The 143,082-nt window shown below is 45.0% G+C and overlaps 3 protein-coding genes across 8 annotated transcripts; 2 read left to right on the forward strand and 1 right to left on the reverse strand.

Annotated features, from left to right (window-relative positions):
* Nucleotides 1-1,826: 1,826 nt before the first annotated feature.
* FKBP14 (FKBP prolyl isomerase 14) lies at nucleotides 1,827-12,627 on the reverse strand. 3 transcript variants are annotated; one of them, XM_037126563.2, is made up of 8 exons: nucleotides 12,373-12,627; nucleotides 11,663-11,728; nucleotides 11,426-11,500; nucleotides 10,612-10,832; nucleotides 7,963-8,114; nucleotides 5,923-5,952; nucleotides 4,799-4,926; nucleotides 1,827-2,413 (listed from the first exon to the last, which is right to left on the reverse strand). In XM_037126563.2, the coding sequence occupies exons 4-8, from the start codon at nucleotides 10,806-10,808 to the stop codon at nucleotides 2,255-2,257; spliced, it is 666 nt and encodes a 221-aa protein (XP_036982458.1). In that variant the 5' UTR covers nucleotides 10,809-10,832; nucleotides 11,426-11,500; nucleotides 11,663-11,728; nucleotides 12,373-12,627; the 3' UTR covers nucleotides 1,827-2,254. The 3 variants fall into 3 exon arrangements, with proteins under 3 accessions (XP_036982458.1, XP_053519602.1, XP_036982459.1); XM_053663627.1 differs by lacking the exon at nucleotides 12,373-12,627 and adding an exon at nucleotides 12,128-12,263; XM_037126564.2 differs by lacking the exon at nucleotides 5,923-5,952 and having other exon boundaries at nucleotides 12,373-12,625.
* A 65-nt stretch (nucleotides 12,628-12,692) lies between these two features.
* PLEKHA8 (pleckstrin homology domain containing A8) lies at nucleotides 12,693-66,924 on the forward strand. 4 transcript variants are annotated; one of them, XM_053663624.1, is made up of 15 exons: nucleotides 12,693-13,131; nucleotides 34,333-34,449; nucleotides 35,445-35,600; nucleotides 37,069-37,193; nucleotides 39,210-39,368; nucleotides 40,354-40,394; nucleotides 41,816-41,973; nucleotides 43,768-43,921; nucleotides 44,313-44,398; nucleotides 47,982-48,040; nucleotides 48,680-48,810; nucleotides 49,464-49,534; nucleotides 56,343-56,404; nucleotides 61,708-61,896; nucleotides 62,853-66,924. In XM_053663624.1, exons 1-15 carry the CDS (start codon nucleotides 13,092-13,094, stop codon nucleotides 62,883-62,885), a joined length of 1,581 nt encoding a protein of 526 aa, XP_053519599.1. In that variant the 5' UTR covers nucleotides 12,693-13,091; the 3' UTR covers nucleotides 62,886-66,924. The 4 variants fall into 4 exon arrangements, with proteins under 4 accessions (XP_053519599.1, XP_053519600.1, XP_036982468.2 ...); XM_053663625.1 differs by lacking the exon at nucleotides 35,445-35,600; XM_037126573.2 differs by lacking the exon at nucleotides 62,853-66,924 and having other exon boundaries at nucleotides 61,708-62,026.
* Nucleotides 66,925-85,246: 18,322 nt separating this feature from the next.
* Nucleotides 85,247-108,395, forward strand: MTURN (maturin, neural progenitor differentiation regulator homolog). The gene is made up of 3 exons (XM_037126467.2): nucleotides 85,247-85,620; nucleotides 94,444-94,566; nucleotides 103,281-108,395. Exons 1-3 carry the CDS (start codon nucleotides 85,459-85,461, stop codon nucleotides 103,389-103,391), a joined length of 396 nt encoding a protein of 131 aa, XP_036982362.1. The 5' UTR covers nucleotides 85,247-85,458; the 3' UTR covers nucleotides 103,392-108,395.
* The last annotated feature ends 34,687 nt before the right edge of the window (nucleotides 108,396-143,082 follow it).

Here is a 143,082-nt window from a genome sequence, read left to right on the forward strand (position 1 = left end):
TACCTTCCCCACTTGGTTTTGATATAAAACCTAGAAAACCAGTTAAGAAAATCAATAAAGGGCAGAAGAAATTGGTGAAGAATTTCTCATGAAACCAATTATTTCCCAAATAACCTTTATTTTGAAAAGAATACCATAACATAGCACTATAAATTTAAATGACACACCTAGCAGTATTAATGAGTCCAAGTACGTACAAGTGGAGTCTCAGCTTGTGCCTGAAAATTTCCACAATGAAAAGGTGCAAAGAGACCACCAAACCACAAAGACAGTGAACTTCAAGGCAACCATCACCACTTACATGTTTCCATTACACACACGTGTCTAAAGGTTTTTGTGGGAATAGATACAGAGTCACCAGAAATAAGGAAATATGCTGCCTGAATGATTAAAATTCTTTTGCCTTTCCTTGCTCTGCCATTGAGACCATCGTGGGTAACGTTTCTACAAAGTAGCACCACATGACAAGCTCCTTACTTCCTTCCGTGGTGTGACTTCCAACTCCTCCAGGTTCAGGGAAATGGCCGTGACTTTAAGAGTTTTCTAGCTATAGCTGATTTAATCAGAGAAAGGTGTCAGAGAGGAGAACAATATATAATCACTGAAGGTCTATCAATGATGGAAGAGATGTTCATGATTCTTCAAAGAGAAAACAAAAAAAATCTAGAGCTAAACAGGAATGAAAAGACTAAGATACATACTGGGAACTTCATAGCACTGCAGGGCTTTAATAGGGCAGTTGATTGCTGACCCCAAGATCATTCAATACCACCAGAGCCAGTTCTGAATCAAGGGGAGCATTCTAAGGCACTAGAAACAGCCAGTAAAGCACCTTCAAAGGATAAGGACCCAAAGACAAAAGAACAGAGGAAAGCAAACTCAAGAGAAAATCAGACCCAGTGAATGAATGCAATTTTTACTTTTCAATTGTAGAGGGTAGTAGACTGATAACAAACTAGGAGACTGAAATATGGTTCGGCAAGTTAGTTGTTGACCTGAATCACAACAGTCGATCTCTTTGAATGACAATTTCCTCATCTACAAAATAGGTACATGAAGATCTGTCAGCTTTTTTCATGGGTTTCAGGTCAATGAGAATTAAAGTCAATGATGTATTTGTGATCACTTTGTAAAGGATAAAGACTATTCTTAGTAAATGGGGATTTGGACCCTCTTAAAAAGTTATTAAGGATAAAAGCCAACTGAAGAAGACATAATAAAATCATCAAAATTTTTGACCCAGAATAGACCTTATTCAATAGCAGCTGCTGTGGTCTGCCTTTTTTCTGACACAGCAGTAATAGGGAAATTTTGATTGGCTAATCATGACACAGTGTTATAGGATAATACACGAGTTATAGATTATTAATTAAAAACCAGGAAGGGTGATCTGTTAGTCTTAAAAAGTAAGCACTGACTAAATGCAACTTTCTACCTTTACTACAATATTTTGACACATTTTATTAAGAAACAAACATAAATAGTTTGTTCTGTTTACCATGAAAAGTCAGTAGCAATCAGGAACCAAACCGCCTACAGGGTGGGGACAAAAGTGGGTTTACAGCTGTAAGTATGCGAAACACAGAGATTATTCTTGTATTATTATGTATTAATTATTGTATTATTTTCTCTATGAACGACTGTAAACCTGCATCTGCCACAGCCTGTATAGCTTAAGTCCTAGGTAGAACGTTCAGTGTATACGGTTACTAGTTGTTAACTTTGTTCATCACTTTAGCATTACACATCTCCTCAGTAAAGCAGTTAAGAAATAGAGTTCAACAACCATTTTCTTGTTTGTTCAAGCAGAAACTCAAGGGCATTACAACATGGAAGCAGCAAGCTTTGGGTGACTGTAACAGGCTTTGCAAATGCCAGTATCTAACTTAGAGGAAATGAAGGAAGCAGAAACCGCCGGTGCTGATTTATGCTACACTTGCACTTAACGTTGGACAGGGTCCCAGTTATAAGTTAAAAATTACAAGTAGGCCATAAGACATCATATGTGAAACTAGAAAATGGTCCAGAATTCGTCTTAGTCAAAGACAAGTACATTTTTTTCCTTCCCCATAACTTACCAGAAAGAAATGGGTACTTAGAAATCCAAGGGGTTCTTTAAATAACATTCAGAAAAATACATAAAAATAACAAAAAAACAAAGAACAGAACAAAACAATGGTAAAAAATGAGACTTTCTTTAAAGACGGCCGGCCCCTCTTTAATGGCGGATGCTATATATAAAGCAGACATATCTCTATAACTCATCATGTTTATATGTGAATTCTCTGGCAGATATGAATCCATCTTTGTCTTCGTCTTCTTTATCAAAAATATCCTCCACCAAAACATCATGATGACTGTCGTTCACCACCGCACCATGCTTTTCAAACTCCTTCTTTAAATACACTTTAACCTACAAAATAACAGGTCTGGTTAATAATTCCAATTCATTAGATACCCACGTTGAGCCGATCAGTATCACAGACTTGACTGGTGGCTCATTTCATGAAACATAACAACTACTGAACAACGACTGTATGGTACATTGCTAATGATAGTAAAAGGATTGCAAAAGCTTTTTTCCCTTAAAAATTGTTGCTATATTGCTACAGTAGAGACATAGGATATTGCTTAGTGGCAACAATCGGCCTCCCATCATCTGAAAAACACCCAGTTCAAGCACAATACCTGTTCTCAACCTGCGTTTAAACAAAGCCAAGCATTTGAAAGACGGTGTCTTTTCAGTGCATTCAATTATCTGCATCACATTTCCTAACGAGGGTCAGAATTCCAGACATTTGTCCTAAAATCTGATGACATGATGGCATTTTTAATTTAAATGTGTCTGGGAATAGTGCATGCTGGGGACCTGGCTATGACCACGTCCCATGACCTTCCGACCTCAGAAATTATGGCAAAACCCAGCCCAATGAGTGGTGCGTAGACTAAAGTTTCCACTTCTGTTCAGGTATTTAAAGATGGAACAAAATACTGTTCCCAGTTAAACACCAGGTTCACTATAATGGAATACAACCTGCATTTTGATTTTTAATCATATTCCTGTTATTCCTTTTGTTAGATCAGCAATTTCAAATCCTCTTGCCTCCTCTTACCACCAACAGGCAAACATATAGTATATATTTATTTTTAAGATCAAGGTGATTTAATGCAGTTGTAAAAGGAAAACTGGTGAAGGTCTGCCCTGGCCGGGTCACCCAGTTGGTTGGTTCGTTCCCATCTACCCAGTGAGGGCACATATAGGAAACAACAAATGAATGCATAAATAAGTGGGACAACAAACTGATGTGTCCTTCTTTCTATCCCCCTTCCTCTCTCTCTCTGAAAAAAAAAATAGTAACTCACAATGTAAATTTTAGAAAAGATGATGAAGTTTTATAAATTAATGTAGAATATATCTCCATGGCGTATTGTGTGAATAAAGCAAGATGCTGAGTATTATCGCTTTTTCTGTACAAAAGAAGAAACTCAAGTATGTATTCATGTCTGGTGAAATCTGCACAAAGAAATACTAGTAGAATGCATTATAAACTAATACAACTGGATCCAAAAAGGGGTGGATCACACAGTAGAAGATGTGGATGGGAGAAAGGCCTTCTTGATAAACATCTTTTTAATTGGAATGATCTTTTGAACCATGTGAATAGGTTGTATATTCAATATTTTTTAAGTAAAGGAAATTAAAAATTTATCTTGGGTCAAAAATATCCCGTGACTGGTAACAGTATAAGGTATTATAAATTTAGTAGCTGTGGATCATGCCCCAGTGGTTCACAACAATGTAGCTTATTTAAGACTTAATCATTGGCTGACCGTTAAAATCAAATGGATCAAAGCATAAAAATGGACTTGATTTCTGACCACCCAAGCCATAAAGGAAAGCATAGGTAGATTTTTTTTAAAAGGCGGAGGGGATAAATATCTGCCTTCACTTCTCTCCCCATAGCAGCCAGCGAGACTGAGACAGGTGTGCATAGCTGTGGCTGGGAAAGCCTAAGTAAGTGATAGAAAGACTTCTTCCTTTTCCTTACTCAAACACCAGGACTTTGAGGGGGCTGGGAAAGGTCTCTTGCCGTGGAAAACTTCGGGTGCCAATCTGAACAAAACAGAGCACGTGAGTTGCTTGCTGCTAATTGTTAGGAAATCACTACAGAATGCATTTAACAGCCAGTCTACAGGTTTAAACGAAAACTGTCCACAGGAGGTATTTCTCAAAACATCTTATGTTTCTAATACAGTAACTCCAAAATGGGAACGCTTTCAAAAATTCAGCACAGTCCTGACCAGTGTGGCTCAGTTGTTTGGCATTATCTTACAAAGCAAAGGTTGCTGGTTCGATTCCTACTCAGGGCACATGCCTGGATTTCGGGTTTGGTCCTCAGAAGGGGTGCAAAGGAGAGGCAACCGATTAGTGTTTCTCTCTCACATCAGTGTTCCTCTCCCTCTCTTTCTCCCTCCCTTCCCCTCTCTCTAAAAATAAATAAATAAAATCTAAAAAAAAAAAACAGAACTCGGGGCAAGGGCAGGATGCAGTCATCCTTAAACATTAGGGAGAGAAAAAAAGCAAAAGAATAAATGGTGTGTTTTTAAGTCTCAATACAGTTCTCTCCAAAACAATGATTTCCTATGAAAAAGTCCATTTTCATAGCACAGGCATTTTAAGAAGATTTAGAAATCACATTATATTCAAGTTAAAAATAAATTTTCTTTAAAAACATATTTCTTGAAAAGTGACCAGAAAGAAGGGAGGAGAGAAAGAGCAGGAGGAAGGAGCCGTCACCTCATCTTTAGAGAGTTTCCAGTCGTCATTAAGATCCATTTCTTGGAACGATTCATGGGATCTTGGTCCATTTCGAATCTCCAGGAGATCGATGTTAAATATGAGTGTACTCTCTGGGGGTATTTTACCTAACATGAGGAGAGAGGGGGGTGCAGTTTTATCAAAAACATCCCAAAGTTTTGATGAGAGAAAACTTAGGGTACTGGACAAATTATTCTTTTAATTGAATTAAATGAAGAGCCCTCCTAAGATGATCGCATGTAATAGAAATTACTTACAACCCTATTTTACTAAAAAAAAAAAAATAGAATAAAGAAGGAAGAATCCAAACTAATAGATCAAAAGCAGTCTGTTTTTATCTTTGCAATTAGAAAACTGTTTTACACACAAACACACCCGCCTAATGGCCTGGGTATAAAACTTCAAATATACTTAAGTCAAGAATGACTCAAAGTGCTTTGGATGTTTCAGAGTTACTAATAGTGGTTTACTAATTTGGATCAGAAATTCTTGACCTAGACATATATATAAACACTGCCATTTCCACCACTGGAGGTGGGTGGCAGTGGGGCAAGCTCTGGCATCCCTCTGCCTAGGACTGCAGCTCACTTCTGCCCATCTCTAGGCCTCAGCTTTCCAACCTGTAAAGTACTAATGGCAGTCACGCCCACCTCCAGAGTCTGTTGGGAAGATGAAGGAAGGTAAGTCCATGCAAAGCACTTAGCATGATGCTTGATAAGTAGTAAGCTCTCAATATATGTTACTATGATAGAATTCTCTTGAAGGCTTTAAGAACAATTCAGAAAGAATGAACAATTCCAGAAAGATGGAAAGTGCCCCCGCTTATATAGGACATTATACAAAAGTGAAAGAAATTTCAGGAAAGGGGAGAAATTAAAACACATTCCTGAGAAGGAAATTTTTTAAGTGATAAGAGCATTTTTAAAGCCCCAGAGGCCTTAAAATTTTTTCCCTGGCAAATATAGACAATTTTTTTTACCTGTCTCCTTATAACTATATTTAACGTACAGCTCTTGGTAAACATTACAAGCATGTCTCAGTCTCCCCACCCCCCAGAGTTCTAGGAAAGGGCACTTGTAAGTGCTGAAGAGAGCAAAACTTACGCTGTGTGCTGTGGTGCTGCCATTCCAGATCTAGACAGAGAGGGGGCATGCTTGAGGTCGGAGAGAAAACTGGTACCTTTCCAAAGGTGGCATGCAAACGAGGTACTACAGGACTAAAAATCTTGTTAAATGTTAGCAGGATTAGTTTCAAGACGCACAGTTTGAAGGAAATGACTCAGGTTTAGACCCCTACTGGTTATAAAGTGAAATGCAGCTCCATGCAGTGCAGAGAAATACTTCATGGACTAATGGACTGATACTGTAGGTTTAAATATTAAAGGTGAGACGTAAAGACACAGGAAGATGAAAGGATATGTCTGAGCATCAGAGAACATTTTCTACATACTTGATTCTCTTAAGAGAATTATCATGAAAAGAAAGAATGAGTGTGGTTAGTAAATCCCAGTCTATGCATAAGATTTATATAGCAAGTTCGAGTTCCATTTTAGAACACACAATACTTCATGTGTGAGACTTTTATTTTCTTCCTAGGAAACTGGGAGTAGGGCCCCCACTTTGTGAATGGTTTAGACCTGGGGATGCTGTGAAGTCCGTCTTCCTATTACATCAGACTGCTCCTTCGTCTGATTCTAAGGGCTACTTAAAACTTTTTCTCTTCATCATGTAGGTAATATGTGCCCATTGCAGAGATTTTGGAAGTGATAGAACTAGAAATAAAAACAACTCCCAGCCCCATTATTAATATTCTTACTTATTTCTTTGTGATTCACTTTGTATGTGTATCACTTTTTTCTAATACTTACTACCATAACGTGATATATACTGTACCTTTATTTTCTAATTTTATATATAATATTATAGCATACATATTTTGGATGTAATTATTTAAATGTTTGAAATGCCATTTTTAAGTAACTGGGCCATATTTTATCTTGCTAAATAAACCCTTCTCAATATACACTTAAGTTAGTTCCAATTTTTATTCTTTTGCCATTAGAAACAACACGGTAATGGACATCGCTATTCACAAAACTTTCTTCCGATACCTGGTTATTCCTTTAGGTTAGATTACAGCAAGGCATCATGGGATACATGCACAACCCTATGCTTCTGGTCTCTGGGAAATAGCCCTTCAGGAAGCCGAATGGCTTCCCACCCAGACAGCAGGTGCACGTGCCTGCTCCAGAGCAAACAGCACCAGGGCTCCCTGGACCAGCTCCCCTGCCTACTTCTGTTCTCCTAAACCATTCTCATCAGGGGACACATCAGCCTTGCAAATGTAAGGGCCTCATTTAATTGCAACTCTTTAAAGTTAAGGCGTAGTTACGTGTATACAGTCCTGAACTTACATTTCACCCTTTGAAGGCAACCACGAGGCTTATGTGGCCCCCGGTGAACATGAGTTTGACACCCCTGTCCTAAACTCATTTTTAGTCACTCCATTATTGTTTTATGTTAAATTACCCAAAACTATATAAGCTTTGTCGTGGAAACTTCAGTTGAGTGTCACACACAGTTCACACCCAAAACTGCAGGGAATGCCTTAATCATCTATATTTCAAAACCACAATTCATCAAAATGCTTATGCTGAGTTATCTCTCTTTTTACATTGTGAAAATAAATTGGAGAGTTTCAGTTGGAGAGGACAAGAAAGTTCTGGAGATGGAGAGCGGTGATGTTCACATGACAATGTGAATTGGCTTAATACCACTGAACACACACTTAAAATAGCTTAAATGGTAAATAGTATGTTATGCATACTGTATCTCTCACACTCTCTCTCTCTCTCTCTCTCTCTCACACACACACACACACACACACACACAGAAAAGAAGCCATCATATTGGTGAACAATGTTAATAATTGAGTTGAAGTTTCCAGGACCTTTTTCATTGTTAGCTCTATCATTTAGATACCATGACTTTAACTGGCCATTTTGAATGACAATCAAGACATAATTATATTTACCAAAGAAATACAAGTGCTGAATTTACTTCTAGGGGGGATTACATAGTAGTTACACTAACTGCTGCTCCTCATTTGGAGAGTGCTATAGAAAACTGTAGAAGCGTCATTACCTTTCCCTTCTTTTCCGTAGCCCAGGGCAGGAGGGACAATGAGCTTCCTCTTCTCTCCCACGCACATTCCCTTCAGGCCCTGGTCCCAACCTTTGAGAGCCTCCAGGATGCCCAGGGTAAACCAAATGGGCTGACCATTGTTATGTTTGTGACTATGATAGAAAGAAAACACATTAGAATATTTTAGTAACTTTTTTATTGCTGTGGTGCATTTTTTTCCCACTTATAGTGGTTAAATTTGGAAATTAACAAAAACAGCTACACACACACACACAAAAAAATCAAATCGACTTTATAGTGTGATTCAATCCACTGTCTGTATTTCTTAATGCAAATTTCACACTGTTGATTCAGCTAGAGAAGTGCAAAGGGCATAATAATAAAAACAATCAACAGTTATTTGAGCATTTACTGTATACCAGGTATTACCCCAAATGTTTTGCCTCTTTTAACTCTAACCATGATCATATGAGGTAAGTGCCATTATCCCGTATTGTACAGATGAGGAAACTGAGGTTAAGTGTGCTAGCGTTTGACCTAACTACAAAGTTCAAGGTCTTAACCCTCAAGTGATGCTGTCCCAGCAAGGCTACTGGGTGCAGAAGAGGGAGAAAACTAGTTATGAGTGGTGAGTTTCAGAAGGAGGATGAGAGACTAGAAAGAATTTATGACCCATGCACGTGTCCATACCCACATGGATACCATGAGAGTCAGGAGCATAGTGTCCTCTGGCCTATCTACAAACTTCCTTATATACAGCCTGCTGATGGCTTTGGTGGCTGGGAAAGCCTGCTCTTCTGCCCTTTATCCCCACTCAGACCCTGGACCCATTCTCTCTGCAGGGGTCTACTGTGGGGTGATGCAGGAAAGCCTGGAGGGGTGGCTCTTCAAGGGCTCAAGAAGAAGAGAATAGTCAGGATATCCTGGCTCAAGAGTTGAAGTGAGGCCAGCCCAAGAAAACCCACCTGTGGATCTGCTGGAGGCCTGGAGGGCCAGGTCGTGTCTGAGACTCAGCTCCCTTTGGGTACAAATGGCGAGTGCTCTGTACAAGAGTGTCTTGTAGGTGAGCAAGGGAAGCCAGTCTACTAGGCTTCCTGGGTGCCATGGTCACTAAGTCTAGGTACAGGCCATTACTTCCTTTTTTCCTTCATTTCTCCCCAGATCAAAGTAATAAATGCCAACTGCAGAAAATCTGGGAAGGGTAGAAAAAATAAGAAGGGGAGAAACAATCTACCTACCACCCAGCACTGACTACAGTTTTGGCACATTTCTTGTCACGGCGAAAGGATTTAAACCTTTACTTATTTACCTCATAGGTTATAGGTCTAGAAATGGCAAACATTCTTTATAAAATGACCGCTTTATGGTACTTCTTCATCATTCTCTGGGTAGGAGGTTCCTGACCATTTACACAGAGGCTGTGTGACAACAGTCCCCTCATCAACTACTAGACTTTAGTGGCAAACTGCTAGATAATGTCCCATGGCTAATATCACAGTCCGCATGGGGTTTCGGTTCTGAGTCCTGAAAGAAATCAGTCTGGATCTAAAACAGATCAGACTGAAAGTAAGAATATAGTTGGAAATTTAAAATGAAAATCATGATTACTCTTTGACATCCACTGTGGCAATGGCCTTGACAATAAGACAGGATTGTTGAGAATTCTGTGGTAAGACGTCATTTTGGAACCTTTTGCAAGGGCTAACAGAGCTCAGAAAGAGAGCCAGTCACTTCTCCGAAACCTGGCAACAGGCCAGATCTGAATGCCCATGTTTGATAGATGGATAGATAAATGAATGGACCATGATAGAGAGAAGCCAAGGTTTTTGAATCACCCCAGTGTCAAGCACAGGGCCTAACATAAAGGAAATACTTTATTTCCTTTATGGAAATACTCAAAACAATACTTTTGGAATGCAATAAGTAGAATCAGTCCCTGATTGTAAATCATTACACTTCTAAAACTTCTGTATGTTACAATTTGCTTATAGACCGGAAATAATGATAGCGTGACCACCTGAAAATCCTTCACTGTAGGTAAAGAATTAATCATCCATAACCACACCCATACACATCAATTAAGTCTTTGAATTTCTAAAAAGAGACAAATGATGAAATAAATCATGGTCCTGTGCCATGGCGTGTGTCAGAACAAAAGTTAAATAAGTCAAGAAATTAGCATTAACATATCCTACAACAGGCAAATAAATGATTGTGCATCCTGCTCAGGAAGTTGCTCTGAAAAGTTTTAAGTCAGCTAATTTCACTGACACCAAATTAAAAATTAAACTGAGTCATTTTCCCTCAGGAATGGAGTTTGAGAATGAGAATTCCTTTAAGCTTTTTAAAATTTACCATTCTATTATACCCCAAAATATTCTGCACTATGAAGATTCTAGGTCTAATTTTTACAATAAAAAAACGAACAGCTTTATCTTGACTACATGTTTCCAATAAGATCTTCAAGAGTCTCCTTATATAAGATGGGTTTCAAACAATTTCCTTTCCCCAAAGAAGAAAATAAGATATTTCAGTTTTTGTTTTGTTTTTAAGAGTGGTAAAACTTGGTACACGCTGCCTTTCCTGTTGTTAAGCTGGCGTGGATGGGTGGGTTCTTCACTGTTTTACCTGAGGGGAATAATTACTTACGTGGAGTGAAATAAAGAGCCATCCTTTTCTAAATAGCCTTCATAGTGGACCAACATCAAATCCCCCCCTTTGGTCTTGCGATGGCAGATGAACGGCTTCTGGAGCACTTCAATCTTCACTTCTGGTTCTGGGATCAGAGCCCCACTCAAAGAAGTGACTAACAGCGTCAGGACAGAGTTCCACAGGAAAAGCCTCATGTTGCTGGAGCAGGAAAGCAGTTCCTACAAAAACAGAGAAAGGACCCCAGACCTTAAAGGGTTAAGAATGTACGTAGTTGATGACTTAAAGACAACGGCCTCTAGCAAGTTCATGACTCCCTTCCTAGCAGACGTGGCAAGTTTACTATCTGCAACTTTCCCACGGACTTCGAACTCACCTCTAAAGAGTTAAACCCAAATCCCGGGCAGGGATAGCGCGTACACCGTGTACAAACTCCTATTGGCTTGCACTGCTGTCCCTCAGGCGCCTCTCAAGCCAATGATACTGCAGGAATATAATTTACAACCCGCCCAACCAGGAGTCGGCCAGAGGCGAACCACCAGGAGTGGCCCTAGAGTCCTGAGGATTAAAGAATTCCACAACTTGGAATTTTGGGAGGGGTGCCGCGAGGAGCAAACTGGAAACTCCCCAGGCAGATTTACACGTGTAAAGACAGGGGCTGAGCGTGATGAGAGGAGTCCTGGGGCCTTGTGAAATGGTAGAGATTTCCTGAAGTATTTCTTCTCGCCGTAGGGGAGAAGCCCCAGGATTCCACAGGCTAACACCCCTGCTATTGCTTATTATTTACTTTACGGTATAAACAATGAAGACGTACAGTGCTGTCGGGTTCACGAAGCGCGTTCCCGTGAGTGACCCTTACTCCACCGCCAGTAGGGCAGGTTCTTGTATCCTATATGAAAAAAAAAGATAAGTATATTTATACTAGGAGAGATTAAGTGTCCTGCTTAAGGTTATTAGCCCCAAAGCAGTTGAGCTCCACCTTCAAATCAGGTCTTCTGATGCATTATACAACTCAGCATAAAGTTATGGATACTAATAATTTATCACTTACGACTCAGTTGTTCTTAATCCAGAATGTCGATAGCTTCCATCGAGGATAAGCACATGCACACCTCCGCTTTAAAGAAGAAAGGAATCACAGTTACGAGTTACACAGGCTCATCTTACTTTTACATTTTTTCTGCCTAATTTCAAAAGCAATATGTTCACTGTACTAGACTCGGAAGAAACTGGAAAACACTAAAGGAGGGTTTCCAGTTAGAATACAGGAACTGAATTAAATTTAAATTTAAGATAAACAACGGGTTGCTCTGTATTTTTATTTGCTAAACAGGGCACTAAAGGAAATAAAAACGCTTCTAAGGCCTCAAATAAACTTAGCATTTTGGTGTATGCTTCTGTGACATACACCAAAAATAATTTAAAACGCATTGTACACTGTTCCGTGACTTCCTCTTTCTACCCAATTTATAGTTATTTTCCCTGCTCACTTAGCCTTAGGACAGAACTTTCTCACACTTTCATATGTATAGGAATCCCCTGGGGATCTTGTTAAAATGCAGATTTCGATTCCGGAGATCTGGGCTAGAGGTGAGATTTTGCAATTCTGACACACAAGCTCCTAGGTATGCTAGTGCTACTGTCCCCGGACCACATTTCCAGTAGCCAGGCCTTAGCATTTCTACAACATTCATTTACACGGGCCACACAGCATTCTGTCGTGAAATTCCCATCATCTCCCTGAGCCCTATTGGTGGATACCTGGAGTGTGTGGAATCAATTGGGCAGCCTTGAAATCTCCTGGGAACTAGAAACCAGGGGCCACCCTAAGGGGCCATGTTAACCCCCGAACAGAGGGAGGTGGGACCGGACCCATCTACGGCACCATTAACAGTCAGGAGCAAGTCCCACACTTGTCCACCGGCTTCCCTTCTCCATTTTTGCCCAAAGCTTTCATGTTCTTGCAAGCCGGCCCACCATGACTCAATTTCCCTGTGGGCTTCGTGGCTCCTTCGGCTCCGCCCTCGTTGTAGCAGCCAAACTCCGGAGTGGATTTTAGGAACAGACACGCGAACGGTGCACTGGGCATGCGCGAATGGGCAGTGGGCCCGGCAGGTCGAGGACTCAGGTAGCGCGTGGTGGCGCCGCCAGCGACCCGCTGCCCGTCTTGCGGCACTTTGAAGGCTTCGGTCGCCTCTCAGGCCCACCTAGCATCTTAATCTACTGGTGGAGGCGCGCCAGCCCCTGTTGTGTGCTAACCTGCAGAGGCCGCCGCAGTGACCCCGCCCCCGGGCTGACAATGTGAGACTGGTCGGGCATCCCCGCACCAGACCCGGGCACTGGGAGTGGGCGGCTCGGCAGCCCCGGGAGATGGCCCTGTTGCCGGTGCTTGTCGCCTCCTGGAGTCTGGAGCAGTGAGGGGGCTGGCGATCGAGGGACATTGGCCCCAGCGCGGCAGAGTCGGAGGGGCCGCGGGCGCCATGGAGGGGGTGCTGTACAAGTGGACCAACTATCTGAGCGGTGAGTGGGGGGCACGCCAGGGGCTCGGTCCTTTGTCTGAGCAGCTGGGGGAGACCTCGAGACGCGCCCCTTGGGGGTCAGGGTCACGATCCCTCCTGGGACCATAGAGACCTGTGTAGACTGGGAATATTTCTTCAAAGGACTTCACTCACAGGACAGTGTCCCCCGTGCAGTACGGATACATTCCCCTGTTGGGACTGGGTGAGGGCAAAAGTTACCCTTTCACTTCAAGGAAACCTACGAAATCCTGAGATCTGTGGGACTGGAAAAGCACGATGCCCTCGGTGTCATGGGGAGGGAGGCACTGATATATCCTGGCCATGCCCATAGTAACCTGGAATTCCAGAGGGGAAAGGACCTTTTTCAAAGTCCCCAGTGCAAATGCTTTCCCTTGACACCTTTAGACCTAGTTGTCACAGTTCCATCTGAACAGTTTCAGAGCTCCAAGCTTTGCACAAGGTTTTTCATTTTATCGCTGAGCATTTCTTTTTGTTTTACAGACTCAGAACGTACCATAAAATCAATGCAAATACTATCAGCTGTTTTCTTGCCCTGCAGAACAGAATGGCTTAAAAATAGTAGCCCACTCCTTTCCAATTTGTGGAAGTACTTCCTTCATATCTTGAAGTCAGGACTACTCTTCAGCTGTGAAAATGATTCAGAACTAGCTTTTTAAAAAATTATTTGTGCGAGCAGCATTTAATAAAAAAGCCTCTGTAAGCTGGAAACTAAGTTAGGCACTTTTTTGGAATTAAACTTTTTGCTATGGGAAATGAGCTAGGCATTTTTAATTCTAATAGCAATGTGTGTGAAACCAGAAATATTTCCAGTATACCTTAGAATCAGGGAGGTATATTTTCTCATCCTTTCTGACAGGACAGTTTTTCAGGGTCGTAGTGCGGCAATGCTGTGGGGTGTTTTAGGGACAGATGTGTCTGGGAGGGATAGTGGGCATAGTGAATTGGATGAGGTTACACAGCACAGCCAAGTGCACCTGTTGGGTTTACCCAGACTCTCTTTCCTGTGCGTAGTGTGGTTAGAAGTGAGCTCTGTTTATTTTTCCTGTAATCATTAGTCGAGACTGAGTGAGGAGCGGTGTTGCGGAAGACCAGGCCTTTTCTTCAGGGACCTCCACTGATGTCAAGCCATTGCATTAGATATAGGTAATTCGTGCGGGCTTCAGTGAATGCCCAGGGCTGGCGCTCTCCTAACCTAGAGGGATGGTGCTTGATCAGGCAATTTTCCTTTTGACGTATCTTTAAACTCCGAGATATATGGATCTTATACCTGAGTACAATTTAGTAGCTGTTCTGTCACCCCTTTCCATTGTATGTGCTTTGCAACTTTTTCCTTTCGTTCTCAACAGTCACTCCTTTTTCTCCATCTCCCCACCCCTCCTGTTTTTGTTTTTGTCTCTCTCTTTTAACTCTTCTCTCCATGTAGAAAGTTTAGTCTCTGGGTATAGTACCTACCTTCTGAAATGGAAAGCCCTTTATTTTTTTCCTGACTGCTTTTGTGTTATCCTTTAATAGAGCATAATTTCTCTAGAAGGATCTTTTGGAATCTTTCTCATGTGACGCTTGTGCCATCTGTTCTGCATCTACTTTTTTTCTTCTCCAAGTAAAAGAAGTTCATTCTGTGAGTAATGCCAAGGCACAAGCCCAAAGGAAGGGGTCATTGTCCTCACACCAGGCGGCTTGTTCCCTTGACTGCCCAGGGCTGCCTCATGGTGGGCACACTGCTTATAGACACCACTTTTCCTGCATGGTGTAGATACTTAGAATTATGGTTCAACACATTCGACGCCATTAGGAGATGCTTTTCCTTTGGAAAGGAACAGTAATAGCCTAGGGAGAATTAATGCATTCTTGTTTCTTCCGCCCTCCTATGTGAGTTAGTCTCTCCAAAAGAAAGAAGCCTGTTTAAAAAGTAACCTTTTTTTTCTTATGATTTTGCACACAGCAACTTTAAAATACATGTAATCCCAAATCTAAGTTTTTGTTCTTTCTGAGTTTTTCTCCAAAGTGGGAACATAATGCCCCATGTAGTTTGTGTATTCCTGTTACGCACCCAGCTTGATAGGGAACGCCTCATCAAATTTGAGCGAGTGGAAAAGTTAGGAAGTTCGTATAGCAGCTAATCCTTTGAACCCTTGGAGAGCCTTGTTAACTTCCTTCACCACCCACTCTGAGGTGGGCACAGGGTAAGTGACACTGGAGGAGACAGACAAAGCCCCTGCTTTCCTTGAGCTTCCAGTCAAGGGGCTGGAGGAGAAAGACATTCATTGGCTAAGTGGTCAGATGCATGTTCCAAGTGTGTGTGATTGGGGGAGAGGGGAAAAGGAGAGGCTAGTCCAGATCATTGAGGAAAGCTTTTTTGAAGAAAAGATTTAAGAGATCCCAAATGATAAATTGAAGTTAGGTGGCGAGGCCAAGGCAGAGGTGCAGGTGGAGGATGTAAGGAAGAGCTTTCTCGGTACTGGAATGTCAGTATGCAGGCCTTACAGCAGGATAGAGACCCATGAGTTTGGGGAAATGAAAGAAGAACAGACCCGCATGGCTGGACAGCTGAGAAGAGTGAGCCTCTAACAAGCCAGGGTCGGGGCTGAGGGGCGAGATTAGGGGGAAGCCTGATGTTTTAGGGCTTCATAGGCTGGTCTAGACACTGCAGTGATTGTGTGGAGGGTGGGGGTGGAGGGGAAGATAAGATCATTTAGAAGTTTAAAGCTTACCTTGGCCGCACTTTTTTGTATTTTGCCAAGTAACATAGTTATTTTTGTGAACTTCTTTTGCCTCTTAAATTAAACTAATAGGTATCCATTATTAAAAGTTGACAACATCAAGCCTCAAGAATAACATCTATATTTCTTGCATGAAACTACCACTAAAATACAGGAAGAGAAAGGAAGAAAAGTCTCTTTGCTCTAATGTACTGCACAGGCTCAGTACCCTGTGCTCCTTCAGAGGAGAATGGCAGGGAAACCTGCATACGTGCTTTTTCGTCAGCAGTCCCAGCCACCCTGTCTTTTGAGCAGCTGTACATGGGACATTCTGGGGCTTAGTGTCAAATCCTCCCTTCAGATACTAGAAGATTAAACCTGCAGTGGAAAGGGAATGGATTAGGTGTTTCACAAACACCCGTGTTATGTGAGACATGGGGCTAAGGCACCGTGTGAGTGTGATTTGTATCTTTCAAGCCCTAAAACTTAGTCAAGGGCCATTACATGTACGTGGTTTGCACGAATGCGCCTTAGTAGAAAGGACACTAGGTGAGGAATCAGAGACCTAAAGTCTGTGCCCGCTGTGTCACTGCCCCCAACGGTCACTTTACCACTGCCTGGCTGAGTGTCTTCCTCCATAAAAAGATGACGTTTACCTGTCAATATGTATAAGAATACCAAAAAACTTAACATTTACAATATTTCGCACACTATTCTAAACATTTTACATGGGTCAGTTCATTTCATCGTCACTACAGTTTTAGGAAGCAATTGCCTTTACCATTCCCATTTTCCGGATTTAGACACTGAGACGCAGAAAGATAGAGGAGCTGGCCCAAGGCCACACAGTTAGAAAGTGGCGCCAGAGTCAATGCTCCCTTACATAATTCTTTGAAAGGTCCTTCCTTGGGATCATTATGTAATTCTAGCTGATTCATAATGCACCTTCATTTAAAGTATGTTGACCTAGAATAGCAGACTTTACTTGGGAGTGGGAGGCGGGGAGGAGTTCAGGAGTGAGGAAGACCTCGCCCAGTGTCATGCATATGCTTTGTCACAAGGAAGATCTCAGAGCCAGCTGTGAGCGTTCTACTGTGCGGTTTTAGGCCCCTTTCCTACCCACCCAGCAGATGCAAGAGCTGCTGCCAGAAGCTCCAGGCAGCAGCCAGCTCCTTGGGCCCTTCCAGCAGGTTAGGGCATACACCCATTGCAGCGCTGCATTCCCAAAATAGCAGTTGCTTGCATCATGCAGACCAGATGGCTGTCGGAAGACGTGCTCTAATTTTGCTTGCCCCCCAGTCCCGCACCAGGTGTGCATGTTTGTGCTGCAGGCAATGCCAGGAGGCTACCTGGAATGAGTCATGCAGAGTGAGCATCGCAGGGTCTCACAACCACTGGTCGACCTTTTTTGTTGTTTTTTAACGTCTTTATTGACATCGTGATTCACCTATCAGACATTGCACCCATTTAGAGTGTGCTAGTGTGACTTTTAGTGTATTTAAAGAGTGCAGCCATTGCCATAATCCATGTTAAAACACAGGCTTTATCCCAAAAAGCACTCAGTACCCATTAGCAATCACTGCCACCCACCCCCTCTCGCCCTTGGCAACCACTAATCTGTCTGTGTAAATTTGCTTATTCTAGACATTTTGAACAAGTGGAATCATACGTTACCTGGTCTTTCGTGACTGGCTTCTTTTACCTAGTCTGTTGCTTGGGTCCATCTCTGTTGTAACCGTATCAGTACTTCATTCCTTTTTATTAACAAACAATGTTCCATTGTATGGAGATAAGATTCTGTTTATCCATTCACCCACTGATGGATGTTTGAGTTGCTCCATTCTTTTGGAGAGCTTACAAACTGTTTTCCAAACTGGCTGCCCTACCGACGTTTTTGTCAGTAGTGAAGAAGATTCCCGTCTCTCTACATTCTCACCAACAGTTGTTATTGTCTGTCTTTTACATTATCCATCCTAGTGAGTCAAAGTGGATTTGATTTATATTTCCCTAATGACTAATGGACATGGATCATCTTTTCATGTGCTTATTAGCCATTTGTATATCTTCTTTGGAGAAATGTCTGTTTATATCCTTTACCCATTTGTGAATTGAGTTTATTTTTCCATTGTGGAATTGTAAGAGATCTTTATTTTGGATAGGAGTTCCTTACCGAACATGATTTGCATGTATTTTTTCTTATTCCATAGATTGTCTTTCACTTGCAGCACAAAAGCTTTGTTTTGTTTTCAGTCCTCACCCAAGGACTTGCCTATTGGCCTTAGAGAGAGAAAAGGGAGGGAGAGAGAGGGAGAGAAGCATTGGTGAGAGAGGAACATCGATAAGCTGCCACCCACCCAAGGACCAAACCTGCAGCCTAGCCCTCTGCCCTGACGAAGAATCAAGCCCGGAACCTTTTGTGTTTGTGGGACGACACTCCAACCAACTGAGCCACACTGGCCAGGGCTGCAGCACAAATGTTTTTAATTTCGGTGTCCAGTTTATCATTTTTCTTTTATTTCTTGCGTAAACTTTTAATAGGAGATCTTAAGAAACCATTGCCTAACCCAAGGTCATGAGGATTTACTTTTATGCTTTTTCCCAAAACTTTTCATAGTTTTTCTCTCTTATATTTATATCAGATCCATTTTGAATTAACTTTAGTGCATGATATAAGGGTACATTCTTTGTACCATATCCAGTGGTAAACATTGTTATTCATGGTTTCAGGGACAGGGTCCAGTATATTTGAGTGCCTAAGTGTGAAGGGTTGGAGTCAGAAAGCCCTGAGTTCAAACCTCTGCTCTGCTACTTGCTAGTGCTGATACCTTGAGCAAGTACTTAATCACCCCGAGCCTCTGTTCTAAGATGACAGCAAGAATAATATCCATACTAGTTTTGTTATTAATCTGGAATGGAAAACAATATATGAATCTGCCTGGCACATAGTTCACTTAAGGGTAGATTAATAATAATAAAATTCAGAAAAATTCAGTGTATCTGTATTGTCTGCCTGCAAATTGTGGCTCCTGGTGTCTTTTGAGAGTAAATGCATTTTGAATTCCTTAAATCCTCCTGTTGGGAGTTGGATGGATATAAATTCTAAAGGAAAAGTTGCACATAAACCATCCAAATTTTGTAATCAACTCTGTCGTCCTCTGACAGTCCTCTTTTTGGGTGAATGATGAGAACAGATCATGTAATTCTGTGTAGCACCAGTCTGTACTTTTGTCTCCAGCAAAAACCAATGAATATTTGTTAAGGAGCATGAGAGACGTTAACTATAGCTCCACTGATTTGGATGTGCGCTGTGGACGGAGGTGTCAGGGATCACCCATGGAGTCTCGTGTCATTGGAGTCGGTCTGTGGACGAAAGAAGCCTGAGAACCATTGTTCTTAGACTGTGCCCTCAGTGTTTAATCTTTGCCACTTCCTGTTGCCATTACTTCCGTCTTGTTTAGAATTGAGCCAAAGCCAGTTACACTCCGTTAGGAATAGATTTGAGACAGGCAGACAGGCAGAAGAGCCAACAGGCAGTGGGGCTGTTGTTGTGCAGAAGACAGGTAAGGGAGACAGCAGGAAGGGTCGGCCAAAAATACGCCTTGACACTTGGGCGTTTCTCTCTCTGGGTCCATTTCAGGTTGGTTCTGGAGGATGTGAAAGTACCAGGAGAGGTACAGAAACGGTTAATATCTGTAGAGTTAGCCAGAGAGAGGCCTGACCTTTCCCAGTATTTCTATCACATCAGAGGGAGCAAAATATCATTTGCTTGGGAATCTACTTCATGTCCTTCAGATAAAATTGTTCCTGTGTATCCAAAACAAGGACGGCTCTGCCTTGATTTTTAACTACCGGAGGAATGGTTTTAACAATCTACTTTTTAACACCATCTAACAGTCCCCAGTCTGCCAATCAATCATTCATTCATTCATTCATGTAACCTGAGCATCAGTGCTCACCAGACACTCTGTGTGTTTGTGGGGGGCGGGTGGAGGGTGTTGGGGACACTGCTTTGAGTAAAGCATGATCCTTGCTCTCAGGGGAGATCCTAATTTAGTGGAAATCCTATTCAACTGCAATAATGCTCTTCCAGCTAAATTCGTGATTTTGACATTTAAGCTTTTATGTGGTCATTCCAAGGCTGTGGCTTGACAAAGCTGAGAGGGACCGCACTGCGTATAACTGGTCTCTAGGTGCAGGTAGGTGTGGCCTATCACTCTCTGGTGTCTTTCCTGGAATTTAAAAGGCAAATTGGGGGCACCCCTCACAGGCTGGATGTTAAAGAAAGGTTTTGGTCACCAGCTTGGCATCACCGATATCCCGTTGTTTCGTTGGCTCTGCTGGCAATAGGCACCGTGTGGGTGGAGACCAGCCGTTCAACTTCTGAGACTAGAATAAGCAGCTGGAAAATAGGAGAGAAGAAAGTAAGAATGTAAGGAAGGTATAAAACTGGTCAAAACACGCAGGCATACCTTTGTCAAGAAAAATGTAGAGAATCATTCTTGGGAGTAGGCCTGGAAACATTCATGGAGGAGGTGGGACCAAAGGATGGGCGGAATTGGCCTGGACAGAATGGGGAAGGTGAGAGAACAGAAGAAACCAGCAGGACGAAAAAGGGCAGTTCTTGTCTGGGAGCAGGAAGAAATACCGAGTGTTGCTGGGATGGGGTCAGATTAGTAAACCAAGCCAAGTCTGAGAGTTCAGATTGGTGTGGTAGGGAGTAACTCGGGGTTTCTAAATAGGAGGAAAGAGCACATTAAAAAAAAACTACGTGAGGAGCCCGACTGGTGTAGCTTGGTTGGGCATTGTCTCACCTAGCGAAAGGTCGCTGGTTCGGTTCCTGTCAGGGCACAGGCCTGGGCTGTGGGTTCAGCCCCTGGACAGGGTGCATGCAACAGGCAACCAATTGATGTTTCTCTCCCTCTCTTCCCTCTCTTTCCTCTTTCTAAAAATAAGTTGACAAAATCTTTTTAAAAACAAGGAAGGTCCAACTGGCTGAAACATGATAAGGAAGAGGGCATGATGAATTAGGAGGGCAAGATGATGAGGGCAGGAAGGAAGGGAGGCATGATCTCCCATTTCACAGATGAAAAAACGAAGGCTCAGAAGATAAACAACTTAGAATGACAGAGCAAACAATGGGCCGGGTCTGCCTCACTTCACGCCTTTCACGCCCTGTGCCCTGGTACAGGCACAGTGCAACGCTGGAAATGAGCCAGCTGGCCTGGAGGGGCAGGGCAGAAGCGACCTTCAGGTGTGGCGAGAGGCTGGTAGGAGGATGCTGGATTTGATAAGAGGCACGTTATAGTCAGAAGGAAGAGGACATATCAAGCCTTGGAGACTGAGTTTAGTCCATCTCTCTTGGTTTGTAAGTTAGAAAGTAATGCCCCGAGGAATTAAGTGACCAAGTGACCTGGTCAAGATGATACACCTGGATGTTAGGAGTTTGAATTTGAACCAGCGTTTTCTGACTAGTCGGTTGAGTCAGGTGATGGTGGGACATAGGAGAGGCATTGCCCAGAACAGGTAAATATAAGAAATACCCAGGTCAGTAGCTTAAAGCGTACGGGAAAGGTAACTTGCAGCAGGCTCTCACAGTGGGCTCTAGAGAGGATTTGATGCAACGCATCATCAGGAGAGCCTCCTCGCCGTGTGCGTGCTGATGGTTCAGAGGGCCACCCTGCTTTGAGGGCTGGGGTCTTCTTTTCTGTGAATTGCCAAGCCCAGCAAATTGTAAGTGCTCAAAAAATGCTCTGTGAATTAATGAATGGTACATTAGGAATTATAATTTAGCAAATGCTTGGTTGTTATCTGTTACTATTAGGGGTGTCTCTTCCTCCCTGCTTCCCACCTGCAGCAGAATTGTTACTGACTGGCCAGGCAGAAGAACCCAAGACTCTGTGACCTACTGTCCCGTCCAGAGCTCACCCGGGGAGGCTGAGTTATGGGGCAGGGCTCTTATGAGGCGGAGCACCCCAGCCCAGGCGTGGGAAACACCCAGGGCTGTGGAAGTCAGGGGGCAATAATGGACCTTTGCTTCTATTAAAAACAATAGGTTTTTTTTTAAACTACAAACATATCTATATAACATCCATACTGTAGTGAATTATAACCATCATGTAATGTGTGGGAGTTATGAACCCAGTAACCATAATATATGGTGAATAAATTAAGTCTTGACTCATCACTTCAGAGAGATTGTCAATCCTGTCAAGAAACTTAATCTCACTTTATTTTCTTGACATTAGTTACTTTCTCTTGAAGTAGGTTCTGTAACAGAATCGAGTTTCCTGTTATTTTGTATGAAGGTGGAGATTTACAGGTTTTGAACACCAGTCGAGACTACCAACACCTGTTAAACTTGTGCTGTCAACCTGCAAAAAAAGAAACTAAAGCTGAAAGAAGTTAGGAACCCATTCCCCCATTCTATACCTACATAATTATGTTTCTCCCATTCTATACCCGTGTAATTATGTTTACTATTTTTTCCTCTTTTGGTTAATAAAAAAGCACCTTTCCTTCACTTTTTTTCTTTATGTTTGGCTTAATTTTCTAAGAATGGATTTAAATAGCCCCTTTTCATCTTTTTCTACATTTCTACCTAGCAGCATTTCATTATGGGTTTTTAAAAGTTTACAATATGTTAATGTGTTCTTTTTATTCTATTCAGTAGTAGTATTGGAAGCCGGTTTTCCCTAACAACTAGTTGGCAAAACGTTCTGAGAAAACTCTGATGGGTTTATAGGCAGAGTGGTGCCCCCTGGCTGACATTTCACTTAGTGGGCATCCTCCTAGTTGTTCTGTTTAATAAGAGTGTCAGGATTAGGCCAAGATGGAAGAAGTCCACTGCAGCCTCTTTTTCCACTGACGAAAACTACAAACTCTGAACAGAGTACTAAAAGCAACTATTGGAGCGCTCTAAAAAATCAACAGTAACAGGCAGACTGCGCGGGGTGGGGGGAGACAAACCTTGAATGACCAACTCGAATAATAAAGATGAACACTGCTGAAACAAATGAAAAGGTAGAGATTCTTAGAAGAAAAATGTACACTATTAAAAAGGAACTAAGTGGATATTTTGGAACTAAAAAATATGGTATTTGAAGTTTTACAAAATAACTCAGTAGATGGGCTCAATAGAATACAGGTGGCACATCGAAGAATCCGTGAACTTAAAGACACATCAATAGAAAGTATTCAGTCTGAAGAGTAGAGAGACAAAACATTGGGGGGGGGGAGAATAAAACCACAAGGGTCTGTGGTCATTAGAGAAAGGAAAAGAAGAAAAGGGAAAGACACTGGTAAAGAAAGGGGTCTTGAAAATACAACAATGGAAAACTTCCCAAATTAGGTGAAAACTACAAATATACAGATTCAGGGACCCAGCAAATTTCAACCAGTATAACCTCAAAGACATACCTACATGCATCATAAGGAAAAAGCTGAAGACTTAAAAAATTCTCAAAAGCAGCAAGAGTAGAAAAATACAATACATTTGGGGATGCAATTATTTCAATATCTGGGTTTTTTTAACCTGAAAAAAATGGAGGCTAGAAGACAGTAGAACAACATCTTTAACGTGTTCAAAGAAAAGAATTGTCAACACAGAATTCTATATTGAATGAAATGTTCTTTAAGAGTTAAGGTAAAATAATAGCCTTAGATAAAAGAAAGTTATAATAAAGAAATGTCTAAAAGCAGTTCATTAACCTAAATGGAAATGATGCCAGGGAAATGTAGAACATCAGGATTTAAGAAAAGCAACAAAAATGATAAATATTTGTGTAAATATAATAGACAATTTTTGTCTCTGAAGTTCTTGAAATGTATATGACAACTAGAAGCAAAAATTATAACATTATCAGTGGGGGTATTCACTTTATATAGATATAATACAAATGATAGTGATAACATAAAGAGGGAAGGCTAAAAGGACTCAGAATGACCAAATAATTCTCAGTAGGCTCAAAAGTTAGATATATATTTTCTAAGCCCTAGAACAACCACTGAAAAAATACTAAGAGATATAGCAAAAAGTATATAAATAAATTATAGTGGAATTATATAATCCAAAGGACAGCAGGAACGCGAGCAAAAAAAAAAAAAAACCCAGGAAAAGAAAAAAACAAGAAACAATAAAAAGAATAATAAAACAATAGCTGTAATTCCAACCATATCAATAATATATAACAACATATGTGGTCTAAACAAATGAATTAAAAAACACAGATTCAGATAGATACAAAACCAAATTATGTGCTATGGGAAGCCTACTTTAATTATAGAATTATAGATTAAGTATAAAAGGACATATGCACATAGATGTAAAAATCTTCAACAAAATATCAGCAGATCAAATCCAATAGTGTATAGAAAGAATTGTATACCACAACCAAGTGGAATTTATCCCAAATATGCAAGGCCAGTTCAACATTTGAAAATCATTGTAATTTATATATCAACTAACTAAAAAGGAAAAATTACATGATCATATGGATAAATACAGAAGAAGCATTTGACGAGACACATCACCCATTCCTGATTAAAAAAAATAAATAAAAACCTCAGTAAACTAAGATTAGAAGAGAATCCTTTCAACTTGATAAAGCTTATCTACAAAAAACTTCCAGCTAACATTATAGTCATTGGTAAGAAACTAGAAGCTTTCCTACTAAGATGAGGTACAAAGCAGGGATGTTCTCTCTCACCACTCTTTTAACATCACATTGGAAATCCTTGCTAATGCAATAAGGTTAAAAAAAAAGGAAATAAAAGTTTACAGATTGGGAAGGAGGACATAAAACTGTCTTTGTTCACAGATGACATGATTGCCTATGTAGAAAATTTGAAAGAATTGACCAGAAAAACTCTGAAATTAATAAGTGATTATAGCAAGGTTACAGGGACCCAAGGTTAAGTCCCTGTATGCAGAAAAGTCCATTGCTTTCCTATATAGCAATTAATAATGAACATAACAATGAACAAGTGGACTTTGAAATTAAAAACACAATACCATTTACCATTTACATTGGTACACCCAAATGAAATACTTAAGTATAAATCTTACAAACTGTGTGCAAAATATAAAGAAAACTACAAAACTGATGGATGAAATCAAAGCAGAACTGAATAAGTGGAGAGATATGCTATGTTCATGCATATGAAACTCAATATTGTCAAGATGTCACTTTTTCTTCCCAACTTACCTATTAATTCAATGCAACCCCAGTCAAAGATCCCAGCAAGTTATTTTATGGATGTCAACAAATTGATTCTTAAGTACTTTTAGGGAGACAAAGACACAGAATAGCCAACACAATATAAAGGAGAAGAGCAAAGTTGAAGCAGTGACACTACCTGACTTCAAGACTTACTCTGAAGCTACAATGATCAACATAGTGTTGGTGAAAGAATAGATAAATAGATCAATGGAATAGAATAGTGAGCCCAGAAGAAGACCCATATAAGTACAGTCAACTGAACTTTCACAAATGAACAAAGACAATATACGATGGAACAAAGATAGGCTCTTCAACAAATGGTACTGGAACAACTGGGCATCTACATGCAAAAAAAAAATGGGTTTGGACACAGACCTTACACTCTTCACCAAAATTAGCTCAAAATAGGTAAGAGACAAATGTAAAGTACAAATCTATAAAACTCCTAGAAGACAACATAAGACAAAACCTTGATGTCCTCGGGTATTTTTGATGCTTTTTTAAGAGAAACAATCCATGAAAAAAGTAATTGATAAACTGCACTTAAAATTTAAAACTTCTTCACTGTGAGAGATAATATCAAGAGAATTAGAAGACATATCACAAGCTGAGAGAAAATATTTGTAGAAGACACATCTGACAATAAAGTATACCAAACACCCTTAGAATTAAACAATTAGAAAATAAAGAACTCACCTGAAAAATGGGCCAAAGACCTTAAAGACATCTCACCAAAGAAAACAGACAGATGGTAAATAAGCACATGAAAGGGTAGCTCATATATCAACAGGGAAACATAAACTGAAGCAACAATGAGCTAATACAACACACCAGTAGAATGGCCAAAATCCAGAACACTGACAATACCAAATGCTGGCAAGGATGTTGGCAAAAGTAACTTGTACATTGCGTATAGGAATGTAAAATGAACACCCACTTTAGAAGACAGTTTGTCAGTGTCATAAAACTAAACACACTCCAACCATGTGATTCAGTGGTCATGCTCCTTGGTATTTACCCAAAGAGGTTGAAAACTTAAGTCCATACAAAAACATGCACTACGATCTTTATAGCAGCTTTATTCATAATAGCTAAAACTTGGAAGCCACCAAGATATCTTTCAGTAGTTAAATGGATGGATGAACTGTTGTCCATTGAGGCAATGAAATGTTATTCAAAGCTTAAAATAAGTGAACTGTTGAGGAATGACTGGCCAAGTTGGAGGTGTAAGTAGATATGCTTTGCTTCCACCAAAAGAAGGATAACAACCAATTTAAAAACAAAAATAATCAGAACTCCCAGAAAATTGAACTGTATGGAAGTCCAACAACCAAGAAATCAAAGAAAAAACATTCATCTAGACTGGTAGGAGGGATGGAGGTGAGCAGCTGGGGCAGAGGAGATATGCACAACGTCGCAGCTGGTGGACCAGGTGTTCCCACATTTTGTGTGTGGATAAACTGGGAGGAACAACTGGGGAGTGAGACAGAGCACACAACTCAGGGATCCAGTGCCAGAAAAAGTAAGTAGGAAGTTTCAAAACCTGTGGGTATAAAAATCTATGGGGGTTGCGGCAGTGGGACAAACTGGAGAGTCCCACTCCCATGGCAGGAGAGTCCATGTGAGGGACCCCTGGGGTCCATAATTGCATACAAGCCCACCCACCAGTAATCAACACCAGAGGAGCCCAATTCGCTAATGGGTACTAACGGAGTGACTGAAAGTGGAACGAGAGCCAAGCAAGCAGCATTGTTTCCTCTCTGACCCCTGTCCCTCATACAGCACCACAACAGGACAAAGTGGGTTGCTCCCCTCTGGCCAATACCTAAGGCTCTGCCCCTTATAATGTTACAGGTGTGCTGAGACAAAGAAATATGGCTCAAATGAAAGAATAGATCAAAATTCCAGAAAACGCACTAAGTGATGAGGAGAGAGCCAATGTATCAATGCAGAGTTCAAAACACTGGTAATCTGGATGCTCACAGAAATGGTTCAGCACAGCCACAATAATAAAGGAAGAGGTGATGTCTATATAAAGTGAGATTTAAAAAATATACAAAGAATCAACAGTGAAGGGAAGGACACTGGGATTCAAACCAACGGTTTGGCACAGAAGGAAGAAATAAACATTCAACTGGAACAGAATGAAGAAACAAGTATTCAAAAAAAATGAGGAGAAGCTTAGGGACCTCCAGGAATCTTTAAATGTTCCAACATCTGAATCATAGGGGTAAAAATAGGAAGAGCAAGAAATTGAAAACTTATTTGAAAAAATAATGAAGGAAAACTTCCTCAATCTGGCAAAGAAAATAGACATGCAAGTCCAAGAAGCTCAGAGGGTCCCAAAGAAGCTGGATCAAAGAGGGACACACCAAGATACATCATAATTACCCAAAATTAAAATTAAGGAGAGAATCTTAAAAGCAGCAAGAGAAAAGGAGACAGTTACCTACCAAGGTATTCCATAAGATTATCAGCTAATTTCTCAAAAGAAACCTTACAGGCAAGAAGGAGCCAGAAAGAAGTATTCAAAGTCATTAAAGTCAAGGACCTACATTCAAGAGATTGCTCTATCCAGCAGTTATCATTTAGAATGGAAGAGCAGATAAAGTGCTTCCCAGATAAGGTCAAGTTAAATGGAGTTCATCATCACCGAGTCCTTATTATATGAAATGTTAAAAGGACTTATCTATGAAAAAGAAGATCAAAACTAGGAACAGTAAAATGACAACCAACTCACAGTTATCAACAACTAAACCTAAAAAACCAAAAACACACAAAAACTAACTACACAAACAATTAGAACAGGAACACACCACAGAAATGGAGGGTTAGCAGCAGGGAGGGTGTTGGGAAGAATGGGGAAAAAGGTACAGGGATTAAGAAGCATAATTGATAGGTACAAAATAGACAGTGGGAGGTTAAGAATAGTATGGGAAATGGAGAAGCCAAATAACTTATATGTACAATCTATGGACATGAGCTAAGTGGGGGAGAATGCTGGGGGGGAGGGGGGTACAGGGCAGATGGGGATAAAGAGGAGAAAGAAAATGGGATAACTATAATAGCATAATCAATAAAATATACTTTAAAAAAGAAGTGAACTGCTAAGCCCTGAAAAGACATGAAGGAGATTTACATGCATCTTCCTAAGGGAAGGAAGCCAATCTAAAAGGATATATACTAACGACTCTGTGACATCTTGGAAAGGCAAAACTATGGAGACAGTAAAAAGGTTGTGGTTGCTGAGGGGTTGTGGGTTGTGGTGGGATTTGCATAATGACAGATATATCATCATACATTTATCCAAACCCACAGAACAGTGATTTTCAACCTGTGTGCCATGGTACACTCATGTGCCAGACAGATTTTTAAAGCGTGGAACACCTGACTATTTAGTCAGGAACACTGACCTTTTTTGCCTTAGATTGTCAAATTAAAAAATGACAACAGCCAACACAATAATAGTTGTCTCATGTAAATGAATCAAAATTATACCTATTTTGTCAGATCTGCAAAAATTATATATGATGTGTACTACAGAATTTTAATAATTAGTTTATGTGTGCCATGACATGAACAAGGTTGAAAATGGCGACCATTAGAATGTACAACACCAAGACTGAACTTTGAAGTATGACCTTTGGGTGATTATGATGTGTCAATGTAAAGATTAAAAAAATACCATTCTGGTGAGTGATGTTGATAATGAGGAAGGCTACTCAAGTGTGGCGGCAGGGGCCTGTGGGCAATCTCTGTACCTCCCTCTCAATTCTGTTTTAAACCTGGCACTGCTCTTAAGAGCTAAGGTATTTTTCAAAGTTTTTTTTTTTTAATAAGAGGATAAGAAAAAAATGTACCATGAAAACGCTACTCAAAATGAAACTGGATTGTCTCTATTACTATTAGACCAAGTAGACTTCAGCACAAGGGAAAAGTGATAAAGAAGGCATTGCATAATTCTGGAAGGATCAATTCATCGGAAAGATAGGGACCCTCAATGTGTATACATCTAAAAACAGCACTGAAATATATGAAGGAAAATCTGACAGAGCTGGAAGGAGAAATAGACCTACATATATACATGCAAACTTCAACCTTCTCTCAGAAATGGGTAGGACAGGCAGACAGTGGATCATCCTATGACAGAAAATCTGAACACTGTCAACGAACTTGACCTCACTGACATAGATGAATCCCCCAAATAGCAGCAGAATACTGCGTTGTGTTCCAAAGGCCCATTGCACAGTCACTAAGATCGTCCACGTTGTGGGCTCTAGTAGAAACTCTGCCAAATGTAAAAGAATATTCTGTCTTTAATAAAAGTAAATTACAAATCAATGACAGAAAGATGTGGGAAATACTCAAGTAGTAAGAAATTAAACGGCACACATCTAAGTAACCCAAAGAGGAAGTTTCCGAGGAAGTTAGAAAATATTTTCCATTTAAAAAGAAAACAGAACAGCGGTCGGTTTTGGGTGAAGCGGTTGGTTTGGGGTGAAGTGTGGGACAAGGGCCTGACTACACAGAGTAGCACACGAGGATTTTAAGGGAAAGATAATGGAATTTTTCTGTGTCTCGATGATTATGGTGGTTGTTAGATAACTGTATTTATCAAAACCCAGAACTGTTAACCAAAGAAAAATTTACTGTGTGTAGAAAAAAATACACTTAAAAATATTTAAGTGTCTTTAAATGGAATACAGTTTTCTCTTGGAAATGATGTGTTTGGATGAGCTACTTGTCACAAGGCTAGTGAGTAATAAAAGAAGGAAGTGTCAGTATTTTTTAGTCAGATATTGGTATGATTCACATATAATCACTTATCTGGTTTGGATCTTCATAGGAATAATAATATCTCTACATAGAAATTTTGATTTAAAAATCAGGGCTGATGTGGAAGAACATAGAGTGCAAAATTAACATGATCTATGTCATTTTAGATTCAAATGCAAGTGCACTTTTTGAAGAAAATTATGCTCATTGAAAAATATCTATTGTTTAACATTAGTTGAGTTGAAAAAAGTGAATTTTGCAAACAATACCTGTCAATTAATGAAAATGTTATAGGAAATGAAGACAAAGGAAAAAAAGTCTGGATATATACTTTCGGATACGAATGAATTGTTCTATCAGCGGGGTGCTAGTTCCAGTCTCATAAAGGTTAAACAGAGGTTTTTCAAAGTTTCCCATATCAAAAGAAAGACATTTGCACCATGGGAGAAAAGAATAAGGTGGTAACAGTTTTGGAATAAAGTCTTCAGATGTTTAATTTCTTTGACTAATGTTTGTAGTTTTCAGAGTATACATTTAATACTTCTTTTAAGTTTACTTCTAAGTATTTTAATTTTGGTGTTATTGTAAATGGAATTTTTGCTTAATTTCATTTTTTCATTTTGCATTGCCACTGTAGAGAAATGCAGTTGACATTTGTGTATGGGTCTTATATCTTGCAATGGTCTTACTAGCTCATTAATTTTAATAGTTTTTTAGTGGACTACTTAGGGTTAATTTTCTTTTTTAACATATAAGAGCATGTTGGCAAATAGAAGTAGATTTACTTCTTGCTTTCTGATCTGGAGACCTCTTCTTTCATTTTGTACCCTAATTGCCCTGGCCAGAACCTCAGTACAGTATTGAACAAAGTGGGGAGAGCAAGCATTTTTGTCTTGTTCCCAATACTGGGGTCAGAGCAGCTAGTCTTTCCTTTTAAATGTATTTTATTGTTTATGCTATTACAGTTGTCCCACTCCCCCACTTTATTCCTCTCTGCCCTGCACACCCCCTCCCACCATATCCCACACCCCCCATCCTTATTCATGTGCATGGTCATACATATAAATTCTTTGGTTTCTCCATTTCCTATACTATTCTTAACCTGCCCCTGTCTATTTTGTACCCAGTCTTTTCTCATTAATTACAATTTAGCTATGGAGTTTTTGTAGATGTGTTTATCAGATTGAAGTTCCCTCTATTCCAAGCAGCGAGTAAGTTTGAGCTTCCTCTCCCACTTGTCCTACTCAGGCCCATGTAGACTGGATGGTGCCCACCTGCACGGGAGGGGCCATCTTCTTCACTCAGCGCACTGGTTCACATGCTGATCTCTCCCTGGGACCCCCTCACAGACACACCTACAAATGATGTTTTACCAGCTCTAAGGTCATCAGCTAGCACCATCCATTGGGTACATAAAAGAAACGATCATATACCAACCAAGGCAACTGCAGCTTAAAGCAAGGCAAGGATTAGTGGTCTCTTCATCATCCATGCCTCTTTTCCCCTACAATTCATCCTTCCTGAGCTGTAGCTGAGCTGCTCAGGACTGGACATCATGAAAGAGCAGTGTGTCCCAATACCACAGGGGACTCTTCATTGCTCTGCTTTAAATGACACGTGTATGTAATGAGAATGAGACTTCTCTGGTCTCTTCACATGCCTGCTGAAATTCCAGGGACTTCATGCTCTAAAGAACAGTGTTTCTTGGTCATAGTTTTTGTAGTTACAGTCTACAGAAAACAATAATTGAACTTCCCCTAGCATAACTGTAACTTCTAGATAAATACCGAACCTGTTACCGAAGTTTTGGTTTCAGTCACTGTAATTGTTTACCAGCTATTTTCAGAACTTTCTGCAGCTGGGCTTTATGTGTGTGTATCTATGTGTGTGTGTGGGGGGGGGTGTTTTTCAGATTACTGTAAAATAAACCTAGTTTAGTATTTTTAAAAACTTTTACACTTTTTTTCACATTTTAATAACTCTGAAATCAGGAAGCATCTTAGCATCAATGCCATATCATGTCTTAATAAGCAAGGGTTTTTTCTTTCCTGTGACACATAAAATAATGATATATCTTAAAATTGATGGTGTGTGGTGGTTAAGTTTATATGTCAACCCGCCCGGGCCAGGGGGTGCCTAGATCCTTGGTCAGACCTCATTCTGGGTGTTGTCCGTGAGGGTAGCATTCAGATTGGTAGATCCGGTGAAGTAGAGTGCTTTTGCTAACATGAGTGGGTGTCATTCAAAGACAACAGAAAGGCTCAGAGGGAAAGCTTGATCTGAGGCATTAGTTTTTTCCAGCTTTCTGACTTGGACTGAAACCTTGGTTCTTCTTGGAGCTCAAGCCTGCTTGCTGTCCTTTAGAGGAACTACAGATCGGCTCTCCCGAGGCCCTGGCTTGCCGACTGCGGATCTTGGGATTTCTCTCAGTCTCCACCATTACATAAGTGTGTATATATGGAGAGACAGAGAGATACATACACATGCCACTGGTTCTCTTCCTCTGGAGAACCCTAATACGGATGGGGTTCTAAATCTGATAAAATGTTGTAATTGTGGGTATCCTCAGTTCTTTCTGCTCAGAAGTCATGGTGGTTCTGGGGAGTGTTCACACCAAATAGAGTCGCAGGAGTTGATCTTGAAGTGAGAAGATGCTACTCTTCTGTACCAGGGTAGCTTTCTAAAATATCGCCAATAAAGTCTAATTCCAGGAGTGCTGATTCTCTGCTCAACAAGACGTAGTCTGATGATCAGTGTGGTTTCCTGGGTTATAATGTTTGAGCAAAGAACAGTGGCCTTCAAGTTCTAGTTTCCATAGAATTTGTGGCTAGGGTCAGGAAGCATCACATTCTGAAATAAAAATTAATGGATTGATCTCCAGAGGTTTGCCAGCCAATAATTGACTTGTGTTGAGATAAGGCTACGGGGCTCCTTACACTCAGTAAAGGGTCTAGGCACCTCCCTGGGAAGGAAGTCCTCAGTAGAAAGAGGCAACAAGACCAGCATAAGCTTAGTGTAGGGAAGGTTACTTACCTTCTGTGAGAAAGGCTTCTATGGCAGACGATTTTGGTGACTGCTGTGAATCACTAGAGGGTAAATGTTGAGAACTAGTACTTACCCTGTTCCGTTTATGGAAGTGAGAGACGTGGTAACCTGGCAGGCCTGAGTATTCTCGTTCCTAAAAAAGCAGATGGAAGGAGATTTGACGTTGGGTGGTGAACACACAATATAATGTACAGATGAGGTACTGAAGAATTGTGCACTTGAAACCTATGTGATTTTATTAATCAATGTCACCCCAATAAATTTAACTTAAAAATAAATTTAAAAAAGAAAAGCAGACCCTGATGAAGTAAATGACTGCCACATCACACCTGTCACCCACCCTCTGTGTTGAGTTTAGATTCAGTGTTGACCAATTAGCCTCCTGACTGCATGTGCCCTTTACCGTGATCCGAGGCTGGGGAGCTTCAGGGAGTGCACCAATCTGGTATCACACAATAAACTGACACCATGGGTATCTCAGCCACCTGGTCTGAGTGAATCAGTCCCCAAGGGCCCATCATCACATGCCTGTACCTGAGCAGCCCCTGGGGCTCCACTCAAATCGCCTGCCACCTTCTCTGTGCTGCCCTCACCACAGAGCAGTCCCATGAGAGCCATGTGTCCCTCAAGGGCAATGGCATTCCAGAGAATGAAAATAATAAACCTGACAGAGGAGACGGACAAAGCTGATTCAGGGATGGGCAGGGATAGACATTTAGGACGGAGAAGATCGGCTGGAGCAGAAGCCCAGAAGCAGGAATACAGCGCGTGGGTTTGGTTTGACGGGAACACAGGTTGTGTGAGAGGACTCAGTAAGGTTTGCATTATGACCAGGCATGGTTGGTACCCGGAAATTCTCCAGAGTAAAAGTAGCTGAGCCCTAGAATGTTTTAAAGTCACTCCATTTCAGTGGATCCATACCAGACAGTGAGCCAAAGTTATCCTTTCCTGGTGGTCATACGGCCTACACAGGCTTTGGTAGCAGTCTGTGGTGTTGAAAGGTCCATATAGTCTTTTGCCTCATTTCTAAGTCTGGGATAGTTTTCTTAACCAGAGGGGAAGAGAGCATGTGTGTGATAACAATAATGTTCAGGAAACACTTGAAAACCATAGATTGCTGTGCTATATTTTAGGGGGGGAGGGAATCAAAACCATCAGTAATCCTATTACCTGGAGAATCATCACAATATTTGCTGCTGACCCTTCCAGGCTTTTTCTGTACATTACCTGACCAAAAACTATATGCCTCTGTGGTGTTTTTAATTTTGAAAAAATGGGATCAAACAACCAGGTGTTTCCTAACCTGCTTCTTTCCCTTAGTTTCCCCTGGAATATGTATTTCTTGGCGCTGGGCCCCAGCCTTTGTTAGGTCCTGGTCCTGTGTCCTGGGAAGCACCCGGAGCACGGGCAGTTGCTGAGACCATGCTCTTCTTCTGTTTGCAGGCTGGCAGCCTCGATGGTTCCTTCTCTGTGGAGGGATATTGTCCTACTACGATTCTCCCGAAGACGCCTGGAAAGGCTGCAAAGGGAGCATCCAAATGGCCGTGTGCGAAATTCAAGGTGAGAAGCCAAGGGAGCTGTGGGTTTTACCTTTCCTCCTTTTCTCACCAAAATAAAAAAAGCTTTGGTCTCTGCGTGCCTTTTGCATGTACTACATGCCTCTCCTGTAGTACAGAAAAAAATGTGTAGCATCATGTCCCAAAAGAAAACTCTGCGATAAGGCCCAAAACTGCAGCCAGCTTGTACCAGGCTGATGGTTAAGAGGGAATCAAATGAGAGCAACGAGCCTCACCACACGCGAGCGCTCATTCCCGAGCCGCCTGCCCACCTGGGGCCAGGGGCTGTTGGCAAAGCTTATTTAAATCTTTTTACTGCAGCATCGGACACTTCCGTGTTTAATTCGAGACACACACACTCCTCGCCACCACCACATACTCAAAACAAAACAAGCAAACCCCTAGCAGACCTCCAAATAGCCTTCCTTCCTGGTTTTGGGAATCGTGAGACACACTGAGATGTGGTTCAGAAGCGGATTAGAAGGGAGTTTGGGGCTTGGAGGCCAGCGGGTGGTGGGTAAAGGGGGTGCAGCTTGCTCATTTCTTCTTCTGAGGGCTCTGAGGGAATTCTCACGCCTTCACTCTGACTTGTGAAGGGAAGTAGAGAAGGAAAAACTTCATGTTCTCGATTGCTTTCCAGTAAAAACCCAAGGAGATAAAGAGCACCCTCCTACTGGTTGGCACGCAGGCCGTTTTAACCTCAGAGCAGCTGACTTTACACACACAAGCCGACAGAGCAACTCCTTCCCTATTCTGATAAAAGCCCCAAAGAAGAATTGGATAATTTTTTTTTTAGGCCAAAGTCTGGGTGTGACACCTGAGAGCCAGGGGCAGGTTTTCCATCACTGTCAGCGGAGGGATCGGGATGAGGCGAATAAGCTGGGACAGGTAGTGAGGCATCAGTGACTGGCACCAGCTGAGCTCAGGAATCTGGGCGGGGTGGCGGCTACCCAGGGTGGGCTCCTCCAGGTCTCTGACCTCGCTCTGCCTTGCTCCCAGTTCATTCTGTAGATAACACACGCATGGACCTGATCATCCCTGGGGAGCAGTATTTCTACCTGAAAGCCAGAAGTGTGGCAGAGAGACAGCGGTGGCTGGTAGCCCTGGGGTCAGCCAAGGCTTGCCTGACAGACAGTAGGACCCAGAAGGAAAAAGGCAAGTAGCAATTGTCCTCTGGTCTGAGGACCTTGGGAATCACCCACTGTCATCTCTGGGTCCCGAATTTACTATCTGGCTTCTGACCAGCTAGCCAGCTTGTGGTATCATGCAGGTGATACAAAATACAGTAGAATTTAAACCATGGTTTTTATCTCAGTCTTAGTACATCAAAGTAGCGTTGGATTCAAGTCAAGGTTCCTGGCCTTCTGACCTCAGCACGGGTCACTTAATCTTTCTGATCCTCATTTCCGTAATATTGTAAAAAGGGGCAGTGACCTACATTAGGAGGATTACTACATACATTAGTGATCACAGGGGGCCCTGTTGGACCCAGCCTGGCAGACTCACCTTTGATGAAGAGCAGCTGAGCCAGCAAAGCCTGGGATCAGGGAGCTTTCTGCAGTAACCCCCACTTTTCCTCCCTTTCCCTGGGGCAGGATGGGGCTTAATTGTCAGGTTGCTGCTGCTTAATGCTCATGACCTCGAACATCCGTAGGTCTGAGAAGCTCGGCACAGCCGTCTGTCTGGACCGGGGCACAGGTGTGAGGGCTTACTGCCTGAGCCCTAGGCACCACCTTGCCAGCTGAATAGCTCCGTGTATACACCTGAAGATATCAGGGAGTGAGGAGGGCCTCTGGGAAAAAGTGTTTCAGGACACCTTTCTCATGACAGGTGTGGCAGATGTGCCTACGTCTTCAGGTACAGGCAGTGAAGTGGCCTCTTTGTAGGTGGTTTGAATGCTACATTGGGACTAAACTCTAGGCACCGTCAGCTTTGACTCAGATGCGGTGGTTACGTGCAGCATTTTTATGGACAAGGAAACAGGTGGTAATGATGGCCACTGAGCCCTCAGAGCCAGGGTGGCTGGAGTGCCGAGCTAATAAGGGAGCAGTAGGTGCGCAGAGGGCGCTCTCACTCCTGACAGGTGACATGCTGGCCTGGTCCTCGGAGTTAGTGAGCCACCTCATGAGTGGTAATTGCACGTTGCAGAACACTGTTTCCCAGTTTCAGTCACTGTTTCCCAGTTTCAGTCACCGTGCTGGCAGGGATAGCCATGACCCCATGTTACACATGGAGACAACTGGGGTGAAAGTGAGACTAAAGCTCTGAACCCTGGACTCTGCTCCCAGTTGTAAAAGGCGGAACATTTATGTAATTGGAAGGGAAACCAGAGTGTCTGCTCCCAGCCATGACACGTGGATCAGAAGTACGCTGTCTCCTCCTCTCTGTACTGCTAATCAGGCCATTGTTGGCTCAAGAACTAACGTGGACGACTTGGACAGACTGGAGGCCTCCCTTTCTGTTCCTCTTGCTCTGTATCTTCACTGACACCCTGTCTGTACCCACACTATATGCATCCGACTCAGGCCTAGGCTACGTATCCTACTCTCTGTATGGTGCTCTAACGAGTAAATGATTTATTCATCTTGGTAATGACATACATCATCATCATGTTGTTATTTAGAGTTTGCTGAAAACACTGAAAACTTGAAAACCAAAATGTCGGAACTAAGACTCTACTGTGACCTCCTTGTCCAGCAAGTGGAGAAAACAAAAGAAGTGACCACAGCGGGTGTGTCCAATTCCGAGGTAAAATATTGTTTCTCTCACCCATGTGGGAAGTGGTGCCAGATGTTGAGTATGGGTGATGCTTACTGTCACGATCCCTGACTATCTTGGATTTTACTGTTTTTCAGAGAAAAAACAGTAAAATTTAACAAAGAATAAATGTGTGCATTTCAGCCTATGGAAGCATGTAACTTTCTAGAATGAATCCAGGATTGATTAATTGCCAACGTTTGGGACCTTTACACTCAGCACTGATGTCCTCAAATACATCACTGCCAGCTCACACTGCTCTTTAAACAGCACCTCCTGGCACCTGCCTAGCAGAGCTCCTTCCATAGGTGTGGCCACTCATGTATCCCCCTCGTGTCTATCAGTGCGAATCTGTCACCTTCAATGACACTGGTGACTGTTGTGCTTTAAGATAGACTAGTGCTTTCAAAGACAGAGACAAGCTTTTGTTCGCTCTTCAGCAGCAAGGGTTGCGACTTTTTGCATATATTAATAAAGTGGCCATTCACCCACCTAAAATAAATGTTAAAAGGTCTGACTCACTGGCATTAAGCTCTGGACCGAACGACTCCCACTCACCAGAACGGGTCTCTCCCTCTCTGCTCTCAGGGAGGTTAGAACCCAAACCAAGGCCCGCCAAACGAAGGCTCTGTAGGTTGTAGCTGGTGGTTTTGTTAGGTAGTTCTCCAACAGTGTGCTACTAGGAGTGTGTGTGTGTGCTGGCCGTTTTTCCAGTAAGGGTGATCAGACTCACTTTCACTCACTTCCTTCTGGGCTCTCATTCATCCAGCAGTTGCCAATCATGTACAAGATCCTCTGTTGGGGTAAGGAAGGGGAGGGGCACCACAAACATTTCAGTCCTGTCCTTGGGGCATTTATAGTCTGGAACAGTGATTTTCAACCTTTTTCATCTCACGGTGCACATAAATTTATTACTAAAATTCCTCGGCACACACATAAATATATATTTTGCTGATCTGATAAAAAAAAAGGTATGATTTTGATTCATTCACACTGGACAACTATTGTTGTGTTGGCTTCTGTCATTTTTTTTTTAAATTTGACAGTCTAAGGCAAAAGAGTTTGTGCCCCTGACTAAATAGTCAGATGTCTTATGTTTTAAAAATTCATGCAACATCCTGGTTGAAAATCGCTGGTCTAGAGCAATTAATCATTAGCAATTAATTAATCCTGGATTCATTTTAGAGAGTTATATGCTTCCATGGGCTGAAGTGCACACATTTATTCTCTTTGTTGAAGCAGTTTTGCCCCTGAGGAGACATCTGGCAATGTTGGGAGATGTTGTTCTGGGAGAGTCCAGCATAGAGACTTAGAAGTTTCTGGTGACTTGAGGGGTAGCATGAGCAACTCCATCTTGGGCTCAGTCTGGTGGCTTTAACGCTGCCAGGATTCAGTCACTCCACTAGTCGGGTGTGACCTCAGTTTTCTGAGCAACACATTCATATCAATATCCAGAAGAATACACTGAACAAGTAAAATTACTTAGAGAAAAAATGGATTAGATAGTCAAAACAATTCCAGTTGCTGAAATCTCTTAGACTCATCTGAACAGAAAGCCCATTTTGAAAGTAAACATTGAATGATTCCTGGTTTCTGATGCTTCTGTTTTAGAACCTCATTTTCACTGGGGCAGTGGGAGACGTTTGTCCGTGGAGCCCACTGGTCTTCAGTCTCTGATTCCCTCTCTCACGTCTGCCACCCTGTAGATTGCAAATTCGTGAGGGCCCCGTGCCCAGCCCCTGTGCGGGCACATAGTATTGTCACCTTCGGCTGGCATGCTGGGTGAGTGTGAAGGGTGGGACTGAGGGCGAGGCTCGTGTGTGGTTCATAGATAAAGTGGACTCACCCAGGCCCTTTCTTTTATAACTGATGCACATATTTGTCCTGCAAAATAGGTGGGAACATTATTATGATGATGCTGTGGATAAAAACCTCTAAGAACATTCCACCATTGGGCTTTTTCTTTTTTGGCAAGGTAAAGGAGTCTCCCATCTGGTTGTTTCTTAGGAGGGAATTGATGTGGGAACACTGCTGAAATCAACGTGCAATACTTTTCTGAAGACCTTGGAAGAATGCATGCAGATTGCGAACGCAGCCTTCACCTCCGAGCTGCTCTATCGCACTCCACCAGGGTCCCCGCAGCTGGCCATGCTCAAGTCCAGCAAGGTGAGAGCCCTGCACACCTGGCCCACAGCGGGGTGAATGAAAAGTGGAAATGCTGACGAGCGACATACTGAGTTGCGTTCCCTTTGGTGACTGATGAGGTCTTTTTTAGTAGGCTTTTTTATACCCACTTTTATCTCCGCCATCAGTCCCCCCATCCAGTCAGTTCCTTTTGGCAGTTTTACCTCCTAAACCCATCTATGTAGCTAGCCTCTTCTCTCCAGCCCCTTGACCAATGAGTCTCTCTGAGAGTGTGGTAGCCTTCTAACCAGTCACCTTCAGCCGGACCCTTGCAAGCAGCTGGACAGTATTCCCACTCGCAGTGTACATTGGAGCCCTCTGCTAGACCTTTCCCAGGCTCCCTCATTGCCCCTCCCACATCCCCAGCTGTCTCTTTTGCTCTCAGTATCTGGCTTCAAGGTGTTAACTGCTTGTAGGCCTCCACATCTGGGTGCCATTTCCCAGGGCCGAGAATGCCCTCTGCCCTCTCTTCCCCTGGTCAGCGCTTATTCATTCCTCATTATTTGATCTCTTCTTCCCCGAATCCCTAAGTTGGGCTGAGGACTCCTCTTCTCTGCACACCTTTATTTCAATCTTACTCTACAGTGAAATTACCTGAAGGGCAGCAACCCCGTACTGTTTACCTTTAAACTTCCAGTGTTTGATATGGGACTGCATCATACCTTCGTATTTATTGATGTTTAATGAGCATAACTGAAATTATAAGGGAGTGAAGGCTCTGATAATTAGGTCCTTCAAAGACCACCTTTTTTGCTTAGAAATTTAGATACCCTCACTTGAATAAATATGAAGGGCTGCTTGGGAAGAATGACTGACTGACTCCCTTCCTTTGGGAGGACCTAAAGTTGTTCCAAACTGGAGTGCTGTGTGTCATGGTCATATTTATTTATCAGTTTCATGTGCGGTCAGATTAAATGTGCGCTGTTGGAAGTGTAACATGTATATTTCACTTCTGTGCTTCTTTTAGGTGAAGCATCCTATCGTACCGATTCATAATTCATTGGAAAGGTACAGTACCATCTTTGGCTTTTCTTCCTTCTAAAAATAAAAGGTAAAACAAGAGTATTTTGATCATTTGGTGGCTTTTCTCATGATTTAAGATGATACTGGAGGGAAACGGCACCCGGTTTTCCTCTTTGGGGGGAGCCTGAGGCAGCTGCAGACCTTCCTCCCACTCAGCAGCGACTGCCCGGGAAGGCATTTGCATTTCCGGCCGCGGCCAAGGCTCTGACCCATCAGTGTAGTGACTTCTCATCTCTGGTGAACTGAGGGCTGGAGCTGCTTCTCCTGTGGAGGGGCTGGGCTGTGATCTAAGTGGGCTTTTATCCGGAAAGATAGTGTTTGGGAGTTTTTTGTATAAAAATAAGTCTTAAAAGAATGTAATGTCAAAATTGGAACTATTTCTCCCTCAAAATATTCCTTTGATTTTAAAAAGGACTCATTGACATAGTTATGTTCCTATTATTTGGGGGTCTTTGTTCAGTTATTATTTGATATAAACATTCCCATGTTTTGACTGAGTTAATATATTTGTCTTTTAAGGTTATTGTGTAATATTTCATCTCTTTATGAACTATAGTTTGCTTCTTTAGTACAGGATTGTTCCCAACTTGGTTATTAAAATTTTTATCCCTGTCCTAAATATTTTTACTAAGAATTTTATAGATTTTTTTTCTTTTGAGATATTTTCTTAATATATGTTTTTCATTGCTAAGTTGAAATATGGTATTTCTTTAGAAAATAAATGTCTTTCTTGGAGTCATTATGTAGCTTGGACCCTTCCCCTCTATTTTTATTAGCAGAAATTTTTGTTCTAATTTAGCTGGTCCTAAGCACTTATAATTAGGTGTGGTGTTTGTCCCTTTTAGAGACTCGGTCAGTTGTCCCAGTTGTACCATACATTGCCTTTTCTATTACCCTGAAGAGCAAGTGACCCTCAGGATGTCATCTCTCCTCCCAGGTTTTACCTGTCACACATACTTAGCAGGAGAATTCGGCTCCGGTCACAGCATGTGGCTTCCGACAGTTAGCTGCTAGGCAAACACGCGGAGGTGCCAGTGACTCTGAGGGCTGAGGAGAGGCCCTCCTCCAGGCAGAGGCCAAAGAGAGTGAGAAAAGTGTTAAATGCGGTGCCTGCATAAAGCTGATTGAAAAGGAAGGACTGGCAATGGCTACTTCCTGTTGCTGGTGGGGTGGGGTGGAGGGTTGAGCCCCAGGGGGGTGCAGGAAGAGCCCTGAGTGGCTCTTTGATTTCTCAGCCTCTGCCTGGAGACAGGAGGCAGGGCTGGGAGAGACTGGGCTTCACTGGACAATCCTGTTTAATCCATGTAAACCCTTCCCCGTCCCTCAGAATAAGATCTACCTGAACAGTCTGTTTATGACCCAATAATTGGACCTTCTGACCTTTTCTTTTAAAAAAAATTTTCCAGGCAAATGGAGTTAAACAATTGTGAAAATGGATCTTTAAACATGGAAATAAATGATAATGAAGAAATCCTAATGAAAAACAAGAGTTCCTTATATTTGAAATCTGCAGAAATCGATGGCAGCGTATCAAGTGAGGAGAATACAGATGATAATGTAACAGGTAAAAACAAAGTTAAACTCTGAAGCAAACCTCTGAACAACCTTAGGAGTTTGGGGCTTTGATTTGTCGTCCGTCATGGGGCACATAGGAGGAATCGAACTCAAGGCCGCATACTAGGTAGCTGCTGTGGCAGACGTGTTAGCTGGATGACCGATCACTTACCAGTCACCGTCTGACCAGATGCTGAAGAGCAGCAGGAAGAGCGACTCTCCGCTCACTGGTCTTGGCCGAGACGTCCATGGGCGGCAGTGTGCATAGCAGTCTGCACAGACTTTTCAGAGAGCATGTGTGTTTATTTCGCTGGCCTACTCTGAATATCCAAGTCCTTTGAACTTGGACTATAGTATGGGACTTAAGAGTGTGTCAGGTTATGGCCGGTCCGGTTTCCATCCTCCGGGCCTCTGCTGAGGCCTGACCCTGTCAGCGTTCACTGGCCACCACCAGGCCCTCACCCAGCCTTCTCTGTTCATCAGGCCACAGTCCCTTTCAGATTTGCTAATTCCATTGGCTCCAACCACTGAAAACCACAGCTGTAGTAGAGCTTTTAATTGTGTTATCAGTTTTTAATAACTATTTTGAAAATAAAGTGAAAGAATTTTCCTCCTCATTTCCCTTGAAGAAAGAGACCCCATTTTTCCAGACAAGTTGGGGAAAAAGAAGATGTATTTTCATAACTTAATAGAAGGCATGTGACCCACCCGGATCACTGAAGTCTTGTCCCTTGGGTAAATAATAAAGATGGACAATTTCTCTTGAAACAGTATTATTGTTTGACCCGTAATTTTACTTCTAGGAATTTGTCCATAGGGAGTAGTCAGATTTAAGGACAACTCTCTGGACAGGGATGTTCTTTATGACATGACCATCGGTTCTCCTTATTCCCAGTATTTCTGTCCCATAGTCATTGCGGACACTGAATTAGCAGATGCTGAACCGTCGCTCCGAAGGGAAATCCAGGTTAGGTTCCCGCAAAGCCTCTGCCGACTCTTTTTGTCAGCCGATCAATATACAGCCTTGTGAAGGTGTTTCTACTCAGAGACACCTTGTGTAATATGTATCATTGATTCGGTGACATTGAACGCATGACCAGTAGCTCTACAACTCCTGCCTGAACAAAGCTTATCTCACACACAAGTATTTTCTCCGTAAAGTACGTCACAGCCTTCTTATGCTTAGGGACACCAGACAGCACGGCACTCGGGGCCCTTTCAAGCAGTGAAGTCAGTGATAAAACGCACAAAACGTGGCACTAAAAAAACCTTTTTGTGCAGCATGGGAGCTGAAATGAGAAGGCAGAGTGTCACCTTGTTCAACCTTAGCTGGGAACATATATGTCAGGTGACTCATTTTTTCACCACTCTGCACATGTCCACAAATAACCGCAAAAGTGCTGGAAGCATTGGTTTTCAAATGACAGATAAACTTTAGCAAGTAGGCCAACTCACAAAGCCAGAATGCACTAATGATGAGGATTCACTGTTTCTAAAAGTGAAATACTAGAAACCACACAAATGCCCTCCACAAGAACAGGATGCAGCTTCACATGACCATTGGAGTCGTGGTTTGCAGAGCATTTAATGATAATGAAAATATTTTTGGTACATTGGTGAAAACAAGCAAATCTATATATATCTAAACCCAGTTTGTGTGCATATGTATATATGTGTGTGTGTACAGTATTTCACTGATTTCTATTTCTGTGTACTTCTCTGCATTTTAGAAATGTTCAACAATGAATACATATATTTTTTTGTAATAGGTAATGGGTTGGTAATAAGTAGCTTTACTTTGCAGCCCAAGGTGAAGTAATGAAGGGAGAGCGAGAGGAAGACTTGGGAAATCACAATGCAGCACAGCGAGGGTCAAGCCCCCCAGTGAGGTCTCCGGAGTCCTTTTGGGAAGAAGGCCAAGAAGTCATCCCGACTTTCTTCAGTACCATGAACACCAGGTAGGCTGTGCTCTCTGAAACCCCGAAGTTGGAGACCTTCCAGAAGATCCGCCCTGAGGCTCCTTTTAGGGACAGTGTGTTCTGGTGGGATAGAGACGGTGGTGAGCCCAGGTTCCTGCTTTACTGCCTACCTTGTCTGATGCAGTGGGTGAGAAGGCATTGGGCTGCAAGAGTACATTCTGTGAACACAATTTACCTTGTTCTGAAGGATGATCATTGGAAAATGATCTCATGAGACTGTATTATAGTAGAAAAACGGTCGCTGGGGCTTAGGTGTGCCACGTGGTCTGCCCTGAGCAGGGGCAGCTGTTTTCATGACTGCCTCTGAATTGCACAGGGTGCTAATGTTGTGTTCGCTTTTTTTCCTCCTTTTTATTACCATATCACTTAGCTTTAACGACATTGAACTTGTGGAAGACACTGGCATTCCCACAGAAGCATTCTTGGCGTCATGCTATGCAGTGGTTCCAGTGCTGGGTAAGATTGCTGCACGGCCTTAAATTCATCAGCCTCCAGAACCTGTCTCACTGTTGCCGGTGCACACAGAGAGCCTGAACCGTGCGTGTGGCAAGGTGGCCCTCCCTGGCTGCCTCTTCATATCACCAGCCCCATGCAGTGACAGTGCATGACCTGAAGCATTATTGCATATTTTCATTTCATGATTAAATATTGACCTTCAAGTAGTATAACAAACAAAAGGGAATTCCATTTTCTAGAAATCATAATTTAAAATGGAAGTGAAAGTCATTGAGGAACAGACCTTCAAACCCCATTGTACTACGTGAAAAATTTCACCAGTTAAAACTTTTTTTCAAAGGTCAAAAAATATAGAGGTATAAGTTTATTTAAGTTCAAACCACATTTACTTTTTATAGAGTCAGGAGTACTAGAATTGCCAATGTGTTGAAATTTGCTACATGACCCATTTAACTCCACATCTTTTTTTTTAATCGTGGTATAACTGCGTAACTGAAGTGTTGTGATTTAGTGAGTCTTGACAAATGCACCTGCTTATGTAACCTACGTCTCTAACAAGACTGAGAATGTTTTTATCAGCCCAGCATGTTCCCTCTGCCACTCAGTCCCCAGCCTGTCAGCAACCATTTTGCTGCTTTCTGTCACCATGGATTAGTTTTACCTGTTCTAAAATCTCGTATGTATGAAACCATATTATGCACCCTTTTGCAGCTGGCTTTTTCTCTCACTATAATGTTTCTGTCCTTGTTACACGTATCAGCAGATCATTCCTTTTTCATGCTGTGTAGTCTATTAAATGAATTTAAGAATTTGCTTTTTTATTCTTCTGTTGATAGACAATTGAGTAGTTTTTTGTTTGGGGCTGTTATAAATAGAATTGCTCTGAACATTTTTGCGTCTGTGGGTGTACGTTTTCCTTTCTCTTGAGCCAGTACCAGGGCGTGGATTTGATGATTCCTGGGGTTCATATGTTTAGCTTTATAAAGCCTGGTCTCCCAGTCGTGTGCTTCCGACAGCAGTACACGCGTGTCGTGGTTGCTTCACATTCTCCACCAACAGTCGGCGGTGTCAGTGTTTTTGGTTCTGGCCATTCCTGCAAGTGTTTAGTGGGACCTTATGGCTTACATTTGCTTTCCTCTGACAACTAATGATGTTAAGCACTTTTTCCTATAATTATATGAAAATCTCTAATCCATTTTTAAAAGTCAGTTCATTTTCTTTCTATTACTGACTTCTAAGAGTTCTTTCTGCATTCTGAGCGACACTCCAGTGCGGACACACACGTAGCGGGTGTTTTCCCCAGACTGGGATGGCCCGTCTCTCAACGTACCTTTCGAAGAGCACGGTTTTCGATTTCCGTGGAATCCAGTCGGCCCGTTTTCTTTCTTTTCTGTTAGCACTTTCAGTGTCCTAGACAGCTCTGCTCGCCCCCACGCGGTGACGATCCTCTCTCTCGTGCTGTCAGTCACCTTGGAATTAGTTTTTGTACGTGGTGTGAAGTAAGTGGAGATTCTTTTTTAAATTTTTCTTCTTATGTGCGGTTGCTCAGGAACCAGTTGTTGAAACACACTTTTTCCCTTTTACACTACGTTGGCAGCTTTGTTGAAAGTCAGCAGACCTGAGCGTGGGTCTGTTTTGGACTCTCTCTCCCGTCTCAGTGACCTGTTAGTTTTTCCTAAGCCGACACTCTGGGTCCTAATTACTGTGCAATTACAGGAAGGCTTGAGTCAGGTGATGAAAGTCTTCCGGTTTTGTTCTGCTTTTTCAAGGTTGCTTTGCCAGTTCTAGGTCCTCTGCATGTTTAAATAAGTTTTAGCTTTGCAGTTTCTATTAAAAAGCCTGTTGGTGTTTTAAGATTACTCTGAATCTGTAAGCCAAGGAGGAGGGAACTGACTCCTTAAACACTGAGTCTTCCAATCCCTGACCATGGTCTGACGCCCTGTTCATCCAGGTGTTCGTCATTTTCACAACAATGTTTGTAGCATGTTTAAGTGTAGAAGCCTTACACATATCTCATTAGGAATAAATTTTGGAATTTTATGATTGTCGATGCTTCATAAAAACTACTTTAGATTCCAATTGTTCATTGATTGCCTATAGATACCATGGACTTTTGTATGTTGAGTTTTGATGATCATGACTGAGTTAATTTTAAAATATATTTTGTGCATTTATTGAAATAATCATGGTTTTTCCCCTATACTTTGTGTTAATGCAGTGAATTATATCATTTGGGTGAATATAAGTCTAGTATCTTGTTATTTTCCACTGAGTTGGCTAAAAATTCTGCTTAGTTTTTCCCATAAGATAAAAGACACATTTTTCATTTTCACCAATAACTTTATTGATTTGGATATGTTGAGTCTGTTGGCGATCTCCTGCTATTGGCTTCTATCGGGTAGCAGCCAGGGGTGCAACTAAACACCTTCCAATGCATAGACAGCCCCACAGCAGAGAATTCTTTGGCCAAAACATCAGTAGTATCAAGAAACTTCACAGACCACTTTTGACACATTCAATCAGTCACAGCACCTTCTCCATACACTGCACGAATCTTTTTTTTTGTATTTCAATTGTGTTTTTGCCTCTCTTAAAATAATGAAGTGTAACATGCTGTAAATGTTTCATAACTTCTATCTTCAGTATCAAAATGGCTACACAAAAATTCACTAATTTTGATTTTTTTAAATGTACACTGATGACAGCCACCACAATACAATCTAACAGAATTGTTTTGAATGAAGTTAAAGACAGCTAAGCACTACTAGAGCCATCTATTGAAAAAACTAAGTAAACTTTTTGGCCAACCCGATATTTGTCCTTTCTGGCTTTTTTCCTTTTTTATTCTTTTCTTGACTTCTAGCCAATTAATGTTATTTTCTAGTATTCAATTTTATTTCCTGTTTGGCTTTTTACCTACTAATCTTTGTTCCTGCCTTCCTTTTGGATCTCTCAAGTATTTTTTAGAATTCCTTTTTATTTTCTTTTGGCTTTCTAGCTATACCCACTTATGTTACTTGCTTTGTTGTTCTTGTCCACCAGAAATATTCAAACCACATGGATAATTTTTAATTTTATAGCAGACACATAAAATAGTAAAACAAAACATAAAACTATTTTTATAATTTATTTTGTCTAACCCAGAATATTCAAAATACCATCTCAACATGTAATCAATACAAAAGAGTCATTAATGAGGTATTTTGCATTATTTTTCAGCATTAAATCTTCGAACTCCAGTATCTAGCTGTCTTACACTCACAGCACATCTTAGTGTGGCCACAAATGTACCAGCTCTCACATTGGATAGAACAGCCCTAAGGGTTACACTCTGTATTCCGAATGTGTAAGATTATCCTCACCTGCCACCTAGGGCCTTGGTATAGGTACTCACCTCAGGGTCGTATCCTAGAAGCCTTTGAAGCTTATGTTTAGAAAAGGATTTAAAAGCAAAACATAAAAGGGTTTTTGGTTTTTTTGTGTGTGTGTGGTGGAAACCTGTTGAATTTATGGATACTATAAAAAATATTTTCCACTTGAAAAAAAGGGCTTTTTCAAAGCTGTTTTTAATTTTTTCTTTTAGACAAACTTGGCCCTACGGTGTTTGCTCCTGTTAAAATGGATCTCGTTGGAAATATTAAGGTGAATATACTACCTGGTCTCTGGGGAGAGCGTGGACTTGGAGGAAATAGTTGCGTGAAATCTCCTTCAGAAACGAATGACTGTGGAGTTTGGTCTCAGAGTAGGAAGTACAGAGGCATGGTACAGGACAGCTGTGTGGAGGGTCTGGGGGCAGGAAAAACACTCTAAAAAGACTCCTTTAGCCCTGGCTGGTGTAGCTCAGTGGATTGAGCACGGGCCTGTGAACCAGAGGATCGCGGTTTGATTCCCAGTCAGGGCATATGCCTGGGTTGCAGGCAGGTTCCCTGCAGGACAGTTCCCTGCAGGGGATGCACTAGAGGCAACCATACATTGATGTTTCTCTCCCTCTCTCCTTCCCCTCTAAAGATAAATAAATAAAATCTTTAAAAAAATTATAAAAAAATAAAGACTCCTTTAAAACCCTGAGAACTAACCATTTAATTCTAGCTTAAGCCTCATAAGAATTCTCAAACAAAAATAACATTAGCCAGCAACCATAGGGAAGAAAGTAACAGAGGCCACATTTATTTTGATTTCTTAGAGGCCTGTTTGACAGACATAAAAGTCTCAGTTGCTGTCCTGATGTGCTTGGTCGCTTTAGTATTTTGAGCTTAGATTGCCCCCCTGCTCTGCCTGCAGAAAGTGAATCAGAAGTACATCACCAACAAGGAGAAGTTTGCCACCCTCCAAAAGATCGTGCTGCACGAGGTGGAGGCTGACGTGGCCCAGGTCAGGAACTCAGCTACTGAAGCCCTCTTGTGGCTGAAGAGGTGAGGCTGCTGCAGAGGGAGGGGCCGAGGTTAAAGTTCTGCAAAACCATGTTGTCCTGGGAAGGAAACCACTTCTGAGTAAAGGGCCTGACCTCACTGCACAGGCTTTTCTAGAGGGTCTAACAAAAAGAAGACCACCTTTTGGGGGTTGGTTTTTTTGTTGTTTGTTTTGTTTTGCCTTTCTCTTGATGTTGATAAACATTGTTAACAGTGTGCATAAGATTAAAACATAAAGAAGTTGACTGGTTTTGGTTTAAATCAGTGGATCACAAACTTCAGGGATGTCAGAGTCATGTGGAGGGCTTGTTTAAAAACATGGTTGCTCCAGCCCAAACCCAGAATTTCTGATTCAGTACATCTGCAGTGGGCCCAGAATCTTCCGCTTTAGCAAATTCCCAGGTGACGCCGAAGCTGTGGTCCCAGGACACCACATTTTGAAGACCACTGTTGAGCTGTATCAGAGGAGAAGGGCCAGAGCAAGGTCGAGGGCAAGGACAGAACGAAACTCAGACAGCACAGCCAGTGGCTTAGCCTGTCCCCTGCCATGCCTGAGGTATCGCTGGAGAAGCAACTGCAGCCTGATTTTTCTTTCTACCCACTGAATGTAAGTAAATTTTGAAACTAACATTTCTTCCCCTTTTTTTTGTTTTTAGAGGCCTTAAATTTTTGAAAGGATTTTTAACAGAAGTGAGAAATGGAGAAAAGGACATCCAGACAGCCCTGAGTAAGCATTGCGTACGTTTTGACCGATCGATTGAGCAGGACATGGAGTGGAGACCTCTGGAGCGAGAGATAGGACGGAGAGGAAATCCCTGCTTTTCAGGATTTGATTTTGTTTCTTTTTTGTTCATTATTATTAATTGTTTCTTTCTTACATGTTTTGTTTAAAAAGAACCCATGAAGTAGTCACCTGGTAACCTAGAACTAACTTAGAAAAATCAGTGTATCTTAGAGAAGAGCAAAATTAATGGAGAGCCATCTCTTAATAGGAGAACCTAGTATTTCTAACAAGTCTGTCTGTTCTTCCTGAATTAACCTTCAGATGCAGTACAGGCCTCTAAAATATCCAAAGAGAGGCGAGTGTTGGGGGGTGGGGAACCCTGGGAATTTGCTCTGGGGTGGTGGATCTGGTGGTCCTCCCTGGCCCACATGCCCCGTTATTGTAGTGGGAGCTGGGCCTGGGGTGAGGGCCTGGGGTCAGGGCCTTGGTCAAGGGCCAGAACAGGTGCTTAATCCATGTATCTATCAGGTCAGTTTTGATGACATTTAAGAGTTGGAAGCATCCTCATAGTGCTGCTAACAGAGTGGCTGAGCTGTCACGTTTGACCTGTGGGAAATTCTTCCAGCATGGGCCCTGAGGCCTGGGGGCGGGGCGGGGGGAGTGCACATGTGGCTTTGAAGTCCCGTATGTTTACAGTGTAGAGAAGCAGCCCAGGGTCAAGCTGTAAGTAACCACGATGATAACTAGTGAAGTGGATGCACTGGACGCTTCTGTTGGGCAGCGGGGACCAGTGTCCCCTGCAGCGTTCTGTCAGCCTCAGGGTCCTTACCTCCTTCTGCCAGTCTTCCCTCTGGGCCAGGAGGCCTGAGGGATTCTGCTCCGACATGATTTGCCCAGGTTTTTCTGTCTGGAAACTTGCCAATGTGCCATGAAACAGTAAAAGCGGATGTTTCTGGAACACTTTATGAAGAATTTAGACAACTTAACCCTCAGGTCAGTCCACTTGTACAGGATAGGCAACCAGAATTCAGAAAGACAACACATGTGCCAGGACCACAGAGTTTGAAGCAGGGTCACTTTGCGGCTCCTGCCTCCAGAGTCCTCATTTCCCTGACACAGTCTCCCCCATGCTGGGGGGCCGCCTACATTTTGGGGTATCTCACACATCCCTGAATTTCCAGGACAGTCTCGGTTGCGTTCTGCCCTGCGTGTCCTGATTTCGGCACTAGAAGTACGTCCACGTAACTGCTCACGCCCTGACCCGTGTGGTGCAGCTCTGAGGTTTGTGGAGCAGTTCAGACCACGGGCTCTCTGGATCCACCACTGATTCCATAGCGTTGCACCTTAGTTTACTCAACCTTTCTGTTTCTCTGTTTCCTCGCCTGAGGAATGACGATGCCATTTTCCTAACAAAATTGCTGTAAAGATTAAATAGGTTCATGCATGTGAAACAATCAGAAAAGTGGGACCTAACGAGCACTTAATAGCTTCTATTGCCATTCATGTTCTTATCATCATGACGTGTGAGGTTGATGACCAGCCTGCCCGGAAACGAGGTTTCTTGGTCTCAAACCAGAAATAGAAAGTTTATAAAGCTCAGGTGCCAAACCACAAATTCCTCTGCAGAGTGTGGATGTTTCACACTTGGAGAAAGACTCCTCCACCTGCAGGAAATGCAGACTGTTCGATTCGTCACGTGATGCGGATGCTTTGAGTGGCTGTCTGTGAGGGGCAGAGGGGAATGCTAAGCTCCTTCCCCCTCTGCTGGAGCAGGGGAGGGGTTGGGGTGGGGGGAGATAGAGAACCCAGCTGCCTGCGGAACACTTGCACCCAGAGGTGGGGAGAAAGTGGAGGCTACACCCTTTCTGTCCTGTGTTCACCCTTATGTTGGCTCCCTTCTCTCCCCGTACTTTTGACAAAAGTAGACCAGAAATGTTGACTCTGAAGAGAGGAGACTTTGGAGAGCAAATGCTGCTTCAGAACTGAAGTAGTTCACAGCTGACCTCAGCTTTTCCTTTCCCCTTTTCCTCTTCAGCGCTGTCTTCAGTGGGAAGGAAAGGGGGCTATCAGTTTGAGATGTGCATCTGATGTGCAGAATTATTTCAGAGGTTTTCATGACTTAAATCATAACTTCCTTATGGGGCTCTCATTTCCTGCTGCTGGTTAATGTGGAGAGAGGTTTCCCCAACCAACCCACCCTCCCCTCTAAGCGCAGACAGGAGCAGCCCTGTGCAAACACATACAATTTAATGGGAAATGTTTCCACGTTAACTGTTTACAGCCCATAGACTCATTTCTGCTTCGTTCACAGCTTCTTCTTTCTCATTTCAAAATCACAGCCTTTATAAGTCGTACTGATATCTTACCTGAAATGAAGGAGTTTGGGTATGAGAGTGTTATAGGAAAATGAAGCGACCAGACACCAAGGGATTCTGGAGTACGAGGTTTATTTCTTAACGTGCACGGGTCCAGAGGAGTCAGTCTCCAAATTCTGAGCCCCAAACAAAGGATTCTTGGGGGGTTATATAGCTTAGGGGTCTTCCTGTCTACGTGACAAACGTGGGATACAGAAGCAGAATGTGATAATTGTTCTATCAGCAGGGGTGCTAGTTCCAGTCCTACTGACTATCCGGCCACCCGCCCTCTCAGACGGCCCCATCATTCTCTCTAGGGCGCCTGGGGCCTGGGCAAATAAAGGTTAAACAGAGGTTTTTCAAAGTTTCCCATATCAAGAGTAAAAGAAAGTGTATGTCAGTTTATATGCCATATATAGGCAAATCAAATTGTATGTTTTCAAATTCTAAAATTAGATTTGAGTTACTGTAATAACAGCTACTGCTTAGAGGGCATGCATTGTAGGTGAGACAGTGGGTTCCCGATAAACACTTCATTTACTCTTCCCAATGAAAGGAGATTTCCTTCCCTCAGCAAGGAAACTGGGGTGCAGAGAGGGCACGTGGCGCCCCTCGGGTCTCAGATCTAGATTGATGGGTCTCAAAGTGGTCCAAAGACTGCAGCATCTTTATCACCTGGGAACCTACTAGAAATGCAGACTTCCCAGCCCCAGTCGGCGCCCGCCGACTCAGAGTCCAGCAGAGCCCAGCCATCTCTGTGTTAACAGCTCATGGAGGCGACCCTTTCCCTGCTGCAGTGCGACACCCGCTCATGCAGGGCCAGGGTATGGGAGCTCCCTTCAGGCCCCTCAGCATCAGTCAGTTGTGCCTTCCTTTCATGGTGATGAGCTGGTTCTCCAGTGACTGAAAACTTTGCCCAACCTAGAACAGCAAGTCTGGAGCAAATTAAAGATAAGCCTTTAGTTAGTGAATGGCACTCCCAGATTTGAAGACACTGCTTAAGAAAGGTTTGGAGGTAAATGTTCCTGAAACGTGTATAATCTTCGTGGCCTTGAAACTGGGAGATGATGTATAAAAGCCCTGAGTGATGTAACGGAAACCTTGGCACCTGTTCACTCCTCAGAAAGCACACAGACAGTCACTGTTCTGCAGCTCCATGATCTAGAATGAGTCCCTGGCGTCACTGGGGAAGCCTTGGGCTTTATACTGGTGCCCTTCGTACTTGAGCCATCACGTGGCTTCCCCATAATGATGATTGGGGGGGTTGTGGGTGGCCTTATGCCAAGAGCTGCTGTGAACTCCCAGTGTCCTGTGACATTCTCTAGACGTCATTCTCAGAAAGAGTCGGCTCCACAAGGCAGATATGCTTAATGGTCCAGCCTGTAGCTGAGTCCCACTGTCTGCAGATGCCATATCAAAGAGCATCCTTGTAAGAGGAAGGAAGGCAAGTTGCTCTGGCATTTCATGCTCCATTGTACTAAATGTTACGTGCTCTGCACTGTGCCCCCAGCCCGGGATAGCATATTGGCACGTCCCTCCCCCCAGAATGGTCCTGTAAATGTCAGGTAAATATTAACCCCACCAAGAGCTCCAGCGTGCTCCGTTATGTGTTTGATATGAAAGCCTTTCACGAACCCGGAGGGCTATGTGAGAAAGCCCGAACTTGTATTCGGAGATACTTAGTGTCAAATTATAATGAGACTAATTATTCGGAAAACACTGTGGAGTGTGAACTAAGCTGTACTCACTCCGAAACTCCTTGCAGCACTTCAGCGCCAGTTCTGTCCTGACGGTGCTTGAAGTCACCCAAGGCGGCTCCGGCACGAGTCTCACCTCTGCCCCCTGCTGACCAAGTCGACTTTTCTCTGGACAATTCATTCTGCCTGAAGCTTTAGTCACTATAAACAATTCAGAGGGGATTTTTCTAGCAGCTTGGTACTTTTTTTTTTTAAAGATTTTATTTATTTATCTTTAGAGGGGAAGGGAAGGAGAGAGGGAGAGAAATATCAATGTATGGTTGCCTCTCATATGCCCCCCGCTGGGAACCGGCCTGCAACCCAGGCATGTGCCCCGACCAGGAGTCAAACCGGCGACCCCTTGCTTCACAAGCCCACGCTCAATCCACTGAGCCACACCAGCCAGGGCAGCTTGGTACTTTTTAAGTCTTTCAGGCATTTAACAAATATCTACCACTTCATCAAATATGTAAAATAGTTCAGCACAGTGCCCATGTGCCACCCTTTGGCCCCATGGCTCTTCTTATTTGCCAGAGATTTTCATCAGGAATTCACTGTTCGTCATTATATAATGCACATTTTTATACTTTTACTCTATGTTTCTGTGTCCATAAACAGTATAGAATTTCGGTGTAAATTTTAAACTCATATGCATGGTGTCACTTTATACACATTCTTCCTTTCTCACTGTGCATGATGTTTCACTGCTTATTTACTTTCAACCCTTTCCTGGCTCCCAACTCCTCCCTACGAACCGCCTAGCCGCTTGCCCTGCACAGCCCCAGCGATTGCTGCTGTTCCTTGAGCTTGCAAAGGGCCGGGTCTGCCTTTCCTGGCCCTGGCATCTGCCTCCTCAGCTCTCTCTTCAGCCTCAGACCTGCATTACTTCTTTGTCTTCAGTGCAGCCCAAAGTAACTTTACAAATTCTTACCGATTATGGATTTATGCTGGAGAAACACTGTCTCGTATATTCAGTTTCTGGACACAATGTTGTCCACCCACAGTGATGGGAAGGTGGTTCTCATGATCTCTGAAAACCTCACAGCGAATTTTCGAGTTACTTGTAAAGAAGTCGCATTTGTATTGTTTCCATACACAGAATAAAGTCCCAGTTCTTTTAGGAAGTGGCTGGAAAAGGCACGTTGTTCATTTTCATTATTTTGTTTTGTAAAGTAAGGGATAAACTTTAGTTTTTGGCAGAATGGTTTGATGGGATGAGAACGGCCCAAGTTCTGATTTCTCTCAGCTCTGTGACCTTGGGCAAGTCACTGTCCCTCAGGGCTTTCTGTCTCGTCATTTGTAAAGGAAGAGAATTGGGCAGAGGGACTGATTCTCAAGGCTTCCTGCTCAGGAATTTTGACTCAGTCTCTGAGGAAGGGACACATTTCAGAGAACTAGAGAATGGCATCGTTTCTGTCTTTCCGACACCGAAAATACTTGTAGATTATAGGACATGCGTGATGACAATGAATGGCTGTTACTGTGCAGATTAATGTATTTCGTCAGCTAATCTCTGGGTAGCCAAAATAGGGCAGGCTTAGACCTCATTTATTTTAATGCAGCCTTATGTGGCAGGGGTATTTGCAGCCCTAGAAGTTGGCTAAGGACTTCGGGCAAATTTTTTTAATGACTTTAATTTTATTTGTTCGTGTTCAATTGTAGCAGTGGTGTTGCTGGGCCTGAGTCAGATCCCAGCCTGAATTCTCTGTCACCGTCTTCTCCCGTTAGGCCCCCTGGCCCAAGTTTTTCCCAGTGGGACTCTTCTCTGGCAGGGTGCAGACACGATAAGGAATAGCTACCACCCAGGAGGGCCGGGAGTGGGGGCTCAGCCCGTGTGCTCCACAGACACTCCCTCTGCTGCAGACCAGGCTCCCCACCCATGTTGTTGAGACTCCCAGCTCCCTTGCTTTCTGGCTGCCCTATTGGAGGATGTGGAGAAAGATTTCTGGGCTTTTTTGAATGGTTGACTTACATGGCAAAGTGTAGGAAAGGTACGAAGTCTCTGAGGTTGGCACAGCACTGGATCCAGAGCCCTCATAAACAGGCGGTTTGTCCGGCCAGAGGGGCTGAGTGCTGAAGGCTCAGGGACCAGGAGGAGAGGGGTGCCTACATTTGCAGTGCACTGTAAAGATTGGGAGTCTCACCTTCCAACTTCTGTACCATGACCCCAAATGAGACTGGTCGTGACTGTTAGTCAGAGAAAGTAAACTCTCTGTGTAGGCAAAAGACTAGGAGAGTCCACCCCAGAATGCCCACGGCGCTTACCTCTGAGAGACATGGCTACATAGGTTTTTTTAGTTCCCCCTTTTTGTGTTTTCTGTATTTTTGACAATGAGCATGCATTACTTGTGAAATCAGAAAAAAGCAGTAAGGGATATTTTTATAAAACTGCCACCGTGCCTTAGGAGAGAAAGGTTCAGCATCCTTCATGTGGTAGCAAAGGTCCTCAAAATCTGGCTACGCCCGGGAACCACTCCCCACCATGTTATCATTTAAAATGCCCTTATAGCCTGTGATAAATCTAAGCATTCATTAAGTGGTGCTGCGACTGGTACCACCAAGACTTCTGGTGCACGTGATCTCATGTGTAGACAGACATCTTTCGTCAGCTCCTGGCACCAGCAGGACCGCGCTCCTGCCTGCATTAGAAAGGACGTGACACAACACGCATGTCAAATTCTGGTGAAATCGTCCCTCACGGGGCTTTTCTTCTTTTTCAAGATAACGCCTACGGGAAGACCTTACGGCAGCACCACGGCTGGGTCGTCCGAGGGGTTTTTGCGGTAAGTAACCCTTCGGCCTCCTGATATCCTGAGGGTCACAGCTGAGCTGGTTTTGTTTGTTTGGGGTGCGTGGTGTCTCTGTGCTTTGTTTCCTAGAACAAGAAAAACGCGTTGCTTATTTAAGTCCATTGGTCTCTGTTGCATGGAAATGTTGGCAATAAAAAGTGTCTAGAGCAGAAAAGACTGTCACAGAGTCTGCTTTGCCCCATCCAATTCCAGCAGCCTGTGGAGATTTGCCTCCAAAGTGGTTGCCTTTCAAGCCATAAGGTAGTGCAGAGTGTTGGCCCAGGGGCAGTGCGAGAGAACCACTGGGTCCTGTTGCCCACCACCAGAAAGATCTGTGGTTGTCAGGGTTTGGTAAGAAGGAAAGGAATTATTTATTTAAAAGTTTTACAGGTTCCGAATAATAGCAGGATGTCACCATTAAATCCCACTCCCTTTTAAACATCCATGCACACACACACAGTCCTGCCTCCCTTTTGCTAAATCAAGCTGGTTTCAGAACATGCCAACCAGACACCGTCTCTGAAGGGAAGAAGTCCGCAGCTTAACATTGCTGATCGTAGCTCAGCACTAGAGGCACCCCCCGTTAACCCGGGCTTGGCTGGGGGGCCCCACAGTCTCCATCTCCACCAGCTGTGCAGCCCTGTTCTCCAGCTGTTAATCCAAAACCACATGGCACCTTCTCATGGCAGGAGGCAGGGGTTCTACACCCTTTCAGCCCACATGGCCAAGGAGCCACTGTCGCTGCCCTTAGTTTGAATATTCACCCTGAGCTCCCACTTCCCACGGGGCTTTCTGCTTCCTGGGCAGGCGTGACAAGCTTCCCCAGCGCCCCAGCAGGGTTAGTCAGAGGGGTTTCCTATATTCCCGGGGACCAGGAGTTCTTAGCCTACACCCCGTTCTGTACCCCGGTCCACACCTGTTACAGGAGGCAGGAGCCACCCAGTGCTCACCGCTGAGGGGAAGAAGCCGGTGGTACCCGCAAGCTCACAGCCCCTCCGCTGCCCGTTGTGTTCGGTTTTGTCCATTCTAAAATCTTGATTTTTTTTTTCCCTTAGTTGAATTTCATTGAGTACTAACTGAATCGGGTATGTCAGCAGCTAGGGCCAGAATTCTCTTCTTACCCAATTATTTCCACCGTGAAGGTGTTTCTATTCGTGCGTTCTACTCCTGTGTGCACCACTCCTTCCTTCCCAGCACATCGGCCTAGGATGGACACACACCTGGGAGACAGAGCCCTCGGGCAGGGCCCTTAGCCTGTCGTGTGGAGCAGCAGGAGCAGCTGGCCCTGACTGTTGGCAGCAGCCTGCGTGCCGTGGCTCCCCAACCCGGGAGAGGGTGGTCTCCGTCCGACGCAGCCAGGAAGGGGCTCAGGTGGGGGGGTGCTGGGAAACCTCGCAGAGCAGGAGGGTCCTTTGGAAAATGGGGGATAAAAATAGCCTTGCAGGTGGTGCTTTTTACCGATTAAAAGGATAGGAGACGTTATTTGCCTACTTTAGGAACTGTTAGATTATGATTTATTAGAAGGCAAATAAAGAAAATGGAAAGGATTTACAGTGGAAGAGACCAAATTTCAATGAAAATGAAGTTCTTTTTGAAAGCACTCCTATTCATCTCCTGTTTATTTGGAGATGAATAGGAGCCAGACCAGTGGAGCTACAAACTGCTCCCGCTTACCTTCCGTGCACATTCAGTGGTCACAGTAATAGCCACCGTGAGCTCTCAGACACCTGTCGTGTGCTGGGCATTGTGCCAGGTGCTTCATGCTTATCATTTCCGGTAACCCTTAGGATTACCTCCCACTGTTTCATAAATTCAGAACTGCTAATCCTAGTCCCAGAGTCCCACAGTGAGGCTATGGCAGAGCCCAGGTCCAAACCCAGGTGGTGTCTGCAGACGCCCATGCTCATTCCCGGTGTCACAGCCTCCGCAGTGGAGACAGAGTGATGGAGACGGCTGGTGAATGACTAGAGAGCAGACGCCGCTCGCTGAGATGACAAGGCATGAGAATATCAAGTTGCCCCGTGTGCAAGAAACACAAGTGTGTTATTTTTTCAGTGTGAAGGTAAAGTTACATCCTGAAATATTAATGATCAAAGAGATATTGTCAATACGAATGCAGCTATAGCAGAAAATTTATCATAAGCATGAGTCTTTAGGGCATTTTCCCCCATATGAAGGAATTTAGACACGTCATAGTGCCTTGTAGAAATTATAGAAGAATAGAAAGGAAAAAAATTAAAAATTGTCCATATCCTTTTCACTCTATAATAACCACTATTAACATTTTTACATTTACCTTCTTCGCTTTTTGTGTATTTGACATATTTAAATATTCCATTTAATTTTGTGTTATCTAAATATATATCTACTTACAAGTTTTTATTTTATATCTACATATTTATATTATATACATAGTTATTTTCACTTTGTATCTTTGTACATAGATATACATTTTTTGATGTGTAGCTTGTAGTATAATTTTGTATTCTTCCCCCGCACTTAATAGATTCTGTTGTGACCTTTTTTAAATGCCATGAGCCCATTGGAGTAATTGAAAACCATTACTTTTAGTGATTGCACAATATTTCCCTACTGTAGTGATGCCATAATTTATTTGCTCAGCCCTCTGTGTTGGAAATTTAAGCTGTTTCTAAGTTTGTTATTACAGATAAAACAGCACATGTTCATATGCATTTTTGACTAAAAAAAACCTCTTATTTTTGTCATAGGTTCCTAGGAATAGAATTGCTATGTCTAATGGTAACAATTACAACCAGAACTTAGAATTTGAGCATTTACTATGCACTGGACATTGTTTTAAGATCTTTATGTATGTAAAGTTATTAATTCACCCCTGAGGCAGGCTCTTATTTTCCCTACTTATAGAGGAAAAAAACTGAGAGCCAAAGAGGTGAGGTAATATACCCAAAGTTACAGAGCAAGAACATTTTGAAGGCTCTCGATATTATTGCCAATAATTTTTTTAAGTTGCTGGTTTTTAAGATTCTCTCTCTGCTCCCTACTCCCCAGACTTACCCCAAAGAGTCCGCCACTTCCAAGTATAGTGGCCCTTCCTTTTAAAACCTCCGCAATCCCGAGCATGTTTGTTGTTCGTTGTGGCTTTATCACCTTCAGTTATTAAAGGTCAACCTCTTGCTGGAGATTAGGGTTCAGCTCTCCAAGAGCTTGTGTCTTACCTCCCCTGCCTCCGCCTCCCGATACCGTGATTCACAAGTTCTCACGGAGCCCAGATTCCATGGGGCTCTCCTGTGGTGGTTCTTGCTTACACGGTTTGTGTTCTCTCCTGCACCATCAGGTCTCTCAAATCACCATCACTCTGAACTCACAAGTAGAGAATTACATTTTTCTTTTCTTGGACACTTCCATTTCAGAACTTCCTAAACTCATATTCCAATGTGAGGTCGTTACTCAGGCCGGTTGTGCTGCTGTGTCCCCAGGATTTTCCTCACAGGTGTCTCTCTATATGGAACCCCCCTCACCCGAATTTCACCCCCAGGTCCTGTGTCTTCGTCCCATCCGTCCATTCTCCAGCAGCTCCCTCAGGGAGGACACAGGACACTAAAGTTTTGAGTGCCTGCATGCCAAACATGTCTTCATTCTGCCCTTTTTTTCCCTAGACCGAGGCTTTGGTTGGCATAGAATTGTAGGTTAATGATATTTTTTTCTCAGAATTTTGCAGGCATACGTCTGTTGTCCTCCATCTTCCCTCTATGATAAACGTTAATGTCATTCTAATTCCTGCTCCATTTTTTATTAACTGTTCCCCATCTTCTTCTGGATGCTTTTAGGATCATTTCTTTATCCCCACATTCTGAAATTTTATGACCTTCCCCTTTTGGTCTTTGGCATTCATTATGCTGAGCACTGGGGTGGGTCTCTAAATCTGGACTTTCATATCCTTCAGTTCTGGGAGATTTTCTCACATCCTACCTTTGGATAATGGCCTTTTCTTCGTTCTCTGTTCTCTCCCTTGTATTCCTGCCATTGTTTGAGTATTTACTACGTAACTGGCAGTGGGTTAAGTACGTCCTATGAGCACATATCCCATTAGCCCTTCGAATAAAGGAAGTGGTATCTGTTCTCTGCCTCCAACAAGGAAACTGAGGTTCTAGGAGGTAAGCACGTTGCCTAAATTCCTCAAGGATTCGAGAGTCGAGCCCAGGTCTTCTTGACCCGCCCTGTGCTGGGACAGGTGCAGGGTAACTCCAGCCCTTCTCCAGTTGCAAAAAGTATCCAGGGTGGCAGAGGGAGGGGCAGTTGATTATCAAAGGCTTTCAAATTCAAAGTATAAGGACACTCAGAAAGAAACTGTAGAATGATAATTCAGGATTCTACAAAGTCTCCCTAGATCTCAGCAGAGCCGACCCAGTGGACGGCAGGAGGACAGTTTAAGTGAGCTTAGGGAGCAGGTGGTCTGCAAAGAAAGGGAGTTCTAAAAGGCCCCGGAAGGCTCCTGTCAGGGCAGCGATGGGGCGCGAGGGTGCGGGTGACAAAGCACAGAGGCAGTCCCCCACTCAGGTCCTGGCCCGGTCCCTCCTTAGCGATATGACCTTCATCTGTGGAACAGGGACAGAAACTGCAGGGTTCCTACAGATGTGCATTAAAGCACAAAGCAGACAACAAGCGTGAGTGCCCTTCTTTTTTAGAAAACAGTCAATCAAGAGTGCAGAGGAAACAGTATTCCAGTGGGGGGACTAGGAGACACACAAAGAAACGCAGGTGTGAAGGTGAGGCCACGGTTCAAGGGCAACACCCTGGATCACACTGTGAGCGAGGAAGCTTTTCTTACACTTGTTCTCTCGGTGTTCCCTGACTTAAAGGCGTCATGCATTCTCAAGGTGGCCCAAGCACACACGTGCTTTTTCGAACCTTAACATTATTTGATTTGGTGCTTCAAAAAAATTTTAGAGCCCTGGCTGGTATGGCTCAGTGGATTTAGCGCAGGCCTGTGAGGCAAAGGGTCGCCAGTTTGATTCCCAGTCAGGGCGCATGCTTGGGTTGCAGGCCAGGTCCCCAGTGAGGGACACGTGAGAGGCAGCCACACATTGATGCTTCTCTCCCACTCTTTCTCCTTCCCTTCCCCTCTCTCTAAAAAGAAATGAATAAAATATTTTAAAAAAATTTTAGAGTTCATGAATTTGAAGGGTATATTCCTATTTTCTTTTGCTCTGCTCAGCTGTGTGTGTTTGTGTGTGTGTTTGTGCATGCACTCGCACGTAAGAGGAAAGCACACGCGAGAGGCATGCTGCACGCTCTCACCGGCCGTTCTTTTGCAGCTAGCCTTGAGGGCAGCACCATCCTATGAAGATTTTGTGGCTGCATTAAGCATCAAGGAGGGCGACCACCAGAAAGCTGCTTTCAGTACCGGGATGCAGAGGGACCTCAGCCTCTACCTCCCTGCCATGGAGAAGCAGCTGGCAATCCTGGACACTTTGTACGAGGTGCACGGACTGGAGAGTGACGAGGTGGTATGACGTCCATGGGTCTAGCGCCACCCGCCTTCAGGGAACCGAGCTGGCCGCCGCGTGTTGTGGCCCTGCTTCTTCTCTGGCAGCAGCTTCAGCTCTCTCCTCCCTTACCTGGGGGCATGGAGAGGAGCAGGCAAAGCCTAGTGCTTTTATGTATAATTTTTAAAATGCTTGTATGTGTTTTGTGTGTTTAAAAATCAAGGTGCTATATATTTCAGTTCAATGGGCCTCCTGGAAACCAAATCATAGCTGTTGTATTGACTTGCACAGCAAGTTGTAAGAGCAGATTTCACAAATGAATTTGTTGCTACTGTTTTCTTTAGTTTATGGCTTTGGGTTTTAACAGGCCACCCACACCCAAGCTGCAGGTGAGCAAATTCTATACCAAGGACGACAACTCATAGCCAGTGTTTCCGTCGCCTCAGAATTAGACTAAAGATCTGGAGGGACCGGAGCCCCTCTGTGGAAGCTGTTGAAGCGCCAAGCTTGCCAGCCCTAGATGTTCTTCGGAGAACCTCCTCCTCCGTGGCTCCGTGGGCGGTGTGAGCCTGCGGGCCAGGTGCCCCAGCGCCCACTCTTGTTCCCGTGCTTTCCCATGCATATCGCAAGGGGGCTGCCCAGCAAAGCCGTGACGTTCAGGGATTGTTACCTGATTTCAAAAGTGAGGGATTTATGTGCTCACCATGACACAGCCTCCAAATAGAGGAACAAACAGGTGGGATCCAGACCACCTGCATCAAAGCACATGGAGGGCTTGTTCAGAAAGCAGATTCCCAGGCCTCGCTGTGACCTGCAGAACCAGATCACGTGGGTGGGACTCAGGACTCTGCGTTTGAATACCTGTCAAGTGATTCTTGTGCACAGAGACTTGAAGAATTATGAGATTAAATTCTAGTTTACAGAATACCCAGTCTTCTGCATGAACTCAATGATGTGTCCTTTTTTTTTCAAAGAGGAAGAGGCGGTTGTGGATGCAAACCAGTTAAAGGGACAAGGAGAAGGACCAGGTTTACTTCGGCAGCCTTCCTCATGGAGCCAGCATGGCGCCCGGCCAGGCCGCAGGCAGGCACCGTGGTCCCCGTGTGCTCTCAGGGCAGTGTGGTTTAGTCGCCAGCTGCGCACAGCAAGCTCGATGCCCCTGCTGGCCTATCTCACGAGCCTGGAACTGCTGGTCAGTCTCAGGAACTTGGGGACTGGGCCACGGTTGACTGCTGGGATGTCAGCCTGTCATAAAACCTTGTGTAGGCATTTGCCTGGAGAGAGTGACATGGGGACTGTGGCCTGGTCTCAGGAGGCCACACCACCAAGAAGGCATGGGAGAGGGGCCACAGGCCTTCCCCGTGAGAGGCCGCTTCCTCCAAGTGGCTGGAAGGGCATTTCCACCGTGAGGGGTTCCCCAGGGTGGAAGGTGAGCTCCTTTGCGGAGCACAGGTGAGTGCTGCCCGAGCAGCCCCAGAGGATGCTGGTCCGAGGGCAGAGGGAGCCCCTCCTCAGACAGAGGATAATGTCGGGAGCAGTGCTGGTTTTGCCTTCCATCTGTCTTTAGACAACGGGGCATTCATTTAGCTCAAGTTAATGAAGCAGCTACTCGGCTCACATAGGGACTTTCGGAAAAGGCTGAACTTAGAAAAGCAACATTAAATGTTTTAAGGCTGGGGAGAAAAACGATGCTAAAACGACACTGATTATTTTGTATTTTAGCACTTCCTGTTGGCATCTCCAAAGGGGTGTGTGCGTGCTCGTTCCCTTCCCATGAGTAATCGGTGTGGCTCTCCCTCTCTGGCTGGTGTGCAAACGAGGGCGGCCCAAGGGGCTCCTGCCCTTGACGGTAGCTTGAAAAAATAGCCCACCTTTGCCTGTGCCTTGAGTGAAGATGCATCAGACATCCTGTCACTGGGAGGGGACGCTACCAGGAAATGTGAGTGTTGCAAAGCAGGACCCTCTCATCACCTGCTGGTGCTCCCTGTCACCTCGGGTAAACTTGTATGGGGAGGGAGTGGGCCCCCAGAATGTATCTCATTTGCCCTTGAAGCTGTGAACACACGCAAAGAAAGCTGCTCAGCGTGGCCATTTCACATTTGTGTAGGTGTGGCTGGTGTAGCCAACCCAGGTGTCTGGGGAAGAAGGGTTTGATATTATCTGGGACCATTGGGAACCCACATTAGGATGATTTGAGTAAGTTCCATTTTCTCCTCACCCTTTTTCCAACACTACAGAAAGGGGCAATGTGTTTTTGATAGGTGTTTTCCTTCCTGGAACGTATTAAGTTTGCCTCAGATGTGTACAGCCCTGAGAGCCCTTCAATAAAGAGAACTAGAAATTGAACCTGTACTAGACGGTAAGGTCAGCCTGACCTGGAGCTGGGCACAGGCGGAGCCTCTTCCTGGATCCACAGTGTTTGCTTCTCCGTTTTAGTCCACGTCCTAATTCGTGCTAAATTGCAGTCAGTGTCTCAGAAGGGGACAGAGAGAAAGAATAGTAAGGCTTTCTTTCCATAACCCGCCAAGATGTGCAGATGCCTGGGCTCCCGCCGGCCCAGACAGCGAGTGAAGAAGAGGTAGGCGTCTTGCTGTCCTTGCTCAAACGTCTCAGGGTCCCTTTCCAGGAGCAGCCTTTAGGGAGGTCCCAAGGGAAAAGGTAATGTGACTTCCAGGTATCAGGAGAGGCGGTCAGCAGGTTTGGCTGACCCCTCCAGGGTACTTCCTGCACACAGTGGCCTCGTGTTCACACCCCTCCCCAAGGAGGAGCCAGGCGTGGTGCTGGGGGGAGGGTGGGGACTGTGTGTCAGTCCTGTCAGCGGCCACGGCCACTGTTTTGTCCTTTGAAAGCAAGCTTGAGTGCTTATCGCTAATCCTGCTGAAAAATGTCACGTTGGAGGGATGCCCTTTTGCTGGGCATGGAGATGATATTCAGCTCTGCAGCGAGTCCTAGAGGTGGGGCTCGGAACTGCAAGCAGGTCACGTCAGGGGCTGGCTGGGAAAGGCTGTGTTCATCAGACTGTGAAAGTTTGCAGTCTTCTTTCTTAATTATTCATTGTGTTTACATGTATGTCCAGAAACTTAATGCTCTCACTTTTATATTTTTGGGAAAGTTTTTTTTTTTATTAAAAAAAATGTGATGGGGACCAATAAATAAAGCACATTTTTCTTTATTCAATTTGAAGTAAGCAAGACCCCTTACTTCAGCTCTTCCAGGCGGATCTTATTAAGGAAATTTAATCTGATCGCGGGGCCCATACATTCCAGGCAGGAGAGAGCGCCAGAGGGTCTGGAGCGGTTACGATGATGTGAGACGTTTGGAAACGTTCTGAAGGAGCACTACGTGTGTGTTTGTTCTCCTGAACTACTGTATCATGTCCTACGAGAGGTCGGTGACACGGTGGTGGGTTTCGGAATCCCTGGCCGAAGTCCGTTGCTTCTGATTTTGGTCAGAGGTTTTACAACTCTCCGGCTCCCCCACCCTCGTGGTTCATTTCCTTTCAAGGCGAATGTCAACCATTTTTATACTTTCAGATTTAGTGTTTATAAGCAAAGTACGTTTTAAGCCATGGTTCTGAGAGCTGATCTGACGTGCGTGGTCAGAGAGCACTGGCCTTCGGCCGCTTGGTGACCCACACAGCCCGCCCGCGGACGTCAGTGTGTGGTACACCTGTGTCCTGGGTCGCGCATGTAGGGCTCATTATTGAGAGAGATGTCCTGCTTCCGGGCGTCCGTTTGTAACCTGCAGTTGCTTACTCAGGGTTTTCACAGTAATGACAAAGTAGTCACTAGCTGTCTGATGGGATTTTAAGACTGCTTAGCTAGCACAAGGTCGTTAGGGGTCCTAACAACTGCCGCATGCACACACTGCTTGCCAGCCCGTCTGTGAGCGTTCCATGCGTCCTGCTGCAGTCCGTCCTTGCTCCTGTGCAGTGGCCGTCTGCGTGGCATCTCCGAGCACCTCTGCGCCGGGGCCCAGTTACTGACGGGACCGCTGTTGCATGCATTGGTCTCTGTTGTGCGCTGTCTGTATACAGCCTTTCATGAAAAGGGGAACACACCCCACTCACTGCTCAGTAATGCAAATGTCCCAAAATTCTCCCAAAGGTTACCCTTTGAGTCACTTCTCTTTCAGAGTGAACACCTGTTTTCAGGTGACTCTTGTGAGAACATAAGAAAGAGATCCTGCTTGTTTTAAGCACATCCTCTCTGTCTGTTACCTGTATTTTAAGGTGTGGTTGGTATTTTCTCCCTGGGCTTTATAAACAGGTACCACCCTGAGATGGGGGTCTCCCTGTCAAAGCTGGTCTCATCCGCACAGACGCCTGTATGCCTGTCTCTTTGTGGGTGTACGTGGAGGTGACAAGGAGGGGGAGCTAGAAGTAATTTCTGTTGCTTCCCAGAAGGCTCATGAACCAGCCTCACGGTGTGTTTGATCTGTGAGTCCCCCGTGTTGTGACGACTTCACTAGAACGTCAGTAAACAGCCCAACTACCTCATGTGAAATTGGCTGTGGACAATCTGTGTCGGACGGGTCGTGTGTTCAGGCCGATTTGATCTGATTAAGAGATTGAACAAAATGATGTCTCTACACAGAAGAAACATGTTAGACCATATGCCAAAGGCTACAATGTACATAGGTTTCCTAGGATTAATTTTTTAAATCAATGCCGAATCCCACCCCCAGTATTCTTATCTCGAATGTCGGTGGTCTTCAGATCCGTGCACTTTCAATGTCTGTCTCAGGCCACCTTCCTTACCTGTGCTTGTCCCTCCACATCATAATGACAGTAGAAAGCAAGTGTCAAGTGGTTTGTTGATTTCTTAGTTCTAATGGACCTTTTCTTAGAACATAATGTGTTGGAGCCTTTTAGGACCAATCAGTGGATGAAGATGTCATGTTCAATGTTTCGTGTAAAACTCTGTCCAAGTTCTCATTCTGTAACTTGTGGGGAGGGGGAATGAGCACAGGGTTTACTTTTTTTGCAAAAATGTTTGAAAACATCTGTCAGATTTTATATTCATTAGTTATAATAAACTTATTTTTAAAGTATTTTATCAAGTGCTTCTCTCAAAGATTTCTGTGTAGTTTGTTAAGATAAATAAGTCCACATCACAGAACTTCCCTCTCTTAAAGCCTAAAAAAATGAACTATCAAAATATATTAAAACTTAAGAAGTGGAAACCCCTTAAATTCACCAGCAGTGAACAAGGGAAGGAGCCCCTGTCACTGTGCTTTAAACTTCAAAAGATGATCACCAAAGAAAAAGATCATATTCGCCAGCAAGAACGAAGAGAGCTCCTAATCCTGCCTTGCAGTGGGGGGATTTGCAAAATCCAGAATTCTCGTTAAAACCTCAGAGTTAGGCAAGACGAATAGCCTCATCTCTTCCTTCCTCTGAGAGGGGCTGGTATATGTGTGTATCGTGGGGGCACGTCGGAGGAGGGAGTGTTGCTGGGGAGAGATGGGTGAAACAGGGCAAGAAAACCCTGCTCACCCCTGAATTAAGAGACACACTTAGATCCCAAGAATCTTCTCCCTGTGATGCGGTAGATATGTCTCCTCTCCATTTGGAGTTCACTGTGCTGCAGGACTCGATGCAAATATCAGAAGACAGAGCAACGTCCAGTCCCTGGAACAGAAGCCTGTGGACATGGCTCCTCCTCCCTCCCCACACAGGGCTCGGGCTTGGCTGGTGTACATGGCTAAGGCTGCGCTTGCAATTAAAATAAATGGTCTGAACAGGGCCAAGGTCTTAAACATACACAAGTTTAAATAAAATGACCTGGCAGCTACATAAATACGCTACAGCCAGCAGAGGGAATGGAGTGATGAACAGATGAACCAATGGGGAAGAGGAGCTAATCTAAGAAGCAAAATTCCTAAGGTTGTATTGTGCTCTCAAAGAACTTGAAAAGAGCATGAGTTCAGTAAAATGAGCGCTCATAATATGAGCTGATAAAGAGGCAGTTAATGGAAACAACGTGATCTAAATAACCCTATTATAGAACAAATAAATGAATTAGTAATAGCGAGACACACGGTCAAATGCAGAATTGATAACAAAAGAGACTTGAGTGACTGCAGTGGGTAAAGAATTTTTTCAAGATTAAATTCATTCTTGAGAGGGTAATTATAGGAAGACAAAGATATTCTAACATACGTGTAATTGGTGACAAAGAAAGGAACTAAAGAAGTAGTGAAAGATAAAATGCAGAAAAGTTTCCTGAAATTAACCTTCGATTGAAAAATTGCCCCGTGTTCTAGGAAATCTGACAGGAAGCACTTGAGCCTATCCTGACACCAAAACATATCCTGATAAATTGAATGGACTAAAAGGATGAAAAGAGAATTCTTCTCTGTTCGGGCAGGAAATGCAGTCACCAAAGACTCTGCAACTTCCTTTCCACAAGATCTAATGACAGGGAACAATCGAGAAATGGATCTAACGTTCTGAGTAGGAAAAAAGTGACTTAAGTATATTATTGGCAGCCATGTTGTCCAATACAATGTCTGGTACACTTAAGCACCCATGAGCCCTTCTTAAGGGAACCATTTGATAGGAGAGATGACTGAAATAACTGGATAATGGAGAAGCCCATAGTAGAAGAACTGGTGGGAGCATTGAATTTACAAAGAACCAAGCCTGAACTGGGAATTAGAGTCATAGGTGCATGTTACAAATAGTATAAACCTTACTAATCCATGTAAATTGGAAGTCAGGAAGCAGGGGTTATAAGAGTGTCAATCTCACTTTTATAGCAGAATCAATATTACTGAGGAAAAAAAACATAATAACTAACCTTCATTTTTTGATAATAAAAAAAACCTTGAATACATTTTTAAATAAATACCTGTTGGGATAAAGAAATATTTTAAGTGTAGTAATTGTTTGAGTTTATTTTCTTAAATACAAGCAAAATAACATAAATAAAAATAAATATGTCTCTGTTTATAAAAATATCCTCTACCCTTTTATCACCAAAGAAAAGAAATCAGGAATGTTGAAAAAATCAGTAATGATATTCACCTAAAGTTAGTGATGGTAATTTTTAAGTGGATACCGATTTTGTTTTACTCTTCTCTTTGTACTTAAAGATAACCATGCTATCTTTTTATTTTAAAACAGGGTAGGGCAGGGCAGGTATTCAAAAACCGAAGTTAAAAAGCATCGTATAGCATTGGTGGCTCACCAGCATATGCTGCTACTTGTGATGACATTTGCTTTCCATTAAATTTTTAACTTAAATCTCACCACACTTCCCTTTTTCCCCCACTGGTTACTTTTCACTCATAAGCTTCTGTTCCTTTACCCACACGAAAATATTACTCAACCCATAGTATACACTCTGTAAGTGTTGCCCTCATTTATGGCTAACGGGAAAAACTGAACACCGGTGTGAGACCTAGTGACTTGCCCAGCACATCTGAAATGAATGGAAAGGTGGAAAAAGAAGCTCTCAGGACTGGCTGGCTGACAGTCATCATAGCAGAGGAAGCCAGAAAGCCTCAGCAACAAGGGAATGTTGCCCATGAATTGGCTACACTCCATCTGAGGAGCTGAAAGGTTCCTTTCTCTGTGCTTCTGTGAGTTTAGAAATGAGATGTCAGCCCCTTCTCTACCCCAGCGAAATTGCTGGGCAATAGAGCTGTAGTTCAGTTCGAGCTTACTCTGATCCAACCCAGCTGCAGCCACGGCAGATGAGAGAATGCAGCACTCAATGTATTCAGTGAGGGTGTGTCATAAGGACATTCAGGATTACATTTGTGGAAACCTGTGGAAGCCCAACATTCTACTGGGAAGTGTGTGGGAGCAACTCGGGAGTCTCTCTCTCCCTCTCTGTCACACAGAGAGTTCTGCGGAATCCCACATCCTTGACTTCATTAGTATAAAAAGAGAATCACTGGAGGACAGAGCTGAAAGACTCCATCTGCCATAGAGGTCATAATAGCTGTGGCCAAACCTCAGATCAGGAACTGTGCCTCACGTGCCTGGCACAGTGTCGAGCAGAAGGCAAGAAGGCCAAGAATGGTGGTGGCCGTCACATTAATAGTTGTCACTGTTATAAAGGGAAGTGTAGCTCTGTCATGCCTGGACTTTCCCTGATGAGTATGCTTTTTCTTTGGGCCACTTGCCCCTGACCTCACAGAGGATTCACTGTGGCCCCTAGAACAGGCTCCCCCCTCTGCACGGAATGTCTTGCCACCTTCAAGGAGAAGACCTTCACTGAACCATGTTTCCGGTCAATGGAGACACTCCCTCTCCTTGCCTCAGCCCTAGAGCCACCTGGGGTACTTCACAACTGTCTCCCAGCCAGAAGATTCCAGGAGAATGGCTAGCGGGGCATTAGGGTGGACCTGACACCTTCCAGAGGAGCCCTCCCGCCCCACTTCAGAACACAGCTAATATACTTTTCTTCCCTGATCTCCTCTGCCCTTATTCTGCACATTCATTTCTCAGAGTGACTCTCCCTTTGCCACTCGGAGTTCTGGTTGGGCTGCCTCTGACTGCAGCAATGGGTGTGTGCTCTCGAACAGGTGCCGCCTGGGCCTTCCCCAGAACTGTGTATTGGGACACTGGGAGAGAGTGTCACTGTTGTGAACTGCGTGTTTGTGAACACCCAAAGTGCATGTGTGGAAATTCCAACCCCCAGTGGAATATTAGTAGGTGGGCATCTTTTGAAGATAATTAGGGATAGATTAGGCCATGTCCGAGACAAGATAGAGAAGTCTTATCTAGAGAAATCATTCTAAAAGAATGAAGATAATTAGGGATAGATTAGACCATGTCTGAGACAAGACAGAGAAGTCTTAAAATCATTCTAAAAGATCTATGTTCATGAATTAGCAGGTCTGACAGTGATAGGATGTCTCCCACATGTGTTTTGTTTTTTTATGTTCATACCACCAGGCAACTCTCCAGTGCCAAATGGAGTCCTAGAGTCAACTCAGTTAAATACTGACGCTGTTACTTAGAGAAGGTGGCAGATTCCACAGGCTCAGGGCTCAGTCCTACACAGACAGGATTGATGAAATCATCGGTCATGGTGATTGAACTCAATCACCAATTCACCTCCATCCTGGAGATTAGGGGTTGGGACTAAAATTTCCCCCTCTAACACATGGCTGTGTCCCTAGCAACCAGCCACCATCCTTAGATGCTTTCCAAAATCCACTTCATGAACAAGCTCAGGTGTGGTTGAAAGAGGTTTATTATGAATATCAAGATGCCTTTATTGCTCTTTTAAGTTAGGAAATTCCAAGGACTTTAGGGTCTCTGTGCCAGAAACAGAAGACCAAATCAATAGTCATTATAAGCAATAATATTACAATGTCAGTTCTTCCAAGTCTAATCTAAAGATTCAGTGCAATACCATTAAAAATAACTAGCACATAGATATGACACACAAGAATGAGCAACAAAAGAAAAAGTAGATAAATTAGACTTCATCAATATTAAAAACTTGTGCATCAAAGACACTGTCCAAAAAGTGAATATATAAACTACAGCATGGGAGAAAATATTTGCAAACCATGTATCTAATAAGGGACTTGTATTCAGAATATACAAAGGACACTTATAACTCAACAACAAAAAGACAAACAACCCGATTTAAAAATGGGCAAAAGAGAAATAGACATTTCTCCAAAAAAGTATATAAATGGCCAGCAAACACACAAAAAGATAGCAAACATCATTAGTCCTTGGAGAAATGCAAGTCAAAGCAACAATGAGATACCACTTCACACTTGGTAGGATGACTAAGGAAAAACAGAAAGAATAGCAAGTGTTGGTGAGAATGGGGAGAAATCAGAACCCTTGTGCATTGCTGGTGGGGGGAGAGATGGGATATACAATGGAGCAGCTAAGTGAAAACAGTTTAGCAGTTTCTTGAAAAGTTAAACAGAATTGCTGTATGTCCCAGCAGTTCCACTCCCAGGCATGGACCCAGAGGAATCAAAAGCAGGGACTTGAACAGATGCTTGTGTGCCAACATTCATTGCAGCATAGTTCATAATAGCCGAGAGGTGGCGACAACTCAAGTACCTATCAACAGATGAACTGATGAACAGACATGGTTTCTACACACCGCGATTATTCAGGCATGAACAAAGGATGACGTTTTGATACATGCTAAACATGGATTAATCTTGAAAACATTATACTAAAGAAAACAAGCCAGGCACAAAAGGACAAATGTTGTGTGGTTGCATTTATATGAAATATCCGGAATAAGCAAATCCATAAAGACAGAAAGTAGAGTAGAGATTACCAGGGGCTGAGAGGTGGGGGAGCAGGGAGCTACCACTTACTAGTTGAAGAATTTCTGTTTGGGACGTTGAAAAGGCTGCAGAACTAGATACTGGTGACGGTTGTACTGCACTGTAAATGTACTAATGCCACTGACCTGTTTTGTTAAAAATGACTGAAGTGGCAAATTTTATGTTACATGTATTTTACCACACTGTTTAAAAATTAATGAATATACCCCAAAATCATTGCCTGAATTAAACACTTTGAATTGTATACTTGAATTTTATACTTTACTTGTGTACTTATATGGGTGAATTGGATGATATGTGAATTATATCTCAATCAAACTCTTTTATATTCTAGTAGGATTTTTGTAGAAACTGATGAACTAACTCTAAAATTTATATGGAAATGGAAAAGACCTAAAATAACCAGAACAACTTTGTTGAAAGTTAACAAAGCTGGAGTTCTTAGTATTAGCTAATTACAGGGCTTCCCATGAAGCTGTAATAACCAAGAGGATAAAGATCCATGAACAAGACAGTTGAGAAATGAACTCACACTTGTATAGTTATTTAGTTTCTGGTCAAAGTGCCAAAGCAATTCAATGGTGAGAGGAAGTCAAAGGCTCTGGAACTACTACTGCCTACCTAAGTTGGGAAAAGATGAACCTCCTCCTGTACCTCCCACCACACAAAAAATGATTCAAAGCAGATCATGTAACAGAACATACAAGTGAAAAGTCTAAAGGTTCGCAAGGAAACACAGGACGAGATCCTTGTGAATTTGGGGTAGACAGATTTCTTAAAACACCGAAAGCTTTCATTACAAATGTACGTAAGTCATATTTAATTTTAAAAGTTAAGTAAAAAAAACACATTCTCAGGAACAATGTGAAAAAACAGCAGGGTCCACATCGTAAGGTCAGAACAGCCAGATCAAAAGAGCAAGTTCAGAACGTGAAGAACTCCCACACACCGGTTAGAAAATACACAGAAAACAGAAAAAGTTACACAGGACATGACTAGATAACTGGCAAAGGAGGAACTACAAATGGCTAAAAAAGGGACATGTTGGTGAATGTAGCTTCCTATGTTACTGGACATCCGGGGATGATCTGGGTGTCGCTTCTTCATATTTATCATTTCCCTCTTGGGTTGTTTATCTCTAATTTTTTAGTCATATTGCTTATATACACGGTAGATATCTTCTCTGAGATGGCAGCCTGTCTTTTCACTTTGTATCTCATGCATTTTGTTATAAAACAAGTTCTTAATTTTAATATAATGAAATGTCCATTTTTCCTTTATGATTTGTACTTACTGGGTTTGGTTTAGAAAATAATTGCATGTTCAAATATCACTAAAACATCATGGGATATTTTTTCCAATAATGTAATAGGTTTTTTTGCGTTTAGGTCATTAAGTCATCTGGAAATTATTTGTGAATGGACTACGGTTTGGATGGATTTCATCTTTTCCTTGAGGCTGGTCACTTGGCTCTGCACCAGTGACAGTGTCCTTTCCCTATCATGTAAATGCTGTCACTCTCAGACAGAAACTAGTTTGGTTCTAGACTCTGTCCTACACCATTTGCCTAATTGTCACTCTCTGGGCCAATACCATGCTATTTTCTTTTTTAAGAAAGTGTTGGTGTCTCTTGGAATCAGTTCCCTGCCCCCCCCCCGTGTTTCCTCTTTTAAAAAGAGTTGGCTGTTCTTCATGCTTTAATCTTCTGTGTGAATTTAAGGATGATCTTGTCAAGCTTTGAAAAATATCATTTTGGAATTTTTACTATAATTATACTGAATTTATTAGACTGATTTTGGGGAAAACTGCTGTTGCTATAAAATTTCATCTTCCCTCCAATAAATATGGTTTATACGTCCATCTGCTTATGTATTCTACTATTTCTTCAATAAAGTTTCATAATTTCATTGGTAAAAGTCTTTTGTTATGTTTATTTCTGGTACCTTATATTTTATTGTTGCCATTGAAAAATATATTCTTTAAAAAAAGCTTTATGATTTTGCTGGTGAATAGCAATGTTACTGGTTTTACATCTGTCTTGCATTCAACAACCTTGATAAACCTCTATTTCTTAGTAATTTATAGATTCTTTTGTATTTCTTATTTTTTCTTTTTAAATTCTTATAACTTTTTTTTTCTTGTCTTATTGCACTAGTGGAAAGCTTCAGGATGGTGTTGAGTAGAAATGATGATAGAACAGATCAGTGTGTTCCTGCTCTGAAAGGGAATGTTTTCATCATTTTAGAACTGCATATAATTTTTGCTATGTAACTTTCAAAATTTCTATAATTTTGGTAGCTGCCATTTAACAGGCTAAGGAAGTTGCTTTGTACTTCTATTTTGCTATTGGTATTAATTATGAAACAATTCTGAGTACTATCAGAAGTTTTGCTACATTTATTGATATGATCATAACAGTTTCCCCCTTTTACCAGTTAATATGGTAAATACCATTAGTTTACTTTCTAATTTTAATCATCTTTGCATTCCTAGGGTGAATCCAACTGAGTAACAACGTATTTTTAATAGGCATTTCTGGATTCAGTTGACTAATATTTAATTTAGGATTTTGGCAGCTATATTTAGAAGTGAGATTAGCCTTTAATTATTACTTTCTTGTTCTGTCTTTATCTGATTTTGCCATCGGAATGATTTTACTTTGAGGTGGGTAGTGTTCCTTCATTTCATATTCACTGGAACACATCGTTTAAGATAACTTTTATCTGTTCTTTGAAGTTTGGGTCTGGCTGAAAAAAATCTGAATTTAATGGGTTGTGTTATTTTTTTGATGGAGGAGGGTGGATTTTAAACCTTTTTTTTAAAAGATTTTAATTATTTATTTTCAGAGAGAGAGGAAGAGAGGGAGAGAAACATCAGTGTGTGGTTGCCTCTCATGTGGTCTTCACTGGGGACCTGGCCCGCAACCCAGGCATGTGCCCTGACCGGGAGCCCAGCTGGCAACCCTTTCCTTCACAGCCCACACTCAATCCACTGAGCTATACCAGCCAGGGCTAAACCTTCTGATTTAAGTAATAAACATACCAAAAGTAGTATTTCTTCTTCAGTAGTTTCGTGAAGTTACATTTTTCTAAGAAATTGTGCATTCGATGTATTTTGCAGTTTATTGGTTATACGCATCAAGTAGAATTGTGCCCATGTGACCACAAGAGCTTACTCTGGGAAGACTGAACAAGACCCCAGCTTCTCCTAGAGCGAGGGCCCCCATTCAGACTCAGCTTCCCCTGGGACTGCTAGCTCTCCTCTGTCACCAGGAGGGTCTTCATCTTCCCACAGCCTCCCCAGGTCTCCAGGTGCTGGGCAACTGGCTTTCTCAGCAACTGCTAAGCACACCAAGCCCTGGAATCCAGAGCTGCCCAGCAGCCTGCTTGCCCACACTGACCAGCTCCCCACCCAGGTGCTGACATGGCCTGCCATGCAGCCATGGAGGACAGTGAACCACAGACCATGTCCCTTCTCACTGACCCTCAAGTTGTAGATCGCCCCTCCAAGAGCCTATTTCTTATCTCAAACTGTGTCACACTGTGGAATTCATCCTGAGCTCAGAGACCTGCCAGGTGGTGGCAATGCAGGAAACTGCCTTGCCCAGCACTGGCACATCACCGTTCTTAGTGTTATAGTTATATCGCCACTATTTGTAGTTTAAATCTCCTTGTGTCATTCCTCATTATTTGTCTGTGCCTTCTCTCTCTCTGCATCTGTCTCTCTCTCTCCATCAAGTGCACTGAAGGTTTGTTGTGGCTGTTTTTTACTTTTACTCTGGAATAATTTCAGGTTTACAGGAAAGTCACACAGGTGACACAGAATTTCTGTGTAACCCTGACCCATCTTTCGTAATGTTAACACCTCACGTAACCTTTAATTTGTTTAAAAATTAACATTAGTACAAATATCTTAGTACAAACACCGTTGCTCCACTCCAGACATTATTCAGGTTTTGCCAGTCTTCTCACTAAAGTCTTTTTCTGTTCCAGGATTCAATCAGGATACAATGCCGCATTTAATGTCATTGTATTTTATTTTTCAAAACTCAATCGTATTGAGTAACATTTATGTACTATAAAAAATTCACCGATTTAAACTGTATGATTCAATGGTTTTTATTATATTTTCAAAGTTGGGTAGTCTTCACCATAATCTAATTTTAGAATATTTTTATCACCCAAAAAAGAACCCTGCGCCCATTAAACAGCCACTTCCTGTTCTCCCTCCTCCAGCCCCAGGCAACTGCCAACCTTTCTTCTCTCTCTATGGCCTTTCCCGTCCGGACCTCAGCTGTGAGTGAAATGGAAGAATATGTGGTCTCTTGCAATCTGCTGGCAATGAGTGAAGGTTCCAACTTTTTGACATCCCTACCAATGCTTATCTGTTTTTTTAAATGTTATAGGCATTTTAGTGGGTGTGAAATGGTTTTGATTTGCATCTCCCTCATGACAAATGAGGTCGAGCATCTTTTTACCTTCTGTTGGCCATTTGTATATCTTCACTAGCAAAATGTCTGCTCAAATCCTTTGCTCAGTATTTAACTTATTTTTTCCTTATTGAGTCATGAAAGTTTTTTATATTCAAATATAAGACTTCAGATAAATGACTTTCAAATATTGTCTCTCAGTCTATGGATTGTCTTTCTTTTTTTATGGTATAATTTGAAACATAGAAGTCCCTATTTTGATGAAGTTAAGTATATCATTTTTTTTTACTTTTTTGTTTGTGCATTTGGTATTGTATTTAAGAAGTCATTGACTAACCCAAGATCATGAAGGTATGCTCCTGGGTTTTCTTCTAAGAGTTTCATAGTTTTAAATCTACAATTCATTTTGAGTGAGTTTTTATATGATGTGTGTGTGGTAGGGGTCCAATTTCATTCTTTTGCATGAGAATATCTAGTCTCCCAGCACCACTGGTTAAAACAAAACAAACAACAACAACAAAAGTGTTCTTTTCCATTGAATTTTCTTGTCCCATTTGTCAAAAATTGGTTGATCTTTACTGTTAACAATTTATTAATGCCAACATGTCTTTAGTTCCATAGTTTTGTAGTAAATCTTGAAATTGGCAAATTTTAAATTCTCCAACTTTTTCCCCCCAAGATTGTTCTCATTATTCTGTGTAAGCATATTTCACCTTTTAAATTTTAACACCTTTTAGTTTTGTGATTTTTCTTTTTTTAATATATATTTTATTGATTATGCCATTACAATTGTTCTATTCCCTCCTTCATTCCCCTCCACCCTGCACACCCCCTCCCCCACCATTTCCCCCTTTAGTTTATGACCACGTGTCTCAAGTTCTTTAGATTCTATATTTCCCATACTATTCTTGCCCCCCCATCTATTTTCTACCTACTGTCTATGCTACTTATTTTCTGTACCTTCTCCCTCTTTCCCTTCCTCCCACTCCTCTGATTTTTTTTTTCATTTTTCTTAGTTTTCTATTTCATTCATTTCTGGTTTTTATTATTTTCCTGATCCTGGTTTCCTGGGCTTAGCATATTTATTTTATAACTGGAATATGGATATTTCTTTTATTACTCTTAAGCCTTTCTTCTCTTTCGATGCCTGCAATTAAGGCCAAAAAGGACTGAAGTTCTCCTCCAGCTGCGCCCTGTGTTTTACATGCTGTTGTCATTGTCTTTTAGAGCTAAGTATGTAGCCACTTCCCTTGTTTCTTTTTTGACACGTAAACTGTTTAGAGTGTGTTTTTATGTTTTTGATGGGTTTTCTTTTTGTTTACTAATTTCCAGTGGTCGAACACTGCAGTCAGAAAACCTTGACTTTCAGGAAACGCTGAGTCAAGACAAAGCGCATTGTTCCAAATCTCCCATAGTCTGTTTTTGTCTGCCACATTCTGAAGTTGAATTTGTCTATTTTCCATCGCATTCTTTCAACTACGCTGTGCTGCTTGGTGAACAGAATTTCGGAACTGTGGAATAGTCCTAGTGAATTCGTGTTTTCGTGTTGCGGCGACCTTCATTATGCCTCCAAACTTTAAAATTTTTTAAAGTCTTTTCTTGTTTGCTATCAATATAATTACACTGTCTTCTGGCCTCTGGTGTGGCTACTGAGTAATGTGCTATCAATTTTTAAAATCTTTATTGACTGGTATAATTCTGCCATTCCATTATTTTCAGTTTTTTTGAGACTTTAGATTCGAAGTGTACCTATTAGGAAGAACATACAGTCTGTTTTTTGTGTCTGATATCTGACAGTCTACCTTTAGTTCATGGATTTAGAACATATTTGACAGGCAGTTTTCTAAGCACTGTACATACATTAACAAATTTAACCCTCACAATACACCATCAGTGTTGGTACCGTTAATATTCCCACTTTACAGAGGAGCAACCTGAGGCATAGAAATATTGTGACTCATCCCAAATGACATAAGGATTGTGACAAGGCAGGATGAACATCAGAGAAGAGATAATCCCAGAAATTGTAAGAGGCAGGCAGAGGGGAAGAATGGGAAGCATTCTTGGGAGACTGGGGTTGTCAGCTCGCAGTAACCGGGAGATCAAGCTACTAGGTGTTCCATTCAGCTAACAGGTGACAGCACTGAGGTTTGAACCTGGCAGTTTAGCTTCAGGTTCTGTGCTCACAACTGTCTCACAACAGTGCCTTTCACAGATGTTGCAGCAAAGTAAGGAGCAGACCACATAGTCAGAATGTAACTACTTACTCAGAATACTCAGTGAAAATCAGGTCCATGGGGGGAGATAACATTGTCTTGCTTTCAATGTAAGGCATTTATCAGTGGCACAAAATTAGTTGGGACTGCAGCGCTTTGAGAGGAGGGGTTCTCTTTTCTGTGTCTGGGCTGCAGCAGGGGAAAGGGTGATTATTAAGACTGAGACGATGTCTGGAAACTGTGCATGGCCTTCTCAGCTAGTCACGCGTTGCCTGAAATTTGATAGCAAGAGTTTCTAGCCACAGGAGAGCCAGTCTTTTAAAAGATCATCCTGGGATTCATTATGAAAACTTCCAGACAGAAATTCAGTTTGTAATTGGTAAAATTACTATATGGATTCAGGTTTTGCAAATTAAACTTAAGAATAATCCATCTTTGAGATTATTATGATCACCAAAGGAGAGAGGAGAGTAGGGAAAAATTGCGAAAGACTTTGAAATAGACCAAAAGGTTACTTGGTGTCTTCAGTGGAAAGCTTTGCATTGTTTGAGAACACACTGTTCACAGTTTTCTGACTCTATCATTTGTGCCTTTCATTTTCTCTGAGCTGCTTTATAGAAAACTGATAGTAATGCAAATTATTCTTGTACAGAAAAATAAAAATTATATCCTAATATACCAAGAATATACTACCATTCCAATGCAGTGTGGTTGATAATCACCCTGTGGATATTAACCAATTTTACATCTATCCATGCATTCATTCCGCATCAACTCTAAAACTGTAATACTTTGAATTCTCCATTATAGCATCTTAGTGGCTCTGTCTTTAATATAAGAGTTGAATCAAAATAAAGTCTTTAATGTTTCATTTTCTATTTATACAAGCATTATTACTTTACCTTTAAAAAATTATTTTGCCTATTATTATGTCTGCTTATTTTATATTTTTCCACTCCTTTGTTTTCACACTTTCTCTGATAAAATGCATCTCTTATACACAGTGTACAGATGAGTTTGGTTTGATTTTTCCACAATCTATGCTCATTCTCATCGATGGGTGAAGTCTGTTCACATTGATCATGACTGAATTTCAGTTGAAATTGTTCACTCTATCTTAGTTTATGTGCTTTCCTTATACTGATTTTTGTTGGCTTCTTTATATTCCTTTCCTGCTAGCTATCAGATTGATGGAGTTGTCTTTGTTCCCCATTTTCCTTCCTGCTTGATTGGACGTGCCTCATCCCTTCTCTAACATGCAGTGGTTACTCTACGGCAGAGACTGCTAGAAGTCTCCATGGTGGCCATTCCCCTTTTTTTCCTCAGCAGTGAAACTCTGGGAAGTACACTTTGCTGGAAAATGACCTTTCTGAGTTCCCTTCCCAGGAAGAAACAATAAAGGTAAGAAGTTGTTGGTTGAGCCTTCTGGGAGGGCTCATTAAAAGAGTACTGAAGATGGTAGTCCTGTGCCGGTCTTTCCTCCATCCCTCCTTTGTCCTGCTTGGGATGTGGGCATGGCCGCTGAACCACCAGCAGACATCTTGGACCACGAGGCAGCTTTGGCGATGGAGGCCACACTCCAAGGAGTAGATGGTTGTCTTTTGACGGCAAATGTAGCCAAACTAAGTACTTCCTCAAGTTCTAGATTCAAGCCTTTGAGAGGAATAAGAAAAAAGAAATGATTCTGTTAAACTAAGATTGACAGATGCAGAAACAAAATTCAGCATGAATTTTTCTGGCCAGGAGGCAGGAACGCTGAAGTAAATCCTCCTCCTAAACCTTATGGAGTACTTGGATCACAATGACTTAGGTATATAGATTTTTAATTTTTGCTGGTCTTTCAGTCTAACTTTTTTTTTTTCAAACTCCAGTGGCAATGAAACAAACTTTGGCATAAGCTTAGCTCAGGCACCTACCTGCTATTTAACCTCCCCTCCTCCAGGTGGCACCTTTCTTGAATGTGCATGGAAGGCAAGAGGGAGGGTAGATGGCACTTATCCCTCCTAAGTTGCCCTCCTGAGTGTTGCTTCTCCAGATCCTAGGGTCCTATCACCTCGCCCATCACCTCCTTGACAAATCACACCCTTCTTTACTGCTCACCACCTCCTGACCCTTGGGGTCTGCAGTCCCCCTTTGATACAAGGCAACTACCTTGGACACTTGGGCCAGCCACTGCACTTCCCTTCATGCCTAATTCCCCAAAGGACAGAATCGCAGGGCTGTGAGGAGGGGGCAGGTTTACAGAGGGCAGGGCTAATTAAAAGGTCTCAATGTGGCAGTAAATAAAAGGTAAAATCATATGTTAAAGTCACACTAGAATAAAAGCCACAGAGGACTTGGGAACGGGGTTGGTGAAAGAATCGACTTGAGCAGGAGATCCTAGGATGAGCTTTGCAGTTCCAGATTGGGCTCCCGAGACCTCGCAGCCTGCGTGGGGTTCCAGTAGTAGTAGTCCTTCTCTTCTCATCAACCCGTGTCTCCCAAAGCCACACAGTGGTTCCGAGAGAGCAAAGTCTAGATTCGTGGAAGAGAAACATTTTGCTAAATCCAGTGAAGACACCACAACTCTCTGTCCACCATCGGGGATGTGTTTTAATTTCTTTTTACTTCCAAACAATGCCCCAAGGCAACCCCCGCCCCACCCCACCCCCCAAAAAAGGGGGGAATTCAGGCAGCCCTGATGTTCCTTCATCCTCAGGCTACACAAAAGACCTGCCTGAAGTTCTGGAACAAACTGTTCCTGGAGCCTGAATACATCCCTTCAAGAGGTGCCTCGCAGGGCTCTGCCCGGGTGGGAGTGAGGCGGAGTGATATATGGTCTTCCTGACTAAGCAACGGACCTTTCCCAGGTCCAACCAATTTCTGCCGGCGCGCTTCCCAGGGCTGATTTCCACTGCCTTGGTCGCATACCCTCTCCGTTCGTTAACAAGATAACTGAAACAGAGCTGATGCAAGACCCTTTTCTCTGAATCTGTGGTTCCCAAATGGAGGCAGTGTTGCCCTCTAGGGAACACTTGATTGGCACAGGAGACATGTTGGGATGTCACAGTGGTGGGGGGAGTGGAGGAAGATGCCTTTGGCTAGTGGGTAGAGGCCAACGATGCTGTGCAACATTCTACAATGCACAAGACCTTCCTCTAAGGAAGAATCATCCAGCTCCAAATACCAACAGTGCTGCTCGTGAGAAACCCCGCTCTATATGTTTGGGGGAAAAAAGAGATGGCTCTTCATCTGCGACCAGTCCTCAGCACGCTAGAGCCTCAGGTCACTCCTGAATTTAACTTTTATTTTATTTTTTTTAAGATTTTATTTATTTATCTTTAGAGAGGAAGTGAAGGAGAGAGGGAGAGAAACATCAATGTATGGTTGCCTTTCCTGCGTCTCCTGCAGGGAACCAGCCTGCAACCCTGGCATGTGCCCTGACTGGGAATCGAACCGCGATTATCTGGTTTGCAGGCCCATGCTCAATCCACTGTGCTATACCAGCCAGGGCTTGAATTTAACTTTTAAAATGAATCAGCGGATCTTCCTACAAATCATTCCCAAGAGGCAGTTGAGAAGTAATAATAATGGCAATTCCTGAGTTCTTACCATGTGCCAGGTTCTGGAATAAAGACTTTGCATACTTTGTCTCACTGTTCTCTCCATTTTCAAAAGAGAAAAACAAGGCTTGGGGCAATTCAGTAAGTTGCGGATGTACCAAAACTTGACGCTGCAGACTTAGGGATCAACCCAGAACACCAAAAGCTCTGCTCTTTAGCTCATTGCCTTTCTAAGAAAAACAACAGTGTTCATTCAGTTCATTGAACAACTGCATTATACACAGAATTCTATTTTTCATATTCTGACAAAAAGTATTTGTCAAGTAAATATTTAAATTCCCTCCTTTCCAAAAAGAAGAAAAACTCTTTATTTTCTATAGTTCAGTCTCAAATTTAAGAAATCTCTTCATTTTTGGAACTTTAGATTAATGTACATTCTTTAAATGACAGAACCTGGTATAATTGCAGGAAGCTTGCTCTATCTTGAGGTCCCTATATTAAAAAAGAAAGAAAGAAAGAAACATTTTATAACATTTGCAATAGCATGTTGAAAATTTTATTTTAAGCCTTCACCCAAGGACATGCTCACTGAGGGGAGAAAAGGGAGGGAAGGGGGAAGAGAAACATTGATGTGAGAGAGAAACATTGATTGGTTGCCTCTCAAACGTGCCCCAACTGGGGACCAAACCTACAACCTGGGCATGTGCCCTGACTGGGAATCAAACCCACTACCTTTGGGTTTATGGGACAAGGCTCCAATTGAGCCGTACCAGCCAGGATGCATATTGAACTTTTTAATTCATGTTTCTGTCTCTTCCACTGTCCTATGTATTTGTTTTCTACCTCTGCATGACACATGGAGACAAACAGCAATTTAAGACAACCCCCGTTTATTAGCTCACTGTTCTGTTAGTCAGAAGTTTGGGCACAGCCACGACCTAACATAACTGAGGTTCCTGCTCAGGGTCTCCCAAGGCTGAAATCATGGTCTTGGGCAGACCGAGTCCTTGTGTGGAGGCTCTGTGGAAGTCCGTTTTTCAAGCTCATTCTTGTCTTTGGCAGAATTCATGTCCTTGCAGTTTTAAGACTGAATTCTCGGTTTTTTGCTGGCTGTTACTCTCAGCTCCTAGGCTCTGCTCTCTGATTCCTGCCAGGTGGTCCCCTCCATCTCCAAAGCTGTTAGTGGAGAATCTCCCTGGTGATAAATTTACTCTGTGCTTTGAACCTCTTCGTAGGAAGAGCCCAGTTCCTTCAAAGGGCTCATTCATCTGATTAGGTCAGGCCCACCAAGGACAATCTCCCTATCTTAGCATCACTTGATTTGAGATCTTAATTACCTGGGCAGAATTCCTTAGCGCAGTATCTAGATTAGTGTACGATTGAATAATTGGGAGGCCATGTACACCAGGACAGCAGGGATCTCGGGAGGTCTTAGAATCCTGCCTAGCTTACAGGGTGTAAGTTCCTCGATGGCAAAAAAACAGACTATGATCATCTTTGTCTGGTATCCGGTAGCCGTTTCATAAATCCTCACGGAACCGAGTTGTTTTAAAGGAGTTGGGAAATTACGAAGTCAGGAAATTGCTACATGGTAGCATTAACTTCCGGGTAAGGGTGGTTCCTTCAGGAAAGAAGATCCGATCAAACGCAATGCGCAGGACGCCTTTGGGCTGATCACCATCCAGATCTCTGATTTACCAAAAGATTAAAGGCCGTTTCTACTTTTACTGTAAGGAGGCAGCTTTGATTTATTAAGGTAAGTCAAGGATTCCTATTCCAGAAATACGCAAGAGAAAAATTAACCAGAATCGCATCTACAGTATTGAGTAAATGGTGTGCTCACATGGGTTCACGGTGTCATGAGCTTCCCTTGGCTAATCTGGCAGCTCTTTGAGGGTGGAACCACATATTATTCATATTTATATTCCTAGGGTTAGCATGGTGCTTGTTTCAGAGTACAAACTTTAAAGATAAAAGCCGGTTGAATGTTTGTAGAATGAATGACTGACCGCTGGCAGTCAGTCCCCGCATTTCTGGAATCCGGCCACGCTGGCGGTGTCCTCGTGGCCAGTGAGCATTCGACAGGTGCAATCGTTGGGCCATGTTTGCTTTAAAATTTACTTTCTCCTTTTCTATACTAGCAGCTCATCATTTTAGGTGATCCATTATGAAGTGAAGGTGAATAATATTCGCGAAAGTCTTATGAGGCTTCTTTCTAAGAAATACTCAGCTTTATATTAATGGAAAAAAAACAACACAAGGGTTTCATCTTCCTTGTCTAATGGACATTCGTATCCGTGTCTAGTAAATACATTTAGGGGAAACGGTTCTTTGCGTCCACTGGAGGGCAGAGCTTCGATCCTGCAAAAGGAAAGCTCCATTTCCCCTTAGATTTGCTCAGCGCCTCCACTGCTAGCCTCAGACAAGGAACGAGTGGTCTGCAATTCCGTGGGTGTCCCCTGCATGTCAATCGCATTCGGGAGAAACGCTTTCTTGGCCTCCTACCTCCAGATAAACGCTAACAGAGACTGCCAGCTTTCTCTGCCTCACTGCAACCGGGAAAGTCGCGGATGTTGGGTCCACGCTGTGACATCACCCGGCTCGCCAGCCTGGGTGAAGGTCTCAGACTTCAGTGATTGGCTGGGGCCCATGACGCCACAGCCCGGGGTGGCCCCGGTAGCGCGAGGGCCCCGGGATGCTCCCAGTGCCTTTATTGTAAAAAGAGGGGGAGGGGTTGGGGAGCCCGCGAAGCGCCCGGCTCCTCCCGCCCCGCCCGGCCCGGCCGCAGCCCTGGCCAAGTTCCCGGGCTGCCCGAAAGGGGGCGGGCGGGGAGGCGGGCCGAGGAGGAGCTGGGCGCGGCGCAGCGCTGTCCCAGGCCACCGCCCACCCGGTTACAGCATGTAAACAGAGCCCGCCGGGAGGAGCCCCGGGACTGGAAGGATCTCGCGCTGCCTGGCCCCGCCGCCTGCCCGAGAGCCCGCGGAGCGGCGCGCTACCCGCCCGGGAGGAGGGCGCCGGAGTAGAGGAGGGCGGGGGGCGGAGGGAACGGGAGGGGGCGGCGGAGAGGAGGCTGAGGGAGCGGAGGGCGCGGCGGGCGCGGTGGGCCAGGATGGATTTCCAGCAGCTAGCTGACGTTGCGGAGAAATGGTGCTCCAACACACCCTTCGAGCTCATTGCCACGGAGGAGACCGAGCGCAGGATGGATTTCTACGCCGACCCTGGCGTCTCCTTCTACGTGCTGTGTCCCGACAACGGCTGCGGGGACAATTTTGTGAGTGCTGTGGGAGGGACCGCAGCAGCGCGAGGGAGTGTGTCCGCGCGGCCGCTACCCTGCGCCCGAGCTCCAGCCTGCTCCGGAGGCTTGTGGGCACGAGGTGGCGGTAGGGGGGTGGGCGTAACTGGTCACCCGGCTGCTCTGCTCTCCGCAGGGGAAGCCCCCGGGCCCCGCGCGGCGGTGTCAGAGCTCCGGGCGGGGCTGGTGGGCGGCCGGCAGGGGCGTCCTTAGGATCCAGGGAGCAGGGCTGGGACGGGCTATTTCGGGGACGCGACCCCGAGGCTAGTGCGCTATGCTTGGCTTGGAGCATACCCAGGGTATCCCGCGTCGCACCAGCCTGGCTGGGGGGCTCACGGACCCTCTCGCAGGATCCAGAGTCCGAAGCTTCCTACATCCAGGCGTCCCGTCTGGATGTGGAATCCCGTTTCCCTCCCGACGCGCAGACGTAAGTCCGCCAGTTGTTCCCGCCTGGGGAACCACCCAGACCTCCCCAGGTTATTCCCTAAGCTGCGTGTTTGGACACAAAGCCTCTGTCCACACTAGCGATGCCCCATCGCTGGACCTTCTTTGCGGAATTACACCCAGGATCTTAAAAACGCGCGTGCGCGTGCACACACACACACACACACACACACACACACACACTTGGTCACGCCTATCCCCTGTGCTTCCATTGCTCCTCTATGAGCTTCTGAGAGGGTTCTAACCGACCGAGGCGCCGTCCGCTGCCCCAAAAAGCCCTTAGGTTTTTCCAGATGAGAGGGAATTAATCATCCCTGTTCCCGCCCCGGGCTCGGAGGAACCCGGACCTGAAACTGCTGTGTCCAAATCTTTAACTTTGCACCCTGCGCCCACTTGGGATCTTGGGCTGGCAGTTTAGGAAGGGGATGCGGAGGGCGGGGAGTTGGGGTGGGAGGTAGGAAGACTGGGCCAGAATGGCTCTCTATGAAGTGTTTGTAAGGCCGGGGAAAAATAATGGTCCCCCAAATGTAAGATGGAGGCGGCTTTGGGCTCGGGTTACAGTGTGGTCACCGCCTTGAGCCTGGAGCTGGCGCTGTTACTACCCCTGCGGACGGAGGTAGGGTGGCGCCGCGAGCCTGCCTGGCCCTGGCTCCTCGGATGGGGTGAGAAAGGGCTGGGCCGAGATCCGCGCCCACGGCGCACCCCCGCCACCAGTGGGAGGCTCTCCAAGGAGTTAGAGAGACAGCGGAATCGCCCTTCTTGGTCCCAGAGAGATAGTCCCGGCAAGCACCCTCCTCCCAGCACCTCCACCCTACCCCGTCGGGAGGAAGAACCCACCCGGACCCTAGCCCTGAGACAGTCTGAAAGAGGGACGTCCTTGGGCGAGAGCCAGATTTGAGTGCTGGCCCTGTGACTGCTCAGTTGCCATCACCCAGCTCACTTTACACATCCAAAAAAAAATGGGTGCGATACCGGCGCCCCGGCCATTGGATGGATAAACCACCTGACAGTCTCCACTCACAGCAACAGCCCCACAAATTCTGGATCAGAGGTTGGATCTGTGGTTCCCTGGGTTTAAGAGCTGGTCTCTTTAAAAAGCCTCAATGTTCTCACCTGTAAATTGGAACGCCTCCATCACAGGTGCTTGTGAAGAGCGATCAAGCTATAAATGTGTGTAAGAACACTGAACTGTAGTTAGAATAAGTAAGTGTGATTGTTACAGAGAGGAGTGGGAGGTCATTAAAAGGGGACTCTTGCCATTGCAAACGTGTGAGAAAGCCCCATGGGTAGAATGGAAAGGGCACCAGGACCCAACTAATCTGCACGGTAGGGTTTGGTCAGGTGTCCCGCCCAGCCCTGGGCTTCCTCAGTCTGCCAGTGGCCTTTCCCCTCCTTGACTGTGTGACCTAGGGCACAAATCTCCCAAGGTTGAGGCTCTGATGGGGAGAGATCCACACAGCCTTCCTGCTGGAACTGAAGGAGACACCAGAATTACTCCAAGGAGATTATGTGGGGGGAGAAAATGCAAGGCCATTGTCTTGCTGGAATATGTATATCTAGCCATTTAGAATGTCTATTAGGCCTTTTTAAAGCCACCTATGTTGCAAATGCCCCACCTGTATGAATAAAAATGCTTGAATATATTCAGTCGCTGACAATTCAATGAAATAGGATAAGGAAGAAAGAAAATGAGAAAAGTAATTCTTTGGGTAGACTGGCACTTTCTCAAAGTTTCTAGAGACCTTAATGGACAATATGCCAACCGCTGGAGTTTTCTTAGCCCCAGCGGCTGCTCCAGTCTGCCTGCCCCTGGCCAGGTTTGCAAGCTGCTGTTAGCCTCTAGTTAAAGGAGCTCGGGCAGAAAGTCAATGTCCTAACTCTGTTCTTTCCCCTCTCCCAGGAAAATCTGTTAAGCATTGAAAGGAATTTGAGATCATTGGAATTGCTACAATCTGAAGGATTTCTTAAGAATATTTACATAACATTTCTCGAAGTGTTTTCACATTATTTATTCAACAAGCATTTATCAAGGGCTGGTTTTTGCACCAAGCCAGGGCTGCCTAGAATAAAAACAGGGTCTCTGCCCTCATCCTCCTGCAGCCGGTCTAGCCAGCTAAGGTGGTGTTGCTTAGTGGTTTGGAGCGCACAGGCTCTGGAGTCAGGCTACTTGGGTTTGCACCCAACCCACCACATCTAGCTGTATGTCTTGGTGGAAGTTCTTTAATCTCTATCCCATGGTTTCCGCATCTGTGAGACCGGGGGTGATAACACTAGGCCTGACGGGCTTGCTAGTTTGGAAAAGAGCCGAAACGGGGCATGGTGATGTGAGTGAGTCTGGCAGAGTCTCTCGGTCTGTTTCAAATGTAACCCAGGTCATGTCCCCACCACGTCTACGCTGACTTCCCATTATTTTTACCTCAGAACCGAAGCCCTCGCCCTGGCTTCAGGCCCACGTGGGACCTGTTTTTTGCAGCCTTTCTGACCCCGTCCTCGACCAGCCCTCCACTGCCCCCACCCCCTCGCTTGCTGTGTTTCTGCCACACTGGCCTGTCTGGTCTTCAGGCACACCAAGCTCAGGCAGGGCCTTTGCACTTGGCTGTTCCCTCTGCCTAGAACATTCTTCGCCCACATCTTCACCTGGGGAGCTCCTTTACACCAGGTGGCCCTGGGAGAAGCCTTCTGACCACGTACTCCCGCACCTCACCCTCTTTCCATCTTAACCATGGCACTCATTAGTACTTAGTGGTCTTTGTTGGTCCTCCCGTTTATTTCCTGCCTCCCCCATCAGACTTAGAAGTTTTATGAGAACAGCGACCTTGTGTCAGTCATCACGGTATCCCAACCCTTGGAACGGCGGGGTCAGCCACGTGGTAGGTGCTCAGTCGGTGTTTGTATGAATACATGAATGAATGACAGTCTAGTGTTGAAGACAAGAGGTTAGATTTCAGGAAAGACAGTGTCAACAGTGGTAACAACTACCACTTAAAGTGTGGTTTGCTGCATATCAGACAGTGTTCCAAGCACTGGCGGACAAGAATTCTGTTAATCTTAGTAATCTCTCAAGGTTCTCTATAATCATCTCCATTTGACAGACGAGGAAGCAGAAACACAGTGAGGTTCACTAACTTCCCCACAGAGTTTAAGTGGTAAAGCAGCTCAAACCACAGCCTGACACTGAAAACACAGCACAGGAGTGACACTTGGGGACCCAACCCAGTTCAGACTGTGGGTTCAAGGGAGGCTTCTTGAGCCTCACAGAAATTCTGTGCAGTGGGTATTCTTCCCCCCATTTTGTAGGCGAGGAAACTGAGGCTCACAGACTTGAAGGGACCTGTCTAGGACCACACCACCAGGAAGTGGCTGAGCCAGGACTTAGGACTTGAGCGTAGGCCCCGAGGCTGGTCTTTCCACCATGCACAGTGCAAGTCCGCCAGGCAGGGTCAGGCCAGCAGCTCCAATGGCCCAGGAACAAGGACTGCCTTTGATTTTCCCTCCACCCTGGCAGCTCCTCAGTCCCTTGTGCGCGCTCTCCCCTTCTCACTTCCCAGGCCATCTTGTCCCTCTCCATGCTGCTGCCCTGATTCTGGCTGCTCCCTGTGGATGGTGGCCCCCTGTGGATGGTGGACCATGAGGTCAAGGCCCAGGATAAAATGAAGCCGCCAGCTCCCTGCCTGCAGGGAGTGCAAGGGGTCACAGACAGGTGGCTCACTCCCCTCTTCTGCCAGCTAGGAAGCTCCTGAGGGCTCTGCCAGATTTGCAGAGTGGGGTGTGAGCCACCTCTCATGTACCAGGGGGACCGAGGGGCACATGTGTAGGTGTGCCTGTGCTCCTGGGCATGGCGCCCCCCCCCCACCGTTCTCTCCTGCCTTAGCCCAGGAGGAAGGGGCTCTCTGAACCTAAAGCACTGCCTGCCCCCCCAAGGGAAGACCTCCCTGTTGCCCTCCTTTTTCTGCCAACCCATCAAAACACCTTTAGGTGTTTGGACCTAAAGTTTCGTGTAATCATTCCTCAATACAAAGAGAAAGATTGCAGTTGTCATTGTATTAAAGAACAAAGTATTTATGGAAAAACTGATTTAACTTTATATGCTTTGTAGTGCTTATGGCTATGTCTATATTCCCTCCCTGTTTTCAGTGTAGGCATGTCTGTGTTCTTAATTATGTGACCAAGTAACAACCTTTTGATTTTGGAGAAGAAGCTATAACTGGTTTAAATGAGATTGTGTGGTGTTTACATGGTGGTAGAGTGGAGACAAAGCACTCTCCTCTAATTTAAACTGTACCCTTAGTTTCCTCATCTGTCAGATAGGGATCATCATATCTACATTACATTATTATTATTATTATGAGCACTCAGTGAGCAATAGTGGTAGACCAGAAGGCTTTCCTCCAAGACTGCTTATTTATACGGGGAGACTTTCTGGAAAAAAAGAGATGTCCTTTGTATATACATGGAATGGTTCTTCCTGAGGGAGCTAAAGTTATGCAATGTGAGTTCAAATCAATGGACCCCTGCTAATGAGAATCAGTCTACAGGTATCACCTATAATCTTTTTAACCACCCTGTGAGCGTGATTATGTTTGGTGTCTTACACATGAAGGAGCTGAGGTTCCGGTTGGAGGCATGGACCTGGTGATGTCCTGGCTTTGCCTCTTGCTCCCGGTGTGACCACGGACAAGTTGCTTAACCTCTCTGAGCCTCTGTGACTTCCTTGGTAAAAAAGATGAGTGGCTGACATAAGAACAGGTCATAGGTCCAGCCAGCCATGCTCTTCCCACCCTGTGCAGAAATATGTTGGGTGGCCTGTAGCTTTCATCTTATGCCATGGCTTCTCTGGGCAGCAGTCCATTTGGGATTAAGCCTCACCCTCTCAAAATGGGCCTCTGGTACTTATGACGGCCAAAGATTCTCCAGGCGAGGACTCCAGTGAGCATGAGGTCCCATGGCAACGGCCCTCTGTGCTGAAAAAGCTGTGGGATTGAATGACCTTGATGATCTAATGCCAGTTTTGGGTAAGCTGGGTATTGCCACCTACACTGTAGAAAACAGAAAGGTGCTGACGTTCCTGTTTGCAGATGACATGGTGCCTTGTCTTAAGCCTTGATAACAAACTCCCGGCCAACTTAATAACAGAAGGAAGAGCCTAGGTGGCCTCGCTGGTCTGTTTGTTCTAAAATCCAGGTTCGCATTGGGGACTTTCAACTCCTAATGGGAGGAACCTATCAGAAAGAGCAGGCTGCTGAGGGGAGCTATGGAGGGAGCGCTCTTCACTGCAACCCATGCTGTCCTGAGTTTCGGACTTAGTGTTAGTCATGACAGGCAGATTTTTAAATGAAGTGCTCCTCCCCACCCTGCCCCCACGTCTGGAGTTAGTTACAGGTCTGCTCTGCTTCTGGTTCTCAAGGTGTGTGTGGTCCCAGATCTCCACCCGCCCCCCCCCCCAGCATTCCCTGGGAACCTGCTGGGAATGCAGATTTGCAGCCCTGCCCCCACTGCACAGTCCCAGGTGGGGCCCAGCAGATGTGTTTTGATTGCCACAGTCCCAGGTGACTGCTGCGGACTAGAGCTGGAGACCCACTGCTTTCCTCCCCTTCCCAAAGCCTTCGCTTTGGCATTTCTCCTGTTACAGCACGTGAGGTCTGGGATCTGCCTTAGTGCTAACAGCCCTGTTGGGCGGCCAAGACATTCCGTACCTATATTTGTATTTGCCAGGGAACTTCTGTACATTGTTCAGAGCCACGAGTTATCTGGCCCCTGTTGGAGTGTTTTCATGGCCACAGTGGGAGTTTGGTTACACGTGCTTCAAATACCTTCCACGTTGAAGTCACAGTGGCCGGGCTCTGCGTCTCTGGTCACCCATTTGTCTCTGTACAAGACTGGACCTGAGATCCTGTTTTCAGGGGCATCCTCCTGCCACCCTGCCTGCCCTCCCCCGGGGCTGGAATGGGTCCCTCCACTGTTTTTAAGAGGTAACCCTCCTGCCTCTGGCATCTCGCCTGTTAGTTCCCAAGAGCTCTGTTTTATCTGTGGACACTGTTCCCGGGCACCGATTGCCTTCTGTCTCTGCACGGGTCTCTGGAGGCAAATCTGTGTCCCATTCCAGCAAGTGGCCAGGCCTGTTTACAAGGGAAAGGCTTCAGTAACAACTGTTTTTTAAATCCACAAAACCGACACCACAGGGAATCTAGGGTGAGGCAGCCAAATGAGGGCAGTGTAAGCAGGCTGGACAGAAAACCCTTTTTCGGGTGTTACATCCTTCTTCTCCAGGATGTTTTCATAAATCAACACCTGTCCAAGTGAAGCCACAAAACCTGTGGGTGAAGCTTCTGCTTATGCGGTTAGAGATGCCCTAGTAACACGGCCCCAAAGAAACTGTCCAGTTTCCAAGCAGAGGTGGGGACACTGTCATTCTTACAGTGTTGAGTGATCTACTTCCTTAGTTTACTTTGTAATTTAAAGCCCAAGTGCACTTAAAAAAAAAAACAAGTACACAAAGTTTCCGTGGATACACCTACTTCTGAATGAACTATATAACACAGGTGGCCTTGGGTAGTGTCCTCCGTGAAGTCGCACTGAATGTCTGATTTGGTCGGCGCGTGACCTTGGCCATGTGGCTGTTGGAAAGGCCCAGCCCACCCACCCCCATTCTCCTGCAGACTCAAAAGACTGAGAGGCACTTGGGTGTGCCATGCATTGAACAGCCACTGCGTGCCAGCCGGGCCCTGTGCCGGGTGCTGATTAAACTTACTTTTACTCTAATTTTCCAGTGTAGGGAAGACAGGCTTAAAGAGTTCCCATTGCATGGCACTAGAAGATAATCCCCTCTTGGGTAAGAATGTGAAATACACTTTTTAAAATCGGAGCATGAACGTGGGTGCTGAGCCGAACTAACAGTAAAGTGGGACTTGATTGTTCTGGCTGAATCCCTGCTGATGAAGAATCAAGTTCAGTACTGCACACAAAAGCACTTTGTATGATTCTACTTTTGTGCCATGAAGATACTGTGACATAAATGGCCTTTCCATGGCTCGGCAGCTGTAAGGGTCCCTAATTAATAGGGAATTGTGTTTGGGCTCTTCTCCAAAGCGAGAGAATCTAGAAGTTATGTTTATTAGGAGGTGGGACCTTTGCATCTACCAAACACAGATAATTGGCTGTAAAGGTGATGTGCCCGACAGCACCGCGTTAGTCTCTCTTAAATCTGAGCAGTATCTTAAGTCTATAGACTTAGTTCTTGGAAACACTGCCACAAGAAGGGAGACAGTGAAAGGTGCTTATTGAGTGATAGACATGGGATTTCCTGGGGCAATGCCCTAATCACTTGTAATAATCAGGGGGAGTAAGTATGTGCTTGACATGAACCACTCCTCCAAAGAAGTCTCATCCCCTGCTGCCCAGTCCATGCTGCTTTCTCTCATCTGCACTGTCGTCCTCTCTCCCACACCTCTCCATGGTTTATAAACTAGTGTTGAGCTGTCATTAATCGGTTCCCTCCAATCAGTGAGTTTTGATACCTCAGGGATACCCTGATGTTATTATCCTGGTAGCCCAGCGCCTGTCCCTTTTGCGTGGAGATATCTCAAGCCTGTTTCTTGGGCTTGTTCCAAATCCTGGAACATGTGTGGGAGAGACTTGTCTAGTTTCACAGATGTGCCAAAATGGATATCCTCACGTGGAAAAAGAAAAAGGAAAAACTTGTCTAGCCCGAAGAAAAAAATAAAAGCGCCAGTCTCTTCTTGGTGCTTGTTAATGGTTGTGAAGAGATGCTTGGGTGTGATCCCTCTTAAAAGCATTTTAAGAGAAGGTGAACTTTCAAGAAATCTTTTCCCCTCCAGGGAGTTAGTGATGATTTCTGTGTGTTCTCCTAAACTCATTTCATTCTGAAGTAAATTCACCCCCGAAGCCCCCTTCACAGGCCAGTCTGGGTAAAAGGTCTTGTTCCAAGGAAGTGGTGACAAACTATGCCAGAGGAGAAGGCAAGGATCCTGCAGGCTCTTGGTTTCTCCTCGTTCAGTTCGAAAGCCACGCTTAGCCTTCCCTGGAAGCAGGGCAGTGGAAATCATGGGAGAGAGAATATCGACCCTACTGCCCTTTTTCACATCGTAGAAGCAGATCTGGTGGCACATTGAGCGGGTGAATTGCGGACCGAAAGCACAGGGTTTTGTACCAGGTGTACGTTTTCTGATCCCCTTCAGTGCAAACAAATCAAGAAAAAACATCCGAGTCTGACTGTGGAATGGAGGCCTTTTTCAAATTCATGTCATGAAAAAAAACTGTGTTGACTTTCTGTCTTTCACACTGAGTGTAATGACTGTGTCTTTGTTTCCCCCTCTCCCCTGCCGGCCGGTGGGCGCCCAGCACGTGTGGAGCGAGAGCGAGGACTGCCTGCCTTTCTTGCAGCTGGCACAGGACTACATCTCTTCCTGCGGCAAGAAGACGCTCCAGGAAGTCTTGGAAAGAGTCTTCAAGTCCTTCAGACCTGTAGGTGCCCGCCTGGCTTCAAGAGCCCTCTTGGTTTCTACCCCGACTGCGCTTTGAATGACAGGGATTGTGGGGAAAGAAGGCAGAACCTGGGATGACGAATTGTTTTCCTCTTGTCTGCTTGGTGGCACAAACATAGCTCGTGGAGGGTAGCTGAGGGAGGGTGGGAGGGAGTGAGGAACAGGATGTGACACAGCTGTTTGGTGCAGGGATGATGGTTATTTCTAGCATCACTTGAGATAAGAATCTCTGATAGGGTGGGAAGCAAACAGAGCCTTCTTGAGACAACTGAGTAATCCTGTCCTCACCCAGGAGACTTGAACCCCAAGTGCTTGGAAGTGTTCTTCAGACTCTATACAGGAGGGACCTCCACGTGCGTGGGTAAAGACAGGGGTGACATTGAATGCTGGTTCTCTTCTCTCATTTTTTTAAACCTCATTATACAGAGCTTGCTTCCTGCCACCCCCTTGGGATTGAGGAATCTGAGTGTTTGCAGCTAGCTGACCGTTTGTCTTCATGCTGGCTGAAAAACATGTAAAATGAATACTCCCCCTATTTTAAAAAAATCCTTGTTTCCCTTTATCATGTTTGGAAGGTAAAATCAGTGTCGTGACAAGTTTGATTCCGTGATTACTGTACTCTGCAGGTACAAGGACAGTTGCTGTAGAATTTCTATTGATTTGTTTTTCAAAAATCTTTTAAAACAGTATCTACTTCTCAGCTGAAATTTTCAAGCATGTCTTTTATTTCTCTGAACATAGTAAGCGTGGTTGGACAACAGACTGTCTGCCATTCCTGTATTTCAAGGTTTGTAAGTCGGTTTGTCACCAGCTGTTCCTACTGGTCTGCACTCCTGCTATTGGGTTTCTCAGTGTGCTGGGTTATCTCTTTGTGGGTTGGTTATTGTATTTGTAAGTTTATACATAGGAGTAAATTGAGGCCTAAGGTGAGGGCGCTTTCCTTCAGAGAGGAGTTTTATTTCCTTCTACCAGGGCTTGGGGGCACTTCCAGTCTGAGAACACCTGGGAAGTGGACACGTGGGGTTGTTTTCACATGTAAATAGGGGGAAAATGCAGTTCCCCCAAATCAGATGCATCGCTGAAAACAATTTGATTGGCTGAGTATTTTCTTTCACTTCTAGATGCCGTGTGTCCCGGAGACACACACAGATTTGATTAGTGTGGGGCTTCCCGGGTTCATGTCTAGAGCAGAGCCCTAGGTCATGGGCAGGGATGATGTTCCCAAGGTGAGGAGATCTTGACATAGCCTGGCGCCCCACCGCTGGTGCCCGGCAGGGGCTGCTTGCTGGGCACCCTCTGGCTTGGTCGTTTTGCCCTGCAGAGAGAGGCGCGTGGGAGGCGCCTTCTCAGGGTTTCCGCCTGCCAGGATGTGCCTCAGGAGGGATGGAAGGGAGTGTTGCTAGCCAGGTGAAGGGTGGCTGGAGACCCACGGTGGGGCTCATTCACCCTCTCCGTCTCCACTGAAGAGTACACATCTTTCCACTGCCACCCTTCGCCTGTTTGCTTATATAAGGGAGCAATGCGTTTAGAATTAAGGCATGGGGGGCGGTCTTGTGTTGCAGCTGAAAGTGTTTGCTGAAGTAACACATACCCCAGGGCTACTGGGTGATCAAGCAGGTAAGCTTCTGCTCCTCGTCTGGTCCCTTCCCTGGAACTTCCTGGGAACCTGATCCATTCGGGCGGCTGCTTTTTGTTTACAGTGGAGGAAACCACCGAGGAATATTTTCGCTTTCACCGTAGAACAGCCTCCTCTGTGGCTTTGAACCCTTGTTTCCCCTTAGCCAGCCCAAGGCCAGCCTCTGCTGCCTTTCGGGCCATCAGTCAAACAGAGTCAATTAAGTTTGCTGGACGCCCGGCTCCCGCCTGGCCGGCCAAGAGCCGGGTCATCTTCTGGCCCTCCTCAGCCGCCCCGCCTGCGAGGCCGAGCAGGTTGGCAGCCCTTCGCAGAGGTGCTTTCTCCCCTCTCTCTTGTTCGGCTTCCCCACACACACCGGAATGCTCAATATCATAGTCAAAGCCACTCCCTCCCCGTAAGAAATGCACAGTTGGACTGGAAAGGAAAGAAAAATGTTATTTTTTGCCATTTTACTCGTTTTCTGCTTCTTCGTCCGTTTTCAACCCGATGTATTGATCACCTGCACTGGCCACAGTATAGCTTTGGTGAGTGAGGGGCAGGGCACAGTGCCGCGTTCCTGCCCTCGGGAGCCGACTCTGCGGTAGGAGAGACAGCCAGAGAAGTGTACCGAGACTCCACGTCACAGGACAGAGTGTTTATTTCGGTCCAGACCTCGCCGGGTACTTACTGTGCAGAACACGCCGAGAGTTCCATTGCCTGCTCCGCGTACCGCACTCTGCCGGCTCTTTGGGGAGCTGCGCCTGAGAGGATGTTAGTGACTGTGAACCTGGGGGTGTTGCTTATGGTCTCCTCCCATGGTTATGTAGAATCAGGACAGTTTATTGATGAGGAACCCAAGCTCTGGGGGAAGCCATTCAAATCCCAGCTCTGCCACTTACTTGATGGCTGTGCGACCTTAGCCAAGTTATGTAACTTCTCTGTTTCTCAGTTTCGTCCATTGTAAAGTTAGGAAACCATGGCAATAGTTATCTTAGGGTTGCTGTGATGATTAAATGATGTGATTCTTGTGGGGGACTTAGCCATGACACATAATAAACACAGAAGATGCCGGCGTGGCTGGGGCCACCAGGTAACATACCGTTGAGAAGGGAGCAGGACTTAGGGAAGTGCTTCATAGGACTCTTAGGCTCTTGGAGACGAGGAAAAGCAATTTGCTGAGAGCTTTCAGCCCACGCCTACCAGAGGCATCTGACTAACGTAAAGGAGATAGAGCGGTGTTATTGGAGAGCTGCAGTCGGAAGCTTCTCAGCATCGGTTTGGGCAAAATAATAGCCATCCTTCAGGAGCCGGTCCAAACAGCTCACTGTGGTGGACACTCCGTGCTTAGAGGGGTGTGTGAGCCAGAGCCTCTGGTGACAGGGTGACGGGCAATACCTGTTTTCTCTTTTTCTGTATTTTCTCAGTGTTCTGTGATGTCACAGAAACATGTATGATCAGAAACTGGGTTGTGTTTTTTAAGAAGCCGCGCTGTCCACACTGTCAGAAGGGTCGGGGTGGCAAGTGTGAGCGGCTGTCCAAGGAACACTGTGCAGGACAGTGGCTTCATGGGGAGGTGGGACTCGAAGACATGGCAGGGTTCGCACGCGCTCAGAGAGACAGGAGGCTGGCCAAGAAGAAAGGCCAGAAAGGCCCACCTTGGTTGGCCCCTTAGCTCAGAGTCCCTACAGATGTCCCCACTGGGGGAAGATGACTCAGCCCTGCCCTAGCAGGTCTGGCTAGAGGCCGTGTGGCCTCTAGAACTCTGGGCACTCAACCTTAGTGCCCCCATCTTTAAAATAAGCATCATATTTGTTTCTCTGTCTTGTGGATTCATAGGGAACTTCAATATTAGACTAAGAACGTAAAGGGCTGTCATAGCCGAGCCACCCCACTCGGCTGCTGTTTGTACAGGCTTACTGGGCGGGTCCGTGAGCCTGGGTGACCACATTCACTGCACTGCAGGAACTGCTGCTTGTACCTGCTCTTGTTCCCTTTCTGCTGGAACGTCGTACCCAAAGGGTACATGTGTGCTAATGGCAGCGCCGAGCGCACTGTCAGCGCCGTCTGTGAGCAGGCGGGTCTGTCTGTGTCGTGAGTATCTTCGGAGACCCCCGTCAGTAGCCTTGATAAACGTGAACTGGCAATCTCCAGAGCCCTACGCTTTTCTTGTTTAAATGGCCCTCCATTATGGTTGCTAGTCGTCACACAGTTGGGCTAGATGATAAAACTGTGGTTATGGTTCTAAATATTGGTGATTATGCCACTTGCTTGTCTTCTCCGTGTTTTTGTATCTTTTCTTTAGTGACGACCAACAGGCTTTCCTCTGGTTCAAACCAGTTCATAAGGGAAGAGAGGGCTCACCGTTTCCATTAGCTGCAAAACCAAACTTTGTCTTTACCCGTTCACGTTATCTCAAAGCTTTCTTTTGTTTTCCCAGATTATTAGCTCTTCCTTCTCTTACTAGTGCTACGGACTTGAGGGTCCCAAGGTGCCAGTCGCCTTGACAGTTTTGTGGGCTGTTTTGTGGTGGCTCTTACTACTTTGCTGGTGCTACCTGGAGTCAGAGCCCGAGGTTCCCTGTGTTTTCTCCCTGTCATTGACCCTGGTCCCCAGGGATGCCGGGTGACTCTACGTGTTTCCTCTCGAGGAGCAGAGACATGTCTACCAAAAAAATTCCCCGAATTCTACCTTACTCACGTGAGCAAGATAGATGTTTTCAGTTTGCCGCGGTCAGCTGGAGAGCCAGGGATTAAACCCACAGCAGAACCCTTGGTGTCCCAGAGAAAGTCTGGTTGTCGCTTCCCCTCTTAGTCTACTCAGGAGCCTGGAAGAAGAGGAAGAATGCACCTGTGGGGTGCTGCTCATAGGTCAGAAAGTCTGAGAAGAAAGGGTGATGCGTGCGTGTGTGTTTAATAAAAGACGTTGAGCTGACAATTTCAGTCCGATTATGGCTTATGTTGTTTGCTTGCATTATAAACATTCAAACCCTTGTCCTTTTTTTAGAAAGTGCTGTGGCTCCCCAAAGTAAGAGAGTACCTACCCCTCTTACCCCTTTGTTGTCTTGCCACCAACCTCTTTTTCCCCTGGTGGCAAAGGCAGACTAACCCAGAGCCTTTTCTGGGTTTCCGGGCACCACCAGCATCGTGGGCCATTAGAATAAATGCCTGGAAATGCCAATCCTGGTCCAGAGTGAGCATAAAGATTTTTCCAGCCAATCGGAAAAAATTTACTGAATTAGGAACTGATGATTATAACCATCAGCAGTAATTTAGATGCGCCAGACAGGATTTCTTGGCCTTGTCTCCTTTTCCTTATAAGAAGGTCTGGGCGCAGTAAAAGCGAGGAGTCCAGAATTCTCACCAGGCTGTTTGCACTCCTGTCTCAGATGTGTCTCTTGACTGTTCAAAATTTGGGTCCTGAAGTTAAATTTAGACTTACCCGCCATAGACAGGAATGGAGGTGGGGTGGGAATGCTGGACAATTACATGTCTGTGTGATATCATTTGGAACCCCAGGCAGATTCTAGTTCTGGTGCTTATGCTGTTCTCTGTAATGCTTCTAAACTGTGCATACTCATAAGTGTGGACATTAACAGTGTGTATGGCATTCTTAGAGAGGTGTGTTACCCAGTGGAGACCACTGACGTCCCCCAGCTATAGGAGCAGCAGTGACAGCTAGAAGGGAATATCCTGTGTAGCCCAGTGGTTAGATGTGTGAAGTCTGCAACTCGGTGACCTGGGTTTGAATCCTGGCCTTGACGCTTACCTTGGTAATTCTGGGCAGGTTAGTCACCTCTCCAGGTCTTAGGCATAAAATGGGGGTAATAATAGTATCTACTCCATAGCATTATTATGAGAACAAAGGGAATTAATATATGTAAATCTGCTTAAATAAAAAAGCCATTCGGTGCCTAAGAGATAATAAGTTAACCAGTGTTACCTATTATTATTAAACCTGAAATAGGACAAAACTGATGGGTTCCGTGGAATGCTGGATGTAAGGCTGACAATCAGACGAAGAGGCTAATCTAATAGAACTGGGTTTCTTCGCTTCACGCTTCTGCAGTGCTAATGACCAGGGAGGCAGTCCGGCCCTGCAGCAGCGACTCCCTGCCAACGACTGGCCTGGCCATGCTTTCGAGTGAGAGGCACGGTCATGCAACACAGCTGCATCATTCACAGGGGGCTCTGCAGCTCACAGACTGTGGCCATTCACTGTTTCATTCGCTCTCCCCAGTTTCTCTGGAGGTAGAGCAGGTGTCACGGTCCCCAGCTGACAGAGAAGGGCTCAGCTAAGGCAGTGGCTCTGCAGAGGGTCCCCAGCGAGAGCCCTGGCTTCCACACAGCAGGTCCAGTGCCTTTCCACCAGCCTCTCAACAGATCTGCTGACCCTGCTGTAAGGTGCCATCCAAGTCCAGGAAGTCACTGGGGCCTCTTCCTTCTCCCTCCTCCAAGGGCAGGGGCCGAGCAGCTCTCAAAGTAGCATTTGAATGTTTCCCACCTGAGGGAAGGGCCGCCCATGGGGCTGATGCTCTAGACCTAAAATACGGGCTTTGGATTCAGGCCAAAGGTAAGGCAGGGAGCTAGGAAGAGGAGGGAGGGGAAGGGAGTGCTGGTCCTTGGCTGGAACCTCTTCTGCAAGCCACCCACCCTGAGCTGAGGAGACGGAGGGTACTGAGGGACACCTATGCTTTGGGTCCATGAGAATTGTTAAGTGTATTATGAAAAAGAATAATGGCAAGTCTCTTTAGGACAAGCTTGCCAAGCTGAGTGCCTCATCTGTGCCCTCTTGACCTTCAACAGCCAATGCTAATTGACCGTGATCTTTCCCACTGAGCCTCAGAACCGGCTGAGCCCAGGGCTCAGGGCAGCCACTGCCAGTCAGACTTGTTAAGGGGGAGGGAACACATGGGCCATTCCTCTTTAACGAGGTGCCCCGTTAGTGCAGTGAGGGGCTACATGCATTGTTGAATGAATGCCTCTTAGCATTTAGGTGATTCTGGAGTTGGTGGGGGGTGGCAACGATATTTATATTCGCTATTCAAACAATAGTCCTTTGACACTTTTCACCTTCTGTGTGATATTGAGCAGCTTTTTATTTTTTTTTTTGGATCAGAGTTAATTTTTATTATTTTATTTTATTTTTATTAAATTTACTGGGGTGACATTGGTTAATAAGATTAAATAGGTTTCAAGTGTACATTTCCGTAACATATGATCTGTACATTGCGTTGTGTGCCCACCACCGAAGGTCAAATCTCCCGCCACCAGGTACGCGGCCCCTTCACACTATACTTCCTCCCGCCCCACTTCTCCCCGGTAACCACCGTACTGTGCTCTGTGTCTCTGAGTTTTTTGTTTGTTTGTTTTTCTTGTTTGTTCATTTGTTGCTTTCAGTTTTATGTCCACATATGAGTGAAATTATATGGTTTTTAACTTTTTCTGTCTTATGTCACTTTTCAAACAAAAACTGGACACTGAAATGTGACAGTGTCCTGGACAATGTCACCTGCGTCCATCGTAACCAACAATCTCTTCTCTCTCTTTAGAGGCAAACTTTATCTTTTATTCCATCCACTAGGGCATGGAATGGAGCCAGCGGTAGGAGTAAGGAGCTTCTCCCTTCTCCCAAGCACACACGCAGTTGTTACATATTATTCGCCCCTCAGAGCTGCGCTCCTGCTTCACCGTTGCAAGCCAACAGTGTCCCTTTGAGACAGCCGTGTCCTCAGAGCTATGAGGAGAAAGCCCGTGCCCGCGGTTGCTGTGCCTGCCCTGGCAAGCCACAGATGTGATAGGACCAGCGGTGCCTGGCAGATGGTCACTAGGCACCGAGCATGGTCACTAGAGACCTGAGCATGGTCACTAGGCCCTGTCAGACCTGTGAAACATTTGAGAACGTCAGAGTCAAGGCATCATTTAGCTCGGGACTCTGCTTATCCTTTTCTCATTTAAACAGTTGGGAAGGAGCAGGGAAAGGGGCGGAAGTAGCAGGGTGCTCGGGAGGCAACGCAAAGTAAACAGAGTGGTTGATCTTATTTTAGTGTCTTACTGCAGTTCAAGTTCACATCTTAGGGCCATTTGGTGAAGCTGCCTCCAAGTGATCAACAAAGAAAGGGTCACCATGTGAGACAGTTCTTCGGCCACCTGTATGCCATTAATCTCAGTGAGGAGCCAGGGGAGGGGTGCCTGTGATCACGGACAAGGCTCAGCTGAGCCCGAGGTCACCGCTCCCTGCCAAGTCCACAGTTTTTTGTCCATATTGATCCGGCCCAGCAAATGGCATTCAGTTCCTAAACGAAGGCTAGCCAGTGGTTTAAGAAAATGCTTACTGTGTATCATTGTGAATTTCTCTGGCGATAATGAGAGAGCATTTGGAAAATACAAAAAGATTAAAAGGGAAAATCTTTATCCATAATCACACTGTCTATAAAAAATATACTCTTAAAATTTGGAAGTATATCACTGAAGTCTTGTATTTCAATGTATTTGTGTATAAAGAAATCTGTATCATAATGAAAACAATGTTATCACACTTGTCTACACTTATAAGCATATTTTTATGTCATTGGGGTTATTTAAGATATTATTTTAAGCAGCTGTATAAGATTCTATCTTCCAGGCGCACCATAATTTATTCAACGGCTTTGTTGAACATTTTAGTGGTTTCCACATTTCTGTATGTGTGTTATAAAATAATAGCAGTGTGTTTTTAGGGGAGAAAGTATGGGGAATGGATTTCTGACATCTTGATGAGACAGCCAGCACTGTTCGTTGTTCTACTGCTAACATCCAGGTGTGCTTGCGCATGCATAGATATTATATCTTCATGTGTAGGTGGTAGGTGGTATCGTGTGTTGATGCCTAAAAGTAGAGAATCTCCAGGCTCCCCAGTAAAACAGAGCCTTTGGGGCGCCAATCCGCTGAAGGACTGACATTTCCATTTAGGAAGACTATAAACATGATTTCAGGGTAGCTGGCTCCTGTTAAGCGCTGTTGAATTTGGAGTTGATGTCTCTGGTGGTCTTCAGGCACAGGGCCCCTTGGTGCTCACCACTGCTTCTCTCCTCTCCCCTGCAGTTACTGGGGCTCCCGGATGCAGATGACGACGCGTTCGAAGAGTACAGTGCCGATGTGGAGGAGGAGGAACCGGAGGCAGACCACCCCCAGATGGGGGTCAGTCAGCAGTAGTAACCTCGAGAGGGCTCCCCTCTGACAAGGAGTGAGCCCTGCGGCGCCCGAGGTGGGGTCGCGTGCTCCTGGGTCAGCTCTCCGAAACAGGACATCTGACTCCCAGCTTCCAACTTAACACGAAATACCTTTTTAACGACCGCAGAATATCTGGGATGAGCTGCGCTCAGAAGTGACCTGCATTTTACTCCCGTTTCAGTGGGTTTCTATGGAGTTGTCTCGGTAGCCTTGGCCATTTCGAATTCAGAGTCCATTTTGTGGCTGACCATACTCTCTTGAGTTTAGGTGGGAGAACTGACATTTGCTGACTTGAATGTAGAGAACTCTGAATGTATTAAGGATGTATTTTAAGTCCTCATAGGTGACTTGATGGAGGGCAAGCATGGCAGAGAAGAAATGCAGTCTGCACTTTTACGTACCTTGTAAGTGTTGTAAGTGAAAGGTTTTGCTTATAAAGCATGAGTTATAATAACTAGTCATTACACTGCACAAGTGCAACTACAAGGGCAGAACAGGATAATCACGTAGCTTCAGATGGAGAGAGGAAGGGAGGCAAGAAACCTTTCAGTGCACTGCCCTCACTGAGTCACCTGGATGCACGGCAGCTGGTTTGCGGCTGTATAAACATACCTGCGTGGTCAGTTAATTTCAAACGTGCTAATTCCAAAGCCACTTTTAAAGTGTTAACGGTGGAAAATATAAATGGGGTGCCATCAGTTACCGATTTCTTTAAAATGTTTATAAGCCGTCCCACATATGAAATGCAGCATTTACCTTCTCTCTATAATGAGATGGCAACTTGTTAAATCATGAAAACATCCAGAATCCAAGGGCCACTTCAACTTTGAAGCCATACATTTAATGGGAAAATAAACCAGGATAACATTTTGTAAAAGTATGATGGAATCCTTTTTTCTTAATCTGTCTTTTATTCTTTTTCTTAAAAAAAAGTCAAGAAAAGGATCCCACTGTATAATTTATCTAAAAATTGTAATCACGTGCTTCAAGGAATCTACTTGCAGTGAATTTTTAAAGTAATACAAACGTGGGAATCTTTTCATCGCAGGTTAGTGGTTCAGAGGGGAAGTTTTAATGATCGGAATCCTCAGACAGCTCATAGGAACAACCACAGTCCACCTCTTGGGGGTACCTTTGTTGTGCTCATGTGGACTCATCTAAAATAGTCATTTTCTTGGGCACTTCTGTGTCTCTGGTTCTAACAATGTAGGGTGCCGGATGCTTCTCTTACAACATTTCACTGAACGGAGCATCTGGGGTGAGGATGTTTTTAACATGTGTACCTGTTAGGTTGTCAAAGTTTTCATTTAAAAAGGGGGGGAAGCAGCAGCCGCAGAAGCCACGGGGCTTCTGGGAGTCTCGTCTGTGTCCCAGACCTGTGGATGGAAGCTTGCTTATCGCAGAGGTTTTTGTCTAACTGGCGCTGAGAGGAGTGCGGCTGCTGGTGGTCAAACCGTGTACTGCAGTTTTACGTCATTGGGTGAAATAAGATGGTGGTTACCATTGTGCATCAGTAGCCACAGTTTTCCTTTTCTTGGGAAAACATAGTCAACGTTAATTTCAAGTGAAATGAATGTCCCAGGGATCCTATTCACAAGACAAACCAGGATGTTTCATCCAGTGGAATGAGGGTGCTCTGGGCTTTGCTCCCTCACCTGTGTTCTGATTGGCTCCAGACCTATGCACAGGTGTTTGGGAAGCTGTCCCTGCTGTAGGTGTTGCACAGGTGTGGTCATTTTTGTTTTAACACAATAGGCTGAAAGAATGACTTACGCGTTAGAAATGAAGAAGCTTGACTAGCTTGCTCCATTCAAAGGTAAACTGGAATTTTGTATGTTGTAGAGGCTTAACATCTAAATTTGTATGTTTGAAGATGGAATGGACATGGACGTAAAATGTATTTTATCAAAAAATGGTTTAGGTATCAACTGAATGCAGTTTGGTGTTCTTATGTCAATGTTCTGTTCCTAAAAATTGAGCTGAGATAGACTCGGCCATTCATGGGGTGGGGGAGAAATCTGGTCTTTGTTTTGCCCGGGGGTTGGGGGTAACATCGCTGTACGTTACTTACTCTCCTGGAAGAACCCCAAAGGCATCAGCGAATCAGATTGTTTCCTCTAAAACTTCCTAGCTGACACATGTGCCCATGTTGGGGTCGCGTGTGGCATTTGAGGCGGCACCACACAGCACGTCACCGGGTCGGTCAGCAAGTCGAGTGGCCTGTCACCTCTGTTGTGGAGATAGCCCCGTGGCTGGACAAGCTCGGACTTTCGTAGACACAAACACACCTACCAGGAGGTGACGCGGCACAGTGGGAGGAGCACTGACCCGTCAGTTAGGAGAGGGGTGTGGGTTCTGGCACTGACTCTGTCTGCAACCGCGTGACCTTGGGCAAGTCACTCACCCAGCCTGAAATGAGGGACGCTTGCCCATCCTGCTCTAACCACTGTTCTTCCATTACTGCCTTACGATGTGTGTGGGTATGAAGGGCAACAATTGAGACTTCAAGGGAAGTGAGCAGGAAATATATTTAAAACCTCCCTGTCCCGAGGACCCTGGCCACCAGGCTACCTTAGAACATGTTTCCGATGGCCTGACCCTGAGGTGCCGGTGACACTGTTCCTTAGGTGAGAGTCAGGCCCCGGAAGGTGCAGAGAACAGACTCGTTTCAGTTGTCCGCACTCTCTCTGTTTTATCCGTGCCCCGCCAGATTGCGGCTTTGGAAGTGGAGTAAGTTGAACTTCATTGAGAGGGGAAAATTGCATGAAGCATAGCTGGAAATGGGGGACTTCTACCTTCTTTGCCATCTCATTCAGTGGAGAGAAAGAGAGTGTATGTATGTGACAGTGTGAGTGGGTGGGTGTGGGTGTGGGTGTGCACACAGGGGAGTGAGTGCTGTGGATCTCTGTGGACGCGTGCCTCCCGTGACCGGACCCAACCAGGTCCTGGGTTTTGGTGAACCACAGAGACATTTTTCTCACAGCTACTGGTTGCTTTTCTCTGTCTGATAATCATACCGAGTGGACTCTGGGGAATTGGAGAGTGAATTATGAAGCCAGGGGCGGGGGTGAGACCCCACACGGTGCCTGCCACATGGTGTCCACTCCAGTCCCCCAGGCTCAGAACAGCACATATTCCTTTTTGTTCGGCAGTGGCTAGAACACAAAAAGTCTCTTCCTTAGGAATTCTCCTCATGTCCTGGTGCAGAATTAGGATTCCAGTGTCCTTAAGTGGAAACTGCTCTCCTCTCAGCGTTACCGTCATTTTTCTTGTGTCAGCAGAAGCCATTCTGTAGCACAGTGACGTCTCTGAGTGCTGTTTCTGTTTGATGGGCGCACAAAGTGTGCGGACCGAGGGGGGCGGGCTGTGATAGCGTGGCATCATTGGACTCTGCCTTGCTGATGAAAATTGACAAGTTGGGAGCCAGTGGTGTGAACCAGTCTGATATGCCATGATTCTGGAGGCAGGTTCGGAGTAGGCAGGACTTAAATCTGGGGTGGGAGAAGGTGAGCAAGGGAAAACAAATGGGCGAATCAGGTCTGATTCTTTAGAAAAATAAAATTAAAAGCCAGGAGGCGGTCAGCATGTAAGGTCCAGGAAAACTCTTTTCATGGCTATGCCCCCCAGAGTCCGCTTAGTTCCAAGGGACTGCCTGCCTGTTGAGAGGCGAGGCCTGTGCTGGCTTTGTGGCTTTGAAAACCACCCCCCCACCACGCAGACAGCCGCTGTCCTGCAAATCTGGGGCCTCCTTGCCCTAGATAAGCCAGCTGTCAGCCAGACCAGCCTGTCTCTCCAAAGTGCTAACATATCTGAGAGAGGCTCCAATCACATGCCAGGCTGAACATGAACCGAACTTGATCTTGCTGTCAGCTGCAGAGGTCACAGTGGGTCAGCAGCACCCCTCCTGCAGGCCTGAGGGCGAAGCCCACCTACCCCACCGAGCGCCAGGCAGGTAGAAAGAGCACAGTTAGAATGCAAGCGGGTCTCATGTCTCACCTGTTCAGTCTTCAGTTTACCAGAGAAGCCCCCAGGTTTTGGATTTTGTTTTTGTTGTTTGAATTAAAAACTAATCCTCTTCCATAAAGACTCAATCAGTTACCTTGGTTTTGTAATACCAAATATTATAACATGAAAGGCTGAAGTCATTTAGATTTATAGAGAATAATTCTAAAACTTGCCAGGATGCCAGTAGCTTCTGGTGTCCTTGGCAACGTAGTATCCATTATAAAATATCTATAACCCACATGCATTGGGCAAATTGTTAATAATATGTTGTCTTTGATATATATTTTTAAAAATTTAGATTGCAAAAATAGAGGACCTGTGATCATTTTGTGTTAGAAAGCCCATTTAAAGCATTATAAGCCTGAAGTTAAAAGCAGGCCACATAAAATTAAACATTTGATTTACCCAAGACTGTGAATTCAAGTTGTATAGTACCACAGAGGAAAGCTGATGGTCTGTTATTTAGAAAACTGCCTTTCCCTGCTTTTTTCCTTTTGTTTTGTTAGATTTATTTTTTACATTAAGTCCCTTCTGAAAGCTGGGCGGTGGAAGAGAGGGGGTAGTACTGGGTCCATGGGGCGGCTTTTCAGGGGAGAAAGCAGATCATCAGTTCTAAACAAATCTGCAACTCTCCGTGAACCAGCCCGAATTTGTGTGTGAAAGCAGTTCAGCCGCCTAGTGAGGAGCAGCGAAAGCAAGGAAGAGTTTGGGGGATGGGGCGTGTCTTAGGCAAAAACAAAAAAAAACATTTCATGCAAGGTGTGTGTGCTTCTTTGCCTTTATATTTTCTTTCAAAGAAATCTCTTGTAAATGACAAAACTGTGAAATGGGTTGCCAAACATTGTTGCCCTTTGTTAGATGCTTCCAGCGGTGAGAATCCCCACCTGAACCCTGTCCACATCTGCTCCTTTCTCCCAAGAGAGAGGATCTCATCCACCGATGTAATTACCATACGCTTGCTATTAAAGAGCCTTCCAAACACTGCTGACCAGCGCCTCTTTCTTACTCCCTGCACCACGAGTGGCTGGGCCTTGGATAAAATTGAGGAACAGGGAAGAAAACCATTCGGCTAGCTTTGTGGTTGCCTTTGTTGGGGCTGGTGGCTCTGGGGGCCCAGCAAGGGGGGGGAGAGAGGGAGGAGGTAGTTATAGGAACCACTGATAGGATTCAAATGTTAATAATTGATGTGTTTTGAGACCTGACTGTATGTCTTCTGATGCTGTCGCTGGAATTCAGGAATTTTCCACTCTTCAAACTAGCCCTTTAGGTTTATATGTGAAGGGCCTCGTTTTTTTCCTCTCCTTGTCAGGACTCCTTTGTAACACCACTTAAAAATCTGTGGTCATTCTATGATGGCATTTGACACCTTGTCCCTAGGACTTCCTTCCCACTTACTGTTACTGGGCAAACAATGGCATTTAAGGAATAAATCTGGAAGTTGGTGGTAAGTCCCATTATTTGATTAAGAGTAAGTTTCTTTCCTCAAATGAAAAGGCCTCCGTAGACTGTTAAATTAGATTTGAGGTTGCCTTAATGGGCACAGCGTACTGCATGTGTGTATTTCAGGTAGCGTAATTGGTGGTTCTTTGTTTTCGCCCTGGCTGTCATCAGAGATAGTGCCAGAGGGTGAGCTGTGGAGGCAAGCAGCACACCCCTCGCTCAGTAGGATTCTGACCTCAGCAGGGTGGTAGTGTGGTCTCTCCATACTAAGGGAGGAGGGAGTCACATATAAGGGAATCCCTTGTTGCTGTTCTTCAGTCACTCACAAGTATAACCTCCAAAGACACAGATTGAGTTCTGTAAGCAGGGTTGGGTGTTAGAAAGACCCACACTTGGCCTCTGCAGGGCCTCTGAAGTCGGTTGGCTGGGGTCAAGGTTGTGTAATGATGGGCACATCACCTCCCTCTAACCTCCATCTTTGTTTCCTCATCTGTAAAAATGAGACTATGGACTAATTTCCAGTTTTCCTCTAGGCACTAGTGGCATGGGGATGGATGTTGTCTTGGCTGGCGAGGTAGGGAGAGTGGGAAGCAAAGTTTGTATGGGAAGTACTGTCCCATGAAACCAGGGCTGGGTGGCCGGATGCTGGCGGACCTGAATCTCTCAGATTTTGAGCCCATCTTCCCTAGGACACCCTTCAGAAATAGTAGCCCCCTGCCAAAATAGTGGCCCCAAAGCTGACATCACTGAATTCGTTTTCCTGACTTCCCATATTTCCCGTCTCTGCAATTAATCACGTGGCATAAAGAAACTACAACTAACTAGGAAGCTCTGGGGTATTTGATTTAGGGTGTAGCAAACATTTCCTTGAGGGATGGGTCTCGCCTCCTAAGTCAAGTCAGGCCACATGGGCCACCTCTTTGTCCACAGGGTTCACTGTGGACGTGAATGGGTTAAAGTGAAACAAAGCCCACTCCCCAGTGTTTGGGCACTGCCCTGGGGCTGGAGCATGGACCCGCTGTGGGTGTGCTTTGGGCACAGAGCTTTGCCCACACCCCTCCTCCAAACGGGGCTGAGCAAACATTCGGTCCTTCCTTTTGTCTCGGCCATGGGCACTTTGGAAACGCAAGAGATTCATCCTGAAATGGCTGACACTCTTAAGTTTTTCTCTCAGTTCTGTAGTAGGCAAATACTTTACCTGTTTTATCTCTGGCCCACCTTTTTTGCTTGTTGGAGAAGATAACAATGGCATTTATTTAAAAAAAAAAAAAAAAACCCGGACAAGCTGTCATTAGGCAGCCAGAAAGTAAGATGGGCACGTCCTATCAGGTCACGTGTAAAGAAGCAGACATTTATTCTGATTTTCTAGGAAAATAGGGCAACAGCACAGGTTTAGAAACCCTCAGTAAAATTAAGTTGGTCTTTTGGGATGCTTTTTAATTGGAAGCCTCTAGAGGTCAGTACCGCATAAAGAAAGGGGTTTCTGGTTCCGGCAGGAGGCCGCCCTCTCCCTGGGCTCCAGGGAGTGCTGGCTGACCTCTGGAAGGGCAAGAGGGGGGTGACGGCCCAGTTGAACACAGCGGAAGGTGCGGCGTCCTTCTCCTGTACGTAAACACTAATGTTTGACTTGGGTGGATTTTTTCCTCTTCTCATCCATCTTTTTCTACAGTTCCCACACCCCCCTGTGCACACTGTCAGTTCAGTAAACCCAGCCTATGGACTGATCGATGAAGCGTGGCATTTAGCTCTCACTCTTGAAGGGCTGGGGGAATGCCAGGGAGGACCTTTCACCTGCTCTGTGTGCGGAGGCAGCCTGGGCCTTGCCGATTAGGAGCCAGCAGGCTTTGCTGAACCTGCAACTTCCAGCCCGGCTCCAGGGTGCAGTGGGCAGGAGCTCCAAACAGGCTCCCCAAGGCCTACGCAGATCAGGGGTGTTGGGGAAGGACTGAAGCGTCTGTAGGAGATCCAGCCAGAGCTGACGTGGTGTCCAGGGCATAAGATGACCACAGGCTCCACGGGCCCGGGAGGCCACGGTGCAGGCCAGAGGCAGCCTCAGGAGCTCCCACGGGTTCCTTTTCACCCAGCAAGCAACAGCATCTGAGTCGACCAGTTTGTTGAACTAACGTGGTAACTGGTAAATGGGCCTTGCCCCTCTGCGGGGGCAAGGCTACCAGAAAACCAGTGTGCCCTCCTTTCTGTGCCCTTTGTGCCAGGTCTTGCCCCCTAAACTACCCTTTATAAAGCCACCGCAGACTCTTCTCGTAACAGAAGAGGCTACGACAGACTCCTTGTGATGAAGGGCTCTTATCCCACCTGTCCCTGAAATAACGAGGAGCCAAAATTCACCCTTAGCCAGACCAGAGCCTGAGAGCAAGAGGAGAGAGCTCTCCCTGTCTGCTCACAGCTGGAAATGGGCAGCAGACTCACCACCGTCTCCCCACAGCTTCCATCTCCATGTAGCGCCCTGAACCATCCAAACACTTTCAGCCTGCCTTCTAGAACTTTCCTTTCCCACTCCTGTGCTGAGGCAGCGATGCCCACCCTCAGGACCCCACCACAGCTGTGTAATTATGCTTGTCTTAGAACAGTGTCATGTGGAGGGAGTGCATGGAAACGAGAACACGCTTCAAAGGCACACTGAATTCACTCGGAAGCTCACAGTGGGTTTGGATGACCTCTGCCGCTCTTACCTCTGCAGACACGGGAAAAGAGCGGCCGGCCATGCCAGTGTCTGTAGGAAGTGCTGGGGCCCAAGCCTGCCTGCCCCGACTCCAACATCCTGTCGTGGCTACATCCCCGTGACGCGGAGCCCCTGTTCCTGGCAGAGGCACGTGGGCTTACGGTTGAGCAGCTACGGGGTGAGGGTACGTGCCAAACCCCAGGAGGGATGATGCTTTTCTGTTTTCTGAACCCTGCACCCAGAAAAGGAAGGAAAGCGGAAGCAGTGAGTCAGAGTCAACCTTTGGACATGGAAACGCTCCAAGAATCACAAAGCTCTACAGATGTTGGAAGAGAAGTTGGCTTTCTGGATCTGACTCTTGATTCACCTGTGGCCTTGGTCTTTAAACCTTTCATTTCTCCCACTCTGAAGTGAGAGTGTGATGGGCCGCTCTGGGGCCCAGGCTGCGAGGGGCTATCAAAACAGCAGCCTTTGAAGGATCAACTTTAAATCAGGTTGGGGAGTGTCAGTGTCCCAGCTCCTGGCTCCAGTGCCCCCTGTTGTGAGAATGTAAATCTAATAACTGAAAAGTCTGAGGGCTGCAGTCTCCCCTCAAGCCTTGCTCTGCTGTCAGACTTCAAGCTGCATGCGCCCTAGTGAGGGCGGTCTCCGGCCTTTCCCTCCACACACCCACCTCCCTCCACTCTCTCCCACCTCGTCTGACACTGAGCACTTTGGAATTCAAAGTTTGTCTACATTTTCTGTGGGGATACAGTTTACTAGACAATTCTACGCCGGTAGCATGGGCCTCATATTTGCAAGTGGCCTTAGCTTTCATACTTAGTACTCAGAAAAATCCCCGTATGTAAAATAATGAGTACCTGACTGTGCCTTTTCCGAGCCAGCTCCTGCAGCGTAGGCCGAGGCAGAGGTGATAACTTGGTGATAGAGCTAACCTATCCTGATGTCTTTTGAGGTCTCCTTCCTTCGAAGGCCACTTCTGACCCTGTCCAGCTCCCCAGTGACTCTTGGAACAGGTTATAAAAAGGGCTAAGTGAGGTGATGTTAGTGACTTTGTGTAAAACTTGAGCCACGCTGGAAACCAGTGCCCTTCTGTACAGGGTGGGAGGCATCTTCCCAGCCACACCCTGCAAGTTTTGGAAAAAGATCTGGGAGCCAGAAGCGTCATCTCGCTCAGTGCTCATGAATCATCCAACCCATCCACATGCTCTGTCTCCTCAGGACTCTGGCCAACCCCTCTGCCTAACGCATGGAAGCATATTCCCTGGGGGCACTTCAAACCTTGCTCCGACTCCGCACTCTTCAGCCCTAGAAATACGCAAGCCAAATTTGCCACGTGCTCTGAAAATTCCATTGGGAACCAGTGTTGGTGACTCGGGACCAGACTTAACAAAAGAAAACACCCTGAGTCAGGCACGCTGCTGGCTGGTCAGCATTCATCTCCTGGGGACAGTTCTGGCCGTGGCGGACCGAGAGTGTTACAGATGTGTTGTAACACAGATGTGGGGTTAGTCTGAGGTCGAGACAATGGCACGTCTGTGAATCTTCTAGAAACACAACTCTTCACATGGCACCATGGCATGCTCCGCCTTGGAGCGGTGAAGTGACAGGGAGGCAGGCACGTGGGGAGTCACCCTCTTGGGCAGGGTGACTAATTCCTTTTCCCACCCTCTGATGAAGGAGTGACCGGTGTCACCCATCTGCTCCAAACCAGCCTCAGGGTGAGAAGAGAACTAATCGCAGACTCAAGGTCACAGTTCTCTGGCTCTGACCTTACCTGGGGGATTTCCACCCTCCTCAGATTCCTCCCAACTATTCAGGGGGGTCCTCAGGGTGTCTCATGTGTGTTTCACAAGCCCATTCATCTTCAGTGACACCTGGTGCCCTCCTTTCTGGCTTTACCCACGGTGTCTGCTAACGCTGCCAAGCTTCGAAATGGCAGCTGGTTGCCTGCATACAGGATGGGCACAGTGGTTGTCCTCTGAACATGCCACTTGGCTGCCACTTCCTGCCAGTGTGGGCCATGAGGCTGCCAGTGGGAGCTCGCAAGGCCCAGAGTGTGTGGTCCAGGGTGCTGTCACCCGTGAGGGTGCTTCCCTGGTGACAGCTCTTTCAGTGTTTATTCATTGTCTATTCCAGCCACTGACCAAAGGGGCGGGAGTCCCTAGAGTTGGCCATTGCTCCGAGTGGGTTTTACCAGGGGATGGGAACAGGAGTGAGTGAATAATACAGGTCTCTGTGCCCCCCGTGACCCCTGAACAACCTTCCAGCAAGTGTCATCAGCGGCCCTAGCCGCATGCTGGTGAGAAGGCAAGAACGTGTGTTGTGGCCCCTCATGCTTTCTGCATGATTTACGACCCTGGGTGGAGGCGGGTGCAGACAAGAACACCCAGTTTCTGGTGGCAGGTGCTCTCCAAGGCCACCTGCCAATACACCATCTCCGGGGAGACTCCCAAACAGCCTCATTCCAGCAGGGTGGCCAGGAAAATGCCCCGTGTGCCTCCCAGGTAGTGCCGAGAGACTGGTGTGACATCGCTTGATTAACGTGGCTTCATGAGCTTGGGCTGCTCCAACTGCAGACCGGGTGGCTTATAAACAGCAGAAACTGATTTCTCCCAGTTCTGAAGGTGGAAGTCCAAGATCAAGACACCAGCAGATTCACTGCCTGGTGAGGGTCTGCTTCTTGGTCCGTGCGTCTTCACATGGTAGAAGGGGCTAGAGATCTCCGGGGCCTCTTTTAAGCGCACTAACCCATCCGTGAGGGCTCCGTTCTCATGACCCAATCACCGTCCAAAGGCTAAATGCCTTCACATCGAGGATCAGGTTTCCAGCTGTGGATTTGGGGGTAACGCAGCCATTCAGTCTGTAGTATAAAGGCACCTCAATTTCCACATCTAGAACTGTATACATTTAGCCCCCGTCACCTGTTCTCAAAGTCACAGGAACCCTGGGACGCTGAGGCCTCTTTTCCAACACGCTCTCTCTAGAAGAATCGTCCACAAATACTCACCATCCTCCCTGGGGCCCCACAATTCCATGGTCGCCAAGGGGGTGGGGAGGTTCCCCGAAGGCCTCACAGGGCCAGCCCACCCTGCTGGGTCACTGACCGACTCCCTGGGAGCTGTTGGCGCAATGGGACTTTGAGATTCATTGTCCTCAGAGCCCCTGTGTGTTTCTCGACTCCATCTTTCTTTCTTTTCCAGTTACTGCATGTCCTAGGTGCTCATTCCCTATTCGTGGGTGCTAATCTCACCTCCCTTCTCACGCTGCCCTGACACCCTTTTCTGGGGCAGACCTGCCCTTCTCCCCCACGACTGTGTGAGCAGGTTCGGTTACAGGGTACAGTTGCCCCAACCACAGACCCCACCCTTCTATTGCAGACCCCGTGGAGAAAGGAGTGGCAGTTCCCTATTTCCAAAGACAGAAATGGATACGGGTTGGAGAGCTGTATTAGAGCTCCGCCACCAGGTCACTGGGTGGCAGGACTGGGTTCTGGTGGGGACCCCTTTGCACCTGCAGCCACTTCTCCCAGCAGGGTCTGTGCTGAGCTCAGGAAACCTCAAGTCATGATGTCCTGCTCACAAAGACACAACTGGGACCAGGGTGAGTGAGTGTTGGGTGATACAAGAACCAGGTTCATTTATATGCCAGTCAAAAGAAAAGAAAGAAAGAAGCCACCTCTGAGTGGCCTACACTCCCTGTGAAGCAAGCCACAGTCATTTGTAGGAGGGTCTGGGCCTGGTGCTGGTATGTGCCAGCCCCAGGCTCTTGGATTTGAACAGCTGCCCTCCAGCAAATTGGCTTCTCCCCTGAGTGTTTGCCCCCAGGCCAGCAGCCCGTACTGTGCAGAATGTATAACATGGCGAAGGTATAACATGGCGCAGATGCTGTTGGGCCTGCCAGCCAGTGGGAGCCCTGCAAAGGGCTTCTATTTATAGGGAAGGCTTTCCTCAGGTACTCAGGTGCTCAGGCCTGCTGAGAAGCAGTCCCAACAGACACAGAAGGGGCTGCAAACCTCTCCCAAAGAAGAAAGTTGTTCTGCCGCACACAAAGGTAGAGTGGCCCTGGCGTGATGTGAGGTGAGTGGATGGCAGCTGCCTGTGACTTCCCTTCATTTACAGCTGGGTTATGCCAAATTCAGGGAGCAGCCTGGGGTTTGGATTTTGGAGAATGAATTGCTTTAAAAGCCAAGGGCTGTCTAGCTTCATTGGCTTAAGTACAGAAATGGCCCCAAGCCAGAGGTGGTCATTTAGTTCTGGCTGCCTGTCTTCAGGAGCGTTTTAATTGTTTGATGCTGTAGAACAAGTAGCCAGGGCCAGCCTCGCACAGTAGTTACAGTGGGTGTCTAGGTGGCCTTTCAGCCTTCCCTGGGGACTTCTGCAGGCCCAGCCCCAAAAGGGAGCCTCAGTGTACAGCTGGGCTGCTTCAAGGAAAAGCAGAAAGGGCCGCGCCTGTGCAGGTGAGTGCTGCTGCTTCCTTCTGCAGCCTTTAGGTTTGCATTCGCTGTTGACCCTGACCCTCCCTGAGAAGGCAGAACAACCGAGCTGGTACGCATTTTCAAAAACCCTGTGAGACTTCAAGCCAACTAACTTAATCTCTCCAGTCCTCAGATTTCCCATCAGTAATTTGGAATAAATAATCCACTAGAAAAATGAACCGAGGGCAGAGAGAGGCAATTCACTGAAAAGCAACTCTAAATGGCCAGTAAATATATAACAATGTGTTCAAGCTCTCCAATCATCAGGAAACTGCAAATTAAGACTACAGCTCATTGTCACCAAGTTTGTAAAAGGTCGATTCTGGGCAGCGTCATGCACTGTTGGTGGGAATATCCATTGGTTCAGCCACGTTAAGAGATCTTTAGATATGTAAACCCTTTGACTTCACAATCCCACTTCTAGGAACCTGTCCCAAAGAAGTAACTGTGCATCTGGATGTGGATATTCACTGTGGTCTCTCTCATGATACTAAAAACTAGAAAGGAAACATCCTGTTGTTCACTGATAGCAAAAAGGTTGCAGGCAGGTGAGGGCTGGTAGCTCTATAGGTTCTCATACAGAAACAATCCTACGAGGTGTGGTTACTTGAAAAAAGCAAGTCGGGGAACAAGCCACGTAGGGCAATAGCATTTACATCAAAATAATGTAAACAGATTTTCATTTCTGTGAGTAGGTGCATGGCCCAGGTCCAGGAGACTGTATGTGCAGCTGTTCACAGGAGTTACCTCTAGGGAGAGTGGTGAAGACAACAGGAGGAAGAGAGGAGGATGTCAGCTTTTATTCTATACGCTTTAATCGGCATTTTTGCATCTTTTACAACCTGCACTGTAAGGTCACCCTTGCCTTCTATCATCTCAGTTCCCCGCGGAGCAGTCAGAGCCAGTCTGAGGTGGGCAGGCTGTGTGCAGAGCAGCGCGTGGAGGACCTGGGAGGACTTCAGAGTTGGACAGGTTTAAATTCAGAAGCCCATTCGATATCCGAGTGGAGATGCCAAGCGGGCAGTGGGATGGAGGAATCTGACAGAGGTTTGGGCATCCCATAAAAAGAGGAATCTCCTAGGATTTATGGGTGGTATGAAGAGGGAACCATTAATAAGAGGCAGTGGGGGCTCAGAGGCAAGTGTGAAGGCATCCATCCCTGGGCTCCAGTGCCCTTGACGTGAATCAATATCTGTGTATCCAAACCAGCGTAGTGTCTGTGTAGTTTCTGTGTAATGTCTAAACCAGCGTAGTGTCTTAATCGACTCTTCCCACCCATTGGCTTCCCTGGCACCTTATCAAAGGCTCCCTGCACATAACCCTGACATTGCTCCCTGCTTGTCCTCTGGCTGAACTCTTCTGATGGTCTCTGAGGTTCTCAGCTTGCCCTTCCTTTCATACAGTGCCCGTAGCTCCCATTGCTCCCCGCTTCACAGGGACATGGAAGCCCTTGCCACTCCTGAATAATTCTGGACCCCCTCCCATCCCCATTCTGCAAACCTCAGCCCAGGGGAGCCCAGGTCCCTTATTCACTTGGGAGATATCAACATTTGCACACATTTTTGCACAGCTTCTAATTTAATTCCCAGAAGGCAGGCATATAAGGTGGTCAAACACAGGCTTACAGTTGGGAGCACGCGAAACACAGTTTATTCTTGTGTTATTTTCCATACAAACAACTGTACCCCTACATTTGCCCCATCCTGTATTTTTATTATTATCCCTGCCATCTTGACAGATGAGAAAATTGAGGGTTTTTTTTTAAAGATTGTATTTATTTATTAAGCCATACAGGTGGACACAGTTTCCAGTCTGTGTGATGGGCCAGCCCTAATGGACAGATGTCCTTCTGTGACCACAGCTGGGAAAGATGTGAGTGTCAGCCCTCTCTTCTGACATCCCCCACTACCGCTCCCTAAAAACAAGAGGACAGGGACAGCACCCACTCTGGGGCTTCTCGTCAGCCCGATAACAGTGTCCGGCGTCCCTCTGCTGCTGCTGTGGGGGGCTCCCTCACTTCTGCCCCTGCTCCTCAGAGTGGTCACTTCAGGTTGCACGACCCTCAATCACCTCACCATCCGGGCCTCTGGCTTTAGCATAACCCAGATGGGTATATTTACTTAATAACTACTTACTAAGAACTCACCGCAGGTTGGATATTCTCCCAGGCACAATAAAAGGGATATTTCTCATATGTGTGTATGATGTACATAAATACTGAAGACATAGATGAAGTCTTGTAGACCCTGCCAGTGAGTAACAGTGAACTCTACTTTAGTAAGTTGCAATATGGAGATCATTTTTTTCACCTGGTGGGACTGTTGGGAGGGTCGAGTGGAATAATTTGTGTGTAGCACTCAGTACCGTGTCTGTCACGTGTGTCCTAGTCACAGCTGTGTCCTCCCTACCTGGCGCACAGTGCGTGCTCAGTAACCGTTTGTGGAATGGGTTAGTAAGTGAATAAAGAGCACTGCAGTTAATGACAAAGCATTTCTCTAATGCAGCTTTGCTAGGAGGTCAACGATCTCTCAATATCATCTAACTCGGCTTCAAAGTCCACCTTGGATGATAAGTAACAGGTTTGGCCATGTAGTTACTAGGTATTGGACCAAGGCCTAGAGGGTTAGTCTAGCCTTGCCTAAGACCATCTGCTAAAACTGGCATGATTGTAAAGCAGAGTTGACATTCTCGAGCTCACAGCTCATTAGTACGAATCTGGTAATGTTGAGATCATCTTCCAAGCCTGGCTAATTGAGCAAGAAGGAAATAGCCCCACTGAACGGGGACTTTCTAATTCCTTGTGACAGTGACTCATTTTGGAAAAAACAAAACAGTTGTCCCAGGCCTTGGTGCTGAGCAAATGGTGGAGCAAAAGCCAGCTGCCTTCCACTTGCGAGGCCAAGAGTTTCGATCTGAAAGAGCCCAAAGGGTTCTTGCAGCCCCCCAGGGGTGGTCTTCCTGCGTGGGGGGCTCGTCTGCTGAAGTGAGACGAGCAGCCATTCTTGGAGAGTGATAACAAATTCGTGTCAGTGATGTGGCTTCTAGTCCCAGCTGTACCAGCTGGGTGACCTTGGACATATTTTCGTACCCTCCTTGGGCTTTCATTTTCTCTTCTGGAAAGCAGGGGATGTGACACCTTGCAAGGAAATAATAATACAATGTTTGACAAAGGTTCCCAGCACAGTTCCAAAGAATGCATGTGGGGTGTGGCTGTGAAGGCAGTGCCAGCGTCAATCATCCTGTGTGGTGACACACAGGAGAAGTTGCTCACCTCTACCCCTCCCCCACAGTCTGGCCTAACCCCCATTGGCAGGGTGGGCGAGGCCGAGATCTTCAAGACTTACCTCAGAGCAGAACCTTTTGTCAAGCAAACCTAACATGGGATGGAACCGAAGTGCATGGAACCAGTCAGCGGGGCACCCTCGTTGGAGCAGAGCTGGATCTGTGTGTCTCTGACCTGCCCCCCGACATTTTGCAGTGGTCTCCCACGTATCTCCGTAAGCCCCAAAGCTTCCCAGAACTTTGTTTGAAAACAGCAGAATGGACAAACAAACAAAATCAACAACAGAACTAAAGTATTCTACACGGTCCCTGTCAAAATAATAATGTCAGTGCATTATCATAATTTAAATGCTAGCTGTTATTATTGCTGATGTTTACAGCAGTGGTTCTCAAACTCGGGCTTGTTGCATCAGAATCACTTAGAAATCTCTTGGTTTTAAGAGACTTAATTTGCTTACTTTTAGAGGGGGAGAAGGAGGCAGAAAGAGAGGGAGAGAAGCATCAATGCAAGGGGGAAACATCGATCGGTTGCCTCTTGTACACGCCCTGACCAGGGCTGAGTCCACAACCCAGGCATGTACCCTGACCGGGAATCAAACCCGTGACCTTTTGCTTTGTAGGGATGGCACCCATCCAACTGAGCCATACCAGTCAGAGCTCACCTAGAAACTTTATTAAAACAAAAATTGTTGGGCCCCATACCCGGAGTTTCTGATTCAGTAGGTATGGGGTGGGAGCAAGAATTTGCAGTTCTAATGGATTCCCAGAATCTGGGAACCCACTTTGAGAACTGCAGGGTCGCCGTGTGCTTTCTGCGTGACAGGCACTCTGCCAGGTGCTAGACCTGGATCGTTTTCCTCAGTGCTCGTAACTATGCTCTGAGGTAGGTACTGAAGGATTTACGTGTCTTGTTTACAGATGAAGAAACCAAGGTTTAGAGAACCGAGTGACTTGCCCAGGCTCTTACGGCTGTTACTGGCACATTCCAATAGAGGGTCCTCACTCTTAACCATGATGTTAAAATGGAAATAGAGTTACAAGAGGTGGGTACACTTATTCACATACGTTTATTTGCATTTATGGGCCCTGTACAAACAGGTTAATGAAATGAACTGTCTCTCGGGGAAAGGGTCCCTGAAGTCGAGGTTTGATGTAGAGCAGAAATCGGAGGCCAAACAGGGACACCTGAAGAACAGACTGTTGCTTATCACAGTCTACCCACCCAGAAAGGACCCCCAAGCAGCCAGATGGCTTCTCGCAGCACCTTGGAGATATTGACTAAGAGAAGCAGAACTTGTGACAAAGCCTAGAAAACTTTATGTGTTTGTTATTTTATTAATTTAGAAAATACCGAACACCTGTTATATGCTGGCTGCTGTCTGTTGCTGGAGGTACAATGGGAAGTAAACATAGGCATGGTCTGCCCTAGCTGGGTGCTTCTGTCAGTTGGGAGGTGGTTCTGCTGGTTGGAGTGTTGTCCTGTGCACTGAAGAGGTTGCAGGTTTGACCCCCAGTCCGGGCACCTATGGGAGGCAACCAACCGCTATTTATCTTTCATACCCATGCCTCTCTCTTCCCACCCCCTCTCTCTGTAAAATCAATAAGCATATCCTTGGGCAAGGATTAAAAGACTAAATAGACTTGGTCCATGACTCTTGAAGCCTATAGTACACTTAACATGATTAAATCTAGTAACAGTTTGACCAGAATCTTGATATTCAGCTTTGGCCACATGATTCTCTTATGTTCCAGCCCACTGGTTCTGGCTCTTTCACATCTTATTGTCTTACATTATTCACTCTGTCTGTGGATCCAGTGAATTTCCATTCTGACTCATGTAGCTCAGTCCAGTCCTGATGGCATGATCTCAAGTCTGCCTTCTCAATTGATGTTTTTTATTCCATCGATTTGTTCCACTCATTTATGCATTCATTGGTTGATTCTTGTCTGTTCTCTGACTGGGGGGTCGAATCTGCACCCTTGGTGTATAGGACCAATACTCCAACCTACTGAGCTACCATGCCAGGGCTCAATAGATGCTTTTTATTCTTGATCAGGGACGGGATTTGACTCGTATAATTGTTAACTTGGAAATATGACTAATAGATAGAGATGTTTTAACTGGTCTGCTCTTGTGTTCCTACTTATGATTGATTGCTAATTGCCTGAAGTGTCTGATATGCCAGATGGATACTTAATGAATGATCTAATGGCTGGATCTGAAACACCATATTCCTCCCCTGGGAGGGAGGTTCATGAAGGTCTCATTCTGCCATCCATTCACCTTTCCTCTCAGTGTAGGTTGGAGGAAGCCCAATCAGAGGCCCGAGACCACATGTTTGATTCCAAGGGAATTTCCCCACTCCCCGACTTCAGCGTGTTTTCTGGAGGAAAACTCTGCTCTGCTTGTTCCAGTTTAGATTTACTCACTTTGGCAAAGTTATGAGTTAATTAAAAAGTAATGATAGATTGGGGAAGTCTTGACCACTGAAAAGCCAAGTTTCAGAGAATCATGTGAAAGAAAGAGGAGGAGGGAGAAAAGAATGCTAGGAAAGAAAATTTAGTAAGACATCCATGATTGATGTGAAATGTAGTTTTCATAACGAGCTAAAGAAGACCACTAGGCCTGCTTCCTGCTATCTACTCTGCATTGAAAACAAAACTCAACTTAAGCTTCAACGTAAAACTCAACATTCAGGGCAGACGTAGGGACTGTCTGCTTTGAATGAGTCCCAGCAGTTAGTCTTCTCCAGTTGGTCAGGAGAAAGTTTTTGAAACCAGTTCTGTAGTGATAGTTGGCACATGGGACCTATGCAGTGAAATAAATGCTTTCCAAAAGAAAAAAAAGGAAAGATTAGAAAAAAAGAGGAAGATGCCACCCACACATGCATCCAGTTCTTTAGGTTAATGTCAGATTTCACTCACAAGTCCTAATAGACCCAATAGTCATTACACTTATGTGGGCTTTTCTAGCGGAAAAGTATCCAGGCTGTGAAGAGCCTCAGTGGTGCCTTGACTAGTGCAGCTCAGTTGGTTGGCTGTCGTCCTTCAAAGTGAAAGGTTGCTGGTTTGGTTCCTAGTTATACCTCGGTTGTGGGTTTCATACCTGGTTGGGGCACGTGCAAGAGGCAGGCGAGCAATGCTTCTCTCCCTCGCTTTCTTTCTCCCTTCCCCTCTCTCTAAAAATAAATGAATGAAATATTTAAAAAAGAATGGAAAGAAGGGGGGAGAGGGGGAGGGAGGGAGGGAAGGAAAGGAAAGAAGGAAGAGAAAGAAAGAAAGAAAGAAAGAAAGAAAGAAAGAAAGAAAGGAAGGAAGGAAGGAAGGAAGGAAGGAAGGAAGGAAGGAAGGAAGGAAGGAAGAAAGGAAGAAAGGAAGAAAGGAAGAAAGGAAGAAAGGAAGAAGAGAGAGAGATAGAAGTGGTTGTGTTATGGGGAATGCTGCTTTCATTTTGGCACAAAATTAGCCTGGAATGAAATACTCTCGCCTAGATAATTCATGCTGCCTGCTCAGGCTCAGCTCTGCCCTTGATTTAGTGGGGTACCCCGATAGCATGATGCTCATGTGGGCCTAAACCCAGGTTGCCTGGCCATGCCCACATCAAAGCAAGGGGTGGAGGAGGATAAAGATGACGACTTGGTACAACTGAGTGTTTAAGATCTGAGGCTCTGAAGCCAGGAAGACCTGGGTTCCAATATCAAATTGACCTCTTAGTTTGTGACCCTGAGCCTCAGTTTTTAAATGTATTGATAATAACATGAATTTATTATAAAGATTCAACAAGGGCTTAGCTCAGGGTATGGCACATGGCGTGTAGTCAGCAAATGGTCCCTGTGATTAATGACAATCTTGGTCTTAGTCCTCGTATCAGTATGGGTGGTTTGAAGGAGGAAAGTAAGTAATTCAAGAGCAGTTCTTAAATGAATTGGTACCAGATCATGAAGTTTGTCAAAATTAGTGTCTTGATCCATGTATAGAGCTGTCCATTCGAACGTTCTGTCACAATAGAAATGTCCTGTATATGTGTTTCTGCATACACTATAGCTACGGCCACATGAGCTACTGAGCATTTGAAATTTGGCTAGAAGAAGTAAGCTTTTAAATTTAATTAATTTAAATTTAAGTAGCCATATGTGGTCTGTAGTAACCATGCTGGGGAGCACAGCTCTATAAGATTAAAATTGTCAAATCTGCCCTTGGCTGATGTGGCTCAGTGGACTGAGTGTGGACCTGTGAACCAAAGGGTCACTGGTTCAATTCCCAGTCAAAACACATGCCTGGGTTGCAGGCCAGGTCCCCAGTAGGGGGCACGTGAGAGGCAACCACACAATGATGTTTCTCTCCCTCTCTTTTTCCTTCCCTTCCCCTCCCTAAAAGTAAAATAAATAAAATCTTAAATGTAATTGTCAAGTCTATGTAAGAAAGGCCAAACATTGAGAGAGAAGAGTTAAATATAAATATAATGAAAGTGAGAGCTTGTAGGATTGAAAATGTCATAAAGAACCACATTTTTAATGAGTGATGGACATAGTTGTTATTATATCCCTTTAGCACAAAAGCAAGGAGAATGCAAAGCATTTCTAAATCTTAGAAGTCAAATAGTTCAGTTTCAAGAGTTTTCGATAAATTGTAGTTCCACTGAAATGAGAAAGATTGATCTTGCGTTTGGAATTTACAATCAGAAAACGGATGCCATTTGGTAAACAGCCACCATGAACAAATGGGGCAGCATCAGATCTGATCATGGAAACCCATCACGCAGAGGCGAGTTTCTTGAATGCCCACCTCCAAGTACATGTTGAACCTGTACAGGCAAGAGTCATTTTTAGGGGGAAAAATAAGAGAGGAAGCAATGCTTATGTAATTCACTGCTAAGTTGGCAGTGAACTCACTCATTGGCAGCCTAATGAAAAAGCGCAGATGGGGAGAAATTAACAAAGTTGGCATGTTTTCTGTTCCTATTGGCACAACCCAAGATATAGGTATAAATGGTGCATGTTCAGTAATAACTCAAATGTGTCACAGACATTGTAAGAAATGTCTAGTGACTGTGGTAAGTTTAAATATTGGGATAATTATAATTGAGAGTGTCAAGTGTCCAAGACAAAAAAAATATTTCAGAAAGCATTGGAATACATTACAGGAAAATCTCACATATTGGAAGTAAAAGTGGCCCCATATTGAGAATGAAGATATGTGGTTTTGAGACCCAGTTTCTTCTGGTTACTAGCAGGGAGTCTCCAGCAAGTTCCTTACATACTCTGCTCCTTACCATTTGCATCCATATGAAAAGGGGCTTGCAAACAATTTGGAGCACTATAAAGCACTTTGCAGATGAAAAGGGTTATCATCCTCAGCATCATTTTGACTTTCTCAACAATCCCATGAGGGAGCAAGATAGATCAAGTTAACCATTTTACAAATGAAGAAACTAAAGCTGAGAGGCATTGAAGGACTTGTCCAAGGTCTTTTCATCCATGAAAACCAGCATCCTCGTCATGGCTATAAAAAATTGAGTGGAGTTTAATTGATGAACACAAAGGTTTATTATTCTTTTTGAATCTCTTGCTTTAGAAATGTTTCAAATCATGGGACTGTAGAACAAACGAGTCAGACTGCCTGTTGGTTCAGGCTGGAGAGGCCCCTGACCAGGACCCTGTGTGTTAGTTAGAACAATGGGCTGCAAACCCAGCCTGTTTGGGTAAACAAAATTTTACCAGAATATAGCCACACTCATTTGTTTGTGAATTGTCTCTGACTTTGCTTTTGCCCTACAAGGATGGAATTGAAAAGCAGCAATAGAGACCCAAGCCAAAAATGCTCCTCTCTGGACCTTTACAAGAGAAATTTGTTCACTCAGCGTTATCGTTACCATGACTAAGCATTCTTGTACCCATGACTCATCATTCATGTCCCAATGGTATGCCATTCCTGTGATGATGACTCAGCATTTCATGTCACCACGAACAAGCATTCCATCATCTACACCTTAATAGCATTTCACAACACCATCAATCAGTATTTCTTGTCACCACGACTCAACATTTCTTTTCTCTATACCACAAGTCAGCATTTTACATCATCATGAATCAGCATTTTTCAAGACAGTAAATCAGCATTTCTTGACTCTGTACTGTGACTCAGCATTTCATGACACCATGACACAGCATGTCACAACACTGCGACTCAGTATTTCTCATCGCCATGACTCAGCATTTCATGACACTATGCTGGCATTTCTTGTCCCCATGACTCAGTGTTTCTTGACACCATGACTCCACACGTGTTTATCTCTGAGCGCCGTGAGGCTGTACCCTTTTTTTCCTGTCACTGTTCAGCGTGATAATCAACAACTTGCCAGAACAGAAGTGATCATATAATTTAGGATTAAATTGATACCTGTTTTAGCATAAGTACAAATCTGAGCCCACAAAGTGTTCATGAAATAAAACTTTTCTTCAGGAAGTTAATTTCTATCATAAACCTTCTTTTCTTGGGGAGGCAGAAATTGAACTTCAATAAATTCAGCATCTCTCCCGTCCCAGCACCCATTGCTTTCAGATTATCCAAGTTCCTGAGAACTCATATAGTACCAGCACCTGAGAGTTACATCTGGTCTCCATGGACATCTATCGGGGACAGTAGAGGTCAAGGAAGCCAGTACCTGGGTCCAGGGCAGAGGTCTGGAAGGAGGTTTGGGCTCACCTCTGCTGCCTTGTGTAGATCTTCCTGAAGCATTTCTCATGGGCCCTACTCAGAGCCTCACAATACCTTCAGATTGTTGGATTATGGTGGGTTCGTTGTTTTGCTTGTTGATTTGCTGCTGAGTGACTCCTTGCTCCCTCGCATCCCTGTTCTCTGTTTATGTGAAGTTAGTGCCATTCTTGGACACTTGCTAACCCAGCATCTCTCACGGAGAACTCAATAAGGTCTGCAGACATCTTCTCTGCCATCTTGCCAGTTTCACAAATCTACACACTCAAATCCCTCCCATGTGCCAATCCTTCCATCACCCTTTGTCCTTGCTGCATCTCAGTCTGCATTGGAGAGCAGGGCACAGTGCCTCTTTGGGACCCACTGGTGTCCATGCACCCCTTCTTCTCTGCTCCATCTCCCCACTGGGAAAATCCCAGATTGGGTGGGGGAGTGAGGATAAGGAGAAACAATGTCCCCTTAGCAGCTTTTCTTCCAAATCTATTTTTCATGCCCTGGATGTTTTGTTGTTGTTGTTCCTGAGGCTTTGGCTTTTGAAAAGCAAAAGCCAAGAACTGACTTTTTAATGTATGTCTCAACTTTCTGCAGCATTTCCTCATCTCTGAGGCAGGCTGGGTGTCAGGCTGACTGATGGGGAAGGGACACAGGGTAGAAGGATGGAGAGAAGGGGAGAAACACATCGGAAAACACCAGTCTAGCACCTGACTGCTCCAAGGAAAGCAAAATGCTGCAACTGAACAGGACACCACAGCTTCCCATAGCCAGGATTGGGAAACCTGTTTCACACGCCAATGTCTGGGGCATATTTTTGCCCTAGCAGCCCGCATAACCCCCTGGGATGATTTTCATTTTGTAGAGAAAACTGCACATTTCCCCATCCAGTCTGCCAGGTCATGGACCTACTTCAAAGTAATAGCCAAACCAGCAAATAGTGCCTATCTCTGATCTACCGCTGACATAAGTGTCAGATGTGCTTCCAGGGCTGCCAACCATCCCTGTGAGTGGCCAAGAGTCTACCCCTGAGCTATGAAACACGGCTGTGTCTCTAGGAATGCACACTCAACCCAAGCTGGGGTTGGCGGCTTACCGCATTGCTAGGTTTAGCAAGACTATGCATCGAGCTTCAGACTTTCTGAGCCTCCTGGTCTGGTCCTTCTGGTCTACCTGCCAGTCCTCACTTGCAGAGTATGTGGCTAATGTAACTCCAGATGGTCAGGGTCACCTTTCAGGGCAGAAGGGCCAGCATACCATTTCTGGTGCAAACATACTGCGGGTTGCAAATCCCTGCTGCACATGCATGAAAACACCATTAATGAACTTCAGGCAGAGACCTCTTTCTTAAAGTGGGTTCTATGCAAAAGTGATAGCTATTCCATGAAATTAAAATTCTGTCTTGAAATTTAGCAGGCCAACTTCTGAGTCTTTCCTATGCAGCTGCACATTGTAATGCCCCAGATGGGGGTATGATACGTGATATTGACTTGGCCCCCCGAACACTTTCTGCCACAGCTTCCCAGACTGTTGTCCGGCGGATCAGTCTCTGAGAGATGCTGTGACAGTGCACGCTGCTCTCGTTACAGTATATTGTTCTGTGGTTCTGACCATTGTGGTTTGCGGTTAGAGAAAATATTATCTCATAGAAGCTAAGAGGCTAAGAAGCAGCAACATGGAATCACTATTGAAGCAACATCTCATCATTCCAGTAAAAGTTCAGATACTAAAAAAAAAAAAAAAAAATCAATGGCTGGATGATTGCCGCTGCTTCCTTCAGAGCTGGATTCGTCTGGCTTTCTTACTGTCCATCTAAGGTCCAACTGGTTTCTGTTACTTATACTTTGTGTTTTGAAACCCGACACAATCTTCTGTCGCCCTGAAAGAAGGCAGGGGTTATGTGAGACATATCAAAGTCTTTTCAAGCGACAAATCACCCTGATTCATCATTAAATGAATGCACCCACCTAATGTGTGACACCTACGACGTAGTGAGCCCTGCAGAAAATACAAAGTTAAATAAGGCAAAGTCCCAGTTTTTTCGCATCTTCTGTGCCAGCTCTCATGTCTTCAGCCATTTATGTTCTAGAAAATATTACAGTAACACATTTTTAGATACAAGAACCCATCTGGAGACGAACGAAGTAAACAGTTGGTTGCAGCGTGGGCGCTCCACGGTGAGACGCTGTTCCAAGGCAGCAGAATCGGGGAGGAAGATCATTACTTCACTTCCACTTAATGTCAGTGAGCTTCTTGGAAGAGGTGGCATTTTGAAAGAGCTGAAATAAGGATATTGGACCGCTCTCAGGATGTGCTCTTCAATAAACATACGAGGATCCAGGCTTGGAAAGGTTAGCGTAGGGAATGGAGGGAGGCAGCAGCCACCGTAATGGCTCCAAAGCAGCGATCCTGGAGATTCGGAATGTCTTTGTTCACAGTTGGACCCAGCATCTCCTGCACTTCCTAACCCCCACTGCTCTGAACTGGCAAGCCGGTGTTTCATTATCATCTTGGCCCTTCGCCAGTGTAGTTCATCCAAAATGACAAGGTTTTATGAATAGGAATCAGGCATTGGACCAGGTCTGCAATAATCCATTAGCTTCATCAGGTGGCAAGGAAAAGGACTAACTGCTGGATGAAGGATCTGCCCTGCAAGAAGAAGGCAGACTCCACGTGGCCATTTCAGAAGGGTTCCGTTGAGAATTTTGACTGACTCACAAGGCACCTTTTTTTTTTTTTTTTTTTGAAGAGGGAAGTAGTGTGGAAGGAGGACAATAAAAGGCAAAAGAGGAAATGAGGAGAAGCTGGGGATCGGGGACCCCTCCACCCACTATTCCATCAGTATCACATGAGCCCCAGAGAAATGTCAGAATGGTATGATGCTTAATACATATGAAAGGAGAAAGTCAAATTCTACTTCTGTTCAAGCCCAGTTAAGATCTGCGAGAAGAACTGGAGAATTTTCCCTCTCGCTCAGAATGAACAAAAGGGCTATTAATGATATTAGGGGAACTCACTTTGGTTGAAAATAGTTGTGTTGTTTGTGTGTGCAATTGTAGGTAAACCATTCAGGACTAGTGTGGGCAACAAGAAATATAAACATGAGAGAAGAGGAAGTGAAAATGCAGTGGTAATGACACACTTGGAGTAATACTAAGATTTTCAAAGGAGCCCAAACAACTGCAGATTCAACTGCAGCTGCTTTGCCAAGGACGCAGACACATTCCATACATCAGCAGGCTGGCAGCCCTTTCTTAAGCAATGTCTCTAAAGCCAGCCCTTTCCCGAGGTCTGCCGTGCTGCAGCCTGGCTTGTTCTCAACCCTAAATATTGTCACCATCGTTGTGTGGCCACAGAGCCCAAGTAGGCTGCTCTGCCTCTCTGCTCTTCAATCCTCCCCATTTGATTTTGCCACATTCATGGATTCGCTCATGTTTTTCTCTATCTGTAACGAAGAGAATTACATACAATTAATTAGATGAGCCCTGTGGAGCCTAAACAAGGCACTTTAGACATGCCCTGGTTTACTGGTGGCCTGCCGAAGCAGAGAAGCCCAAAGATTTGGTCTCTTTGAATGACCTGGCATCTTTGCATTTGAGGGAGAGGTGGTGAGTTGCAGGGTTGCAGGCCAGGAGACAGGATGTAGGTGTCTGTGCTTTCTCTGTTTCCACAGACAGTTCTGAAGCTCTTCTAAGAGAGGAGGGTTAACAACGAAAGCTGGAGAAGTGGTTCTTATAATGCAACCTGGGATATATACAGTTGTAGGGTGGAGAGTGAGGGTGAGATGCCCAGACGAGGCTGCTTGGTCCTCTCCCCACCCCACCAGCTGACAGTATGCCATAGAACTGGGGAGGGGTCACTTCCCCTCCTGCAGAACATTCAGCTTCTGTCTGGCCCCACGAGGCTTGGCAGCTTTGAGAACAGGATTCCATGATAAACAACCACAGGAACATGGTTTGGATTTATGAGCCAGCCATTATATACTCTATCGAGAGAGAATAAGTTTAAACATTAAAAAGAACAAGCCAGTTAGGAGTTTGAGACTGAGACTCCTGTGACCACCAATATCCATGTGTGCTGTGGGCACAGCTGGATGACATTCCCGACCCCCCTTCATCTAGAGACCGTGTGACTAGTCCTGGCCAAAGAAGCGGGCCAGAGTGATGGATGCCACTTCCAGGCCTGGCTCCTGGCTTCTGTGAGATCATTTACACCCTCCCTGTTCATTGAGCTGCTGGTTGGCTGTAGAGAAGCCGGCAGAGTATTTTGAAGGCCTAGGTGTCAGCAGAGACACAAGGCGGAAGAAGCCTGAGCCCCTGCACGGCTTCACAGAGCAGAGTGTCTCATACCATCCCGCACTCCCAGCGCCACGGATGCAGTGTGAGTGCAAGTGTGAACTCTGTTGTGTTAAACCACTGAGATCTGGAGCTCACTAGTTAGAGTGGTTACCATGCTGACTACTAGAGCCGAAGCTGGGAAATCATACACTTGAGACAGAGGCCAGGACTACTTAGTGCTTCTCAAATGCTTCCCACTGAGGTTTCCAGAGGTGCAGATAAGAGTAAACACATGTCCTCAGGTCCTGGGGCTCCTGACCCAACAGGCTTGCTTTGCGTTTCGATTTCTTCTTTGTCTTCCAAGTGGCAAATCTGTCTTCTCTATACCATATTTATGTATCCTTTTATATAGAAATAATATTTATTGAGATTTTACCCTTAAGTTAAATTGACTTTAATCTGACACCCCAACTAACAGCCATGTGAAAGTTTGGCTCTAAGATCCCTGCCCCTCCCTTTGCCCTGGTTGTTTTGGTGAAAAGCAAAGCTGTATCAGGAAGGCCTGTGTGAAGGGTTTCACTCAGAGGTCTTCAGATTTCAGATGCCTCATTTAGCTCTTTAAAACAAAAATACAAACAAACTTGGTCCCATTTTTATTAATGTTGAGGCTATTAAAATGTTTTAATAACTTGGTTTGAAAAAAGAAACAGATCATATTAAAAAAAATCTGAGGATATTTGTTGAAGCCATGTCCCTCCTTGGGGTGGGGTAGCCAAGATGTGAAGATAGGCAGTGTCTTTTTCCTGCCTTATATTTCCACCTCAGGTGCTGTTCCACCTGCCAGCTGAGGCCACGCTTCCTGGAAGGTGCCCAGCCAGAAACACTACATCTTGGAACAGGAATCCATCGAGGTTACCTTAGATCAGGAAGAAAGTGCCTGAGTCTACTCCCCCTTTCACTGTTTGGTCCACAGAAACTTCTAGTTCAGGAGCCAGTCCCTAGAGAGAGGGGCGTGGGGAGGGGGAGGAACCAGCACTCAGCACTGGATCTGAGTCAAGGAAGAAGCATGTCACTGCTGACCCCTTAACAAGCACCCTGGAGCGCTCCCAGCTGTCACCATTGTCCGTATTTTACTCTAAATCCAGTCTGTGACTCCTGTCACCTTCTCACACGGTGGGACACTTGCGCAAATGTAACAGATGGCTGTGTGTGGCAATGGTGCTCTTTCCCCATTGCCAGGCATGGTGGGTTTTTTCATAAATTCCTCTTTCTTTCACCCAAGAATAATTTTTCATGATATCAAAAGCAATGTCTTGTTCCAATATTATAAAAAAGCAGAAAGAAGAAAATTATGTCTCCTGGAACGCTACGACACTGAGACAACCACTGCTGACATTTTACTCTGTTGCCTTCTGAGTTGTTCCTTTGTACTGCTTCGTCTGGCATCCCACTGCCCAGGTGTGCAGAGGAACTTGGGCTAAACCTTCCGCATCCCCCAGGCACTTCTTCGGCTGGATCAGACCAAGCAGGGGTGGGGCGCTGAAGAAAGCTAATCCGCCACCTTCTCAGCAGATTCCTCACCAACCACAGACCTAATCTTGACACAGGCAGTTTGATGACATTCAGTTGGCTCCAAATAGGTATTGGAACATATGTGGTATTTATGTATAAAAAGAAGATTGTACATGGTGGTTAAATGCCTGGGCCACAAAAAGCATGGTGAGCAGCAGTGTATCTAAGAGATGGTTGGTGGCGGTTCTGATCCCACATTCCTCCTGAGGCCTGCTGAAACCCAGGTCCCGCTGAGACCCAAATCCCACACTTCCAAAGCTTATTGCCCACCCCCACCTCCCTCCCCCACCTCCCTCCCTCCATCCCCCACCACACACACACACACACACACACACACACACCCTTTCCTTGAATCTCTCTAAATCCTGAGGCTTTTGGCTGGGCAGATGGCTGTGCTCAAAAGCACAGTGAGAGAACTCAGATGGGAGATGCACGGGATCATTCACAAGTCCTGGCTGTTGATTTGGGAGTCAGGGTCGACCCAAGTTCAAATCCCTCTGCCTTATGAGAGTTGGGTGAGTTTGGGCCGATTGCTCAACCTCTTGGAGCTTCAATATTCTCATGGCTAAAAATGCTAATAATTACACACATTCCTAGGGATTTACATAAAGATGAGATGAGATAAGACATGACTTGTCAGGCTTGAGAATGATATCTTACAGATTCCCACTGTTGATTTAAATTATTTAAATAAGGATATTTCTTAAACATCAACAAATACCCTTCTACTACTATGAAGCCAAAGGTGAGCTCACGGAGAAGTAAAAACCAAACAACAAGCCAACAAAATTAAAATGGATTGACGTGATGAATGATGTTATTTTGTGGAGATTAATTCAGCTTCTTGAAATGTTGGTTTCTAGTGCCTGCCAGGAAGGGTTCTTGGCACCCTGAGCCCACCATATGCTGAACCACAATTTGACACGTGCAGCTGCTTTCTCCAGACACTGCCAATGGGAGAGCGCCCAGGACATGCTCCGTTCGCCCCTCACAGTATTCATTTTTCCCCAATTAGTGTCTTTAGAGGAGAATTAAGAAATTTCATAGTAAATCTGCCTTTCCGACTTCTCTTGAAAAGCCAGACCCTCTGGCCCCACAAAACCCACATTCCCACAAGGCCACAGAGTCTGCAGCTGAGTAGAGGCCCCCTCTAGCCTTAACGGTGGCTTCCAGTTTGCCCCCAACCCTACCCCCACTTGCTATACTCAGATGTGTAGGCTGCCGGCCCCTTCGGTATTGTGTTTGTGACCCCTTCCTATGTGACTTATTGAAAAGCATCTCTTCTTTCGTCACTAGTCAGTGACAATTAAATACCACTTCAAATGCTAACAAAATGTGAGAGACCCAAGTATAGAAAAGTTTTCGATATTATAAATAGTGCTCAATTATAAGGTGGCTGTCCGGAGGACCCAGCCAAATATGCTTGTGCAAATGCGTTTGAAGAGTACATGGAAGTAAATACCCTAGGATTCTCTTAGTCCCTCTGGGATCCTTGAACCTCAGTTTCAGCACCTCCAAGATAAGGGTGACGGGTATTTAGCATGGTGCCTGGCACAGAAAAAAGATGAATTGAAGGGCAGGGATCTCGATTTCAGTGATAAGGCCAAACAACTGAAAGGGGCCCGAAGATTCCTACTGAATGCCGGCTTCACTCTGAGTCAGTGGGGTACGCTCACTGACATTCGACTTGTGGTTGGCCATCGCCTGCAGAGCTCCTACTTTGGGGGGTACACCCCAAGTTGTCCATCCACTCTGAGTGCTCCCCCCCTAAGACCTCTTGCAGGTCTTAACTGCAGGGGCCAGTGTATGAGACAAGTACCTCTAGCCCCTCCCTCTGAAAACACATCACGCACTTTTGACTTCTAGGATCTACGGTGGTCAGCTGGTTAACCAACACAGCTCAGGGAGGCAGAGATTCATATGCAAAAATGAAGTCAAGGGATTCGGGGAGAAAAGCACACGGCATTTGCGGATTATTTTTCATGGCTTCCAAAAAAAGAGGGATGCTGTGCTTATTTGACTTGAATGTTCTTAGAAAAGTCAATAATATGAAAGAAAGGTAGGACTATTGGTCTGGAGATTGATTACACGTGGGAGTGAAAGGATGTCACTGAACACTATGTAGGGTAAGAATACATTTCTATACGTTTCTACGCCCTAAATGTTCAATAATCAAAATCAGATTGATCACCATCAAAAGATGAGCCCATTGCCTGGATACTGTTTAGAAGTAAATGGAAAAATTAAACATAACTATAGAACAAAGAAATCCATTTTCCCTTTGTGGATCAAATGAAGGCTCCATGGGAGGCATAACCCAAACTTTTTATTGTTTGAGGCTCGTAGTTTACAGCAGCTACCACAGGGCATGTACCCCTTCAACTCTCCTTTGTTAGCTTAGCGTGAATGGGCAGTGGTGAGGACGGGGAATTAAAGGGGAACAGATGGGGAAGACATGGTGTCTGTGCCTCCCACAGGCTGCCGGAGGAGGCCTGGAGGCGCTGGTGCAGGGAACAGATGAGAGGCCTTGAAACACTTTTCTTAGAGTTGGCGAGCCTCCCATAGCCACACTGAGGATGTTCCTCCCAACAGGCTCACGGGGCCCCAGCATGGTGAGGAGAGACTGCTTGAAGGCAGGATGGTGCACAGAGCCCCTGGCTTACACACGCTCCACGGTGACCAGTCACACCACGGGGCCACGCTTGCCCAACTTACTATGGCAGTCCAGAAGAGCTGGAAAAATACAGGAATGTTGGTAGGCATAGCTGATTGTGGGAGGAGTCGGAAATGGGGCTGCAGAGGAAGATTCATGCTGGAATTGAAACCCAGGAGTGGCCACCATACAGGTTGAAACCATGCAATTTTGTTGAGGTGTGGAACCACACGGTTTTGGGAGCTCACCCGTGGTTTTGGGGCTCCCTTAACAATGCAGCTTAGGAAGCAGGAAAGCAAGATGTAGCAGCAATGCTGAGCTCTCTCTTAGCAGTTTGGAAGAATGCAGGAGAGACACTGCAGGAAGGAAAGGGATGAAAGGACTCTTGCTGGTAGGCCGTGAGAAGGTACCACGTGGGTTTGGATTAATAACTGGAGATTGTGGTGGTGACACAGCTGATGGTGGTGGGAACTGCAGGAGGCCTGCCAGCCAAGCATGGATTACTGGGAAGGACCAGGGGCTACCTGAGCCATGGAATTCTATTTCTTTTCCTGAGATATGGGACCCTTGACTGGGCAAAGGAGGGAAGGAAGGACTGTGTGTTTGTAGGTGTTTTAAAAGACTTTGGGATTTTAACAGACATTAAGTCTGTGTAAATTTTGAATAAATAATTCCTTTCCTTTTCACCAAACTCTGGCATTGAAAGCCATAATTGCCTGGTGGTGGGTAAGACGAACCTCATACAGGGGGACCCAGGGAAGGAGTGGAGCATTTGGTAATAGTATCTTGTCCCCCACCACGGGTCTGTTCTGTAACACGTAGTGAAGGTTTTTTAAAAAACAATTCATCTTCAGTGACTATAATGTGTTGAATTGTGTCCCCTACAAGAACGTGTTGAAATCCTAACCCCCAGAACCTACAGATATAAGTAAGTAAGATGCGGTCACTCAGGGTGGGCCCTGGATTCAATGTGTTTGGTGTCCGTGTGAAAGGGAAGGAGGCCACGTGATGCCGGAGGCTGCGATGGAGGGATGCAGCTGCAAGGAATGGCAAGCGTTGCTGGTGACGCCAGAAGCAAGGAGAGAGGCAAAGAACCCACTTTCCCTCCGAACTCTTGGGATGAACTGACCCTGCTATCACCTTGGTTTTGGACTTCTGGCCTCCAGAATGGTAAGAGAAAAAAAATGCCGTTGTTTTAAGCCATCCACTTTGTAGTCATTATTAGGACAGCCTTAGGTAACCAGTGTTGTCACCTTGCATAGAATTGGACCTGAGAGAAGAATGAAATGGATGTGATTGTCACTGGACTTCCAAGAATCTCCCAACGCCACCCTCCAGGCGGCGCCAGCATCAAACACCCCTGCCTTCTGCTCACTTTCAGATTACCTTGCACCGCCTTAATCCACTGTCCACTCTTCCTCTAAATTTTAGTGAGCACCAGGTAAATGGAACCCTCTGAACAATTGCATGGCTGGCAGAGACAGAGGAGAAGCAGGGTCCAGCCCCGGAATGGGAGATGGCTGCTCCAAGAAAGGAAAGCCAACATGCCTGGGAAACATATAGCATTCAACACGTTCTGTCCGAAAGCTGAGCCTGGCAGACTGTGACAGACCTGTAAACACAATGCCATCAGTATCTAATAGTGAAGTCCTGTTCTTACTTAGCCAATCCAAAGCAAAACTGGTTTTTTCTTCTAAGAAAAAAAGAAACCTAAGTAACACTGATCTTCAGCAAAGCTGCAGAAACAAACCTTTCACACAGTGGGAGTTTTTAAGGATGGGCCTCACTCTCCAGCAGGCTCTTCCGTGGCCCGCGTGCGACCTTGTGTTTCCTCCGGCTCTTTTCTGTGCGGCCCACGGGCAACCCTGTTGGCGGCGCTTTCCCTGCCAATGGTTCCCCGCCTTTCGTGTCCCCCCCCCCCTCCACTGACATTGATCTCTAGTGAACTTTAAAACAAAGACGTGTCTTGTCTTTAACGCCCACTTAGCCTGCTGCTCTTCTCTCTGTGGCAACACTCCCGTCTGTCCTCGGATCTGGGGGAGACGCTGGCTCCGACTTTTTATCAGACCTTGTGTCTCCCTGCCTGTTATCTTTGTGCCCTGACACAAACCGACTTGCCGTGTTCAACTTTTTAACCAAGGGTTTACAGCTGGCGGCACCTCCCCCCAGTTCACTTCCTGGCATTCTGGTACTTGCATGGCATTAACATGCAAATGAAGTGCAATGATACACTTCCTTACTCAGTTGAGAATTCACAGTTCCGGGGCTGAAGATGGGCTGGTATGTTTTTTAATAGATTTTTGTAACACCAAGTGTTGCTGCTGGGGTGGAAGGCAGGAACGTTCCCAGATGTTCGCCGGCCTTTTTTTTTTTTCTTCCTTTCTTTTCCTTCCTCTTTCTCTCTCTTGCCCTCGATGGGACTCAGCACATGCTAAACCCAAAATATGGCACCCTGGCCTATTGAGTATTTTAAGCTGAAAAAGTTTGAGAAAACAGCCCATGCAGGAAGGTCACTCTGACTCCCTCCTTCACCTTCCTTGCCACAGGTCATAAAACCCTCGTGGGGGAGGCGCCCTTTGTAATCGGAGGAGCCCAGCGTGCCTCCCCCCAGTCGACCACGCCCACGTGGGCACAGGGATCGCCCTGCTCCACGGGTCCCACTCTTCACCACACCCCTCGTAAAAATACTCAGGTCTGGCTGCTCCTTTGGCCCTCCCTTCTTTCTGGAAGCTCCCAGGTCACATAAAACTCAGATCAAATACCTGTGTGTGATTTTCTCCTGCCCATCTTTCTTTGTCAGATTAATTTTCAAGCACAGTTTAATTTCAGGGACTCTAAGAGGCTCAAGGAAAACTTTTCCCTTCCCTACACCCTCTAGTAACTATGGACTCTGGTGGATAATAATGCGCCAATGAACAATAGGCTGACCCATTGTCACGCTAGCCCTCAGGTGCAGGGTGTGGGCATGTTTCTTTCAGGGGTACATGGGAAAACTCTGTATGTTCTGTTCAACTTTCCTGTGAACCTAAAATTGCTCTTTAAAACAAGTCTATTTAATAAGCAGATACTTAAAATAATTCAGCAGTCACTACTACATGCCCCTGTCGTTCCATTCACAGGTACGTATGCAGAACCCTGAAAGCACGTGCCTGCCCAAAGACTAGCACACGGAAGTTCAGAGCAGCTTCATTCCCATGAACAAAAACTGGGAACAACTCGAATGCCCCTCCATGGGCCAGTGGATAAACAGAACAGGGCATTTTTCCAGGGTACGCGTGTGTGATGGGTATTAAAGGAGATGATGATTTCCCAAAGCCACTCGGCCGCTCTGAGAGGAAGGACCGTTGGCATGATTATTCTGTAAATGCTGTTGACTGAAGAGGGTCAGTAGGGTGCCCTGGACACTGCTCTGAGCTGGGTCCTCACCCCCAGGGAGTGTCCTAAAGTACAACATTGGGACAGACCCAGAGCAAGTCACCTACTTCTTTCCCAGGCCTCAAAACTTGCCACAGACCCTTCAGTTTGTTCCTGCAGCCTCTGCCCATCAGGCAGGTGGAAGCATGGCCTAGTGACGCCTTCAAGGACGCAGGCACGAGGTCACAACTGGAGAGTGACATGGATACAGGAAAACTCCTGCCTCACTTCTCTTGCACTGTTTTATGAGATTCCCAAAGAATGGGAATGTATTTTAACAACAATTGCTTATGTTGACAGCCTATTTTACTTATTGATGGTTGTGTAACTGGTCGCCCCAAAACTGAGTGGCTTAAGCCACCATGATTTATGACTTTTCAGGATTCCATGGGGTGACTGGCTACCGTGACTCATGTGGGGTGGGATCAGGCACCGGGAGGCTGGCAAGAACCAGCTGACCCGTTATTGGCGGACCCAGGGTCCTCTCCCCGTGGTTGCTGGAGCTTCCTCGTGGCATGGCAATGAGGCTCCGAGAAGGAAGTTTTGAAGAGTGTAAGATCATAAGCTGTCAGGATTTTCTAAGGCTTTGTCCTGAAACCAGCATGGTGTCACTTTCACCACCTTCTATGGCTGAGAACAGATCCCAGGGCAACCCAAATTCAAAGGGAGGGGACTATTTAAGCCCATGAACACAAGGAGACATTGGGGGCCACCACAATTACAGGGAAAGGAGCTGAGGGGAGGGAGAGGTTACCAAGGGCAGAAGGAAACATCTGGGGGGTGATAAGTATGCTCTTATCTTGATTGTGGGGATGGTTTCACAGGTGATACATATATCAAACTTATCAAATAAATTTGTGCCACTTATTGTATACCAATCATACTTCAATAAAGCTCTTTCTGAAAAGAAAACAATCTACTTACAGAATAGAGAAATATTTTAGTAAATTATGATATATCCATTAGGTGGAATCTTTTATAGCTAGTATCAGTGATAAAAATAACACTGGGGAATTCTGATGACATAGGACAAGTGGAAAAAGCAGTATGAAATTCTGGGTGCACTAGAATTTTTGTAAAGACATGTATGTGTGGGCAAGGCTAGAAAAGCTTATACAAGATGAAAGTATCTTCACCAGGAAGGCAGAACACCATGCATTTTCCCCTTGAATTATCTAAATTTTCTGCTTCGTTGCTGTCTTTTCTTTGTAATTCATCTCCTGGTCCTTTCACTTTGCACTCACTCAGTTATTGACCTGTCGGCCCCTCTCAGCTCATGCTCCAGCCGTGCAAACCCTGCATCTGTCTAAAGCACCTTGTTCCTGACACAGGGCCACGTTTTTAAACGGAGGCCATCAGTGCCACCATGGAGTGACGCATACTTCTGTCCTTATTCTAGTAACAGGCATGCTCTCTCTCCCACCAGGAGCTGTCACAAACCCAAACAGGTTCTATTTCACAACTACCTCCCTATTAGTCACTCCCTCCCCCCTGCCCTTTGCTGCACCTTCTTATAAAGCACACGGGCTCAGCCAGCACTGTGTGTCTGAATCACCGCCAGCTTCCAGCTCACTGACTGTCTGCCCCAGCTGCTCACCCCTCACTTAGCAGAAGCCCACAAGGCTTCATTTGCCTCAGCAGCATCCAAAGATAGCAAGACAGCTACTGCTGGTATCAGCTGAGAAGTTCCCCTCCTGCCTGCCCCCCCTCTCCCCCTCCTTCCTGACATTATCTTTTCGCAGAGAAGCTACTCAGGGAAACATGCTATTATTCTTTCCCAGGTGTCACACAATCACAAAGGCAAGTTTCCAAGGACATGGGCTCAGCAGGCTAGCGCCCAGGATAGGGGAGAGAAGGAAGTTAGGTCTTTTATTCGCTTCTTATAGGCCCCGAGTCCCCATTTTTACCTGCCGTGAGGGTGCTCACTGTCAACTTTGGATCAGGTCTGCCCCTCTGGATGGTGAGCACGGAAAGACAGGCAGTGGCAGGCTGCCATTTACAGTCTCGTGGGCCAGAGTGAAGTGTGGGAAGCAGGTCCATGAGGAAGGAATTCAAGTCAGAGACAGAGTGGTGCCTGCCAAGTCCCTGTCACCTGCCTGCATGTGGGGTGACACAGGGATAGGGTGAAGATTGAGTGTGCCAAGGCTGCGGGGCGGCTGTGAGGGGGCCAGTGAGGGGCACAACATCTGCATCCAGCCCCAGCCATGTGTTCTGTCAGGGAGGCTTTGGCTGTAATCGGGCAGCCTGGCGTCTATTAAATTTCTCCTCAAGGCAGCCAGGTTAAACCCGCCTCGATGCCACAGGATGGCCAATGTGCTGTGGAACTAATTTGTTCTTAAAATGGGATTTTTTTTAACAACAGAAGGCCTTTTCTCTCACAGGTCCCTGCTTGCCCTCTGCCTCTCTCCCTGTCTTGCTGACTCTCTGCTTTAAGTTTGCATGAAACTCCTTGCAGAAATGCATTTTGCACATGACACTTATCATTTGACAGTTCCAGTGCTGGGCTACAGTCTGAGTGAGAGGTACTGAGGCCCAAGTGGTGATTTGCTAGGTGGCAGCGGGGTCCTCCGCCATGTCTTTGTCCTCCTCTCTCCCTGGTCCCCATCCGGCAAGAACGCAAGCAGGGGCACAGGTGCACAGCGGTCCCCAACACATTCTGGAAGTAAGCAGTATACCACAAAAGTCTTCCTTTTCAGTGTCTGTGATTTGCATAATAAAAAATATTTTCTGTCTCTGCTTGCTTCCTGATTATGCTAAATACAGCCAGTGCTCCTTAGAGACAGGTGATTGGCTGCAGGAGGCCCAAGGATACCAAAAGGCGGGAGGCCACAGTCCCTTATATAAAATGGCATAGTGTTTGCATATAAGCTGACACGTCTTTCCATATATTTTAAATCATCTCTAGATCACTTACAATGCCCAAGAAAATGTAAATGCAATAGAAATAATTGTCATACTGTATGGTTTAGGGAATAATGACAAGAAAAAATGTTTAGTACAGACACAACCACTGCAGACCTAACTGCATAGTATACGCATCAGCATCAACATAACTGGCTCTCAAATACTTTTGGTCAGAGGCTGGTCGTACTCCTGGATGTGGAACCCACTGGCAGGGGGAGCAGACTGCACGGCCTTTCCGAACAGTGGGGGGAAGGTTCTGAAGTTGAACCCTTGGTGATGTGTAATCATATTTCCACCTCATCCATAAAGCTTTCTTTGCAAGAAGAGATGGGGTGACCTGAGGGAGCTGGGTTTATACATCAAGATGACTGTCCTAAGGTTAAAAAATGCTCATCTACAGTATAAGAAAGTGATGGTGCTTGAAATCCCTCAGACATCCTGAGCACTGGAAAGAAAGAGTGATTTCCCTGTTTACAGAGCCAGGAACTGAAGGACAGATAGAACTCAGCTCTTCCAGGTTCCCAACCTGCGCAGGTCCCCATGAGGTGGTGAGGTCCTTGAAGGTAGAGTCTGTTATTAATTTCTTTTTAATTTATTGATTTGAAAAAGAGAGAGAGGTTGATTTGTTATTGCACTCATTGAACAACATTGGATCATAGGTTGATTCTTTCTTTTAATATATATTTTATTGATTATGCCATTACAGTTGTTCTATTCCCCCCTTATTCCCCTCCACCCTGCAACACCCCTCTCCCACCATTCCCCCCTTTAGTTTATGTCCATGTGTCTCAAGTTCTTTAGATTCTATAGTTCCCATACTATTCTTGCCCTCCCCCTATGTATTTTCTATCTATCATCTATGCTGCTTATTTTCTGTACCTTCTTCCCCCTTCTCCTCCTCCCACTCCCCTGTTGCTAACCCTCCATGTGATCTTCATTTCTATGGTTCTGCTCCTGATCTAGCTGTCCTCTTCGTTTGCTTTTGTTTTAGGTGTGATTGTTAATAATTGTGAGTTTGCTGTCCTTTCACTGTTCATATTTTTTATCTTCTTTTTCTTAGATAAGTCCCTTTAACATTTCATATAATAAGGGCTTGGTGATGATGAACTCCTTGAATTTGATCTTATCTGAGAAGCACTTTATCTGTCCTTCCATTCTAAATGAAAGCTTTGCTGGGTAGAGCAATCTTGGTTGTAGGTCTTTGGATTTCATGACTTGGAATACCTCTTTCCAGCCCCTTCTTGCCTGTAGGGTCTCTTTTGAGAAATCTTCTGACAGTCTGATGGGAACTCCTTTGTAGGTGACTGTCCCCTTAGCTCTTGCTGCTTCTAGGATTCTCTCCTTCATTTTAATCTTGGCTAGTGTAATGATGATGTGCCTTGGTGTGTTCCTTCTTGGGTCCAGCTTCTTTGGGACTCTCTGAGCTTCCTGGATTTCCTGGAAGTCTATTTCCTTTGCCAGATTGAGGGAGTTCTCTTTTATTATTTGTTCAAATAAGATTTCCACTTGCTCTTTCTTTTCCCCTCTGGTACCCCTATAATTCGGATGTTGAAATGTTTAAAGATGTCCTCGAGGTTCCTTAGCCTCTCCTCATTTTTTTGAATTCTCATTTCTTCATATTTTTCTGTTTGGTCATTTTTTCCTTCCTTCTGGTCCACTCCCTTGATCTGAGTCCCAGTTTCCTTTCCATCACTATTGGTTTCCTGTGCATTTCCCTTCATTTCAGTTAGTTTAGCCTTCATACATTCCTCTAATTTGTGACTTAAATCAACCAGTCCTGTGAGCATCCTGATCACCAGTGTTTTTTTTTGTTTGTTTGGGTTTTTTTTGTTTTTTTTTTAATATAATTTTTTTATTGATTATGCCATTACATTTGCTCTATTCCCCCCTCCCTTCCCCTCCACCCTGCACATCCCTCTCCCACCATTTCCCCCTTTAGTTCATGAACATGTGTCTCAATTTCTTTAGATTCTGTATTTCCCCTACTATTCTTACCCTCCCCCTATGTATTTTCCATCTACTATCTATGCTACTTATTTTCTGTACCTTCTCCCCCCTTCCCCTCCTCCCACTCCCCTATTGCTAACCCTCCCTGAGATCTTCATTTCTCTGGTTCTGCTCCTGATCTAGCTATCCTCTTAGTTTGCTTTTGTTTTAGGTGTGGTTCTTAATAACTGTGAGTTTGCTGTCCTTTCACTGTTCATCTTTTTTATCTTCTTTTTCTTAGGTAAGTCCCTTTAACATTTCATATAATAAGGGTTTGG

Source organism: Artibeus jamaicensis, unplaced genomic scaffold, assembly GCF_021234435.1.
Source record: "Artibeus jamaicensis isolate MK-2021 breed Jamaican fruit bat unplaced genomic scaffold, CSHL_Jam_final contig_3230, whole genome shotgun sequence".
NCBI classification, from domain to species: Eukaryota; Metazoa; Chordata; class Mammalia; order Chiroptera; family Phyllostomidae; genus Artibeus; species Artibeus jamaicensis.

Excerpts from the sequence above, each read along its gene's own strand:
- FKBP14 (XM_037126563.2), bottom strand. The coding sequence starts at position 10,808 with ATGAGGCTTTTCCTGTGGAACTCTGTCCTGACGCTGTTAGTCACTTCT. Across the intron at positions 8,115-10,611 it reads GGCTCTTTATTTCACTCCAC|TCACAAACATAACAATGGTC; the intron begins GTAAGTAATTAT and ends TTTCTATCATAG. Across the intron at positions 5,953-7,962 it reads CTACGGAAAAGAAGGGAAAG|ATCTGGAATGGCAGCACCAC; the intron begins GTAATGACGCTT and ends CTCTCTGTCTAG.
- PLEKHA8 (XM_053663624.1), top strand. The coding sequence starts at position 13,092 with ATGGAGGGGGTGCTGTACAAGTGGACCAACTATCTGAGCG. Across the intron at positions 37,194-39,209 it reads CGGGTGTGTCCAATTCCGAG|GAGGGAATTGATGTGGGAAC; the intron begins GTAAAATATTGT and ends GTTGTTTCTTAG. Across the intron at positions 49,535-56,342 it reads GGACATCCAGACAGCCCTGA|ATAACGCCTACGGGAAGACC; the intron begins GTAAGCATTGCG and ends TTCTTTTTCAAG.
- MTURN (XM_037126467.2), top strand. The coding sequence starts at position 85,459 with ATGGATTTCCAGCAGCTAGCTGACGTTGCGGAGAAATGGTGCTCCAAC. Across the intron at positions 85,621-94,443 it reads ACGGCTGCGGGGACAATTTT|CACGTGTGGAGCGAGAGCGA; the intron begins GTGAGTGCTGTG and ends GTGGGCGCCCAG. Across the intron at positions 94,567-103,280 it reads TCTTCAAGTCCTTCAGACCT|TTACTGGGGCTCCCGGATGC; the intron begins GTAGGTGCCCGC and ends TCTCCCCTGCAG.